Source organism: Podarcis raffonei, chromosome 17 (genome assembly GCF_027172205.1).
Source record: "Podarcis raffonei isolate rPodRaf1 chromosome 17, rPodRaf1.pri, whole genome shotgun sequence".
Lineage (NCBI taxonomy): Eukaryota > Metazoa > Chordata > Lepidosauria > Squamata > Lacertidae > Podarcis > Podarcis raffonei.
The window spans coordinates 13,465,718-13,609,896 of record NC_070618.1 but is presented as its reverse complement, the minus strand read 5'-3'; positions in this window follow the sequence as shown (position 1 = coordinate 13,609,896).

Below are 144,179 nucleotides of genomic sequence, written 5' to 3'. Positions count from 1 at the left end.
GGCCAGCATGACAGGGTGGGTCTTAGAAGGGCTTTAAAACATTCTTCTATGTATGCAATAGTGAATGGTTGGCTGTAAATACACTGGTACCTCTGGTTACAAACTTAATTCATTCTGGAAGTCTGTTCTTAATCTGAAACCATTCTTAACCTGAGGTACCACTTTAGCTAATGGGGCCTCCTGCTGCTGCTGCACGATTTCTGTTCTCATCCTGAGATAAAGTTCTTAACCTGAGGTACTACCTCCGGGTAAGCGGAGTCTGTAACCCGAAGTATTTGTAACCTGAGGTGTTTGTAACCCGAGGTACCACTGTAATAATAAAACTAAGATCTTGGTTTTCTCTAGTTGCAGATCTGTTGGGAACCTTTTGGTACTTGGGGATTCTTTTTTACTCATCAGTAGTATGGAAATCCACAGAAACAGGGTATGGCCATGGTATCTCATATATCCCAGGCTGTGATTTGGCAGTGGAGGGATGGGTTATGCTGAAGGTGTAGAGCTTTTTCCAGATGGATCTATAGAGCCAAGATTGTAGTCCACCTGTTGTTCAGAGTTGCTATTTGTGTGTGAAGGACACAGGGCATGAAAAGTACTCTAGGGAAGGTATAAAGGGATTTCCTGAGATGAATGTTTGGAACCACTAAATGTGTAGGGAGGGCCGTTCTGAATATTGGGGCAGGTTTGACCTTCCTCCAAGCACTTGTGTGGGGCATAGTTCTCAGTCGTTGGCTTCATATCCTTTTTAGAAAATCTGCACTGTTGGTTGACTCAGTATTTACAGATTCTTTCATGAGCTGCTGGGGAAGGGGGAATTCTTCGTGAAATACCTTTAGGATTTTCTGTGGATATTCTCACTGCTTTTCATTATGAAAAGGCTAACAAAGGTTTCAAGCAAAGTATTAAGGATATGGGTTTTCAAAAGTTCAAACCTTTTTTTTTTGTCAGAACTGGTCCCCCATAATATTTGTGCTTGGATGACTGGAAATGTTTTCAGATGAAGAAGCATTTGCATTTCTTGATCTTCTTAAATTTTGAGGTTGCTGGTGCACCGTAAGTCTCTGCCAGGTGCATGAATGGAGAGTTGTTTTAACAAGGCTCCACTGGAAGAAAGATCTTGACCCTGTGATCAGGGCTGCCAGGAATCTCTTTATACCAATCCTTTCTCTAACCCCCTTCCCTTCCCTGTATTAAGCTTTAGGGTTAGGTTGTTCCAATGTCCATTGTACCTTACCATAGGGAGTATTGGTGGGGGGAGGGCTTTTGCTTTCCTAATCGATACAGGGTTTTAGGCAACTTCCCCATTCTTAATGGGACTTTGCCCTTCTCTCCTCACATGCCCCTTAAATATGTTCTAAGGGTTCCCCCAACGTCCAGAGCAGATGACTAAATATGGAGATGGGAGAGGAGGGAATCCTTGTGCTAGCTCTTGCTGGTTAAATATTTTCCATGGCCTCTTCTCTCTGGGAGTGAAAGAACTCTCTGTTGACTGATATAGGGAAGGGTGAAAATATGATAAATCAGTGATACAATGGAAATGTCTCCATTTCTTTTGAATGGGGAAGGCATAGATCCACGTAAAAAAAACAAAACGGGTTGTTGTTGTTGTTGTTTTAAAAAACTCCCTCAAATCACTGGGATTGCAGTGCCCTGGGAAAATATAGAGCAATGCTCTTCAACCTTAGGTCCATAGACATTGTGGGACTACAACTCCCATCATCCTCAGGCAGTTTAATCAAAGGTTACAAAGGGACCCAAGATTGAGGAACACTGATACAGAGGACTAAGAATTACAGTTCACTTCTCAGTCTGTACTTATTCCAGAATCTGGATTTGTTTACTAGCCGGAAAGCTTCAGTGACTGCTCTGTAATTTTGTGCTGAGGACACAAGTTCAGATCCTGAGAGAGAGAGAGAGAGAGAGAGAGAGAGACTCTTTGGTAATGCCAATCCTTTCTTTGCGCCAATGTTTTAACAATCTCACACAAACAAGTTCTCATGGCAGCTAATTGTCTTCAGTTTTAAGGACAGAGTCAACTATTTACTAAAAGGTGCGTGACACATCACAGGTTTTTCTAAGATGTCAGTCATGGAAGATCATCTTGATGTCACAGGAACGGTTTCTTTCACTAAAAGGGTTTAAGCAAGAGTTGTCTGGAGCCAGGCTCATTGTTTGAAGTTGCCTGAATGGCACCTTAATGATTTGTATTTGAAAGCTTTTGATGTACTTTCAGGGGCTCGGTGCCAGTGCAGAGAATAAATAAAAGATCTTCACCTGTTTGGTTGCCTAGCAGTTGAGCACAGCTACAATGTCTCCTTGCCTAAGGAAGAGGCCATTTTAAATATGTATATCTGAGGATGCAGTTGTATCCAGAATAAAGTCTGCCAGCCAATCAAAATGAGTTACTTAACATGCCTTTTAACTGATTAATCTAAATGTACATACACTTGCATATTACCTAGTATTGGTGCCTTTTTGAAATAACTTACAGTTTAGATAAAGACAGACTGTAGACCCTCCTGCCAGTAAAAACATTGTTCTCTCTTGTCATTTCAGGTGCACCAGTGAATTCGCTTTTTGTTTTGGGTATTTTTAATCTGCTCTGTTGTTTTAATTCCTTTATAAGATATTTTAATGGGTGCATGTTTTTGTAACAGTTGCTTATTCTATGATACCACCCTGGGATCCCTACAATTTACAAATCTAGGTAATAACTAAACGCTGCGACTAGAGAAGCTGCTGTGGATTTATTGTTGGCATTCATCTGTCTCGGGAGACAATGGAGGAGTACACCTATGGGGTGAAGTCAAGCTGCTGGAAGGTTGCAGTGACTATTGTGGCTGTAGAGACCAATGCGGGAGAGACATGTTTTGTTGCAGCTGGGCAGAAGAAGGCGCCCAGAAAAAGCTAACCCCATGCTAAGAATCATTAGGAAAGGAATTGAAAATGCAACTGCCAATAACATAATGGTGTCATCTATGTTTTTCTACCTTTTGCATAATATTGGAACTCACGAGTGTTAAGAGTCCAGGTTCCCGGCTTGATAACACAGTAAGTGTACATAATTAAAAGGAAGATTTATTGCAAAAAACCAAGCAATTATCTCCAGACAGCTCTAGCAAGCCTCCGGCCCCCATCACTCAGTTGACCCTTCTGAGGAGTTCTTCCTGTGTCGACAGAAGAGATTGAACCTTCAACCTTTAAATTTCTTATTTTGCATCCTGTCTAGCAGCCTTCCTATATGCCTACCCCTCAGACTTATTTGGTCAGCTGCAGCCCCTTCCTGTTCTGAAAAGCTGTCTCTGTGGCTTTCTATGCCTGTTTGGGCTTCCAGGGAGCTTTGGCTATGTTCCAGCCTGCTCTCCGTTCCTCCCTTATCAGCCGGCAGTCCAAGGTCAACGAAAGTCAACGCTGGCAGCTTCAGGTTCTCCTGCGCCGACGTGAAAGCCCCGCCTCCCTGTTCCTGACTGCATTCAGCAGCTGATTGCAAGATTGCACTTGGAGCTGGTGTGTTCCTGACAAAGGGTATCTAGTGAAGATGAATGTTGGAAGATTCAGAAAGCACTTCTTCATATAGCAAATAGTAAACCTATGAAATTGTCAGGGACTGGTCTGAAGAGGAGGGCTGGGAATTGCCCCCTCCTTCTCCTCTGCTTCTTTCGGAGGAGGAGGGGGAAGAATCCCTCCCCCATTCTCCAGCAGCTGCAAGAGGAGATACAGACAGGGTTGAATTACAACAAGACACAGAGCTGCCAAGTTATGAGGTATTGGGGGAAGGAGGGGGAGTTGGAGAACAGATAGCAGACACATCCTTGGAGAGCCTGGGGACTCCCCCCCTCCAAGGATGTGCCAGTCACTTAGAATTAATGAACAAAGAGTCCAATGACATTTGACTCCTGAGACTTCCCATAGGACACAGGGTGATATTGGGGAAGAAAAAGGAGGAGCTCAGAGTGAGCAACTCCATGATGGTGTCCAGAACTAGATTCCTTGTCTTGCTCCACGATTGCTGAATAAAACCATAAATACGAACTTTCGTGTTTCTTCTTTGATCCTGGAGGCTGTCGGTGGAGGAGAGAATCCTTCCAGCCCGACAGGAATTTGCCACCAGAAGAGGTAGTGATGACCACCAACTTGGATGGTTTTTATCAAATCATAAAATTGTTGAGTTAGAAGGGACCCTGAGGATCAACTACTCCAACCCCCTGCAATGCAGGAATATGCAGCTGTCCGATACGGGGATTGAACTTGCAAATTTAAAAGGGGATTAGAGAAATTCATGGAGCATAAGGCTATCAATGGCTACTAGCCACAATGGTTATGTTCTGTCTCTAGCACAGGGCCGGATTTAGGTTTGATGAGGCCCTAAGCTACTGAAGGTAATGAAGAAGAGGAGGAGTTTGGACTTGATATCCCACCTTTCACTCCCCTTAAGGAGTCTGAAAGCGGCTAACATTCTCCTTTCCCTTCTTCCCCCCACAACAGAAATTCTGTGAGGTGAGTGGGGCTGAGGGACTTCAGAGAAATGTGACTAGCCCAAGGTCACCCAGCAGCTGCATGTGGAGGAGCTGGGAAGCGAACCTGGTTCACCAGATTACGACTCTTAACTACTACACCATGCTGGCTCCCAATTTAATGGGGCCCTTTATATAGCAGGTGGGGCCCATTACTTACATCATAGGAGCCTACACAGCACAAAACACTGTTGCGGTATGTAGGTTTTATTTTATTGTTTTTTATCTTATATTTTGGAAATGTACATGCAGGTTTTTTTCCTTTAATTTTTTTTGGGCCCCCAAGAGAGTGGGGCCCTAAGCTATAGCTTGTTTAGCTTGTACATAAATCCAGCACTGCTCTAGTGCCAGAAGCTTCTGAATACCAGTTGCTGGCCATCACAAGAAAGGGGAGAGTCTGTTGTGCTCTGCCCCTTTCTGCTGGCTTCCCATGGACACCTGGTTGGCCACTGTAAGAAGAAGAAGAGTTTGGATTTGATATCCCGCTTTATCACTACCCTAAGGAGTCTCAAAGCGGCTAACAATCTCCTTTCCCAAAACCATGATCCAGAAGGAATTTTCTTAACAAAAGTGGGGGTTGTGCCCAGGGCACAATGTAATTTTCTTTGTAAGTATGGTCAATTCATATTCATATATTCATTCGGATACCTGGTAGTGAGTCAGGAATAAGCTACAGCCAATCCGTTCCGGCTCCAGTTTACAGCAGTAATATATTTCACTGACTTCAAAGTTCGTATTCCCTTTTCACGCTGGAGGTGGGGTTGGAGGGGGCAGGTGAGGAGTTGCAGCTGAATGTTTAACCGCCAGATTCAGCTGGGTAAGGAGCCTCAGCACCATGCATGACTAAAACAGATTCATCTCAGCAACTGAGGGAGCAGAAACAAGTTCTAAGTTAAGCCAAGTAGAGCAGTGGGAGACAGAGATGGGGAACAGAAAGGTGTTGTGAACACAATAGAGGAGCCTTGGCTTCCGTTCCAAAGGTCTACGTTCCAAATGAGCTTAGTGTAAACTGGTCCTTTTGACGAGCGGAAAGAGAAGCAAAGCAGGGGAGGGAGAGTTTTAAATATACACATGACACGTATATTGATGCACCAATAAAAGCTTCAAGATGCAACTGGATATTTCAAGTGTGGGAAATAGTAGCATACGGAGAAATGTGCGACACAATAAGAGCATGCATGTACTATGTATGCTTTATCTTTCGGTGCAAATTTTCGTACAGATGAACGTGAGAAAAGGGACACAATAGGCTTACGGATAAGGAGAAGCTGCTTTGGATTGGAGATAGTCTGATCTGCACTCCCTGGGAATGTGAATTGATAAATGGTAGGTTAGAAAGACAGCATCTTAAAAAGTAGAGACATCACCTTGCCAACAAAGGTCCATATAGTAAAAGCTATGGTTTTCCCAGTAGTGATGTATGGAAGTGAAAGCTGGACCATAAAGAAGGCTGATCGCCGAAGAATTGATGCTTTTGAATTATGGTGCTGGAGGAGACAGAGTCCCATGGACTGTAAGAAGATCAAACCTATCCATTCTTAAGGAAATCAGCCCTGGGTGCTCACTGGAAGGACAGATCCTGAAGCTGAGGCTCCAATATTTTGGCCACCTCATGAGAAGAAAAGACTCCCTGGAAAAGACCCTGATGCTGGGAAAGATGGAGGGCACAAGGAGAAGGGGCCGACAGAGGACGAGATGGTTGGACAGTGTTCTCGAAGCTACCAGCATGAGTGTGACCAAATTGCGGGAGGCAGTGGAAGACAGAAGTGCCTGGCGTGCTCTGGTCCATGGGGTCACGAAGTGTCGGACACAACTAAACAACAAGGTTAGAAACAGATACAATCAAACCTCGGTTCTCAAATGCCTCCGTTATCGTAGAAACCCAGAAGTAACTGCTCAGGTTTTCAAACAATTTTCAGAACAGCTTCCAGGAAGTTTTTTTTTCTTTTTTTCTCCATTGACTTTGCCGATCACCCTTTGATCCTCTGTTGTTTAATGTTTCGGAAGTCGAATGGTCTTCCAGAACAGATTACGTTCAACAACTGAGGTTTGACTGTATAATTAATAAATAAATAAATAAATAAATAAATAAAACATTATCCCTCCTGAGACAGTGTAGCAAATTGTCATCCCCCCGCCAGCAAAGCACACAGTTCACAAGGCTGGTTGGGTTATTCTGACACCAGAAGCAGAAATAAAAATAAACAATCATCAAAGGGCCTCTTCCCTCTTTGGCAGTAAAAATGCAGAATGAATGAATGAATATTTGTCGTCCCTTAATGACACTCAAAATCGACTGCTATAGGCAGTTACCTGGCGTCACCTAATAGTAGGGCCAAAGCAACAGTGTGATATCTATTCCTGGGAAAATGTCAGTATTTTAAGGCCTTAAGAAAGTCTTGCCTCCACAGTTGAACTTCAAAAGAAGGATGCTTCATGTGATATCTTGCCAAGATGCCACATCATATGAGCCTACAGCAAGGAGCCAGTTATTTTTACAGTTGAGAAGAACTGGAACCTAAATCGAGCTCCTTCCAAGCTGTTGCATGGGGAATCATTCTTAATTATTTGCTATATTATCCCCTTTAGGAAACCTGGACAGTTGGTTGACATTCTATTTACATATTCTTTCATGAGGTTCTGGAAGCAAAATTACTCCGTGTAAAAGACAACTTTTGGGATTTTCTGTGAACATTCTCACTACTTTTTGTTACGAGAAAGAAAGCTAAAGAATGCATCACTCCAGAAATGAAGGTGGTTGATTTTTCAAGAGTCGAAACTTGTTCCTCAAAATATTTGGTTTTAGAGAGTTGAAAACGTTACCAGAGGAATAAGTATTTAAATTTTCTTACTTTTCCTAAACTTCAAAGATCTGTTATGCTGGCAAGTTGAAATTCTCTGCCAGGAGCAGCAATGATTTCTTTACATCCCATCTTTCCTGCAGGGAATTCAAGGTGGGGTGCATGGTCTTTTCTGCTCCCCATTTCATCCTTAAAACAACCCTGCAGTGTGGGTTAGGCTAAGATACAGTGACTGGTCCAAAGTCACCCAGTGAGCATTGTGGCTGAGTGAGCATTTGAAACCTGATCTCCCAAGGTCCTAACCAAACTCCACTGCTGGAAAGTTTGCCCTTTTGAGGGGGGCTTTTAGGAATCATGTTTTAATGAAAATATGAGAAACAAGACAGGAAGGATTTGATCGTTGACCAATACGTGTTTTGTTAGAATTCTGCATAAAATGAGAGCGTGGACATTTTCCATTTCCTAATCAATATAAGACCCTAGATGGCTTCAGCTTGGGTTTTAGAAGGATGTAAAAGTTTGTATGTTTTGTTTCTACATGCTATATGCAACATTCCATGTAATTCGGGGTCTGTTATTCCAGCTGTGTTTTACCATGGCACTTTGTCCATATAAATAAATCTGATCTGTGAGGTGTGTGTGTGTGTGTGTTTTTACAAGGGTTTCCAAAATGGGTTGGGCCAATGGTAACCACACCATGAAACTATTCCTCTTTACATTAGTAATAATAATAATAATAATAATAATAATAATAATAATAATAATAACAACAACAACAATAACATTTATCATCATCATCATCACAATTTATATACTACACTTTATCAGAAGATCCCAGGGCAGTGTACAACATGAAAACACATTACAGAACATTCAGTGATTCTTTTTTTTTTAAAAAAAAAAAGGTTCAGGTAATCATCATGAAGTTGTTACAGTAAGCACCACACTTTTAACCTTTTTTGGGGGGGAGCTGAGAACCCTTGAGTACCCCCGGAAAAAAACACACCGAGAACATCAGTTATAAAAAAAAACATACTGACAGGTAGCTTAATAATAAAATAGTTACCTGGGAGCTCTTGGGTGGAATCCTTTAGTCTATCTTCCCTAAATGGGGTGGGTGGGGCATGAGGTGGTGAACCAGGCCCCCCCCCTGCAGTGACGATCCCAGGGTTCCCCGTTAAAGGGGTTGTGTTGAGGGGAGTCCCTGGCCATACGCTGAAAGGTTGTCAGTGCACTCCCCTGTGTTGGGGTGAAATGGGGGTCAGGCTTTCTGCTTAAACATACATCTTCCAGAGCCAGCCCAAACCCCACACAGATTGCATAACCCTGATGTGCCCCAGATCCCCGGCCATGGACTGGGAGGGATAAACGCCCAATGCCTAAGCCAAGGTCTTCCTACATCTGAAAGTTTAATAAAGTTGTGGCCCATTTTAATCCCATAACACGCTGTCACGAGTCATTATTCCACCCGGGTGTCGTCTGGGGTCAGGGGGTCTCTGCCTGCGCATGCAGTAACAGCCTACTCCCTCATACTTTCATTGCCCATGGATTATTTAACAGTCATAGGCCTGGGTAAAGAGGAATGTTTTTGCAGAAAGATGTGTAATGAACCTTTATGGGGAGAGCATTCCACAATCGAGGAGCCACCACATAAAAGGTCCGTTTTCTTGTTGCTACCCTCTGAACCTCTCTGAGATGGGGGATATAGAGAAGGGCCTCAGACAAGTGCAGGGTCTGGGTCATTTCATATGTGGAGAGGTGATCCTTAAAGTATTGTTGTCTTGAGCTGTGTAAGGCTTTAAAGGTCAATGCCAGCAATTTGAATTGGGCCTGGTTTGACACTGATTCTTCATAGAATACCCTCAGAAAAGTACCTCTAGAAAAAACATGCTACACTCAGGGGAGGAAATGGTGTCTCCCTGTTGTTGATTGACATGTGGAACTTCTCCACTGCCTGTGGTGGCATTCGTTTTTAAGAAAAAAAGTAAAATACAGCATCATTACTGCCACCCACCATTAACCGTAAGCTGTCCCACTATTCTTTCAGAGAATATTGGGAGGAAGAATATAAGCAGGAAGTTCCTCCTTGAGAACCTTTGGCTTGGCAATCATCTGAACACCACTATCATGAGTCACATGCCTATGTAACCTCAAAGTCTATGTAAGAAGAACAAACTAGCATCTAATTTAAAGTGCTAATAGGGGAGAAGGATTAAAAGGCAAACATTGTTTTTTAAAGTAATAGCATCAAACTCCATCTCTGGTCTGACTCATCTTCCAGTACATGTGTCTACAGATCTGGTTTCACAAGCAAGTACAGGGTGATCTGACCAGTAAGAATCTGGCACAAGTAATCCTCTGCCAGCTTGTATCTCAAGAATCCCAATTAATCCTTCTTGTAACCAACATAAATTCCATGTGAGCATTTGAATGCAAAATCGCACAGGCGACGCGGCTCAGCCCCAGCTCTTGTATCTAGTCCAAAAACCACAACCATTAAAGCTGCAGCACATAATATAGAATATATGTGTTCTGGATCCACTCCCAAGGCATTGTGCTGCCCCTGCATTTCATTATCTTTGGGTTAGCATCTAGATTTCATAAATAAAAATGTGAGATAAAAGATACCAGTCGTAAAAACCTAAAGGTTACATTAAAAAAAAAGCACATTCAACTCTTTTCCTGCCTCTGCTTCAGAAGCCAACTTTTCACAAGTCTATGCCTACCCTGCAGGCCTGTAGACAGTCTTTCTTCTTAGGTAGGGCAGCCAAAGTTCTAGGTGGCCTGTATGGGAGGCAGGACAGAGATAGCATCATCCAATCCTGCCCCCGCTAGTGCAGATCATGCGAGGGCCAGGCCAGGAGAAGGGAAAGACATTGACCTTCCCTCTCACTCCTCTATGAAGTGTGTGCACACCCTCCAACATTTCTCCAATGAAAATAGGGACGTTCTATTCAGTAGTAGCAGTAGTAGGGACGCGGGTGGCACTGTAGTCTAAACCACTAAGCCTCTTGGGCTTGCCCATCAGAAGGTTGGTGGTTCAAATCCACACAATGGGGAGAGCTCCCGTTGCTCTGTCCCAGCTCCTGCCAACCTAGCAGTTCAAACGCACGCCAGTGCCAGTAGATAAATAGGCCCAGCTGTGGTGGGAAGGTAAACAGTGTTTCCATGTGGTCTGGTTTCCATCACGGTGTTCCATTGCACCAGAAACAGTTTAGTCCTGCTGGCCACATGACCCGGAAAGCTGAATGTGGTCAAACGCCGGCTCCCTCAGCCTGAAAGTGAGATGAGCGCCACAACCCCATAGTCGCCTTTGACTGGACTTAACCATCCAGGGGTCCTTTAGCTTTTTACCTTTTACCTTTAGTAGTACAGTGGTACCTTGGGTTACAGGATACTTCAGGTTACAGACTCTTCAGGTTAAGAACTTTGCTTCAGGATGAGAACAGAAATCACATGGCGCGGGCGTGGCGGTAGCAGGAGGCCCCATTAGCTAAAGTGGTACCTCAGGTTAAGAACAGTTTCAGGTTAAGAACGGACTTCCAGAACAAATTAAGTTCTTAACCTGAGGTACCACTGTAGTAATAGTAGTAATAGTAGTAATAGTAATATTTTTTTACTATTTATACCCCACCCATCTGACCGGGTTGTCCCAGCCACACTGGGCAGTTTCCAACATATATAAAAATAATAATAAAACAAGAAACATTTTTAAAACTTCCCTATACAGGGCTGCCTCGGATGGCTTGGGGGTTGCATAATTCCATACCTTCCAACATTCCTCATGTGAAAGGAAAAGCAGGACATTCCAGGATCAAATCAGAAACTGGGGCGGCTTCTGTAAATCCGGGTCTGTCCCTGGAAAATAGGGACACTTGGAGGGTCTGAGTGTGTGCTAATTTTCATAATGTGCAAGTTCCCATGAAGCATCACAAAGACATTCAACACATGAAGAATAACGTTATCCTTGGTAATGAGGTTAAACCAAGAGTCATTAGGTAGATAAGAGGTTAACTTTCTACAAATGTTCAAACTGGTTTATCAGCTATCTCCCGGCCAAGTGCTATCTTGCCTGCAAAGAAGCAGAGAACAGTGCTGTCTATAGATTCTTCAGTTTCCATTTTTGTAACACCGAGGCTTCTGGGAGAGAAGCATTCTGGACTCTCCGTAAACTGAAAATGCCAAGCAGATATAAGCCAGCTTGCAGAAAATTCACAAAAAGCATTTGCAAAAGCTAGGGATGGGGTTAAGCAGCTTTGTAGAGCTTGATCAGATGAGTGCCATTATTCCACATCACCCTATCCCTAAAGCTCAGATCTTCCTTTTTTCTTCTTCCAGAGTTACCTGGTATTAGCTCAGTTGTCTGAACTGCACAATAGACTTAAAATGAACGCAAATGATGTACAGGTGTAAAATCTTATTTTGCATTTGGAACTGTAGAATAACTTCTGACTACTACTTCTGCTGCATGTGACTGAGCATTATGGGCTAGGCAAATTCATATTCTTACTCAGGGAATTAATTTTTTTTATCAACACCAGTATGTACACCATGGAAAAAAAGGCACGGATTGCTTATCCTTGAAGGTGGTTCTTTCTTTAATAGCAGTATGGCATTATACAGCTGGAGAAATGTAGTCTGCCCTCCTTCCAAGGATTTTGCAGGGGGTTATTCCTGCATTAAGGGATGTGGGTGGTGCTGTGGGTTAAACCACAGAGCCTAGGATTTGCTGATCAGAAGGTCGGTGGTTCGAATCTCCATGACGGGGTGAGCTCCCGTTGCTCGGTCCCTGCTCCTTCCAACCTAGCAGTTTGAAAGCACGTCAAAGTGCAAGTAGATAAATAGGTACCACTCCAGCGGGAAGGTAAACGGCATTTCCGTCTGCTGCTCTGGTTCACCAGAAGCGGCTTAGTCATGCTGGCCACATGACCAGGAAGCTATACGCCGGCTCACTCGGCCAATAAATAATAATAATAATAATAATAATAATAATAATAATAATAATAATAAATTCATTTATATCCCACCCTCCCCAGCTGAAGCCAGGCTCAGAGATGAGCGCCACAACCCCAGAGGCGGCCATGACTGGACCTAATGGTCAGGGGTCCCTTTACCTTATTCCTGCGTTGCAGGGGTTGGACTAGATGGCCCTTGGGGTCCCTTCCAACTCTACAATTTTATGATTTAGCTTGGTTCAGAGGACACAGTAGATGGTAAGAAGCCCTTGGACAGAATAGGGTAAAAGAAAGCATGGCTTGCTAAAACCCTTCCTGGGCCCCTTCCAACACCACAACCCTTTGAATTTATGAATGCAATTATGGAACCAGATGATAGTAATAACCGAGGATTAAATAATACAACATACAAGGATAAATAAAATTAAATAACCATCAGTATGGAAGTGACATTTCTATAAAAAGTCGAAATCGTTTTGTTTGCTTTACTTGACCTCAACATTTTAAGCTCTCTGCGGGATCTTCCTAAAAGGAAGGCACTGGTATTACGCCAGGCTCACCCTGGTTTGGTTCCAGAAAAGATATATTAATGTATTCATGTTTGAATAATTTGTCTCAAGTATTGGCATGCATAATAGCATACCTAATAATCAAGACTCTTTTTTTGTTTTGCTTTTTAAAGAGTTGCTGGATGCAGAGAGCCCTAATTGATTTTCCACTGAAATCTTCACCAAGATTAGAATGCATTTAAGTTAACTGGGATATAGCCACGGCCAATTCCTCTGTGCATGTTGGCATTGTATCAAAAGTATTTTAAGAGATTCTCCCCTTAGGCATACAGAATACTACAAGTACAGTTCTTTCTGTTCTTTATTGTTCTATTTATCTGTGCCAGCAGTGCCGTTACTGAACCCTCTAGTGCTGCCAACTCAGAGGATTGAATCAAGTAGACAGCCTGGTTCACACGCTCATTTTTGGATATTTGCCTCCATGCAGGCTATGAATGCATATGCACAGTCTCAAGGAGGAGGTACCAAGTGAACCAGACATGCCTGGATACACTTTGCAGCAATTTCAGTCATTGAGGTGGTACCAGAAATACTGCAGCGATCATGGAAATCGCTTCAGAATGTACCTACGTAGCAGTCATTCACAAATTACTCCTTCTACACAGTCATAAGCACACTTGTGCCAGAGTGTAATCATCATGAGAACGTTCTGTGGCCAAAAATAAAAAAATGAAATAAAATACTGCGTGTACCGGTCTAAGAAACAATGAAGGTGAGACCAAGGAAAGGGGTTTTCTTTAGTTTTTTTTAGGATAATCTTTATTGGTTTTTCAGTTACATACTCCACATACACATATTGTATTGCATTTTACATTTATACTTGCTCCTGGGAGCTGACTTCCCTCCTTCCTTCTTCTGGCTTTTTTATATCTCCTCTAAATTTTTCACATTGTCTTTATCCATTTTGTATATTGTTCTTCTTCCACATTTGTCCATAAAATGTCTATAAACAAATAAATCCTTCTATATATACAGTTCTTGTTGTCTGTTTATATTCATTTACAACTGCTATCAGTTACATTGGTCACATTGTACATTCTACTTCTTATTGTTTTTATTATCCAATAAATTTCTTTGTATTTCACATTATGAAGTTTGTTTCAGTTCTACTGGTTTCACTATTTCACCTTATCTTTCCTATGTAGGACATAAATTTTTCCCATTCTTTTTGAAATGTTTCATTGCCCTGTTGTCGAATTTCCCCCGTTAATTTAGCTATTTCTGCATATACTGTTGCTATTCTTCTACTGTTGGCAATTGCTGCTGTTTCCAAACCTGGGCTAACAATAGCCTTGCAGCTGTTGTTGCATATAAGAACAATTTCTGATCATTCTTAGCAATGTCCTCTCCTACCACTCCGAAGAAGAATGGCTCTGGCTTTTTCAAAAACGTATATCTAAAGATCTTCTTTAGTTCATTGTATATGTTTTCCCAGTAAGTTTCCACCTTATCACATAGCCACCACATGTGTGGGGAAAGTAAGAGAGATCTACTTTCCTCCATAACATCTTATGAAAGAGGGGAGCAGGAGTTTGTCTCTTGCTCATTCTTACATTAAATAATTAAGAGACACCCAAGTGATGTATATATTCGCATGTAAAAACTTTGCAACTTCACACCGGCCCTTCCTTTCCAGAGCTCCTACAGGCTTCCAATGAGATTGTCTGAAATGTTGCCTATGGAGTTCTAGTGTGTGTTTGTTTTGTTTGTCTGTTGTTGTTGTTTTAAAAAAAGCAATAAGCATTGTAGGGTTTTAAAAACAACTTACTGTTTTAAAAATATGACTTAAAAAATGAAGGGGAACTCAATTGACTCTAAGCTTTTGCTAGTTGCCATCAGTGCTTTTTTCTGGTTAAAAACATGGTGCTGGTATGTATAAATTGATAAAGGTGCTATGGGTGGCAGCAGAAAACATGGACAGCAAAAAAAGAGGCACTGGTACTCTGTACTGGTGGCTACTATCACAAAAAAGCCCTGGTTTTCAGCATAAAATCCAAATGGACAGAAGAACCATTAACCCAAATTTACAGTAAAGTACTCACATGGAAGCCCAGGAATTCTAGACAATATGTAGTTTGAAGAGCAAGTTACTGTCCCAAATAATATTGGTCTAGAGATGCTCTTATCATCTCAGGTTCAGCATGGAAACAAAATTATGAGGATAGATGTTACACTTTAAAAAAGCAAATTGTTGCAATTTCCTGCTAGTCCAAACTTGAAATGGTGTGACAAGAGGAATGGTGTGAGCGAAAAAATAACTGGAGAAATGACCTGCTATTCTTATACAAGCCAGTCTGTGTCTGTCTTCTCTTCTAAACAGATAAAATTAGGAAGAGAAAAAGGCAAGTGAAACATTGCTAAAAAGGGGGCGATTTTTCTGGCAGTTTGATGACAGTTTCAAATAAGAAATTTCAGTTCAAGAAAGATCCAATATGACCTAAGATTTTGATGCCAAGAAAAGTGTTAAGCATGGTTCAGTCTCAGAACATTATAGACAGAATAGCAGATTAAGATATCTACAATGAATTTTGCGAATAAAGTAAAAATAACCAAAGATGATCACAGATGTGTTTTCAAAAGCAGGTTTCGTAAGTAGAAGCACAAAATGTTCAAGGTGTGTACATGTTCGCCAACAGCTTTGTATTTATGTTTAACAAAGACTAAACAGATGTTTTTGAACTTCCAGGGAGGAAAAGATTAAAGAGCCTACCCTAATTATGAATATGTTTTACTTTAACACACGGTTGGTTTTATTACACAGATAGATACTTAACACGCAAAGCTCCCTCCTGTTTTGCGGGATGGGGGATTTTCCTGATATATCGCATATTTCAATTAAGAGCTGGTTGCCAGATAAACCATTATGCCAAGTAAATTAGAGAACAGAACCCCCATCACATATAGATCCTTGATGCAGAATAATTTTGCTGTGGGCCAATGCAGAATCTGAAGAATTATAGTGTTTGTTTTTTAAAAGGAAAAGCCTCAAGGTTAGGGGTAGAAAAAGTTTGAAAATATGTGAGTAGTGGCTATGATCCAACAATCCTCATGTACACATGAAAGGGATTCCAAATTTTCTTCTATGAACTGAGGAATGTTCCACGTTTGCAGAGGGGAAGCTCAGTACACTGAGGAACCCATGATGAAACTCAGGGCCATGCTATTTGTGAGGTAAATGGTTTGTTTTATTAAATATTAATCTCATCATTGATTAATCATATTTCATCCAGCCCTTCCTCCAGATGGTGTATAAGGTAAGGCAAAAGGTAAAGGACCCCTGGAAGGTTATGTCCAGTCAAAGGTGACTATGGGGTTGTGGTGCTCATCTCGCTTCCAGGCTGAGGGAGCTGGTGTTTGTCCACAGGCAGCTTTCGAGGTCATGTGGCCAGCATGACTAAACCGCTTCTAGCACAACAGGACACCGTGACGGAAGCCAGAGCTCACGGAAGTGCCATTTACCTTCCTGCCACAGTGGTACCCTTTTATCTACTTGCACTTGCGTGCTTTCAAACTGCTAGGTTGGCAGGAGCTGGTACAGAGTAATAGGAGCTCACTCTGCTGTGGGGATTCAAACCGCTGACCTTCTGATTGGCAAGCCCAAAAGGCTCAGTGGTTTAGACCACATCGCCACACGTGTCCAGATGGTGGATGTATGGTTGTTCCTCGTATGCCTCTATTTTATCCTCAGAACAGCTCAACTGAAGCTGTGAGAAATGGCTGCCCAACGTCAGTCACAGAGCAGAAGTCACGACATAATGCGGATTGCAACCTGGGACTCTCCAGGCCTAGCCTGACTCTCTAACCAGATTTCAATAGCCACTTGCTACTAGGAAGCCATGCTAAGGGTTGCACAAACCAGCTTACTCATCCACTTTCCGCACTTGTGGGTGTTTAGTTAAGAACCCATCTCCCTTGCTTGGATATTGTCTTTCCACACACTGATACTTCATGATCCAAAGAATCTTATGGTACTATAAATATCTTAGCTTTTTGAAATGCAAAAGGATTGTTTCAGATTGTCCACATTTTTGCATTATTTACCTGTTAGTCCACCCCCCTCATTCAAATCAGACTGGATTAGACCTTCATATATTTGAATTTGTACAACTTTGGTCTTTTCCATTCATTTCAGTAGGCATTCCCATCTGTCTTAGCTCCTGCCTTCTAATTTGTTCATTCTTTTATGCCAATTAAGTACTGACAGGTCAAGCACGCAGGTCCACCTGGTTTGGTTTGGTTTTAAAGGCCACCCAAGAAGTGTGCAAAAGCACAGAGACAGGCAATTGTAAATTTGCTTGTGCAGCTTTCTGGTTTTGTGCAAATCTGATGGATCAAAAGGGTTGTGTGTGTTTCTGCATCTGCATCAAACCAAAGCTTACTAGCAGACTGGAAGAGAAATGATAGTAATTGTAAATTTTCAGCGTGCACTTTTCAGTTTGCTGCCCAATATATCTGGTGTAGAATTTTTTAGTGTGGCATCCTTGTGCAGTTTTCTGGTTTTGTGCAAATCTGAGGGATCAAAAGAAAGAAAGAAAATTACACATCCATTCAGGAGAGCACTGGAAATATTTATGGGAACAGCCAGAAAAGAAATACAAGATTGAGGAAGGAGGGGTCATGAAAAGGGCAGTAGCAGAAAGTGATTCACCGGCCACAGAACACTGCAATCCTGTATCGAGCCCAATTTCCCCAAATCTGCAGTACTGGATTTTCCCCATAATGGGAAAACATGAATTTAGAGGAGGAAAGCATCAAGACTGGTGATGTTTGAGGGGGACATCAATGTGGACTACACAAATAAAAAAATTGGAATCACAGAGGGAACTCTGAGGTGGACAGGCTCTGTGTCACTTTGAAGCATAAGAACCAATTCAGGATAGATTACAAGGATTTTGCAAGGAATTAATAGCCTTTGAAATAGCATCTGTATCTTTATAAACGTTTACAATTTCCCTTAAGACACTAGTACATCTTCCACAGACTTAAATCATGCTGTCTTGCATCACTAGATGTCACTGTTTCCAGTTTACAGAGAAAACACACTGCCCAGTATTCAGGGAAAACATGCTACAATGGTATACATCGCTGCATTGCAGTACCTAGTTTATGTCAGAGAGAATAAAAAGCATCTGAAGTTTCTCTGCAAGCAGAAGAATGTGAAAGCTTTGCCCATCCCAATGTATCTCTTTCCAAGTTTTCGATCCCCTGTCCAATTTGATTGCAATGTCAAAGCACGAGCTGTCACATAAGCCAATATATCAACGTTCAAAAGCATTTGGAATTTGTACTAAAAAAAATTTTGGCTAATCAGGAGGGAAACAGGCATTAATGGAAGCATTGCGGGAACAGGACAAAATATAGCACCCCAATTAGAGCTTTGCCTCAGGAAAGTCTAAGGCCTGATTCACAGGTTGGCAGAACACAATGTGCATGGCTCACTTGCATGCTGCTCCAGTGTAAAACATCCCCCCCCCCAGCAGACAGTGGCACTTTCACAAGAAGCAGCCACATTATTAGGCGAGCCCTTGTGGTTCCTTTCTTCAGAAGTTAAAATAGGGAGACATGGGCCTAACCTAATGAAGAAGCTCTTACACAGGTATCCCCAACCTGCGGCCTTCCAGATGCTTTGGCCTACAACTCCCATGAACCCTACTTAACAGGACCAGTGCTCAGGGATTATGGGAATTGTAGTCCAAAACATTTGGAGGGCTGAAGGTTGGGGATGCCTGCTCTTACGCTGCTCTGAAAATATGCAGGCTGTGCTTTGTGTTCGACACTTTAATAACTAGATTTCATATATTATAAAAATGGATGGGACCTGCAGATATAGGGCAGTATACAAATTCAATAACTTAATAATTATAATATATTATCAGGTATAAATGTACATCTGACACAACTTGCTGTTATATCTGAATGGCAATTCTAAAGCTCTTTCTGTAGTTAAAAGAAAAAGTTGAGACCTGCAGGTTGTTGGGGTTTGGTTCTGTGTTTTGTGTGTTTTTTTTAACACACAGCAGATCTTTGCAGTTTCTGAATTATGTATGGTGCTTTGATTCCCATGCCTCGTGATTCTGATTTATGGAATTGCTTTTCCCCTTTGAGATTATGCATGCATACGTAAGTATTTCTCTCCTCTGCCAGACCGCAACAAGTTTGCCTGCTGTCCTACTTCGCTCTGTTTTACTTCTCTTAATTAAGCTCTCTGGTAACGCTCTCTTAACTCTGGCTGTGGAAAAGTGTGAACTAAACCAAGCTACTGCTTACAACTTTATCCCACTCCTTCAATAAACTTAGATCGGGTCACTGCTTGCAGCAAAGGGGTGCTTCCAGACAAGGCATAATGCTGAAAACGGGCCACTCAGATATTGCAGATATTTCATTGCAACAGGTTTTCTAAAAAGTAACAAATGAATAAAATCAGATTTTTTATGGAAAGAGTGCTGGAAGAGACTTTTGAGAGTCCCATGGACTGCAAGAAGATCAAACGTATCCATTCTTAAGGAAATCAGCCCTGAGTGCTCACTGGAAGGACAGATCGTGAAGCTGAGGCTCCAATACTTTGGCCACCTCATGAGAAGAGAAGAGTCCCTGGAAAAGACCCTGATGTTGGGAAAGATGGAGGGCACAAGGAGAAGGGGACAACAGAGGATGATATGGTTGGATAGTGTTCTCGAAGCTACCAGCATGAGTGGAAGACAGGAGTGCCTGGCGTGCTCTGGTCCATGGGGTCACGAAGAGTCGGACACGACTAAACGACTAAACAACAACAAATCTATCTTACATACAAAGGTAGACTTCCCATGGAGAAATTTAACAATATTTTAATTTCATTTTTTATAATCATTGTATTAGATTAAGTTTAGGTTAACTACAATAACACTCATGTAATTTTTATAAGGTTTTTTGTTGTTTTTTACACGGGTGTTAAGTTATTTTCCCCACACAAATCTTATTTTACCTTGTACACTTTTAATTTTTACTTAGTTCTCAGTAACAAATATATGTTTTTAAAAATGGGGGCAGGGGTACTAGGACCTGACATTTTGACACTGTCCCCATTGTGGGTATACTCTAAGGAAAATCCTGCATGCCTAAGTATCACTCATCTCACAATCAACACGCATCTGGAAATATACCTAAAATGCAATGCTAAATAGTTTGCCTAGTGCATTAACACTCAATTGGCATCCTGCTTGCATTCATGAAAGTAAGTCAGTCAATACTATCTAATTATTAGGTACTCATCTCTCTAATGGGAATGATAATTACCGTTAAAGTTTTTGGAGTTATAATGATTTCCACTGCCAAAACAAGCCTCTGGGAGCCTTCTGAACACCTTGTGATTACCCAAAACAAGAAGAGCAGCTTTCCTGCCAGCAAAAAGACGAGGAGGTCAAAATGACCCACTAAATCACTCTAATATAGACAAGAGGCTAGGTGACTCAGTGTTTGGTAGTTCAGTTTTATTGCCTGATGTTCACAGAGATATGTGCAACCAAATTAAAACTGGATTAATATCAACATAGAAACCATATTATCCCTTAAGGGGGAAAAGAGAAATGTGTTATACTGGAAGGAAAAAGCAAGAGAAGCCAGAAGGCCAGCTCGGAATGTTATGTCACTGAACACACTCAGGCTGCATAGAAAGTAACCTGTTCGTAGAACAAAAATGCCATATTTCTCAGTCTGGAATCTTTCGATTCTAGATACTGCAGTCTGCTGGGGTGGGTGTGATTGCTTGATACATGTTTGACCCTTTTGAGTTATTGAAGTTCTTTCCTTAATGCTCATGGCCCAGGTGAATGAAGAAGCGGCGGCTGCAATCTTGGTGCAGGTATTTTGGAGGCAGGTGTGAATCAACCCCCATTGCCAGGGCCACCAACATCTGTTTTCATCTGTAGGACAATGCAGAATCAATCTGCACTAAGCTTTAATTTTTGGAATGAAGCCAGTTTCTCAAGGGGCTTTTCAGGGGCAAAAAAATAAGCAACAGGTCTAGATGGTGCAGTACTTGGTCTCCATTGATTCCTGAATGAAATGTGTGTAGGCAGCCTGAGTTAGCAGCTTTGGGCACAGTCCAATGCATGTTTACCTGGGAGTAAGTACTATGGAGCAAATGAGATTTCCCTAGGTTTGCCATGTATGGAGCATCCCAGACCCTGAGATTTCAGTGCCCAAACATGAGACCTAGAGGTGGCTTCTGTCAATGTCACGGGGGGCTGACCCCAGTGATGTCTTTAAGCATGACACAATAAGCATTAACTGCAGTCACTGACTGCATGTCATTCAGATGCAAATGAGCAAGCATGCCACTGGTTGGAAATGAAGATAGAAACTTCAGCTAAAGCAGATGTTCCTGTGCTTGTTGTGAACTGCTCTTGTGAACAGCCAGCATGAATGATGCAATTGCCAGTCAGTACTGAATGCATTTAATTTCCTACTGAGATAGCTATCTCCCACCTCCTCACCAATGCTTATGCCAGTATACAATTTAAGGATATGTGAAGGTAGTCCTGTATCTGGAAGTTTTTGATGTTTTATTATGTTTTATATGTGTTGGAAGCCACCCAGAGAGGCCAGGGCAATCCAGCCAAATGGGTGGGGTAGAAATAATAAATAGATGGTGTTGATGCTAAAACCTATCTGCTTTTGTTAAATGAATTCCATCACCACCTTCATATATATGTTTAAACTAATTTTGTTGTGTGTGGATCATTTTATTGCAGGCATGTCCAAAGTACTGCCGATTGGTTTAATCTGGCCGTTGTGGCAGTTTATTTCCTGGGATAAAAAGGTTAACAACTTTGGCTGGCCCTTCGGTCAGCCCTCATGGCCCTTCACTTCATCAGATCTGGCCCTCTTTGAAAAAAGTTTCGACACCACTGTTTTATTGTAAGCCACCTGTTATCAGGCAGAAAGGCAGGATGTAAGTATTTCAAACGAAATAATAGTGGGCATCATAGCAGCTTTGAACCCAAAGACATAGTACCCTGACCCTCACAGACCATATATTTAGACCATTCATACAGTGGCTCAGGATTTCAGTGTTTGATCTAGGGAAGGGTTTGTACCAACACCTGACCAATGAGGAATTTGTCAGCAAATGGCAGAAAACCTTGGCTAAAAAAGCCACCTCTATTGGTCTGTCACCCCCCCAACTGCATTACCTGGGTTATTAAGGCGCCCAAAAGATGTTAAAGCAAAGATTATGGGATAATGCACACAGTGACTTGCGATCTCGATCACACGCAGTCTGTAGTCCGCTGGCAGTAGGAGTACAATATGGGCACATCTTTAAGTTAACATCTTACATTAAAAACCTGACAGTACCAAACTATCGAAGGCTTTTCACCAAAGCCAGACTAAACATTTTTCCTTCTGCAGTGTTGGATGGCAGGTTGAGAGGAGTTCCCTACCAGGATAGACTTTGCTTGTGTGCTCAAGACATCGATTCCATAAAACATATTTTGTTGCACTGTGGAAAATATGAGCAAGCCAGGGCTGAACTGATACTACCCTTGCTGGTACCTTTCCCGGGAAAATCAGAGGCTCACTATGTCAGGTTCCTATTGGAAGACCGGGCAAATGCTAGAACATTAGCAGTGCAAAGTTTTTATCGGTGGTTGTAAGAACCAATGATCCCTATATTCTGAACAAAATGCTTGTTTAACCTGGAGGTAGGCTGTATGAATTGTGTATTGCTTTGTAATGATTTGTCGGGTCTCTGAACCGTAATAAAGATTGATGATGATGATATTTAGACCACATATACTTTCAAGTGCACAAGGAAGGGAAGCAAACCCCAGAAAGCCAAACCCAACCCTCTCACCTTCGCTAGCCCGTTAGCTCTCATCATGAGACTGAAGGCTTCCCATCCAGCTGACGGAAATAAAGGATGAAGAATATAAAACCCACCACTAAAGGCAACTCACTGTCTTAGTCTGAATGCTGCTTCAGTTTGGGGGACGGCTACTGGCTGCCATGGCTGTGTTGTAGCGCCACTGCCAGAGGATTATGCCTCTGAATTTCAGTGGCTGAGAATTGCAATTGAGGACAGTGCTGGTGCACTCAGGTCCTTCTTGAATGCTTCTCAGTGGTTGGCCACTGGGAGAACAGGGTGCTGGACTAGATAAGCCATCCACCTGATCCTTCAGGCTCTTTTTATGTTCTTTTAAAGAGATGAACCTCTCCCTCATCCATGCCACCATAGGTATGTCCACCTGTCACCCATGATGGGCTAAAGTTAAATAGCTTTTCCTTGGGAAATGCCAAGTTCGAGCAGGAGGCTTTATACATGGCTGATGGATTTAGTGACTCCCCAGCAGCTTCTGTTAGAGGCCTTATAGGGTCCATGCAGAACAAAATTCCTCCTTCAGATATTCCCACACCTCTGACTGCTACTGCTGCATGGATTCAGCAATAGTGGGCTTAGGTCAGGCATCCCCAACCTTCGGCCCTCCAGATGTTTTGGACTACAATTCCCATCATCCCTGACCACTGGTCCTGTTAGCTAGGGATCATGGGAGTTGTAGGCCAAAACATCTGGAGGGCTGCAGGTTGGGAATGCCTGGCTTAGGTGAAATATTCAGTATCCAAAATATGTTGTCTATATTGAAGCATTTCCTACTTAACTGCTTGACCTCATGGCCTCTCAGAAAGCTCCCTTTATTGCCAAGCTAACTTCCCCAAGTGATGGGACTCTGATGACAACCCTGTCCACAGGTCTTAGTTGATTGGGTGAATTTCTGTTATTGTTTCAAGGGATTGTGTCTAGTCCATCACCTCCTAATATGTGCATCACTATTTCCTCAGGCCTAATCACATCCAATTTAAGCATTATATAATATGATTATTTCAGGAGTGAACTAATTAAGGAGATGTCTAAAACTCCCACATGAGTGACAGACCTTTAGTATTGTATTTAGTCATATATATCTTACTTTTCAATCCTCAAGTGAGAGGTCCCCAAGACAAAGTTAACTACAATGAACTGCTAAAACAAACAGGAACAAGCATCCGATGGAAATAATGCAATCTAGAGTCCCAAAGTCTCATGAAATAAAATAGTTTTTACTATCCCTTAAAATGGTCATTTCATAGGTATACATTATAGAGACTGCAATGCAATTTTGTATTCAGCCAGCTCCCCTCTCTCTTGATTAATTAAGAGGGAAATATAGTTGTTATGGAACAGGGGTCAGCAAACTTTTTCAGCAGGGGGCTGGTCCACTGTCCCTCAGACTTTGTGGGGGGCCAGAGAATATTTTTTTTTGGGGGGGATGAACGAATTCCTATGCCCCACAAATAACCTAGAGATACATTTTAAATAAAAGCACACATTCTACTCATGTAAAAACATGCTGATTCACGGACCATTCGTGGGCCAGATTTAGAAGGCGATTGGGCAGGATCTGGCCCCCGGGCCTTAGTTTGCCTACCCATAGTACGGATTATAAATCTGTCAATTTCAGTTTCCCATTCCCCCCAATCTTAAATTTGTTTCTCCAAATTTCTGCATCAGTTTGCAATTATTATTATTATTATTATTATTATTATTATTATTATTATTATTATTATTTTTAAAAGGTGTCATGAAAATTCATCAGTATTTTGGCATGCATTTCTCATTATATCCATATTTTTATATGCAGTTTTAGCTAACACATATATTTTTTCACAAGAAATGTAATGCGTTTTATGTTATTTTCACTAATCTCTACACTTCATCCACCTCTTCCTCTAATACAGCCATTTTTGAATGATTGCAGAACTGCATCACAAAATTTGGAGGAGTGAAGGTTTTGAACAATAGCTGTGCTTTGGTTCAAACAACTAATGAAAATTTAAAAGGTTTGCATTGAAATATGAACCAAATCAACCATATCCCACATCCCTAACAGTTGGGCTAATTGGCTAAAAGAACTTTCATATGCAATTCATGTGTTGCAGGTAACTATGAAATTTGGAGATAAACACAGTGCTTTTTTTCTGGAGGGAGGCAGGGGTACGAATACCCCTAATCATTTTGTGAATCTTTGTACTTCTGTCCATTTACTGTATTTATTTTCCCCGATTTGAACTATAAAATGGTGATTTTCTTAAGTCAAATGAGAGTACCCCTAAACTTTTTTTTAGGGGGGGAAAGCACTGGATAAACATATAAGAATGATCATTTGTTAAGTGATTTGAGGGTTATAATCAATGTAGTTTAGAGTGTGTACTTATATTGATATGTATATAAAATGTAAAAGGTAAAGGACCCCTGGATGGTTAAGCCCAGTCGAAGGCAGCTATGGGGTGGGGTGCTCATCTAGCTTTCAGGCTAAGGGAGCCGGTGTTTGTCCGCAGACAGCTTTCAGGGTCATGTGGCCAGCATGGCTAAACCACTCCTGGTGCAATGGAACACTGTGATGGAAACGAGACTGCATGGAAATACCGTTTACCTTCCCACCACAGCGGTACCTATTTATCTACTTGCACTGGCATGCTTTCAAACTGCTAGGTTGGCAGGAGCTGAGACAGAGCAATGGGAGCTCACCCCATCAAGCGGATTTGAACCGCTGACCTTTCAATCGGCAAGCCCAAAAGGCTTAGTCGCTTAGACCACAGTGCCACCCACGTCCCTTTTGATATGTATATATTGACTGATGATGGTAAGTTTATGGTTGTTATTGTACATACTGATACAGGTATGTGCATTTATTATGACAAAATGTACTATAGAAATATTAATGTGTGCATTTTTATAGATATTGTATATATAAAAGCTTGGTATGATGCTCAGTAGATGTACATATTAATGACTTTTTAAAAGCATCAGTAAGCACTTTATTCACTGTTTGCATTTTAAGCATCTATTTAGCTTTGCAATTTAATAGCATCTTTTAATAAAACTGTACAAATAATAGCTAGCCAGGAGAAATATTATAAATCATGTTCCTTTGCCAGTTTCTCCTCCATATTACCTTTATCCTGCCCCCCGTTACCCTATTTAACATGTGCCAGCTTAAGAAGAAGTTTATAATAGTTTATCTTTTATCTAGGAAAAAGAAGACACCCTTCAAACATTTATTATTGCCCATGGCGATTGTCAACAAGAGCACAGCACAAAGAATAATTTTCCAGTAACCACAACAATTTCAAGATCTAAAAGGAAAATGATAAATCCACATCCCTATTAAACTTTGAAGTATCTGGATTAATTACAGTTGCCATTTCTATTTGTCTTTAATTTAGACACCAGCAGCTCCGAAACAAAATATTTGCCTGTTCTGCAGCTTTCAAGTGAGCTTTCATCTCACTATGTCTTCAAAACGGTGCATTGATTCATCCTGCGCATACACACATACATGTGAAGGCTTAATGAAAGGGTTAGATGCAGGAAACGTATCAGAGTAGTGTACCCTAGAGCACAACCCAAACCTCCAGCCCAGGATGCAATGGGGCAGACAGACGCTTCAAAGAGAAAAGCTTCACCTTAAGGGTTAGGGTAAAATTGAAGTTGGGTGGACCTCAAAGGAATTTCCCATCTTCCAAATACTGCTTGTGTTTGGAATTGAATTTGGCTCTCATGATAGGTATTTGTGCCACATGCTATGAAGGGAAGCACCCTTCATATTTATACCACAAGGGAAGCACATAGAACGGGGGAAAGGGACCAAAGTGAGCTGAAATGCATGCAATTGGCTAGGAAGAAGACGAAGAGTTTGGATTTGATATCCTGCATTACCCTTAAAGAGTCTCAAAGCGGCTAACAATCTCCTTTTCCCTTCCTCCCCCACAACAAACACTCTGTGAGGTGAGTGAGGCTGAGAGACTTCAGAGAAGTGTGACTAGCACAAGGTCACCCAGCAGCTGCATGTGGAGGAGTGGGGAAGCGAACCTGGTTCACCAGATTACGAGTCCACCTCTCTTAACCACTACACCACACTGTGGTGCTGATAATGTCAACGTTGCAGGTTTGATTCCTGTATAGGACAGGCGCACATTCCTGCATTGCAGGACTAGATGATCCTCAGGATCCCTTCCAACTCTGATTCTATGATCTATAAAGTGTATACATGGATGTGATCAGAGTGTCATTTCCCATTTATTCATTTTGAGCTTTTCTCTCTTTCTGAGGCAGTATTCACCATCTTCTCCATCTTCTGCTTTTCTCCGCCTTCCTATTTGGTGATGAAATCTAATTCTCATATGAGCACATAACATCTCAGGGATGCCAGCTGGCAGCAGCCAAGTTTCCTGCAGCAAAACAGAGGCATGGCTGCATTTTTTTTAAAAAAAGTTATCATGAAAGTTATGTGGAAAACAGGTGTGCTAATTATAAGGTGTGCTCCTTAGTCTCAGGAAACCAGGCTTAGCTTTCCTTTGTGGTCTTCACCAAACAAATTAAATTTCTCACTATGATGTCTGCAAGATAACATCTGGGTCTGCATTTTTTAATTGGTAGATTAATCAACTCAAGGCTGGTCTGTATGTCACCCTCACTATGGGAGCTGACATCCGTTCCTTATTCTCCAGGGCAACTCACCATTAAAGTAGGGGACACTATATTTAAATATCCCTGGCAGTATTTGATGATGCTTAATACAAATTTTATACCACCCTTCATCCAAGGATCACAGGGTGGTTTACAATATAATAACACAAAAATACATACCATAGTCTTCTTATGATGCTTCTTCTTCTTTGGCAATCACTCATAGCCGAGTAAGATTCCCTTCCATAAAGACAGTTTTAACAGTGAGTCCGTAAGTGACTGTGGAGGCCAGTTCTGGATCCACAAGTCCTTCCACAGTGGGGACATAGGTTTCCAGGTGGGAGTTGATCATGGTGAGGGTTTGCCAAGCATGCCTTCTTCTTAGCACATTTCTCCCTTTCGTCCTGAGTTCGAGCATCTTCAAAGCCCATGACACCTTTGGTAAAGGCTGTTCTCCAATTGGAGCGCTCGCAGGCCAGTGTTTTCCAGTTGTCAGTGTTCATACTACATTTTTAAAGATTTGCCTTGAGAGTCTTTCAACTTCTTTTGTTGACCACCAGCATTACGCTTTCCATTTTAAAGTTCGGAATAGAGTAGTCGCTTTGGAAGACTATAATCAAGCATCCGCACATGACCAGTCCAACAAAGTTGATGTTGAAGACCATAGTAACAAGCAATAACACAGAGACATAGTTTTAAAGGCCATAGATTGTTTAATTAGCCAAAGGCCTGGGACAAGAGGGGTTTTTTTACCTGGTGCCTGAAATATGTAAGCGCCAGGTGAGCCCCCCTGGGAAGAGCATTCCAGAATCAAGGAGCCACCACAGGTAATGGGATTTGCCGCAGATAATGGCATTTGACAGAAGATATGAGGAAACATAATGTGGTGGCCCAAAAGAGGGAGTTGTACTAAGTGATGCGGCCAGAGGGTTGAAAACTTATCATGAGACAAGTGTAACATCTAGACCAGCATCTTTCAATTCAATTGCCCCATAACTTGAAATGTCTTCCCACTTGCCCCATTTGGGTAAAGACTAATCTGCATGACATTTATGCTAGCAAGTATGAACCTTATGAAGATTCTATAGCATAAGAAAGAGGGGCTGAATTTGCCTTCCTTATGTTGGATTCTCCATGAATACAACAGCAGGGGGACTGAGAGAGAGCGCTTGAGAAATGAGACCATCATGTTCTGCAAAACATATTGCTAGACAAACGGCAAACCCAACCCATGTTTTATGGAATCAACAAGTTGGAATCCAGGGGTATTGTCAAAGACAAGGAGGCACTGGGCTGGGAGAATGTGTTTAACAGCTAGATGTTCACCTAGATCTCAGAGGAAGAAGCTAATTCCAAAGCCCAGAACGCCTGATAATGTCATCCGTCAAAAATGTAGGCATATTCCATACTGCCTCAACTGTGAGGAGGTCATATACAGATGTACTAGGATCACCTGCATTCAGAGTTCATTTTTATACTAGAAGATTCTCTTATATGCTAACTGGGTTCATTAGAAACTTTCCACTAAGGCAGAATTATTTCCCTTAAAGTAAAGGTTTAGGAAAATTAAAGAGATCCCCAGTGCTAGCTAAGCATGATCCAATGCAGGCACAATTTCAAATGGGATTAAAAGTAATGCATGTTAAGGCGCCATTCCTCAAACATGGCATGTGCTGAGGCTGGCAGTGACTTGCTACCTTTCAATTAAAACAGGCTCCAGTTTTAAAACTCTGCATAAACACAAGGAATGAGTTTGCTCATCATAAGCTCCATGAATAGAAGTAGGGATAAGCTTCATGAATGGAAAGCAAGGCTGATCCAAAGCAGCCAGTTCTGATTCATAATAATTCAAAAATTAACATGAAAGATAAATTAATTAAGCCGTAAGAGCAACCTCACACATCCACCCATTTGCATACACACCATCATCCATTCATTCTCTTATCCACCCAGTCTTCAATTTATTCCATGTGCAGTATACATAAATAGACTCATACAATCTCTATCCATTCACATAACTCCCCTTCCAGCCTTATAGGTTTCCCAGATGCATCTGGTTGACAACCGTGAAAACAGGATGCACCAACTTGCCCCCCACATTGAGGGGGTATGGCCATGTGATGCATCATGTGATGCTGCCAGTCGTGTGCCGGGTGGGGATGGGATGTATGGAGGGTGATCTTTGTGCTTGCTCGACCCAGACTGGGCAAAAGCTGGGATGAGCAAAGGAGAAGATTGCCCTCCCTCTTCCCAGCCCCTACCCGGCTCCTGGGCTCCCAGGGGCCGCCTGGCAGCGGTGGGGGATGACAGCCCCCTCAATATTGGAGGGCACAGCCCTCTCAATATTGGAGGGCACAGCCCCCTGCCCCCAAATATTGAGGGAGCTAGAGCCCCTTGCACCCCATATACCCGGTGCCCCTGCTGGACAAGATGCATCATTGACTGATCCACCAGGCTCTTCTGTCTCATTCAAAAAATGTTGTGAACAGTTCAAAGAACTCTAGAGGAAGGGGGATACAAATGTACTATATGATGTCCACCTGATACAGTTGTTTTGCCTTAGCATTCCTCCTTGCAACCTATTATTATTATTATTATTATTATTATTATTATTATTATTATTAGCTCCAGCAGCTATTCGCCAGCAGGTCCCAGGGTGGGTTACAAAATTTAAAATTCAGAATTCAAAACACAATACAATTCCAATTTACGGTGCAATCCTACACATGTTTACCCAGCAGTAAATGAATAAGAAATGTCTTTGTTTCAGTCTTACGGTGGCAGTAAAGAAACATAACAACAGGCAGATTCTGCAAGAATGTTAAATGTATTTTCCATGAGGATACACCCAGTCTGATGAAGTATTCTGTCTGTGTAGCCCAAAAGCTCACACACTACATTATAATGGATTTTTGTTTATCTTCAGCAGAAGAAATCATCACAGTCATCCAGCTTCTACTATTTGCCAGCAATATGATTCCTTGATTACATTTTATGCCAGTGTAAGTGACAAAAGATCTATTTAAATAACCCTTTGAATTTTTCTTCTAACTACAAATTTAAAGAAAAAGGCACACGTTGAAACCATTTGGCTTCCCCCCACCTTCTATAAGAAAGCCAAGGTTTAGAAAACAAAATCCAGCAGAATTTTAACCACAGCCTTTTTATCAATCGTTGTGACGGTAGAATTTGATTTATATGCTGAGTTAAAAGAACAGGTCAGGCCTTGGATATATGTTTTCATAGCCGTAGTTCATGTATCACAATCAAGAATATTTGACATTCAAATATGAATTTGTACACTTCCACAGCTCAGGTTCTAGTTTCCGGTACATGAAGTAACATAAGGAATATTAGAACAACCCTAATACACCTTAGCAGCTAATAATTCGTGTCTTCTGTCGCTTCTGATACTGAACTTCTGCCTGCTCCAGGGAACCATGAGATCTGCAGAAGGATATTTCTTTTTTTTTTTCTTTTTAATAATATTTTTATTAAGGAATTTTTTATAACCACAAAAACATAACATAACAATACAATAAACACAACAAATACATAAACAAACAAAAACATAAACAAAAAAACAAGTACAATTTCATATCTTAATTTCTTTTACCTTACTTCCCCGACTTCCTCATGCCTCCCTTTTCTGTATTCCAGATTCTAATCAATTAATCAGCAAATCTTCCCTTATTTTATTTTAATTTAATCCTCCTTATTCTCCTTGTCTTAACCGTTACTAATAGTAACCGTTTACTTTCTAATCCAACATCATTCTAACTTTCATTGATATTGTAATATTTCTTTAAATAGTCCTTAAATTTTTTCCATTCTTCTTCCGCTGCTTCTCTTCCCTGGTTTCGGATTCTGCTCGTCATCTCTGCCAGGCCCATGTAGTCAATCACCTTCATCTGCCATTCTTCCAGAGTGGGTAGATCTTGTGTCTTCCAGTACTTTGCAATGAGTATTCTTGCTGCTGTTGTAGCATACATAAAAAAGGTTATATCCTTCTTTAACACCCCTTGGCCGACAATACCCAAGAGAAAGGCCTCTGGTTTCTTAGGGAAGGTATATTTAAATACCTTTTTCAGTTCATTATAGATCATTTCCCAGAATGCCTTAATCTTCGGGCACGTCCACCAGAGGTGAAAGAATGAACCTTCCTTTTCCTTACATTTCCAACATTTATTATCAGGCAAATGGTAAATCTTTGCAAGCTTGACTGGGGTTATGTACCACCTATAGATCATTTTCATAATGTTTTCTCTTAAGGCATTACATGCCGTAAATTTCATCCCGGTGGTCCACAACTTTTCCCAATCAGCAAACAAAATGTTATGACCAATGTCCTGAGCCCATTTAATCATACTTGATTTAACCGTTTCATCTTGTGTATTCCATTTCAGCAGCAAGTTATACATTTTTGACAAATTTCTAGTGCTGGCTTCTAACAGTTCAGTCTCCAATTTTGATTTTTCCACCTGGAAGCCAATTTTACTGTCCATTTTGAACACTTCATTTATTTGATGATAGTGCAACCAATCCCTCACCTTCCCTTTTAATTTCTCAAAACTCTGCAGTCTCAGTCTGTCCCCTTCCTTTTCCAAAATTTCTGCAGAAGGATATTTCATACCTTTTAGGAAAAAATCAGGGACCAACCAGAAAAGAAAAACACCAAACTGTGCATATGTGCTCTTATGTGGAGAACAGGATAGGGCAGATGAAGAACTGCAGGAAAAGCTCTTAGTCTGATGCCCAAGAGCCTTGGCATGTAGGCAGATGTTCCTTTCTGAGAGCAAGTCCTCTTCCACCACTCCCAGTCTTGCAAGCAAGACTTAGAGCTTGAAGGAGGAGGAGGCAAAAATGTTGTTGCTTAAATTTCTTATGGGAATGGATAGTCTGACTCCAGGCTGAAAGCAGGATATTTTTTTTCAGCCAGAACTCTCCAAAACTCAGTTCTGGCACCTCTCGGGGGGTGCCACTGCAATTCAAGAGAATGAGGGAGGTGTTTGTGGTGAGTTCCGAAACTCCTTTTTCTAGAAAAATAGCACTAACTGAAAGCATAGATCAATCCGCAGAAACTGATGAAGTTAAAATGCCTTCTCAAAGTCCAAGATGCAAATGTAGAGCGCCGTGTGGGAGACAAAGCTTTTCTTCAGGTCCAACTTGGTTCTATTGGAGAAGAGTTGAGATTTGCTCTCAAAGCCACATACACACCATACATTTAAAACACACCCATCCAAGGACTCCTAGGAACTGTAGTCCACAGAGCTACAATTCCCAGCCACCTTTAAGAAACTACAGCTCCTAGTATTCTGTGGGGAAAGTCATGTGCTTTAAACATTTGCTGTGTACACAGCCTCAGATTCTTCCTTCAGCATTCATACTTGTTAGGGACACAGGCCTGCCAACTTGGAACACCTCTCTGTGACTCATGAGAAGGGTATCTAACTCCTTCTCATACTTGCATTTATCAAATAGAAAGTGACTTGCAGAAACACCTGTATGATTATGGTCTCTTTTCTGCCAGTCCTTTTCTCCGGAATCCTCACCCTTTTATGGAGATTTCAGATGACAATCATGATAATAGTAATAATGGCAGTTATAAGTCAGTTTTAAAACAAATAAAAGCAGTAAATGTAAATCAGATCACAAACCAGATCAGCGATGTTGAAAAAATGCATAACGAATAAATCAACCAAATACCTGGGTAAATAAGAAAAAAAAAATCTTCAAAGGAGGCAAATTAAAAAAAAACAATGCAGGAAATGATTCCACTTGATGAAAGCAATCGTCTTTCTGATTCATATTTTAAAGCTTCATCTTTGTTTGTTTAGTTTAGGGGCAATGGATGTTGGGTGGGGTTTGTTTGTTTGTAGCATTATCCACCTTTCTTGGATTCTGTGGACTCTGTCTCTCTCTGTGTGTGTGATCACACTTCATGCAGGAAAATGTCTTGGGCCAAATGCCCTATTGGCTTTCACCCATGGCCTCTTCTTCTGCAGCCTTCCTGAGTCTTGGGCCCTAGATGCTGTTGGACTATGACTCCCACATTTCCTGACCACTAGCCATGCGTGGAGAAGGTGGGCTTAGGACAATCAACCCTACTTGGAGATACCCATGGTTGCATGGGAGTCTTCATGAGCTTTTATTTCACTCTCTAACTACTGCTTCCTTGTCCTTTAAGTTCTTACACAGGCTGCTCAAGGCACTTCTAAATTCCTGTTCTTCAGCTCTTCTACCTGGAAAGCCAAGAATGCCCATGTATGGTAAGACAGCAGGGTAATCCCTCCTGTTGGCTTCATCCTTTCTGCCCTGGCTTGGGCCTTCAGCTGCTGCTGCTGCTGCTGCTGCTGCTGCTGCTGCCTTCCTCGTGGCTGCATGAGTCACACATAACTACACTGGCATGATTCAGAAATTTTGTTCGTGCATTCTTATTTGCTTAGGAATAACAATAAGGCACAACTCAGAATTTCATTTCCCTCCAGAAGAGAGCTAGGATGAGTCACACCATCACAATATCTCTGTGTGTATAATGAGAAACCTGCACAAGAAATGCTGACAAATACACAAAGATACTGAAGAATGCGAGTTTTGTATTTTGTTTCTTAAATTGCAAACTGATGCAGAAATGTGGTGAGAAACAAATCTGAAATTGACAAATTTGTCCATCTTTACAGATCATAATAAACTTCTACAGGAGATTCAAATATCACATAATTTCCTGCACTATCACCTGTTGAGAGCCAAGGTCTTCCTAACATCACTTCTGGTTCCCCTGCACACACGAAGTATTTGGAAAATGGCCCCCTGGTCTAAACCACTGAGCCTCTTGGGGTTGCCGATCAGAAGGTCTGCGGTTCAAATCCCCGCAATAGGGTGAGTTCCCGTTGCTCTGTCCCAGCTCCTGTCAACCTAGCACTTTAAAAGCACACCAGTGCAAGTAGATAAATAGGTACCGCAGTGGCAGGAAGGTATATGGTGTTTCTGTGCGCTCTGGTTTCCATCATGATGTTCCATTGCGCCAGAAGCAGATTAGTCATGCTGGCCACATGACCCAGAAAGCTGTCTGTGGACAAGCACTGGTTCCCTTGGTCTGAAATCGAGATGAGCATCGCAACCCCATAGTCACCTTTGACTGGACTTAACTGACCAGGGGTCCTTTACCTTTTTTTACCTAGTATCTGTGTTTCAAAAGCTTACTTCCCCTTCCTCTTCAGATGGTAATGTTTATTACTTCACTTCAAAATGTGGCAAATCAGCCCTGGTGCATTTGAAGATATACCGGTACCTACTCACTCTCATGAATGAAGCATTGGATCTTTGTCCCAACATCCGTTTCCGCTAGCACTAGTAATTTTAATTAATAATTCCTATATGAACCTAAAGATATGTTTAATTTACACAAATACATTAAAAATAGTCATGTTAGTTTATCTTTCTTACTCACCTTATCAAAAAGACTCAAAGGAGAGTGGTGACTGCTTTTATCCTCACAGCAACCTTGTACTTACAACATCCATTTTGCTCACAGTTTAGCTATTTATTCAGATTTTTTTTTAATAAAATGAAATTCAGACATTTAAAATGACTTCATTTACAAAAACGGGGCTACTTTGCCACAGTCATTATTCTTTCCCAGGGCTAAAGCTGCCCATACTCCTTATAAACCACCCTGGAAGTTCTGTAGGTGGGCAATGTGGAAATCTTTTAATCAAACAAATACTATTAAATCAAATAAATAAATAAAAATACTACTAAACAAACCTGTCAGGAAGGTTATGCTTTCTCTGACATGGTAGGTTGTTTTGTGCATATAGTATTTGAGAGAGACAGGAGAGAGAGAGAGAGAGAGAGAGAGAGAGAGAGAGAGAGAGAGATGGGAGCAGGAACAGCCCATCCTGTTTTGCCACCTGAGGCAAAACAGGAATGTGACACCTCCTCACCACCACTTCCCATCCCATCACTTCCACCACCACAGGAACGTGCCCCCTGTCGCCAAACATGGGGAGCGTTCCACAAGGCCTTGCAGCTCATCTTCTCTGCCCCAAAGACAAAGCAAGGGGTGTGTGTTCTGGAAGTGGCAGAAGCAGTGGGGCTGGTGAGGCATCACCTCTCACATTTATACTATCTAAGACAGCTGCTTCACCCCGCTTAATGTGCTCTGGATCGGAGTGTTCAAAGTTTAAACCACCCACTTGTGGTCCAAAGTAGAATAAATAACAACAACAACAACAACAACAACAACAATAATAATAATAATAATTTATACCACACCCATCTGGCTAGATTGCCCCAGCCACTCTGGGTGGCTCCCAACAGACTATTAAAAATACGATAAAACCTCAAACATTATAAACTTCCCTATGCAGGGCTGCCTTCAGGTGTCTTCTAAAAGTCAGAAAGTTGTTTATTTCCTTAACAACTGACGGGAGGGCGTTCCACAGGGTGGGCGTGACTACTGAGAAGGAAGGCCCTCTGCCTGGTTCCCTGTAACTTCACTTCTCACAGTGAGGGGACTGCCAAAAGGCCCTCGGAGCTGGACCTCAGTGTCCGGGCTGAATGATGGAGGTGGAGACAGTCCAGCAACAGATATTTCACACAAGGCTGCTGAATGTTTCATCAGTTCCCACTTCTCCAAGCTTGAACCAAGCTTGAACCTTCTGTCAGTTTAGCGTATGAGGGAGAACGCTTGCCAAACCCAATAATTAACACTTGCTTTTGTCCCGGGAAGCAAGCCTGCCTTTGGTACTGAAGTATATTTTTAGACACCTTGAACAAGCAAAAAGAAAACAGTCCGTGATCATCTTCGAGAGATACCAAACCAAGGCCATATGGTGCTGTGTGGCAGAGCTCTGAACGTCTTCAGCAAAACCACAGAATGTGTTAGCTTTAAACCACACTTGGCAGTCTTGGAAACGGCAGGGGCTTCGCTGTCTGCAGTTCTCTCTGAAAACCAATTTGAAACATAACTATAGAGGCTTTTTAGGAAAGAAAAATGAACTTCCCGTCTACACAAAAGACACCAAAGTAACCACAGTTTACATGTGTTTGTTGTAGATCTCAACAGACCGGTTTTGCTGGCTCAAAATTTGAAAGCTTCCAGCAGGACAGTAATTTATGAGCTACATGGGTTAAACAAGGCCATAGCTTTATTATAAAACCCTTGAAATGGTCAAGGAGCTAGAGAAAGAAATCAAGGGATTAATGTACTGAGAGCTCGCAGGCTACTCTGAATCTGCAGGTGGAAGCCAATGCTGAACTGATACAGTAGCTTGTCTTGATTCTCTGCCTTGATTTTTCACTCTGCTGCAAGCAACATTAACCCTGGCTATGCTGGCTTTGGTTACGTTACTAGCATGTGTTGAATACATGCACACAGACACACAAGGGTCAAACAGTGAATCGGGGAATATGTGGATGCCATTTGCTGATGCAATTATGACAGTGAAATCACATAATTTGTACAGGTTGTCAAACTAACAAATGAAAAATGTCAAGGGGGTGGGGCTCATCATATTAAAAAGTACACACACCAAAAAAAGGCATGGTTTCCACAAAAGACAAAAGTACGCTCTGTTTCCTACAGTTGCACCCTCCCCCCCCCAAATCACAGAAATAGAGACACAACACATAGGCTAATAACTGTTAAAGGTAAAGGGACCCCTGACCATTAGGTGCAGTCATGACTGACTCTGGGGTTGCAGTGCTCATCTCGCTTTATTGGCCGAGGGAGCCAGCGTACAGCTTCCGGGTCATGTGGCCAGCATGACTAAGCCGCTTCTGGAGAAACCAGAGCAGCGCACGGAAACGCCGTTTACCTTCCCGCCAGAGCAGTACCTATTTATCTACTTGCCAGCTATGAGAGCCAGTGTGGTGTAGTGGTTAAGAGCGGTAGTCACCTAATCTGGGGAACCGGGTTCGCGTCTCCGCTCCTCCACATGCAGCTGCTGGGTGACCTTGGGCCAGTCATACTTCTTTGAAGTCTCTCAGCCCCACTTACCTCACAGAGTGTTTGTTGTGGGGGAGGAAGGGAAAGGAGATTGTTAGCCGCTTTGAGACTCCTGAAGGGGAGTGAAAGGCGGGATATCAAATCCAAACTCTTCTTCTTCTTCTTGCACTTTGACGGGCTTTCGAACTGCTAGATTGGCAGGAGCTGGGACTGAACAACGGGAGCTCACCCATCACAGGAATTCGAACCACCGACCTTCTGATTGGCAAGCCCTAGGCTCTGTGGTTTAACCCACAGCACCACCCGCGTTGTTAGAGCGTATATAACAGAATAATGGTATCATTCAAAAAGTAGAAATAAATCTATTAGAGTTCATATATACAATGTAACAGACTAGTGGCGCAGAATGTCAAGCCATGTGTTCAAGATAGGTGTGTCTATATTTCTGTGATTGGTTCTCATTGCAACACAGGGGTTTGTTTTTGGCACCCCCAAAAAATGGCATGGGGTGAAGGAGGCTTTGTGCTGTGGAGGGGAAGGACTGGAGGTGCCACCAACTTTATACTGTACCTAGAGAAATGATTGGGATATCTGGCAAGGGTGACATCTGTCATAGTCTCAGTGGAGTGGAAGACCTACCAACCAGAAGGTGCACCTACCTAGAGGCAGAGTTAATGTCCAATGTCAGGTCCATTCCTAGGCTTGGGCAAATGGCAATCCGTGTGGTCAGTTGGTCCAGGGGTCAGGGAACCCAATGATCAAGTGCCAAGATGAGCAGGAAGCAGCAAGGTAGGACCAGAATCCACAAACATTGTTCCCAGCATCTGAATGCTGATGGAAGCTCTGCTTAAGAAGTCAGAAGCCAGCTGGTTCTCATCATCTCCTTCCCCTCTATGTCCTTGAACGCGGATCAGCTGCAGGTGGAGTCACTCTGCTTTCTCCCCCTTCAGACTGATGCTCAGCAGGTGAAGCTGATTTCTGGCCTATGACAATAGCTCAGTGGTAGAGCACCTGCTTGGCATGCAGAAGGCACCATGTTCAATAAGGCAGCTTCCTGTGTTTAAATAAAGTGGTCATATTCATTAGGTCAGGTCAGGGTGGAAAAGAAAAGTAGCAGAAAGTCTCTATGGAGGTGTTTTAATGGTAACAAGAGATTCCCTACCACAGACTCCTTATAGTTGTGAGGCCCTTGGAGTGGGCCTTTGAAGCTTGACCAGATTGTGTAAGTAAAGGTGCTTTACTCATGTAGGCAGGTAAGATACCCAGGACAAGGTACTCCTGTAGGTTAGACATCGAAGAGGAAGATTGTAGTCCCTCCAAGTGTCCCTAATTTCCAGAGATAATCCCAGATCCCAGAATGTCCTGCTTTTCCTTAGGACATCCCTATTTTCATTGGAGAAATGTTGGAAGGTATGAGTCAGATGACTCATCTCAGCAGCTCCATTACAACCAGTTGCCACAGATCTCTTTTGTGTGTTAAAGTTGTTCAGTTCTCTGCATCTTCCCTCCTTCTTCCTGGTATGGATGAAAACAGGTGAGATATTTGGGTTCCCTGTTATTCAGAATGTGCTACTTCACACACATCAAGTGGTTTTGTATTCACAGCCCCTAGGAACATTTTCAGTGCTTCCATGGAGAATTTTGATTGAACAAAGACCTGAGCAAAGAGACTTTCTTCACACACAGATCCTGAACATTTCAATGTTAAATATTTTAAGAAAGAAAAAGCTTCCTCTCCCCTGCCATTTACCATGCCAACATAAAAAGCTCCTGGAAGCAAGCTGACTAGCTCTGATGGTGTAATAATTAGGAATTGTCTTGTCAGCTTGGTACAAGCCTGTGCATTTGTTAGTCGGTTTGAGATCTTTTTAACCCATTCTTAAAACTGCTATGCCAGCTTACAAAGGATCAAAATACAATAAAACTATTAAAACATTCCAGCCACAAACTAACAGCATCAAGATATAAAAGAGCAGCATAAAAATCAGCAGCAGTTATAGAACAGATTAAATTGGACAATTTTAGTCCAGGAGAACCAAAATGGTATTTTACCTGGTGCCAAAATAACATCACTGTTAGGCACCAGGTGGGTCTTCCTGAGAAACACAGTCCATAAATGAGGTGCTACCTTTGAGAAGTCACCAAGCAGTGTGCCTCAGGTTGTGTGGACACCAAGAAAAAAGCCTCGTTTGAAGACTAGGAATGTATCACAGTACCAAAACCTCCTTCTCAGCATGACCATTTGGTTGTGTGAACTGTCCCTCATTTTATTTAGATCAACTAATCTCTCTCTCTTACTAGAAGTGAGTTAAATGAGACTTCCAAATGCCCTAACTTTCAAAACCTGAGTCATAAGTTATGATAATGTTACAGTTTCTTAGTCCTCATCTGCCATATTACAAAAACATTTCACTGAGCTCTTAATGCCGCCACAAAGTTTGCATTCCAAAGGCCATCTACAAGCAGGGATTTTAATCATTTGTGCAAGCAGTGGCGAGATACACACACACACACACACACACACACACACACACACACACTATTCTCAGTTTGTATTCTATCAAAAATCCCATCAAAATATGCCTCTCCTATCATGCACTGACATAAAAATACACTCTGAGTCATGTCTTATAATGATCCTCACTGCAGAAGAGAAGGAAGGGACTCAGCAAAGCTTATTCTGTTTGTTTATTATAACTTACATTTGAGTTAGCTTTTGTTCCCTGGCAACTGGAATAATGCTTGGATTAGCTGTACCACAGCTATTTTTTGCATGGTTCCAGGCTTCTCACATGGGAAGCAGAAGCAGGGCTATGGTTCCCACACAGTGGGAGTGCCCATGCCATATCTAAGATCTCTACACTTCATGTGTGATCTTCATCATCACAACGAGGTGGAGAAATGTAAAGCCCATAGCCTTTTTCACAATTTGGCAAGAGTGTACACAACACTGAGAAACGTGGACAAGTGGTGTATGGCAGCTTCCTATGTTCCATACCCTCACATGCAAATCACAGGGGGAAATGAAGGCCTTTCCCTCTGTGCATGAGAAGATTTCAAAGCTAAATACACTGGACTTTCTGCTTGGAGAGGAGAGCAATGCTGACCCAAATGCATTTTAGGGAGAGGATAAACATATAGCTATGGCCTGAGAGGTGGTCATAAGAAGGCATAATATGTGGTTTTCCCGGGAAAATCAGAAATCAGGAGGATTAAAACTTCAACAAGGTATGGGACAAATTTAGATTGTGTTTGAAAGAGCACTGTAAACACCTGAACTCTTTGGCGGGCTTTAAATAACTCTTGCAATGATACAGAGATTTTGGACATAATGGAGGATGGCAAATTAGATGCATTTACAATATGCAGTTTTGTTTTGTTTTTTTTAAAAAAAGTTATTTAAAGAACCCACAGAGGGGAGGAGGGAAGTCTTGGGATTCAGAAGAATATTATACAAATCTTAATATTTGTAATAATATTATTAGGAGACTCTTGAGAGTCCCATGGACTGCAAGAAGATCAAACCTCTCCATTCTTAAGGAAATCAGCCCTGAGTGCTCACTGGAAGGACAGATCCTGAAGCTGAGGCTCCAATACTTTGGCCACCTCATGAGAAGAGAAGACTCCCTGGAAAAGACCCTGGTGTTGGGAAAGATTGAGGGCACAAGGTGAAGGGGATGACAGAGGACAAGATGGTTGGATAGTGTTCTCGAAGCTACCAGCATGAGTTTGACCAAACTGCGGGAGGCAGTGGAAGACAGGAGTGCCTGGCGTGCTCTGGTCCATGGGGTCACGAAGAGTCAGACACGACTAAACGACTAAACAACAAACATCATTTTGATGAATTTGTTGTTGTTTGCTTCATTTATATGTCATTGTGTTTGATAATAAAATAATAATAATAAAGTTTTATTTATATCCTGCCCTCCCCAGCTGAAGCCAGGCTCAGAGCGGCTAACAACAATAAAAGTAACACAGCATTCTAAAATCAATTCAAATCAAATTAATGGCAACCATTAATAGTACAGAGATTGTAATGTTGGTTGTTTTTAAATGCTTCTGCGATTATCGTGAGTCGTTTTGAACTCAACATTTGTTGTTGGAAAAGCAGAATAGAAAAATTAAATCGAGCAAAAATCAAATGCCCTTTATCCACTTCTGCTCATTGCCTGACTCAGGAATGAGCCAGAAGATGGAGCCAATATTGTTGGCTCTTTGGCCATTGCTCAGTTCAAAATGCATGCACAGCCCCTGTGAACAACAACTGCCAGCTAAGACATCAGGGAGTAGCAATTTAATCTGCGTGCCTCTTAAGGTACTCTCGAAAACAAAACATCCCCCTTTCTACAATGTTGCATTGCCTTCTGCAGAGTGGAAATGGTCTCTGTCCAGTCTGTTTTAAGATTTAAAAGTTCCATGCAATGAATAAATAAAAAGAATGGGGTAGCATGTTTCTATTGTAAGGTGTGTTTCCCCTTTTACAGGAATAGAACATTGTTGGCATCAGTCTATTGTTCTTAACATAATAATAGGCAAGTCAATATGAGAATTGGGGATTTATGCCAATTCATGTCTTTACAATTGCATTTTCGTATGGAATCATTTTCTTCCCTTTTACATTATTCATACATTACCTCCAAAGGCATGGTATATTCTCTTGCCAAGGCTCTGGCTACAAGCAATTTAACTTAAGACTTATGGCTTCGCTTTAGGTTGAAAAGCAAAGCATCCCAAGATCTTCTTGGGGGCGTCACTTGGCATGTTTTCATCAGCTGAGGTGCTTTTGCTGGCAGGTGTATTGTAGCTGAACAGATCATTTATTCTCTCTCTCCCTCCCCCTCTCTAACTATGATATGCCAACATAATTTTTTTGATTTACAAGAATAAAGCAGTGTCTCCTATTCCAGCATGGAAGAAAGGTGTTATAGATTTGGGGGGACCCCCCTAAAACCTAGAAAATAATAAATTAATAAACCCTATAAAATAATAAATGGTAGGGTTTTGATTATTTGGGATGTAAAGGGAGAAATAGAAGCTGCAGAGGAATTCCTGAGCTAGCCTATGCAAAATGACCTGGCCAAGCTAGCTATTAAGAAACTATACTGGGCCCTTGAGGGCAATGCAAGAGAACTGTCCTCCTGACTTGCCGTGAGGTGTGAACAGACTGGAATTTGGTAGGTCGCCATGGTAACTGGGTGTGAGGTGAGAGGAAAAGAGAGTTTTTAGCAAGAGTTGCTTTGAGGAAGGAGGAAAAAGGATGGGGGATCCATCTTGGGCAGGCTGGCTGAAGGCTGGCTGCACTGCTGTGGGAGACAAATCCCTCTTGACCATGCTGTAAGATCTGGACTCCCTCCATGCAGACTGAATGTGTAAATAGGTGAATAAACCATATTTCTTAACACTACAACAGTCTCTACTTTGTCTCAATTCTCCAAAGGACCATGGACCCTGGGTAAATGCCTGGAACCCCATGGGCTTTTGCCACTACTCGGCAGAGAGTGGGGGTGGAACACAACTTTTGTAGCATTTTCTAATAAAAATGAGGCTAGATAAAAATCTTTTGTTATTTATATTGCCTGAATTGTATTTTAACATATTCTTGTGGAGGGGTTGTGGATATTTTTTTTTTTAAAATGAAGTTTATTTTAATGTTGTATTTTTATGCTTTTATTTTGTTTGCCACCATATATGGGCTGGATCCAGAAAGGCATCTTATCAATATTAACATCCTACATTTTCCCTTTCTCCTTCACATACGACTGATGGTGGTGGCTGTGGAAATGCAAAACATTATAGGACAGGTGGCAGACAGCAAATGGCAGCAGCCACACATTGCTATACTTCTTTTTAGTGTGTGCATACAAAAGATACAGCTTTGGGACTGCCTCAGATTCCAGCATGGTGAGTTCCTGTCCACTAATTATTTCAGGTAATACAACACTCCAAAAATTAAGGGAAAGCATGGCAGGGAAGGATGTTGAACACCTTCCTATCAGGTTCACAGGCTGGGTGTACCCCTAAACTGCAGCTATGCTCTTAGATTTCCAGATGGCAACTGTGACCAAGGAACCCCAGGGTGTCCCAGGGGTAGACAATGAAAACCTCCTAAACCTGCCACACAAGAGAGTTTTGCTGAACCCAGGTGAAACTAGCAACCTTTATCTTGCATTTCTGGCATGACTTGCTGACTTTGCCAGGAACCCTGAGTTACTGTAAACTGAAAAGCACACCAAGGCATTGGCACGAGCCATGTAAAAAGCAATGTGAATGCCTCTAAGGTACAGCAGTCTTCAGTCATACGACTCTCTTAGCTGAACTGAGAAAATGCAGCATTGTAAACCCGAGCTGACAGCTAAAAGAAAGATTAACCTTAATTACACATACTAACAACATGCAATTTTAAGAATGTATTAAATAATTTTCTCTTGGGAGTTTGTAATAGCTGCAGATCTTTTCACAGGGAGAACTGCCTGCACCACCAATTTAATCCTCCCTTGGCTTTCTGAAGGTAGCCAAAGCAAATAATTGGCATGGTTGCTTGCATTTGCCGTTCTCATGCAACAGGTTGACACAATCCTTCAACAAAATGTGCATTCCCTCTAATGCAGTGTTTCTCAAACCGGTGGCCAACTGGGGACCACCAGTGTGCCTCAATCCACATTCAGGTTGACTTCTGCGCCTCTTGAGTTGCCACCCTGCCCAGGCCATAGGAGTTTGGCTGGACCAATGCCAGCACCATCCAGGAACTGAACAGCAACATTTTATGCTTAGTTCTAAATCCTGGACTATACATCATAGATGAAAATATTATCTAGGAAAGTGTTTCTAGGGCAGAAAAGGTAATTGCATTCATTTAGATGCCATGCACAAGGCTTTTAAACTTTGAAAATGCAATATTGGCTGTGGAGGCATTTCTGGAACTTCAAGAACAAATTATTTCTGTTTTCTGACCATTTCTTCTCTTCTGTCACATACCGTCTGGGTGACATGAGTGTGATTTGCAGTAAGAGAACATGAGCCAATGAGTCATCGCAAGTTCCAGGACAACATAATGTAAGGGATTTCCCCCCTTTTCTGTTTGTGATGAGTTGCGCAAAAGTTTTTGTGTGGTTAAGGACACAACCACATGATTATCCTGGTAATGAGAGCCACACGCTGAGGATGATATTAGTAAGAGGACAAACATATATCCATCCTATGAAGCTTCCCAATAAAAATTCAGACACCACAGAGCTCCTTTAAGTTCTGCATAGAACTTTAAAAAAATCACATGTTGATGGAAGGCAGAGAATGACTCTGTTTACATTTCTGTGACAAGGCTGGCCAGTGATTTTCATCTCCTATCTGAGAGGAGAAATAAAGTCCCAAAAATTGAAGCATGAAAAGTGTCAGGGTCTATTATTATTATTATTATTATTATTATTATTATTATTATTAGTTTGTTTCATATACAAAATGTGCAAGCTGCATTTTCCAACTTTGTTTTTCAAAGACTTCTCAAAGTGACTTATGATTAAAACAAATCAAAACTGATTTGCAAAGAGGCAACATTATCAGACTGTTGATCAGTCCGTGAAAATTAGCATGAGCCAGAGAATGCCATGGAACGTTTCGGCTAGCAATGGCATCCATTCCAGGAGGGCGCTGACTCATCTCTGAGCTCCCACAGTTCTTATCGTGGTGAAAGGAAAAAAATACAAAATGAAGCTTTATCTGTTGATCTCAAGGAATGAGAGGCACATATGGGAGAAGGAGCTCTTTAAAGGTACTATAATTAAAGGGCCTTTAATTATAAATTTAAGAGAATGATTAATTAAGGTGCTTAAATTGTAGTGAATGTTGGGGATTCTTGCCATACAGGGCATTTTCAGCTCTTAGCTGATGCCGCCTCCAGATATTTGAGATTCAGTTATGTATTTATTGAACCATGTTGCTGTATTATTATTCTTTGTATTAATGAAAACCTTTCCGGGTGTTCAGAGTGTTCCATGTAAATTATCTGCCCTACAAACATTATCTCAGTTCAGCATTGTCTCCATCTCCCAAGGCAGAGAGAGAGAGAAAGCAGCTTGCTTAGCAAGATCATGGTAAAGGTTAGTTTTGAACATGTCCTGGTTCATAGTTAGTGAATTGCACTAGTTCTTTCTCCCTTGCTTTATATTATTTCATCTGTTAACCCAGAAATTGGCAAACTACCTGAGTAGTTGATATAGGGATGGGCAACCTTTGGTCCTACAGGTGTTGCTGGACTTCAGTGACAATCAGTCCTAGCTTGCATGACTAATGATGTGATGATGGAAGCTGGACTCCAACAACCAGGGGTGTCAACTTGAATAAAATATTGAGGAGGCCCAGAAAAGCCCCAATCGGCATAATCGACCACAAGACATGGCACATGAACACCATGTGAATGGCAATGCCTGTCGACTTTGTGGAGGTGGCCCCCTCAAATATTTTAGGGAGGGCAAAGGGACCTCAGCCCCTACGTGTTGGCTCCTAGGCCAACAACATCTGGAGGGCTACAGGTTGCCCATCCCTGCATTGACCTGTAGTTTATTTGGAAAGACAGCATTTCATAAACATTATTCATACTTATGCAAAAAGTTTGGGTTCACCCAAGTCTGCTGACACCATAAAATGTTGCTGAACCATAAGGATTCACATATGGTAAAGCTATCTATCTGTCTCTATCTATGTTGTTGTTGTTTAGTCGTTTAGTCGTGTCCGACTCTTCGTGACCCCGTGGACCAGAGAATGCCAGGCACTCCTGTCTTCCACTGCCTCCCGCAGTTTGGTCAAACTCATGCTGGTGGCTTCAAGAACACTATCCAACCATCTTGTCCTCTGTTGTCCCCTTCTCCTTGTGCCCTCCATCTTTCCCAACATCAGGGTCTTTTCCAGGGAGTCTTCTCTTCTCATGAGGTGGCCAAAGTATTGAAGCCTCAGCTTCACGATCTGTCCTTCCAGTGAGCACTCAGGGCTGATTTCCTTCAGAATGGAGAGGTTTGATCTTCTTGCAGTCCATGGGACTCTCAAGAGTCTCCTCCAGCACCATAATTCAAAAGCATCAATTCTTCAGGGATCAGCCTTCTTTATGGTCCAGCTTTCACTTCCATACATCACTACTGGGAAAACCATAGCTTTTACTATACGGACCTTTGTTGGCAAGGTGATGTCTCTACTTTTTAAGATGCTGTCTAGGTTTGTCATTGCTTTTCTCCCAAGAAGCAGGCGTCTTTTAATTTCGTGGCTGCTGTCACCATCTGCTGTGATCATCAGTGGCGTAGCGTGGGGGGTGCAGGGGGGGCCAGCCGCACCGGGCGCAACATCTGGGGGTTAGGGCAAATCCACGGGTTAGGGGGCGCAAATCCACGGGTTAGGGGGCACAAATTACTTGCCTTGCCCCGGGTGTTGACAACCCACGCTACGCCACTGGTGATCATGGAGCCCAAGAAAGTAAAATCTCTCACTGCCTCCATTTCTTCCCCTTCTATTTGCCAGGAGGTGATGTTACTTTTAAATTTATTACTGCCCTTCACCAGCAGCTTCCAGGGATGGTTACAACAATTTAAAAGTCAGAATGAAGAACAGTTAAATCATATTCACAAGAATGTATGATGTATCCAAAACCTGAACCTTTACAGTAATAACCTAGCAGTGAGAAAAGGCAGACAAAGCTCTTCACATCAAGACAATGGGTTTCCCCTCCCCGCCCCCAAAGTTCCTGCGACAATTTGTGGAAAGACATGATCTATCATGAACTAAGTGAGGAAATTTCCAAATTCCACTTTACTTATATTTTTACTAGAAAGAAGTCAGGCTTATGTCACTTGCAAAGGCTGCCCAAAGGCGCATTTCATCTGGCACATTGGGAAACATGTCATGACAAGAGAAATAAAAACTATTGTCAAATGTTATTACTGTAGGAACATCACCCTTAAATTGGTTTCTTTGAATACTACCTCATTCTGCTTTGAGCTTTGGTTTATTAGGTGCTAACGAACAGCAAAAACACTCTCTGCTTCTCTTTGTCGCATATACACAAGCACACGCATTGCAGAACGTAAGTTGTGTTTTGGCATGCAAAAGGCTGTGGTTTTGAATTCAAAGCGAAAATTGCATAACCACAGTTGCACACAAGTGTCCTGAACAAAAACAGTTTTTATAAATGGCTATCACAGATCTGAAGAGAGTGGGAGGAAGAGAATGTATGGGTTTCTTGTGCAAGATATTGTGGAAAGTTAAGCCAAATGCACCCAAAACATGGGAAAGATGAGTAACATAATCCAATCTTTTAGACAACGCTAGCCCTGCATTGACTGCCAGTCCTGGCATCTTGCTCTGAGGATGCTGTATAAGAGCATAACTTTATGTTGTGAAGACTGGGGACTCAGCTACACAGCTGCAAATGAAACATTTGAAATGTGTTGTAAAGTGCAATATACAAACATAACGCAACAGCGAGCTATGCAAAATTCAATGTATTTTTCCTAGCTTTTCAGAGTTGGCAGCATCATACAACTATGCCTCAGCTGAGTCCCACTTGCATTTACCTATGCATTCATGAAAAACAGTGGCAGGAACACTGAAATATGACCCTTTTAACATCCTGGACTTCCAGTACTGACTCACATTCAGGTTTCAAATCTTACCAGTCATCACTAATTCATTTTAAAGGGATATAAATATTGTGAAATCCTGGAACATTGACTCTACGAGTGTTTGTTTATAGAATGCCACCACTGTGATTTATTCACCATCAAATTATAATTAGTAGCAACAGGCTGTAAATTGCCATTCAGCCTACCTGGTAATTATCTCCTGGGTTTCGTTAGGTGAGGCCTCCTAGCTTAAACTGAAATGGGGTGGTTCACACAAGGTTCCTCTTTCATGTTAATCTTCTTTTGTTCTGCAAGTCATTAATAAATGTCTGCATAGATAAGGAGAAATCAGCATTTCTCTCCAGCAGTAGTTGTTGAAGCCTCAACAATGAAGGCTGTGAAGTCGAAAGTTAAGGGAAATAACCGAGCATCATTTCTTGAGCCCTTAAACAGGAATGGCTAACCTGTGTCTGTTCCGACACCAACTTCCATCAGTCCCAGTCCGGATGACCAATGATCAGGGATGATGAAATGTAGTATCCACCAACACACGGGACAAAGGTTGCCCATCCCTGATGATATATTTTATGCCACACAGTGACACAGTAGGGTTGGTTCTCCTCTGATTAGTGCTGAGCAGCCATTTCAATTTCCCGAATTGCCTCCAATGTACGGTGCAATGCAGTAAATTAAAAATGGCAGCCTCCCTACTGGAATATTTACTTATATAGTGGAACCTTGGTTCTCAAACGCCTTGGTACTCGAACATTTTGGCTCCTGAATGCCGAAAACCTGGAAGTAAGTGTTCTGGTTTTTGAACGCCTACTGTATTTTTCGCTCTATAAGACGCACCAGACCACAAGACGCACCTAGTTTTTGGAGGAGGAAAACAAGAAAAAAAATATTCTGAATCTCAGAAGCCAGAACAGCAAGAGGGATCGCTGCACAGTGAAAGCAGCAATCCCTCTTGCTGTTCTGGCTTCTGGGTTAGCTGCGCAGCCTGCATTCGCTCCATAAGACGCACACACATTTCCCCTTACTTTTTAGGAGGGAAAAAGTGAGTCTTATAGAGCAAAAAATATGGTAGGTTTTTTGGAACCTGAACATCCGATGCGGTTGTTGGCTATTGTTTTCGGGGTGCCAGCACCAATCGGAAGTCATGCCTTGGTTTTCGAATGTTTCAGAAGTCGAACGGACTTCCGGAGCAGATTACGTTTGAGAACCAAGGTACCACTGTATATTGCTCAGCCTTTGAAATTACAGACTAGTGTACGTAAAATTCGTGGTAAAAAGCTGTTCCATGCGGATTTGAACTGTTAGCATTTAGAGTAATATTATAAGAAACATACTTCATGAGTCAGCGCTGTAAACTCATGAAACTCAGAGCATTCCCACTGGGAGGAAATAGTTGATTAATCACATCAGTTGTAATCACTTAATTAATCAATTAACTCTGCATACATGTGCATGCAAATTAAAACAATATTTCTGAAGAAAAACTGTCCTGTGCATCTGCCTATCACAGCAGGTGCTATCTAAGAAGAGGCATTTCTTCCTTTGGATGTCCTCCAACTTCGATTTGATGCGGATACTGGATGAAAAGCCGCAGTTCCACAGGTATAAACAAGCAGCATTTACAATGAGAAGCAAGCAGTGAACCCTTTGAGGATTTGTTATTGGGATCAGGCGTACTTGAAGATTTGGGTTTGCCAATGAATTTTTGTACACTGCCATTTTACTCTTCCAGTCATGTATTTGCCAAAACAGCAGCAGCAGCAGCAACAGCAACAACCTATAAATAAGATCACATGGGAAATCTCCTCACCAGTTTTCTCCCCAACCAAACTTGGTTCACCAAATAGATTGCTTCCTCTTCCCATTATTTTCACGTATGATACGAGTAGTATAAGGTGCACCATTTTCACCATTCAAATTAATGTACATATCGGTTATGTTCAAGGGCTGGAAATGTTGTAGTACAGAACAGATTTAGCAGCCTTATTCAGTCTAAGGTTGAGTACACACCATGCATTTAAAGCACACAAAATCCCAGACAGAAAAATAATCCCGGGAACTGTTTACCCTCAACAAAGCTACAATTCCCAGCAGCCTTAACAAACCAGTTTCCAGGATTATTATTTTTTGGGGGGGGGGTTAAGTCATGTGCTTTAAGTGGTGTGTATAAAGCCTAAGTTTGGTGGAAGAGGCCCCGACTTTCAAATATAAATAGAATACTTTAGATATCATTGTCAATAGCTGGGATTGCAAATGCAGGTAACATTGGTACTGACTCAGTGGTTATATATAGCCCCAAACATTCATAGATTACTTTTGAATCAATAGACATATGCCAGGACTAAAGTAAATATATATAGGAGAGGACTGTTTATATGCAAATTACTTTACAGACTGTCAAATTACTTTTTTACAACACATCCTGTGCTATTTTGACATTAGAACCAAGGTAAAATTAAACCAATTTTACATGTAGCTGTAGAATCTAATCTCAGTGCAACTAAATGACTTCCTAGGCTCCATGTGAACTCAGCTAAACTCCAATTGAAATGCAATCTGATGCACATCAGTAGTTCATGGAGCTCTCTATCACCAGATCCTCATCCTTGTCTCTCTAGATACTCAGGGCAATAAATTGAAACTGAAACTAAGAATTTCCTATAAAGCAAGGACATCTGCAAATGGAGAGAGAGAGAGAGAGAGAGAGAGAGAGAGAGAGTCACAATATGCTTCAAAGGTTTTAAATTACATATTTTGGTTGCCTGGCAACTGGTCACAAAAGTTTCCTTTCATGTTTTATTTCCCTGTGTTTCCCATGTTTATAGTATAATTATTGCTGTGACATCATAATCCCACCATTCAGCAGCTGTCAGGGCCCCCCGATGCAGAATAAACACTCTTTTACAGTCTTTACTACCACAGGTTAGTTTACTAAATAGATCAATATTTGGCTTGTATAGTCAGAAGGATTAGGAGATGGAAGTGACTTTTGAAAAGCTTCCTTATCATGCCAGGGTCTAGGAGCACCTGAGAATGTTGTAAAGAAAAGCCGTTTCAGAAATAATAAAAGGCACACATAAAAGCTGCTCAAGGCTCTTGCAAACAGGTTTACAAGGAAAAGCCTGCTTTAAAAGGCAGACATTTTATTCTGGAATCAGTAACATATTTAAACATTTATGGTTTTCACAAAAGCCGCCTTTTGTTTGACTAGTATTCACCAAGGGCATCCCTCTTCCCCCTTTTATTTAATCTGGACAAAATGGATTTTTGCCTGCAGGGGGAGCTGAATTACTTGATCCCTGGCAATAAATTGACTCCTCCTCTAATTAGAGGAGATGTTTTGCCTATCCGCATCTTGTCTCTCCTAATAAACCCATTCCAGTCCTTTCAAATGAAAATCAGCGCAGCTGCTAATGCCGTCAATGAAACTGGAGTTTTGCCTTCCTGTGGAAATGGTTCAGCCCATAATTGGGTTTTATTACTAAGCCTTTTACAAACATTAGGTCTGTTCTCTCCTAGGCACATGTTGCTTTATGCATCTATATCCCTTAATTCCAAAAGGGTAGCCGTAGCACATGCCCTTTAATGCATCTGGTGTGACGTAGTTGCCACCTGCTCCATGGCTGATTCCATATTGCTCATGGGAAAATATAAAAACTTCTGCCCACATAATTGGCTCATCTTGCATGTGTACAGAAAACGCAAGTGATGTCTATCCCTTCTGTGTTAACATGTAAGGAAGCCTAAACCAGGCACACAAAAGGCTTTTATCTCTTTCTAAGAATGATGTGCAAGCAATGCTTTCTTAAGTCCATAGACGTGGCCACCAATCAAACAATGTGCCAAGGAAACATCCTTCTAAAAAGGTATGCTATATTAGATAATCTAAGTCAGCCTTCCATCAGCTGATTCCCTCCGGGTTCAACAAAACCACTTCTGCCCTGCAGAGGAGGTGGGATTGCAAGCGTCACGGCCCCACCACACGTGCCCAGCCCCTGCGTGATTGAGGGAATCCCCGGCCTTGTCACCCCCTGGCCAGCCAATCGGCTGGCTTTGGAGGTGTGGCCCGCCCAATTTAAACGCAGGCATGGCCGGGGATCTCCCTCTTTTCCCGCATTGGTATTGGTATTGTTTTGTAGATGGAAGAGGAGAGGAAGTGCCATCACCTGCCCCGCATATTGAAGGGTAGTCTAATAAAGGATTCCGGGGGGCGTGGCCCTGTCCAAAGCCTATGGAGGTGAGGGCCTAAGGCACGCCCCCAAGCGGTGACCCCGGGGGAGTTCCTAGTTGATGTGCATCAGCAGGACTCCCCCTACTGGTGGTTAACCCTTCCCGGACTTCAAGTGGATGGGCTGAAGACGGATAGTCTGTTAGGACCAATGCCTAAGCCAATACCGCTCATCACCTGTAACCAATAAAGTTGTGGCTATATTTAGCCCATTAACCTTAAATAATTGTGTCATGTGTCTTTATTTCCACTGGGGGGGACAGGAACTCGCCACACAACAGCTCCCATCTACACTGACCATTGGCTATGCTATCTGGCGCTGATGGGAATTGTAGTCCAAAACATTGACGTCACCAGGTTGGAAAAACTTGATCTAGGACACAATGCTAATTATGGGAGAGACAGAATCATGGAATTGTAGAGTTAGAAGGGACCCTGAGGATCAACTAAGTCCAACCCCTTTGCTATGGAGGAATTTGCAGCTGTCCCATACAGGGAACAAACCTTCAACCTTTGCATTATCAGCACCATGTTCTAACCAACCAAGCTATCCTGGCTATCCTGGCTATGTAAGCTAATATAAGACATTCTATTCCAAAGGTGACTGGGCTACGCACTTTGAAAGTGAGGATTTATATATGGCTTCTAAACTTTTATCAGCCTTAGATCGGCTTTAATAGCAGCAATGTTATATATAAGTTCTAGAATATCAACAAACATAAAAGTGAAAATGTGCTTGGTTTCCTTATTAATAGAGTACTGCTTCAAGCTGAACCGTCTGCTTTGTTGGTGCGCAGAAGCAATTCAAAGAAGAATGGTGAAGGAGGCATTTTGCACATAAGCCACAATAAAATATCAGTTGCACCATGTTTTAATAGTTCAAGCAATAGGTAAAATATGTAAGTCACTATTCTATAGTGGGGTGAGGGAGAAGCTGGAAAGAGAAGAAAGGACAAATGCTTTTGTTAGCCAGCCAGAAATATTGTACACCAGTAAAATGCCCGTCATTATGATGAGCTGTGAGGAGGTGTGTGTGTTTTGTGTGTATATATTTCAGACTTCCTTGGGGGAATATAATGTATATCTGTGATGATGTCACTGAAACTCATATTTACCTGGCTCAGAATACAGATTCGGCTATGAATACAGATTCATAATGCCTGAATGCAATACAGATCTAATCTGATTCCCTCAAAATTCTTCCACAGCTTGGAATAGAACAGTTTGACGAACAATGCAAGGTGGAAAATTGCATATCTCTTTACAGCCATCTTTATTTTTATAGTAGCCTGGTTAATACAGCATAGCATGAGATTTACCCACAACTGAGACAGAGCTTAAACAAAAACCAAAATAATATATCTATTATAGGGATGTTGACTTATGAATAAATTATTTTCTCTCTATATATATTATTGATGCAAGCTAAAAGGTTAAAGCTTCAGATGCTCTACTCTATTTATATGTAGAATAGTCAACTAAGGAATACAGGAGTCAAATTTGGTTAGTTAAACCAGGGTTTCCCAAACCTGGGTCACCAGCTGTTTTTGGACTACATTTCCCATCATCCACAGCCAGCAGGACCAGTAGTCAGGGATAATGGGAACTAAGGAAAAATGGGACGTTTCAGGATCAAATCTGCAAATCCAGAACTGTCCCTGGAAAATAGGGACACTTGAAGGGTCTGGAACTGGATCTTGTATGCAGGCAAGCATATAATAATCAGCATGCACTACTTTTGAGTAAGACAATCAAGAAATATGTGAATAAATAAATGCAACCGAAACTGATCAGCATTTCAGATGGAAATGGGAAATAAGGTTCTGAGCTGTAAATACTATTTAAAAACAAAAAAGCATTTATTTTTTTAAAAAACCCACTAGGCTTTGAGAAAATATATGAGGGCATGCTTAGTTTCTGCATTCTGTCCTTTCTCCTTTAGCTAATTTTCATTACATGTTTGAACAGCAGTCCCTCTCTGTGCCTTATGCTCAGCCACTTAGCTACTCAGGTTAGCTTTCTACTACAGAACTAATCCAGTTTTCATCATACCCTATACTGTAGCAACATACATTGTTCACAGTTTTAATCCCATTACGCATAAAAGCAGTGCTGTAATTGCAGTTATAAATAGAGTGTCATTACAGTATTTTAATAAAACGAGCTTGAGATTCCTCACTCCACTAAAAGAGTTTAAGTGTAGCAAGAATCGTTGAAAGCATTGCATTTTTCCAGGAAAAACAAAATCTGTTCGCTCTAATTGAGCTACTTTCTGACAGCTCTGCCTTCTTGCAGGATTATGTTCACATAGAACCAAACATAAGAGCTAGGCTCCTTTCATTAGTCTTAAAACATACAGCCTAATGACGCCTGGAAATATAATGCCCTTGTTGAACGGACATTTGCATTCTTTGGATATAGTTTTGCAGCCATCTTTCAAAGTGTGCGCTTCTCCAAATTTTTCAGTGCAGTTCTCCAATTAAATGCAAAAATAATAATAATCATATACTAGGATAAAGTGTGCATAAGGGTGCATTTTAGTGTGAAAGTAAAATGCAAAAAAGCATTATCTTGTGGGAAATTTCCAGGATAGATTTACACTAAAACACTTATAAATTTTCATGAAGGCTTATATTGGTATTCTGGATATTTTATTTATTTAACAGCATTTGTATAGTCTCTGCATGACAATGTAAAATAGTAAAAACCAAAATAAATTAATTTAAAAACAAAACAAGAAACCCTTCGCATAGGGCTGCCATATGTCTGGATTTCCCCAGTCATTAGCAGGATTTCTTTGTCCATGGAGTTTTCTTGGCAGGGATACTGGAGTGGCTTGCCGGTTCCTGCTCCAGGTACAGAGACATCACCTTGCCAACAAAGCAGAGGCATCACCTTGCCAATAAAGGTCCGTATAGTTAAAGCTATGGTTTTCCCAGTAGTGATGTATGGAAGTGAGAGCTGGACCATAAAGAAGGCTGATCGCCGAAGAATTGATGCTTTTGAATTATGGTGCTGGAGAGTCCCATGGACTGCAAGAAGATCAAACCTATCCATTCTGAAGGAAATCAGCCCTGAGTGCTCACTGGAAGGACAGATCCTGAAGCTGAGTCTCCAATACTGTGGTCACATCATGGGAAGAGAAGACTCTGATGTTGGGAAAGATTGGGGGCACAAGGAGAAGGGGACAACAGAGGACGAGATTGTTGGATAGTGTTGTTGAAGCTACCAGCATGAGTTTGACCAAACTGTGGGAGGCAGTGGAAGACAGGAGTGCCTGGCGTGCTCTGGTCCATGGGGTCACGAAGAGTCGGACACGACTAAATGACTAAACAACAACACCAGGATTTCAAAGGCAGAATTGACATCCAGGGAGAATTTCTGAAAGGCGGCACTTTGTCCTGGATCTTAGGCAAGTCAGTTGAAAAACTGTGGTCATTGCAAAATTTAGGAACCTGGACTGTGAAACATGTTGTTGAAGAGACCTGGGTGCTAACTAGTTGCAAGATGCTATTGCTGATCATCACATCCAGTTCAAACACTTGAATGCCTTGTTTTGCTTATGTTGGAAGCTATTGTTTATCTTTCCCAATTCTTTGCAGATGGGTTACCTACACAAATCTGTGCTCCCTTCTTATTTTATGATAAACGTTTAGAAGCCTGTTACTATATTCATGACATTTATTTGCCTAGCAACTGAGAATTTTCTATTTTTGCTACTGATAAATAAAGATTGCAGATATGTAGTGCTAGCATACTTACACACCTGCCCCGCCTCCCACAATTAGTAGAAGTCCAAATTTCTCTGGCCCCCAATTTCATCGTTACAAGAGGTGCCCCCCTCCCAAATTTGAGGACTGAACTTGATTAAAGCAGCCCCAGAGTTCACCCTGACTTTTATATCATGATTAAGCTCTGAAGATTCACAAATGCAAAAGTCATAGAATAGAGATGTGTCAGCAACTAGCAAATTCAGCCACAGATCCCAGAAGACCAAGGAAGGAATGTGCTTGGATAAAACTGACACATTTTGCAGCTGAGGACTCCTTTCCAGTAGAGAAACCCCTTCTCTGTCCTCCTTTAGTAGCACAACAATGGGTCCCTTTGGGTTTCTGCAGTTCAGTTTGAAGTATTACTCAGCCTCTCAAAAGTTGCCAAGGTTCATATTTTACATTACTGTAAATACCTAATATTTCAAAGCTGCCAAGATCCACCCAATCTCATTCTGAAACCTCAGATTCCGCACGTTTTTCATGCAAACTTATTAATCAGCGCAGGTGTGTTTGGAAAGTTCATGAACTCCTTTGCATGGCAGATCTGCGCTTCACATCTGCAGCAGCCAGCTCCTGAGACAGGTGACATTCAGGGCCATTTTGCATTTCCGTCATGGCCAGTTCACACAGCTGTAATTCACAAAGGAGCTGGAAGGTTTTCTTTAAAAAGGAAGAAGTCTTCACATTTGATGCAGCAAGACACTGCATGATAGTTCAAGGGGGAAGATTCACATATGGCTCCTTCAAGCACATCAATTCAGGGCCAAACTAGATGTTGTTAATCTTTACATGGCTGGTTTTATTCATGTTTTTAATCCTTACATAGCTGGTATAATTTCTTTAAATACAAAGCAGGAGTGGTGGGGGCAAGCTGTATTGGGACTATAGCATGGGAGGATAAGGAAAGGGCTTTAATTCTTCTGTGCTCATCTTTGTCCAAATCCAATCCATTATTCCCACAATGCCTCACTTTGCAGTTTTGTATTCTGAGCCTTAGATTAATGCATCAGGCCTCCCATACAGCTATCAGAGAACACAAGAAAGGGGGACATTGGTATATTGGTTTATCCTATGGTATATCCTTCAGTCCTAGTGTTTTCAAACAAGAAACACACAAACAAAGGTACAGGCTTAGATCTTAAGATGAGTTAACTTTAAGGAAGTTCATGGTAAAAAAAATTCTCTTCCCACTATGCAGCCTCTCCATGTCCCCTGGAAATCCATTCTAGATGGTGAGATGGTATTGCACACCCTCCAACATTTCTCCAATGAAAATAGAAATGTCCTATTCTATTATTATTATACCCTACCCATCTGACTTGGTTTTCCAAGCCACTCTCAGAGGCTTGCAATATATATAAAAATATAATTAAACATTAAACAACCCCCCTATACAGGGCTGCCTTCAGATGTCTTCTAAAGGTTGTACCTATCTCCTTGGCTCTGGGGTCACATAATTTCATACCCTCCAACGTTTCTCCGATGAAAAGAGGGACAGAAAAGCAGGACATCCCAGGATCAAATCAGAAACCAGGATGGCTTCTGTAAATCCAGGACTATCCCTGGAAAATAGGGACACTTGGAGGGTCTGGTATTCCTGGAGAAGGTGAATCACCCAAAATTGGACTTACACCCTAAGGTGAGTTAACTGAAGGGAATTCAAAGAAGGATTACACCTCCATCAGCTATCCTGGCTGGGGGTTAATGGGAGTTGTAGTCCGTAACATCTGGAGGATACCAGGTGGAGGAAGGAAACAAAACAATCTAGTTCAATGAACTTCACTAACTCATTTTATGATCCGGGCCATTGTATTGTTCTCCAGAAACCCTACTCTGCAAGATCATTGATATAAAGCATATTCATTACTGGCCACACCAAAGCAATAGCAGGACAACATGGAGAACATTGTCAGGTGTGTGTGCAGGAGCCAGGCCCTGTGACCAATAGGACTCTGTAGGACTAGGGCCTTCCTAAGTTTGTTCTGAAGAGGCAAGGCGTGGCCACACAGGTGAGGCCACTCACAGCACCTGGTGGCAAGAGCCAGGAAGGGATATAAGGTCAGCATTTTGCCTTCGGCTCTTTGCCGCAGCAATACGTTTCCAGCCTTGCTGCGTTTGACTTCATGACTCCTTGCTTCTTGATCCTCGGACCCCTGACTTCATGACTCCTTCCTTCTTGATCCTCAGACCCCTGACTTCATGACTCCTTACTTCTTGACCCTCAGACCCTTGACTTTGTGACTCCTTGCTTTCTGACCCTCGGACCCTTGGCTTCTTGACTCCTGGCTTCTGGACTCCCGTTCCTGCTCCCACCCTGCCATCTTGCCCCTGGCCCCGACGTCCCCAGCCGGGACTTTGACAAACATGAAGTGAGAGGATATCCAATGCCTTCCATTTTCATCCAGCTTGTGCTGGGCTCAGACTAAAAACTGGGCTAGCATCAACAAAGTATTCTGGTCGCAGGAGAAAAGGGCAGTTTTATGTAGTGCTGCTGTATAGACTGGGACTTCAAGCCTGTTTTGGGCAAAACATGAATTCCATTGTTGAACTATGTTACCTCCTCAGAGTGTTATGGGATAGCCAGCGTAGAAGTTGATTTAAGCTCTGTATTATCAGCCCTTTGAGCTAGATGAGGACTCTAATTCACTGCTACCACTGCCAGTATAATCATACCATTAGTCAGCAGATTAGTCAAGAAATTTTAACAAGTCAAAATCCAGAGACAACTATTTTGTCTCTCATCAACATGGGGGTAAAAAAAGAGAATATATGCAGCCAGTAGAAAGCAACTGGTTTCCACAACCGAGCAGCAGTTACAGCTCTAATAATGAGTATGCAGATGTTTTCCATGAACCCTGACTGCCTGCCAAAGTCTTGCAGTGCTCAAAGTTGTCAGATATTTTGCACATTGCCATTACTTGATCTGTGGTGGTGGTGTTTTTAAGGCATTTATTTTACAATGTCTCTCTAGAGCTGCACCCTCCCTTGTAAATATAAGTTCCTCAACCCCTTACTTCTTATGAAGCAAGCACCTAAAAACAGTTGTTTGTAGGGTGGTTTCAGTCAATACTTATTGATTTTGTGGCACTTTCAAGTATGATCAGTCCAGCAGGAAACTAAGGTTAAAAGTACTTTATGCAGCAAAGGGGCCTTTCTGCCTCTTCCTGAAAACTCATCTGTGAACCAACCCTAATGAGACCCTCCAGAAGCATTTCATGTATCTTTACACAAGCTGGTCTCTGACCTTAATAATAAATTGCAGGGGTGACAACTTGAATAAAATACTGGGGGAGCTCAGGTAAGCCCTGCCCTGCATAATTGATCACATGACGCAGTGCACACACGCCATTTAAGTGGCAATGCCCATCAACTTTGATGAGGCGGACCCATCAAATATTTTACTGGCAAAGCCCCCTTAGCCACTAGGAGTTGGCTCCTATGTTTATCAGCATCCCTTCAGCTTCTTTCAAAATTCCTACATATATTTTGTCAGAGCAGGGACTTTTAGAATATTGATGTAGGCAAAATCTATTTCCCATTGTGAAACCTGATGATCCCTTAAAAATGATTCCTCAGTTCAGCTTCATACATTCTGAGGACTGTTGACAAGCCCTTTCCCTTTGCCCTTTGCTATTTTGCTGGAATTTCCAAAGATGAACTACTGGAATTTCCAAAGATGAACTAACACAGAGATGGGCAGGCTTCAGGCAGAGCTGGCCCTACCATTCAGAAGAGTGAGGAAATCACCTCAGGTGGTAGGTAAAGTAAAGGTAAAGGGACCCCTGACCATTAGGTCCAGTCGTGACCAACTCTGGGGTTGCGGCCCTCATCTCGCTTTATTGGCTGAGGGAGCCGGCATACAGCTTCCAGGTCATGTGGCCAGCATGACTAAGCCGCTTCTGGCGAACCAGAGCAGTGCACGGAAACGCCGTTTACCTTCCCGCTGGAGCGGTACCTATTAATCTACTTGCACTTTGACATGCTTTCAAACTGCTAGGTTGGCAGGAGCAGGGACCGAGCAACAGGAGCTCACCCCATCGCAGGGATTCGAACCACCAACCTTCTGGTTGGCAAGTCCTAGGCTCTGTGGTTTAACCCACAGTGCCACCCGCGTCCCTCTCAGGTGGCAGGTAGCAGCCCCCAATCATTCCTGCTGAGCTATCCAGCCATTCCCTTCCGCTGGTGATCAGAGCTACGTGTGCTTGTCATGCAACCCCTCAAGTAGGTTGGTGCCGCAGGTGTCCTGATGGATGGTATTCCATTGCCACTATGGAAATAAGATTTCACTGCCAGTCCATCTGGCTTCTGTACATAGAATGGAAGAGCTGCCATTTTGTCCTTTGCCTTGGGCTGACTGTGGTTACAGGTGCATGTCAAAGTTCTATTTTGCACATCTGCTTGCTCAAGGCTCTCAAAATGTTCAGCAACCAGTCTACGTGGCGGTATTGTTCAGATCTCAGCTAATTTTCACATCACAATATTTCATTTTTCAGAGTTTATATTCGTCTGGTACAAAGTGATTCCTTTCTAATTTGAGTGTTTTCAACACATTATTAAGCCCCATTACTGACGCTTTTTAGTGAACGTCATGACTTCATCCACTCAGTATTTCTCCCCATGGCAACAGGACTTGTGACAATACCGTGAAAATGCTGTGTACTTGTTTCCTTTGCAACAGAAAGACTTTTACAAGGCATATTATGCTGGACCGGAGACCATATTGTAAATCATTTCACAATTGTTGCCTTTGACTCTCTGTACCAGGTCTGCTTTTAATAAACCGAGAACATAGCATTGAAAGTGCAACAATTAAGCACATTCTATATGCATGAATCATAACGAAAAAGGGATTTTGATAATGTGAAATGCTTACATAAGTGTACTTCTTGTTTTATAGTGCAGGATATTTGTTTTTGAGAATGAAAATTATACTGTGTGTATCTTTAGTGACCAATGATGTCATACAGAATTCACCTGACCACATTCTTATGCTGTTTAAAAGCATGCAGCTCTGTTGATATCAGCAAAAACTTTTTTTGCTTTGCCATCAAAGTCATTTTTGTGTTATAGGAAGCAGCTCCAGCAGTTACCAAGCCCTCCAGTCTTGCATTACTAGCATTCTGGGACTCCCAATGAAACCGAATGTTGGAATAATTGGGACAGTTAAAAGATAGTACTTCTTTACTCAGCTACTACTCGACTTCTGTATTTCTAAAATACAGTATGGAAACACTCTCTCTCTCTCTCTCTCTCTCTATATATATATATATATATATATATTTCAGGGTGGGGGAACCCGACCCCCAAACAGCTATCTCTGTCTCCAGGTAGAGAGCCACAGCCAGTCCATGTGGATAATACTGAGTTAAGTGTGCCATTGGTCCAATTCAGTATAAGGCAGCTTCCTCTGTTCCTGCACTATCTCCATTCTGGCAGTGACCAATAACTAACTGACTTCCTCCATATAGAATACGTGACCCTGCCTATTATCTTGAATAGACAGCGGAGCTAAGACTGTAGCAAGAGTAGAAGAGATTGTGACTGACATTGCCCCAGATGCATCTTACCAAAAGACTTGGACCCAAAGACACTCCCACCATAAATGGAACAACAGCTCTTCAACCACAGCACGCTGTCTTCAATGCAAGGGAGAGAAAGAATGAATTATCCTGTGTAATGTGAAGACTTACAGATGTGTAGTGCCACCTGTGAGCCAACTTCATTGTAGTTTTCCTCTATGGTTTCCTTCAACATAATACAGTGGTACCTCAGGTTAAGAACTTAATTCGTTCTGGAGGTCCTTTCTTAACCTGAAACTGTTCTTACCCTGAGGTACCACTTTAGCTAATGGGGCCTCCCACTGCTGTCGCACCGCCACCACACAATTTCTGTTCTCATCCTGAAGCAAAGTTCTTAACCCGAGGTACTATTTCTGGGTTAGTGGAGTCTGTAACCTGAAGCGTCTGTAACATGGAGTGTCTGTAACCCGAGGTACCACTGTAAAGGTGATCTCCATCCCCTGCTTTGCCAACGTGGCATCCTATTTACATCATTGACAAATCATCCCAATCTTATCTACAAATACCATTGTTTTTAGATCCACAGGTCTTATCAAGAAAATTCTCCTTCCCCAGGCCTTAGCAAGAAATGCATCTTTTCTCAGTCTCTCCTTCTCAAATTGGCATTGCACACATTCTTTATAGGCTGTTAATGAATTGGCAAAAGGCTACAAACAGAAGAAAAGGAGGGGGGAGCTAGCTAGGAAGGTGGAGCCAACTAAGAAACACAGTTCTATCAGCATTCAAAATCTGAGAAAGCGAACATAAAAATGTAATCTCTCATAAATGAAAGGATTTTTTTCTAAAAAAAAAAATGTTTGTAAGCTTTGCCAGTTGAAGAAACCAGACGCACACGACACAACATGTGTTTCTGCACTCAGTAATTCCACTTCCCGTCTGCACTTACACTCTTGGTTGGTGAAGATATTAGATGAATTCTGGGTGCAGCACTCAGGAAAAGGAAGTATCTCTCTAGCCTGTACAGTGGTATTTCACAATTGCTAGAGTTTACAGGCGGAGGATAAAACAAAATGGTCCCAATAAAGTGTTGTAAAAGGCTCTAAAATCTTTTATGAAATCATATTATGGCACCATATCAAGTATATCTTACATATGCTTGGTGGCGTAGTTCTCTGTAAAGTGTTTAATGGCATCGGATTAAGATGCCTGCATCATGTAGTCATCTCAAGTTAAGGCGAGGCCACTATCCCCCTCTTGTACTCCAAAGCCACAAACACTGTTGATCTGCAAGGGTAGGAAAAGTGTGTGTTGGGTGGAGAGAGTGGAAACAGTCCTCGCAGGCACCTCTTCCCCACTCTTCCTGTGTGTCAAATTATGTATTATTATAATGCAGAAGGCACCTGGATCTCAAGTCAACAAACTTTGGCTCTACAAAACGAGAGCAGCTATACACATCAAACAGTAGAAGAACACAATTGTGGCTTCTTGCTGACTTTAGAGTTGCTCCCATGGTGGACTGGTTAGGTACAAAACTTCTCTTCAACATCCTGACATTATAATAAAGCATGAAAGCAACATGCAGCCTATTTAAAGCTCCGTCATTTGAATGGAGGCATCAATAAATGGAACCACATAGGTGGAAGCAAGGCCAGGTTTGAGGTGGTCCTGGGGCCAAAGCCCTTTGGTGGGGCCCCTCTAACACTGATAGTCCCATCACTGACTGTAGCAGGACTCTAATGGTGGCTGGGAGTGGCCATTTTAATTTCCTACAGTGCCCCAGGGCTTTTTAGTTTAGCAAAAAGGTTAGTAAGGGTAGACATGATAGAGGTATACAAAACTATGCATGGAACTCGGGGATATCTAAAAAAGCTGAATGTCACAAGGTTCAGGGTAAAGAAAAGAAGACAGTTGTTCGCACAGCACATAGCTAAAGTATGGAATTTGCAGTCACAAGAAGTAACGATGGCTACCACCCTGGATGATTTAAAAAGAGGATTAGACAAATTCATGGAAGCTAATGCTATTAATGGCTACAAATCACTAGGGATGGGTGAATGTGTCAATTTTACATCATTCTATCATTATTCATTATTAAATTTATTAGTCACCTTTTTGCCACTGTAACTCAAAGGGACTTACAATATTTTAATCATACATACATATATATATATATATATATATATATATATATATATATATATAAATACACATTAAAACCAACATAAAATATATATTTGACAATTCTGTTTTTGTATTTTTAAAAAGCTAGATAAAAACATCTCCTCCCCCCCATTTTACCTCATACGATGCATTTTGTATATTATTTTCACTAATATATTCATTCATATGCACACTTTATCTTAGTGTTTATGTATTTGTACACATTCCTTGGCTGGAGAACCGACTGCAAAATTCAGAGAAGTGTGAATTTCAAAGGATTCCTGTGTTTCGCTTCTTGTATTGTTTTAGAAAGATCAAACACTGTGGGAAGCATAAAGTGTGTCACGGGCTGTGTAGCTGAGTATTGCCCTCTCCCCTTATACACAGAGAATTTTAAAGGATTGGTGTAGTTACTGCTCCTTTGTGCCTATAGAACTCAAATAATGTTACGGTGTGAAAAAATTCCCCTCGGTGGATGACTTAACTTGGGAAGTGGACAGGATAGGTGTATACAAGTGAGTTCTCCTGCCCCTTTCAGTGGCATTCATATAACTGCCAAGGCTATCCTTCTGGGCTGAGAGACTCCTACTCTATCCAATTACTTTTGGGGGACATCGCAAGAGAACAGCTTGTTTCCCATGCTGTTTCAAAGCCCAATGAAACCACCAGAATCATAGAATCATAGACTGGCAGGGTTGGAAGTGACTGTGAGGGTCATCTAGTCCAACCACCTACGATGCAGAGATGGTCTGGAGAGTTGTGATGCTACCGTGTCATCTCAAGTGTGGAATCCACACATTTGCCGAATTCTACTTTTAACTATGGATCGCTATGATGACTCTCCTTTTATATACCCATGAAAAAGAGGACGTGTCCTGGAAAAAGAAGACATATGGCAACCCTAAAACGGATGCCCTGAAACAGTGCCGTTCCTGAAATCAGTGGTGGACATGATGTGTACAGACAAATTTTTAAAAAAGGACAGAGCATTTAAAATGAAATTAAATGAAATGAAACAAAGCTGTGAAGAGTTGTTTTGTCTTCTCCCAAGCCTTTAAACCTCTGCCTCTTTGTTGCTTATATGTATTATATAAGCAGATTGTGGTTGGGAGCATTTACATACGGAATAGCTTAAAGTTGTGATCCACGACACAACTGAGGTGAAATACTTGGATTTAGTCCTTCTCAGTCCCATTGATCACAACAAATAAACTGTTGCCGTTTTAGTGCACGGAGTTTTCATTATGCTGGCAGGGCATCATTTGTAAACATTCCCTGGAGTGAAAATGTCAGCCAAAACGTGGAGCTGAAAAACATACTATTCAGCAAAAGTTCCACCATCTTTAATTTCCATTTGTGCCAGCTCAGGCCAAGTAATGTCTAGCTTGCAATATTTTCCACTTCCTAGACTGGTTTTCCAGGTTACTTGCTGAAACAACACACTTTTAAAGAACAGTTTTAATATCCATGCCATCAGCCCCAATTGTCTGAAAGGGAGCTTTGATATTATGCAGCACATTAGAATGGAATACCAAGAGGAGAGCTGGAAAATATCTGGTGTTATTTGTAAACGTGTGTTCTCTGTATCCACACTTTTCCTCCTTATGCCAGTGACTGGTCTCCTTTGAAAAGTTAGAGAGAGAGAGAGAGTGGGGGGGGGGAGAGAGAGAGAGAGAGAGAGAGAGAGAGAGAGAGAGAGAGAGAGAATGGTTACTTCAACAAGCAATGCTCCAATAGATATATTAGGCCACAGTTGTGCACACAAACTTACCTGGGAATAAGCCCTATTGAATTCAATGGAGCTTACTTTTCTGAGTAGACATGCATAAGATTACACTGTTAAACTCCTTGCAGTCAACACAATATAAAGGATCTGGTGCACCCAGTAACGTCTGATATTTCAGTCTTAAAAGCAATTAGGCTGCAACTTTTCTAAGAAGTTGCATTAATTTTGCTAGGTAATGCCAGAGTAAAAAGTTGTTGGATAACTTGCTTTAAAACTTATTGCACAGAATGTCTAAGCAGTGAAAACAAGCGGCACTTTTCTTCTGCTGCCTACAATTCTGAAACACTGGCTTGAATCCACAAATGTAAAAAAATATGGATGGAGTTAATTCATGTGTTCATAAAATGAATATAGTTATCCAACTGGGAAATGTGAAACTTGCTATCCATTTTGAGCTAGATTTATTGTATGTGATGGCACGACTGACTGTTTATTTATAAGATTTCTTACCTCCTCTTCACTATAAGGTCCTAGGGCAGGTTACAACAATAGAATATCCAATTATAAAAGCAAGTAAAACCATTCCAGTCAGAACAAAACAGTACAGCGGTACCTTTGGTTGCGAACGGGATCCGTTCCGGAGGCCCGTTCGCAACATGAAAATAGTGCAACCTGGAATGCCATATCTGCACAGGTGTGCGGCACAATTTGGTGCTTGTGTGCATGCACAAAGTGCGATTTAGCACTTCTGTGCATGCACAAGTGGCAAAACCCTGAAGCAACCCTTTCCAGTACTTCTGGGTCGCTGCCGGACGTAACCTGAAAGAACATAACATGAAGGAAACGTAACATGAGGTATCACTGTACAGAATAACGAGACAGCATGCCTGGGTTCCTTTTTGTCCAGTTTCAGGATTCCCCACCCCCACCCCAAATGAGGCAGCCATTACATACAGAAGTGGAGATGGTTTGACTAAATCAGAGGTACAGGCTTAGATTGCCATGAAACGGGGTGGGGGGTAGTTTTATAAAGGGTACCCATGGCATATTTCCTCGCCCCTCCCTTCCCCCTTCCACATTTTGAAACAAGTTGAAGCAGTCAGAATAAGAGCTGTAGCTGCCATCATGTTTCACTATTCCCAGCATGCCTCTGGAACTATTCTGGCACAGCAATGCATGATGGCTACAGCTGTTCTGGCCACTAGTGCTTCAAATCTAAACATGGGAGAGATGGGGCAAGGAAAAGGGATGACCCCAGCAGCACTGAAAAGTTAAAGGAAGGAGGTGAAAGATGCTAGCAAGCCATACTGTTACTATGGTACCTTGAGCACACAGCCCACCCTCTCGCCAAAATCAGCTGATGCCCTAATTTCTCAACAACAACAACAAAAAGCCATCCAGACTCACCAACTGTGAAATGGATAGCTAATTTGGTTGAGGACGTTTTGCCACAAACCAAAGCACATCATGTTCACATAACAGAATTGCTGTGAATTCAAAACTTGGCTCTGGAGGAGGTAGTCACCCTCCCCCATAGACAAAATCACCACTTCTATGGCCGGAACAAAGCAGAGTCTGGTACCAGTCCCACTACCCGCTATTTGAGTTTCCTTTTACCAGCCAAAAACAATCCATTCTTAGACGTTGCTTCTCTTCCCATTCTTTGCAGTGGATCTGAGTTTCTAGTCCACCAATCTTTGCCTCAGTTTCATGTCCCCTGCCCCTTGCCATTAAATCAACTCATAATCACTCTTGCATTGTATTGAATTCTGATGCTTAGCAGAACTTCAAATAAAACCCTTTGTTTGTGATACAGGTTGGGTTAAACTCCCCAAAGCTGCATTAGGCAAGCACCAAGTTGTACAGTGCCTGCCTGCCAGTGCCCTAAAACCTTTAAAAAAAATAAAAAACACCTTTCAGAGATATTTGCTTAGCTCTGTGGAAGCAGCACTTTGTGACAAAAAAGGGGACTAAAAACAGTTTTCAGATAAAACCCATAATCTTCTCATTTGCAGAACTCTGTTTTCCAGTAGAACAACATGGGGAAATTTTTTTGGGGGGGGGGTTGTGGGAAGCATTATGAGCTAGGCAAAATCATATTCCAAATGAGGCCATTGTGAGTCTTGATAACACCACTGCTTCCGAGACCTTGTCCCAGTGTGGTGTAGTAGTTAAGAGGAGTAGTCTCGTAATCTGGTGAACCGGGTTCGCGTCTCCTCTCCTCCACATGCAGCTGCTGGGTGACCTTGGGCCAGTCACACTTCTTTGAAGTCTCTCAGCCCCACTCACCTCACAGAGTGTTTGTTGTGGAGAAGGAAGGGAAAGGAGAATGTTAGCCGCTTTGAGACTCCTTCAGGTAGTGATAAAGCGGGATATCAAATCCAAACTACTACTACTACTACTACTACTACTCTTCTTCTTCTTCCTCTTCTTCTTCTTCTTCTTCTTCTTCTTCTTCTTCTTCTTCTTCTTCTTCTAAGATTTCCAGTATCCAGCACAACAGTCTTTCCCTCCCAGCTCCTCCTGACTCGATGCTTGCGCAATTTTCTCCCCCCTGAGAAAACAAACTAGTCGTTTCAGCAAAATGCTGTAATGTCAAGAACATCCATTCCCCCAGCAGATTCAGTTCTGCAATGTTTCATCAATTAATCAAATTGACCACAAATTCTGCCAGACAATTTGGTCTCTCTCGTTGGTATTTCAACCATTCCTCTCCCTTCTCAACTGATTTCTGCCATTTCGCTTCCCGCACACCCACTTGGGGAACAGGACAGAGAGAAAGATGCAGCTGCAATCAGGAGCTTAGGAAGGGGGGCGGTGGGAGCAGTCTGCCCCGGGTGCCCTCACTGAGGGGGGTGACATTCGGTGCGCCGCCTGCCCGCAACTCCCTGAGCCGTTGGGGTAAGGGAGGAGCTGTGCCACTTTGCCGGCGGCATTACCCCTTTCCCCCTTCATTTTGACAATTTGGGGGAGGCTTGGAAGCCACGGGCTGGTGGCGTACCGAATGTCCGCCATGGGCGGCTCCCTCCGCCCCTGGCTGCAGGGTGTGCACGCCGCTCCAGACACCTAAGAGGCTATTCCGCGCCTGGGAGGGCACCCTCTGTGCCATGTGTCCCTCGGGAGTGCACCACATCCCCCTTGGGAACGTGCCCACCCTGGTCAGAACCGGCATATGCTCCACCGCTGGCTGCAATGCCTTGGAATTCTCTCCTGTGCTGAAATCATTGCTGGTCCTTGTCTTGCTTCTTGGAGAGCAGTTGGTTCAGCAAGAGTGGATATGACCTTCAGCCTGTCTGAGCCTCCATACAAACGAGCTGTAATGGCTACTTCTCCGGCCGTATCTTTGGAACTCCATCCAGGCTCTCCTCCGATGGTTATTAACGTCCTAAGCCTTTGAATGAGACTTCAGGCACGCTCTTCATTGCACAGAATACTCAGACAGCAGCAAAGGAGCCAGAAATATGTGCTACATTGCTACTTTATTTCTAACTACACAAGACAGAAAAGAATATGTGTCTGCTCTCTGTGAGAGACAGAAAACAACAGGACACAGAAACAGGAAACCAGTAACTTCAACATCTGTCTCCCATGAGACTTCCAACATTCTGGAATGTCAACAGAGTCTTGTAACTCCAAGAACTGCACAGAGGCATAACAGAAACTTAACACAGCCACTGTACCACGTAGGCAAGACATCAAACCAAGTGCATCTGAGCAGGCTGTAAAGGCTGCAGTTGTGCAGATTTGGGAGAAATCTCATGGGAGTCAGTGGAGCGTACTTCATTGAAGCCAGTGAAATCTGAAGCCAGTCCAACTGGGAAAATTTCTTTCTTCAGAGCAATTAACTTTATGTATATGCAGATTTAATCAACTAAAACCCATACAGTTCAAGCAGCTAAACATCTTATCAGGTGACACACACCCCCATCTCATCAACATTATACAGAATTGCAACTCAGCCAAGGGATAACAGGGACTTCCTCCACCACCCGCATCCTCTTGATCTCCAATATGTTTACGTGACCGATGCCAAAGAACATCCAGTGAAGAAAGACTAAATGAAAAAATTAACGGCTTGAGCCCCACCCTGTTGGACTCCTATTGCAATTTTGCAAAGTGGGGTTGTGTTATTCCTGCTTTGGCTGAAGTAGCCTCAACAAAAATGGCATATATGGCTGGTCTTGAATTGCACATTCTCAAATATCCCCAGCCCGATAATGAATCTGGGAGTCTCTCTGTAGACTAATGGGGTTTTAGAATAAGAGTGTAGCTGTTTCAGTGGGAAATGGTTCATGAATTGCAAATCAATTAGAGGAAGTAGCAACGCAGCTCTTCTGCCTCTTAGCCTATGGCTGTGTATGTTATTATTTCAGTGATGCGGTGAGGAAATCAGAGTTACAATGCCCAGTAGTCAACTCCTCCACAAGCCAAACCTGCATCCCATTACAGGCCATGAACAGGATTTGCAAACCCTTTCCTCATGATGCTAATAAAAACCAGGCTCCCGATTTCAATCTATTGCTTTTGAGATCAAATTGTCTCCCTGAGACATTTCCAGTTTGGGGTTTTGACTGCAAGGGTGTCCAAAGATATATCAGCAGATGCATGTTATGGTTGACTCTCGCTGCGGTTCGAGAAACCCCTCTTGTGGAAATCTTTTAAGCTTCAGAAGTTTTCATCTCCACCCTATCATATTCGCTTATTAACAGGGCCCCAGTTCATCACCTCCACAAATTCTGATAGCTGAGGAGGCAAACTTGTTTTCTGAATTAAAAGTAAAGGTACACTTCACTCATACACTCCAGAAAGGTTGTTTTGTTTTGTTTTGTTTTGTTTTAACTTTAAAAAGTTATAGTGGTCAGTTTCAGCAACGTCTCAACTGGATTAATACCAACCAGAGGACTCTACTGTGTTGTTCTTTTCTGTTAATAAAGAGCTAATTGCATTCCATGCCTCCCGTGTTTGTGTGTGTGTCTGCCCTGTGGTTTACCTGGCTCCTTGACAACTCCTTGACAAGTCACCAGCATCTCTAGATTGGGATAGGAAACACCTCCTTCTGAAACCATGAAGAATGGCTGCCAGTCAATACTGAGCTAGATGCAACAATTGTCTGACAGCTTCCTGTGTTCCTACGTAGTCAAGGACCACAGTGTCACTCAGCCATATTCTGAATACTAAACAAAAGCCATGCTGTTGTTTCTGTTGTGGAACATCCATCCAAAAAGATCACATACACAGCTATCCTCCTTCACGGTTCACTACCCACTTAGTCTTCCTTGGCCTTGAAGCCTTTTATAAAGTCTGTTACACTGAAGGAATCTAGGGCCGCCTGCAATCCTAACCTCACATACTTGGAACGAAATCCCACTGAATTCAATAGGGATTACTTCTGAGTAGATACACTTACGATTGCAGGCTAAAGCTGCAATCCTATGCACACTGTCCCAGGAGTAAACACCACACAGTGAGGCTTAGTTCTGAATAAACACCAGATTGTGCTATAATGAATTGATATGATGTTCAATATACAGTGGGCTTTCTGAGGAGAAATGAAACTTCCATTGAATATTGGCCCCTATTTTCAAAGTCCCAAACTGACTTGGCATAATTTCCAGTACTTTTGTGCTTACATATGCCAGCAACACAAATTACTATTGTGATGGATATAATTCATCTAATGGATATCCTCCTCATCCTACATTTCAGTCAAGAGCTCACTTTTGTATTTTAGGTACACTTGATTTGCCTCACCACAAAAACCACAATTTCCATTTCATTTTGCATAACACTTCACCTTAAATTATATAACAAAACATACCTCAATTTATTCCCCTTTGGCCATCGTTAGTTTATAAATTGTGACCACCGAGGCCCATGCTAAATTTGCTTAAGTCAGACAAATGTATTTTAAAGTCCTTCCACATAGATTTGGTGTTATGTTTGAGTTATATTTACCATATAACTTGGTTTGTGAAGTCAATTACTTTCAAGGAAGAATGCTAACTTTGTTTTAAATGGATGTAACTTTGGAATTCAAATGAGAGATGTCTGTCAAAATAATGCATAGTCATAAAGTCTCACTGGATTTTGGTTGCGGTCATGTAATCAAACATCTAATTTTCAAGGAACGTTATCCAAATGTTACCTTTGCTTAAACTGCTGTTAAAGTATGACGTTCTAAATCCCACTTCTTTATGCAATAAAGATTGCAACATTCAACATCTTTGAGGTCAGAGTTAACCTTTCAACCATTTCTCCGAAGCATCATAGTGATGATAAGACTGGTCCTCAGCTGCATTAATAAATCATTTCCTCCTTTCTTATCTGGTTTCCAAAATGTAAAACCAGTGAGATTCAGCTTCTTATGGCGCACATATATCATTTCTCTTCCATTGTAGACATATTTGTAGCTCTGTTCACCAACAAGTCCTGGTTCCCTATGGGACTTGTAAGCCAGCCAAGTGTGAATACATGATGAATCACTTGACCCACATACACACAAGCACAGCTGCTGCTTTTCAATATTTTTCTGAACATGTGAATCACAACAGCCACAGCTCCATGCATAACATGGAAGAACTGGCTTCACATAATCTAATCCATGGTGCTGTGGGTAACAGACGTTTCTTATCCCAAGATTTTAGATCAGGCATAGGCAAACTCGGCCCTCCAGATGTTTTGGGACCACAACTCCCATCAGCCCTGACCACTGGTCCTGTTAGCTAGGGATCATGGGAGTTGTAGTCCCAAAACATCTGGAAGGCCAAGTTTGCCTATGCCTGTTTTAGATCCTTGCATTGTTCTTTAATTAAATCCCTACAATCTGTGGCTTGCGACAGAGAGCAAGCACACCCAAGTATTTGAGTGCCATTTTACAAAGAGAAAATCCACCGGTAGACAAAAGTCTGTTCTTTATGTGTTTAGGAGCTAGAATCATAGAGTTGGGAGGGACCGTGATACCGTGAGAGTCATCTTAGTCCAACCCTCTGCAATGCAGGAATCTTTTGCCCAACATGGGGCTCGAACCCATGACTAAGAGTCTCATGTGCTACCAACTGAACTGTCCCAGCTGTAGGCAGGGCTGTAGCTTAGTGCTGAAGCATTTGATTTGCATGGAGAAGATTCCATGTTCAAGACCCAGAATCTACAGGTAGTGTGGGAGACAATTCTCTCTGAAGTCCTAGAGAGCCACTGCAACTCAGTGTAGGCAATGGTGAGCTAGACTGACCAATGGTCTGACTTCCTGTGTCACTAGAAGTCTTCTCTCTCTCCATGATGCAGTTGGAGAACCAAGAAGACACACAGCAACATCAAATTCTAAAATTATACCTAGAATGGCATTTTGCCCAGAATTGCATTGTCCATATTCAGGGAACACACCTGTTACTGAAAGTTCAAGGCAATTCAAATGTTTCCTTCCTAAACTAGCATTTTGGTCATATAGTTCTTGTAGATTTGCCATATACATCAGTGTAATATTTCAGATGCCAAACCTCCTCATATACATTGGCTTCTCTTTTAAATTCCTAGCGCTCACAGAGGATGCTGTGTATTCTGTATGCTCCTACAATGACCTCTATGTACATCATTTAAAAGATTCTGTTTTATTTGGACGACGGTTATTGCCTAAGCATGTAACATTATTTTTCTTGAATTTGAGAAAAATTCATCTTGCTGAGATTGAAATAAACCAGTCTCTCCTGGGTTCATCCAAGCAACTCATTAGCATCTTCGCATTTACACTTTACTTGGTCTCATGCCTTATACTGTACTTCTGCATTCTTATAGCATGTTTTCCAGACATATATGGTGATTTAAATCTTCCTATATACATAAAAATGTAAGGTTGTCCTCTTTCAGGCCCCATTGCACGATTTATAGTGCCACATCACAATCCCAGAGTACAGTGAGAACTCTTCAGGTTACAGACTCCGCTAACCCAGAAATAGTACCTCAGGTTAAGAACTTTGCTTCAGGATGAGAACAGAAATTGTGCTCCGGTGGTGTGGCAGCAGCGGCAGGCCCCATTAGCTAAAGTAGTGCTTCAGGTTAAGAAAGAGTTTCAGGTTAAGAATGGACCTCTGGAATGAATTATGTACTTAACCCGAGGTACCACTGTACTGTTTATGAGATCAGGTACCATTCAGAATGACTGCTCTCCAGGTTCCAACCATGGAGTAAGGGCACTAGTTAAACCAGTTGAAGCTTGTAGTATAGAAATACCCTCCCTCTAAACACAACCTACCTCAGCATGTTGTTGCAAAGATAATGGATTATAGTATGTTTTGTACATTTAGATGCAACAAAGAATTGATAGAAACACAATGCTGATCTAGCCGGGGGAGGGAGGAATCCCACTTTGTAATTGCCTTAACATTCACCTTACATTCGGCAGTATTTCAAGAAAGATCCTCATCTTTGCTAATGTTTCAATATCTCAGCCAAAAGCAATATATTTTGCTACGGATAAAACTTTCTCTCTTTGTGTTGATTGGATTCAGCTCTCTCCTAATGTATCTTACCTGAAACCCTCCAGGACATAATTAGATATATATCTCAAGAGTTTAATGTTCTTTAATAAATTATTCTAAATTTAAAAAGTGATTTGTACCGCTTTGTAAGATTGTTGGACCAATATTTGTTCATTAGTCAAGAAACAAATCTCCGGGCTAATTTAAGCCAATTGGCTCTTCTCAGTAGAAATCTACATCAAACAAGTGCAGATAATAAAAGCAATCACATTGGACTAGGCAAATTGTCACACTATCTTGTTACATGAAAAAAGAAAAACAAGTTTCATATATATTAGAAAAAGGCCATTATAATCTCTACAACAAAGAGATTTTTTTTAAAAATAAAACAGCTTGTTGAACACGTGTGCTTTCTGCAATACCCCAAAGCAGATAGCTATGACAGATGTTCAGGACAATCTATAGAATGTTTACTGAGAAGTTCGAGCTGAGTTCAATGGGATGTGCTCATAAGAAACTGTTTCTAAGATTACATACTTATTATTATTTGCAAAGCAGCTAGATTCACTACTAGCTGCTGTAGAATAATTAAATATATGGCCCTGCCATACAATCTAAGAATTGACGAGACACATTAGGAGAAAACGAAGGCGAATCAATCAGAAAAAGCCAAAAAGTCAAGAGGAAGCTCTACTGATGTGCAGTTGTGCAAGCGAGAAGTTAATCCTGTTTAATTAAAGGATTTATTGCCTGCTTTTTGGGAGCTACACATCACAAAGTGGCTCGCAGCACACGCACACATACATATATATAAACTGCTAAATCATAAAAATATATCAAAGCGGTTTACAACATTAAAAGACAAAAACCAAACAGTATAAGTGTAGTAAGTTAAACACAATTTAAAATCAAAGACGTTAAAAACAAGCATCAATAAACCACTCTGGAACTCTTAATTGCCTGCATAGGCCCAGTGGAACAGACAAGTTTTCATCAGGTGTTTAACGTCAGACACCATTCAATTCAAAATACAATAAAATTTAAAAAAAATTAAAAATATTTGAACCCTGGTCTCCCAGGTCCTAGTCTGACACCCTTAACAACCACACAAGCAGCAGTCCTTGCACAGGGTTTCCACTGATGGGGCTCGTTACGTAAATCCCACCCACAGGGTTGCATTCAACGAAGTTTTAATCAGAGTACTCCCACCAAAATTAAATTTACACTGAATAAAACCCATACGAAACAACTGTCTCCAATTACAGCTGCAGGAATCTTTGACAACATGCTAGCAGCAGAAACACCATCATCCTTGCCCATCAAAAGCCGGGGAATTTTTGTTGTTGTTGTTTTCTATCTAGCACTGAAAAGAGGTCATCCAAGGTGCCTACTGGGTAGAGCATTCCACAGGCAGGACCACAACAGGAAGTAATACTTCTTATTGCCTAAGAAATACAAGTGGTGTTTCTGCTCTGTGCAATAGAAACACCTGATTCATGTGTAGGTTGTCACCTGCTATGACTGGGGTGGGGAATCTTGGGCCTGGAGGCTGAACGCAGCCTTTGGGATTTTAAATAGGCAATGCCCCCTTGCCAGCCTTGACCTCTGTGAGTGCTTTTACCTGTCAGGCATAATAATAATAATAATAATAATAATAATTAATAATAATAATAATAATAATAATAATAATAATAATAATAATAATAATAATAATAAAAAATTATTTATACCCCGCCCATCTGGCTGGGCTTCCCCAGCCACTCTGGGTGGCTTCCAAAAGAATATTAAAATACTGTGATACATCAAACATTAAAAGCTTCCCTAAACAGGGCTGCCTTCAGATGTCTTCTAAAAGTCTGGTAGTTGTTGTTCTCTTTGACATCTGGTGGGAGGGCATTCCACAGGTAATCCGATCCCTCCCACGATGGGCAACCAAGAATTAGATAAATAAGAAGAGTTTCATGCTTCATATATCTTGTTTATCTCCTTTTAGTCTAAGTGATTTTATAAAAAAAATTACGTAAATGAATTCTAATACAGTGGTACCTCGGGTTACATACGCTTCAGGTTACATACGCTTCAGGTTACACACTCCACTAACCCAGAAATAGTGCTTCAGGTTAAGAACTTTGCTTCAGGATAAGAACAGAAATCGTGCTCCGGCGGTGCGGCAGCAGCAGGAGGCCCCATTAGCTAAAGTGGTGCTTCAGGTTAAGAACAGTTTCTCCCTCCTCTGCCCAGTCCCAGACATTACCCTAACTAGCATGTGGTTTTGAAATGTGATAATCCCTCTTGCCAGGCTATAGGAGATAAGGATGAGCGGGTGCAGAAATATCTGAATTCTGCATAGATAAAATATAGTCTACCACACAAAGGTAAGAGCCACATCCATTGATCCACCCATCTTGACCTCTGGCCCCAATAACCACCAGCATGCGACCCCTGCAAGTCTGACCATGAGGATTTAAAAAGAGGGTTCACTTTTTATCTGAAGAAGTGTGCATGCACACAAAAGCTCGTACCAATAACAAACTTAGTTGGTCTCTAGGGTGCTACTGGAAGGATTTTTTAATTTTATTTTGGTTCTCACACCTGTTTTTCTCATACCTTTCACAGCAGCCTTTGCCCAAGATGCTAGTCTTAATTTCATGTTGATATGTTTTGTTTTCCTTCTGTGACTATTTTAAAAAATTATATATATATATATATATATATATATATATATATATATATATATATATATATATATTAAAATATATTTGCCTTTGTGATTATGACCAGCTTTAAGGATGTGAATTACAAAAATAAATCTATTTCAGTCGCCAACATCCATCTGTCATGCTGTTTCAAGGTGTACGTGACAGTCCAGAGGATCATCACAGGACGTCCACGTCTAAGAGAGGAGCAATTATAACAACTATAATTACCATTTTCCTGGTATTATCATTATTATAACAAAACTGGGAGGTGTAACTGACAAGCTGCCAAAATAAGATGTACAATTAGACGTGAAATATCTATGGAACCTGCAGCAAGTTGCCACATCACAGAGGGTAATGTAAGGACAATGCTGATTGAGACAAGCTCATATTTGAGGTTACTTTGATCAGCGATCGCCAAATAAATGACTTGAGGAAAACTAATGAAAACGCAAAAATAAGTAGGGCTGTCAAACAATTAAAGAATTATTAAATCACTTGCCTTTTAACCAGATCAATTTATTTTATATAAATAATTTTGCATATTATCTTTGCAGTGACTTTGAGATACTGAAGACAGAAGGAAATAATGCATCACTTGAAGTCACCATTCGCACAATTAGAAGAAAAGTCTATGCGCCCCCCCCCATTTCCTATTAAAGTAATGAGGCTTAAGAAGGGGGAAAAAACATGCTCCCTTAACACACAGCCTCCCTGATTAAAATTGGCTCCCATTTATAAATTAGCTGAAGCTTGCACCAATTAAGCTACCGATTTCTCACAGGAGAGTTCTGGTCAGTGATCACACAGTTAAAATATGGAGTTAGCTCTTTATTACCAAAAACATGACCACCACAGACTTGGTTGAGTGTCATGCCTAATGAGCAGAGCAGCTCATTCCCAGTGGTCTTCTTCCATGAAAATCAGTTGACAAGACTGAAAGTTCTCGCCTCTGCATCAGGGCTTTCCCCTGGCAATTGGAGACTGTGCCTGCATGCCACCAACCTCTTCTCTGCCTGTGTCTTTTCACTAGCCTGACTCATCTCTGCCTCTTGGCCTCTCTCTTCTCCTGCTTCAGCTTCTGCCTCTGATTCTGGACTGCTCTCTGACACAGACTCTCCCTGCTCACTAAGCCCTGTTACCCCTTCAGCTTCCAACACCTCCTTTCCCCAGTCTTCTCCCTCTTCTCCTTCTGCCCAATCATCATCGTCCCACCACCCCTCCCCGGGCCCTGAGCCTTCTTCCCTTGGGGTTTCCCCAGCTGGTTCTTCCCATCATTCCTCTGCATCCAACCAGTCCATGACAAATTAAACCCTTTAAAATCTGAAGCCTTACAACATAGTATTGTCAGATGGAGCATGTGGAAGAGATGACAGCTATTTCGGTAATTTTCAAATGTTACTTAAATATACAATATATGGAATCAAATACTAATGATGGACAAGATCAACTCCATTGCATTCTAAACAAAAAGAAGGGGGAATGTGTTTTCCAGTTGTAAACATCTGTGCCTATTCCAGATATCCCATTTTTTTAAAAAAAATTGCTTTATTGAACTTAGAAAAAAAACATAACACAAAATCAAAATTATCCATATCCCATGTGATCGTAGATGGGTTAGGATGGGCATATAATTAAGCCAAGTGACCACATTTTGATACTGTTTGTTTGGATACTGGCTACTGAAGTAAAGTAAAGCTACCCAATTCTCACTTCTTAAACCAATACATGAAGCCAAACACAGCTGCCTTTGACATTTGCATTTTTCTGAATTTTGCGGTGCAGTTCTCAAAACAGACCATGTGTAGGAAAATGCACATTTTAGGGGAAAGTGTGCATAAAAATGCATGCATTTAGTAAAAATAACATACCAAAATGCTTTGTATTAGAGGAAATCAATTGCAAAATGTTCATGCAAGTCAAAGCTGCATTCAAAAATATGTATATTAGGAAAAATTTGCACAAAAATGCTGACTCATTGTTTCTGGTTTCCCTGGGTATTTTTTAGTTTGTGGAACAAATTGCAAGAGACTTGTATTTATTTTGCTGTTATAGTTGCTGTTTAGATTGTACAAAATTCAAGAATATACATTTTTTTTTAAATGCCGAATGTTGAAGAACCATGGAGAAGTGAATTTAAGATTGGAAAATATGAGAAACTGAAATCGGGAAGTTTGTATTCCCCTAACTATGGAGTTCTAACAACATAAGACATATATTGCCTGCGGGGATCATGTATAGAAAGAAAACAAAGCAATTCATAATAGAAATATTTTGGCAACAAAATCACTATAGAACAAGAATTCAGATCAGTAAAACATGTAGCAAGCTATGTCTCTGAAAGTGCAGACATATTTCTTTTAGGGACCCTGTAAGTGGTATATAGTTGATGGATTACTGGTCAACATGTCTGTCTCAAGGAATCTTCACCAGAAGCCAAATTCCACACAAAACCTCAGCAACCAACATCAAAAGCCAAATGTCATATAATGCATCAAAGATACATACATATTAAATTTCATGTGCTGATATGTATCAGCACCCGCTCTGCAGTGTCCTGACACAATTTATTGGCGAGTAACCAAACAACATCTCTGTGATTTCATTCTTTATGTAAACCTTTTTTTTAAAAAAAGCACTGTTTGAGAGCCCCAAGAGCATAGCTTCTTCAAGGAACGACAACAAAAAAAAAGGCAGCTAGCATCCAAAGCCAATAGCCACAATCCCTGCTCCATCCCTCTCCATAAAGCAAGTTTTAGGGGTGGAGCAGGAATGCCGACTTGACAGTGTTTCTGGCAAGCTCTCGGCATTTTAGCACTTTTGCAAAGGCATCTGGTAAACAAACAATAAGCCGTCAACGGCTGTGAGATGTAAAGCGCTGGGAGTGCAAAGGAGGCAGAATCCCACTTGAGTGATGCCTCCGAAGATTGTCCAAATATAACTCTCCGCAGTTGAAGTCTAATGTAAGCAAGAGCATTAGAGAAAATTTGCTTTTGTAGTTGGGGGACCCACTTTTGGAGTCATCGTAGTGTTATCACTCAGCTGTTTTGGATTACAATAAAATGGAGCAGTACCCGGTGCCAGGCCCAGCTAACAGGTGGGGCATATTTATTATTCCTTCCTTAAAAGAGAAATCCTGTTTGGAATGGGAATGCAAACTTCGCTCAAGCCTTTCACCCACAGTGACTTAAATAGTTTGATTTGGAAATGAGCCCCTCTCAAGTGTTTATAAAGATCTACATGGAAAAAGAACAGCTCTGTCATGGGGAATTATCAGTTTAGGCAGGTCTACAACGTTAAGCTGATGAATCAGGCAAGTTTCGTGGTTTCAAAAGCTAGTGCTGTGTTAAAAAAAATTGGCGTGCATTTCCCCAAAACCATTCACTACCAATTAACGAGAGGCAAAACTGCATTTCAGAATCATCAAAGTGTGGTTTTGGCATGCTTAACTTATCTTTTTGAGGTGGTTGAGGTGTGTTTGTGAGTGTCCTTCCCTTCATTCTACAAATGATCTCACCGATGGTTAAGGATTCCCCCCCCCCATGACACAAATTAAATAGGGTGATCCCCCCAGGTTGCCATTTTAGGGTGTTCTATGACCCATTAAGGGATGCGGGTGGCGTTGTGGGTTAAACCACAGAGCCTAGGACTTGCCGATCAGAAGGTCGGTGGTTCAAATCCCCGCAACGGGGTGAGCTCCCGTTGCTCGGTCCCTGCTCCTGCCAACCTAGCAGTTCGAAAGCACATCAAAGTGCAAGTAGATAAATACCTTCCAGCGGGAAGGTAAACAGTGTTTCCGTGTGCTGCTCTGGTTCGCCAGAAGCAGCTTAGTCATTCTGGCCACATGACCCGGAAGCTGTACGCCAGCTCCCTCAGCCAATAAAGCGAGATGAGCGCCACAACCCCAGAGTCGGTCACGACTGGACCTAATGGTCAGGGGTCCCTTTACCTTTTATGACCCATTATTTCCTGTCTGGGCTTTTGGACATATCCCTACTCCTGGACTCATTTATCGAGTTACTCTGAATTTGATCCCACCCACCCCTAGCTTAAACTAAGGATCCAACCCAATGCCCTTTTCCCACCCAAATTTGGGACAATTGCTATGAGGAAGGACAAAAACGCCCGGCAGGCCAAATTCACCTGCTGGCAAATTCCTCCCTGGCTCTATATATGGCACCTAATTAATTCCACAGCTATACAAATGCACTGTCTGCTTAGCTTCAGTCAGGGCCAACAACATAAAGGGTGAGAAGGTCCAATTTCCGTCGTGCCACATGCCTGCAGTGCAGGAAACTTTTATGCTGTGGCAGCAGGCCTGATGGAAGACTGGCTGCAACAGGTCCGCTGCCAGAACACTTCTCCCCCCACAAAGGCCATGATTGCCCTGCTTGAATTTTACAATTTTGGTGGGCAATCCCACCATCCCCTGTGACCAGCTGAGGCCGACAGTGATGTCAACTGGACATGTGGGCAAGACTTTCTCCACACAGACCCGGTTCCCCCACATTTTTGCCGGGCCACAATTGCAGCCTGCAAATGAGAAACAGTCTTTAGCAGTTCTGGCAGAATGTTATTAGATCTCATAAGGCCTGATTTACATAGTCAGAAAAGTACAAAGCACCGCCTTCCTATAAGTGCACCTGAGGAACACAGACAATAAAGTGCCAAATATTGATTACAGTCAACTATCAAACATTGATAAAATGCATAGTTATAGCTGATTGTATGGAGATAGATATTGTATCTGCAATGAAGAATTTGCAGAGGGTTTAGGGAGGCAACTCTGTTTCGGTTCTCCCCTGAAACAGCACAATTTGATCCAAGAATCTAATCTTTCTCCAGCTTCATTGTGATTCAATACTTGGCACAAAATAAGAAAAATAGAGCCAAACCAGTTTGGGGTCTTTGCAATTTCGGGAGGGAAATGATTATTTATTCAGATGAAAAGTTCTTTTCTCCAAAAACTCTATGATTTGATAAAAAGAATAACTATACCTAGTAATAATTCAGGACTGCTCTAATTCAGCCTCAATAACCTAAACCTGTCAGTCTTTAGCATTTGGTACTTGGATCTCCATTCTTCCAACAATAATGTCATTAAGAATTACGCTAGGAATGTGATTAGGTACATTGCTATCCTCCTTTGAGGAACAACTTGACCTTTTTACTTAAGTAATAGGTCTTCAAATCAGAACAACATGCTCAAAGTTTAAACAAAAGCTGGATTTCATCCAGGGTTATCTTCCAGTTGTCTCAGCATTGCATCTTTTTCTTGGAAACCTAATTCTGTGAAGAATATAATGAATACTTTCACACCATGAAAGATGGGATTGGGAATGGCATGGAACAGAGGCTCCCAAGGCTGATTTCTTACTGCTAATTCTATTAACATGGGGCATGATAGCTGAGTAGCAGATGGACAACAAAATAGGGGGACCTGTGTGCCTCCAGATGACCACAACTCTCATCATTCCCAACCATTGGCCATGCTTCTCTGGGGCTGATTGGAATTGAAGTTCAACAACAGCTAGAAGGTCATAAGTTTTTCACTAGGTAAAGGGACCCCTGACCATTAGGTCCAGTCGTGACCGACTCTGGGGTTGCGGCACTCATCTCACTTTATTGGCTGAGGGAGCCAGCGTACAGCTTCTGGGTCATGTGGCCAGCATGACTAAGCCACTTCTGGCGAACCAGAGCAGCGCATGGAAACGCCATTTACCTTCTCACCAGAGCAGTACCTATTTCTCTACTTGCACGTTGATGTGCTTTCGAACTGCTAGGTTGGCAGGAGCAGGGACCGAGCAACAGGAGCTCACCCCGTTGCGGGGATTCGAACCACCGACCTTCTGATCAGCAAGTCCTAGGCTCTGTGGTTTAACCCACAGCGCCACCCGTGTCCCAAGTTTTTCACTACAGTTATGTAAATAAGTCCAGATTCCCTTCTTACTTCAACTTTCCATAGAATAATAGAATTGAAGAGTTGGAAAGAACCCCGAGAATAATCTAGTCCAACCCCCTGCAACGCAGGAATCTTTTGCCCAACATGGGGCTTGAACCCAAGGCCCTGAGATCAAGTCTTATGCTCTACTGACTGAGCTATCCCAAAAATCCCCTTACCAACTCAGGTACTTTCTGATATTAGCACAAATTTGCCTGAGACAGCAAAAGCACAGGGGTTGTCAAATGCAAGCCTGTGTTTGGTCAGGTCACGGATTGTGTAGACTTGCTTTAGCATTTTCAGTGTCCAGGCTTGAAAGGGAGAGTGGAAGAAGGGCAGTAATTTGAGTCCGCTCTATATTCTGTTTGTAAAATGAATCAGGCTTTCCTATACCATTTCTCTGAAGATAGGGCACTGCAACCACATTTTACGTGAGAACAAGGATTCAAAACTTGCGTAGAAAGTTCTTTGATTCATGACTATTTGTGTTTCCTAAAAGTAAATAAGTGTTGCCCCTTCCCCATCTCAGCTCACGAAAAGTACAAGGTGGTAATTTGTATTACTGGCTTATGGGGGGAGGGCCTTGAATGTATGCCAATAGCAAGGAGCCAATATTCATCTGCCATATTTCTTTACAAGTTTACAGCTGAGTTTAGCAGTTAGCAGAGTGCAGATAAAAGGGGAAAGATGAGTGATGGGGACCACATGGCCTTTAAAGACTGGAATATATGGTTCTTGGCTCTACACAACATGGCATTTACACAGACTCTTCACATGGGTTTTGATTCAGAGACAATTCAACAAGTTGGTTTTCTCAGTACAGGTCAGGTTGGCAAGGAAGAATCCAATGTATAATTTATACACACCCATTAAAATGTGGCAGCTTGTGAGGAGCAAAACATGATTTTACCACCTAATTTATGGGGGTACCATAAGAACCTTCTTTCACTAATGAGTTACTAATGAATTGTTTTTGATTTGTATGGTTTTTTATGTTTTAAGCCGTATTGTGTGTCACCTAGTGCCTCATTACATGATTACATATAACAAACACAACTCTTTTTCTTCACTTGGTTTACTATACAGTGGTACCTCGGGTTAAGAACTTAATTTGTTCCGGAGGTCCGTTCTTAACCTGAAACTGTTCTTAACCTGAGGTACCACTTTAGCTAATGGGGCCTCCTGCTGCTGCCGCACCACTGCCGTGTGATTTCTGTTCTCATCCTGAAGCAAAGATCTTAACCCGAGGTACTATTTCTGGGTTAGCAGAGTCTGTAACCTGAAGAGTCTGTAACCTGAAGCGTCTGTAACCCGAGGTACTGCTGTATGTCCCTTTGCTCTACACAGCCCACCCTGAACTGCCTGCCTCCAAGAAGCTCAGACCATCTCTCATATGATTTCAAGCAGTTTCCCACCCATGGAACCTAGGGAGCTAGGCCTGCCTGATCAGCCGCAGCTGCATCAAACTACAGTGGGACCTGCGGTGTACGGTGCTCCCACCAGCCCATCATATCCTTTTCCAGGATATTCCATTCCATTCCACCTTAGTGGCGTAGCATGGGCAGGGGTGGGCACAGGGGTGGTTGCCCTGGACACCAAATTGTTAGAGGCACAAAAGTTCAACACTTGGTGCTGCCTCAGTACAGCTGTTCACTTCCTTTGCTGGACTCTGTTGAAAACAGCTTCTCCATGCGAACCAGGAAGTGGCCTCTCCAGACAACTGAACAACTCTTCTTTTCTTATCTCTGAGGCTGTGATTGACCATCTCTCTACTCCCTTCCTCTGAGATGAATGTGTGTCAACCTTCCAAGTTGGAGGGATGGATATCTCCTTCAGACCACAGAAGAGAGACATCCATTATCAGGAGATGACCACTTATTCATTGATGGAACATCACATTGATCAACCAGAAGAACTAACTGATTAACATCTGCATGATAAAGGAATGATTGTCCAGCAGCCATGATAATATCTAAAATTATCATTTATTTAATCGTTTTATGTTATTATTTTTTTGCTTCAGACGTCTTTTTGGAATTCATCTCTTCAGCAGTATGGTGACAGGAGATCATACCCTTTAAAAAACACACAGTGACAGAAATTTCTCTCCAACCATGTTGTTCCAGGTATGGGAAACCTGTGGCCCTCAGATGCTATTAAATTCCAAGTCCCATGAGCCCCAGAGAACTTGGCCAATGGGTCAGGGATGATGGTAGCTGCAGCATCTGGAGAGCTACAGGTTCCCCATCCCTGCTGTATTCTGAGATCAGTTGATCACACACTTGAATGGGCATTACATCTGCCATGACTTCATCTGTTTGGCCAGTCACTGCCCATTCCTTAGTTTACAATATTCCTTAAATAATAATAATAATAATAAATACCCAACCCTCTTAAGGAACACCAAAACGCTTGGATAATACAGTAGAGAGCTTTGTGAGTGCTTCATACACCATCAAATTCAAATCTTATTGCCTTCCTTTGTTTGTTTTTATAGTATTCTACTATTTCAGAAATACTCATAAATTGTCCTATGTTATTGTGCCAGGAATGAGCCATCCCCCCCCTTTTTTTAAAAAAGCCCTGTGGCTTCTTCCAACCACAAAACAGAAAAAGACACTTCCCAAAACATACAAACAAGATATAGGATTTTCTTTTTAGGAACACTTCTGATTTTTATGAGATTAGAGGGTAGCACAGAATGGTTTGGAGGGGAACAAGAGGCCATTTATCATAGGAAAGTGGACTGAAAATATGGGGGGGGGATTCATAATGGTGATGCCACAGGTCCTTCCTGATTTATCACTAACATAATATGCTGCTTTTACTTTTGAATTTAAGATTTAAAGATCTTAAACACAGGCTAGCCTAGCTTGCTCTGAATGCACGCTGATCAATGAGACTTACTCCTAAGACTGCAACTCCATGCAGATTTAATTTTGAGTCTTCTTCTTTGGCAATCACTCGTAGCCGAGTAAGATTATCTTCCATAAGCACGGTTTTAACAATGAGTCCATAAGCGACTGTGGAGGCCAATTCTGGATCCACATGTCCTTCCACAGTGGGGACATTGATTTCTGGGTGGGAGTTGATCATGGTGTGGATTTGCCAAGTGTGCCTTCCTCTTAGCACATTTCTCCCTTGTGTCCTGAGTTCAAGTGTTTTCAAAGCTCATGACACCTTTGGTAAAGGCTGTTCTCCAATTCGAGCACTCGCAGGCAAGTGTTTCCTAATTGTTGGTGTTTATACTACTTTTTTTTTTTAGATTTGCCTTGAGACAGTCTTTAAACCTCTTTTGTTGACCACCAGCATTACACTTTCCATTTTTAAGTTTGGAATAGAGTAGTTGCATTGGAAGACGATAATCAGGCATCCACACAACATAACCAATCCAACAAAGTTGATGTTGAAGAATCATTGCTTCAACACTGGTGATCTTTGCTTCTTCCAGTACACTGATATTAGTTCGCCTCTCTTCCCAAGTGATATGTAAATTTTTTCAGAGTTACCGTTGATGGAATCTTTCAAGGAGTTGGAGATGGTGTTTATAAGTGGTTCATGTTTCACAAGCGTACAGTAAGGTGAGTAAGCCCCAGTCAAAGCTGTGAGACCTACAGCTAACTCATATGGCTTGGTGCAGAAGCAAATCCCAGTTGAGTTCAGTTATGCTTACTTCCAAGTAAGCATGCTGGCTGGGGCTGATTAGAGTTACGGTTGAAAACACATGGAGAGCACTGGGTTGTGGAAGGCTGATCTAAGTAGTAGTAGCATCAAGAACAGCTTTACATCTCTGTTTCAAAAGTACTTTTGAAATTCGTGTTATCTGGAGGGCCGGTTCAGGCATGAACATTCATCACTTGATGGCTGCTTCATCATCAAGTGATGACTTGCCTATGGCGAACAACAAACTTTTATATCAACCACTGCCATCTTAAGCCCTTTGTTTCCAACAGAGTTTATCTTTAATAGAGTTAATTCAGTTCAGTTTATGAAATGTATAGTAATCAAGGGCAGAGCAGTCAGGCACATTCATAATACGGACAGTCCTGAGGAGAAGGAGACAAAGACAAAATGAACAAACAAACATGGGAGATCAACAGCTTTGGGGTTCATATATAAAATTCCATTTAAATGAGGTTCTGTTTAAATGAGAGTTCAGAAATTAGAATGTTTTGGCCTTTGAATGCCTCGGCAGTGCTCATCAAGCCTCTTCTGAATGCTCAGTTTGTTTGCCTCCTGTTGACCTCAGTTATTTAAATCATCTCTGTGTGTCTAAAATTATAAAACATGATCGCCGTGACATACGGTTCAGTGGGAGCCACATGTCTGCAGTTCAAGGCCTCTTTGTTGTTAAAACTTTCAGCACATGCATTTTCTGAATCAGAGAGAGCAAAAAAGCAGTATAAAACCGCAGAACCTACACAAACCTATTCTGAGTTTCCACAAGGACCTTTAATTCAATATTACATATAAAGAAATGGCTAGGCTCATACAGTCTCAGAACTGCAGAACAAAAACCCTGCTAAATTTCCCCACTTTCTCATCAAACCATAAAGCAGCTTAGTGAAAATAAGCGTTTCCATAAGACTGGTTGTCAATATACACACACATACATATATAATATACATCTACATGGAGTCTTGTAGCGAATGTGCTGCCCTTTGGCGCAGAATCAAAATAAACTTTGCAGCAGTTTTGCCTGCTGTGCTTGATTTTCTCCAGTGCTGAAAATACTGTACTTGTATTCTTTTTCACTCAGTTGTGGTCTGAGCTTCCTTTGCCCAATTAAATCAAACATTCAGCAATTCAAGCATTCTAGAACACATTGAAGCCTGACTTGTGGTGGCTTAGATTACACCGTTTTAATTATCCACATTGGTTCTTCTAGCATGGAAAACAACAGTATTGGAGAAGAACAATCAAATGTGAAACCCAAGGTAGAATTGAAACCCAAGAGGTGAGAGGGGGTTGTACAGCCCTAAATTGGCAAAAGAAGAAGTTGTGTGTGCAATCTGTTTATGAAAAATATGGGCATAAGGGTTTTATTTCATTTGTCAAAGGAGGTTTCATTACCCAAAGGAGCGCTTCTCCTCTTTCTTCTTTGACTAAGGCTGTGTGCACACTAAAATACACGCTATGTAATTTTTCTCAGTCTGGAAACATTTATGCTTGTCCTCAACATGCTGCTTTCAATCTAGATTGATTCTAGAACCTTCTGTCCACAAGAGAGGGGTTGGGTAATTAAGTGGGTTAGCCATATCTCTTCCTCCCTGCAAACGCTCCAGGTGAATGAAGAAGTAAGTTGCGATTGCCATATTGATGTACGCCCATGCACAACATCTCTGAACAAGAGTGGATACCCATTCCCTGGGCTGTGTACATCTGTCTAGAAAAGGAGACCCTGCAAGGTAATGCAAAACCAATCGGGAATGAGCTTATATTTTCAGAATGAAAACACTTAATCCATATAATTGATGGTGTGGAGAGCTGCTAGAGGGTCTGGATCCCCTTGCTACTCATCTGAGGAGACCTCAGGTTTGTGATCTGGGAAGAGTTGAACTCTGATACAGGCACAATCTGCTGGCTCACTGAAGTAATTAACGTAACTATTAATAATGATTTCCAAACATTCCATTTGCAGCCCTGAACACAAGGCGAGTTACATCTTACGCTTTTCTATCCATCAAATTCCCTTTGTTGCATTGTCCATCCTGCATGGTATTTACGTTTTTTCACCCTGGGGTTCGGAGTTATAGCTTGGTGTTTGCAACTGTTAGGCTGTAAGGATATTGATTTCTTTAAAATAAGCGATAAGGTGCTTTCAAACTGCCATGGCGAAGCACTTTCTCCTTAGGGTCAAATCCCTATGGCCACTTACAGAGCTCTAAAAGCTTTTAGACGGCTGAGAAATTGGCAGCTTTTTCCATGGACTTTTCCACCATTTTCAGCTAATGGAATACAAGGTTTTGGATTCCTCTCTCCTCTCAGTACTCACATAATGGCGCTTTTCTTTACCTCACCAGACCTTCTCTTTCTCAGCCTTCTATTAAAAAACGAACAAATTTATAATTTTCATTTAGATATATCCCATAAATTAGACTTTAAAAGGTGGTGCAAAACAGATCTAAAAATGCTGGTCCAATGCATTAGGGGTGGGGATGGGGATATGTTGATTGCAATTCCAAATTTACTTACCTGGAAGAAGACCTCATTGGACACAGTCAGACCTACTTCAGAGTAAACATGCACAGGATTCTCTGCTAGCATTCAACTTTAACACACCCTCAAAGTGTCCCTATATATATATATATATATATATATATATATATATATATATATATATATCATTTTTAAAAAATATAATGAATTTATATTAAATTCAGAAATTTTAAGAAAGCAACTTTAATGCATATTTCCCTTTACAGTTGGACTCCCTACCTTTATGATGTTTTTATTCCCACCTTTTTTCTGCTGCATTATGTAGCATATTTATATCTCGTATTCATTTCCTCTATTACAATTGCTGTCATTTCACTTCTGCTTAAATTTTGATGCACATTCCTTTTTCATCTCTTCATTGTATAAACAAAACCCATTCAAAAGAAGAGAGGATAAATTTACCTGAAATTTTCAAGGAGGGCACACTATTTACTTTATGAATAAACGTTGTGGCTGAGGGTTCACTATGTTTCGCTCACTTTTATAGAAAATGTCCCATGCCAGTAGCTATGGTACACAGCTCTCTCCACAGTTTCCTACTGGATGCATTTCCTGGAATGCCTTTGGCATGATGCCACATCACATCAGATCACTCCCAAGGCATTCTAGGAAGTATAGTCATGTGGGAAGTGGCACAAGACTCTCACCACAGTTTCCCACTAGTTGCAATTCTCAAAAGGCCTTCAGAATGACATATCCCATCTAAGGTGCTCCAGGAAGCACAGCCAGTGGGAAGCTGGGGAGAGAGCTTTATAGCAAGTTAAGTACCATATTTTTCCGTGTATAAGATGAGGAATTTATTTGTTGTTGTTTAGCGTTTAGTCATGTCCGACTCTTCATGACCCTATGGACCAGAGCATGCCAGGCACTCCTGTCTTCCACTGCCTCCCACAGTTTGGTCAAATTCATGTTAGTAGCTTCGAGAACACTATCCAACCATCTCGTCCTCTGTCGTCCGCTTCTCCTTGTGCCCTCCATCTTTCCCAACATCAGGGTCTTTTCCAGGGAGTCTTCTCTTCTCATGAGGTGGCCAAAGTACTGGAGCCTCAGCTTCACGATCTGTCCTTCCAGTGAGCACTCAGGGCTGATTTCCTTCAGAATGGAGAGGTTTGATCTTCTTGCAGTCCATGGGACTCCCAAGAGTCTCCTCCAGCACCATAATTCAAAAGCATCAATTCTTTGGTGATCAGCCTTCTTTATGGTCCAGCTCTCACTTCCATACATCACTACTGGAAAAATTTATACTGAGGAATTTATACTATAGAAAAATGATAAAAATTGCGGGTCTTCTTATACACAGATAGTGCAGAGGGGGGAGGGCAATTGGTGTCAGCAGGAGATTGTCAGCAGTGATTGGGCTGGTGATTGGTGTCTGAGGCAAGGACTGTCGTGGATTGGCTACTGCTGAGGCTATTGGGTGGGCAAATGGTGGCTGCTGGTGGTGAGAAGGCAGACGACTGGTGTCATCGGCGAGGCATGCAATTGTCGACAATCCCCCCCCCAAAGAAGCTTTAGAACTCTGGGCAATCCCCCCCAAAGCTGAACAACTCGGGGCAATTCCCCCCCCCATTTCCTTAATTTCGAGTCCCCCAAAATGGGGTTGTCTTATACATGGGGGCATGTTATACACGGAAAACTGGTAAGTGGCAATGCCTTGCTCAAAAAAGCCAGAGAAATGTATTCCTCCTTTTAGGAAAGCAACATAAACTTGCCTCCCCTCTCCATTTTCACAGAAGTTGTTTCTTTTTTTCTCCTGAAATCTGGGAGGGGTGAATTTCTGGCCCAGCTTCAGTAATTTCTACAGTCACTGTGGATAATTGTCTCTCAAGCAGCGCTGCTGCTCAGTGCCATCTTCTCCTCACCAGCTCAGAGACCCGAATGCACCTTCTGTATACAGTGATACCTTGGTTCCTGAATGGCTTAGTTGCTGAACAAATCGGCTCTTGAATGCCGCAAGCCTGGAAGTATGTGTTCCACTTTGCGAATGTTTTTTAGAAGCCGAACGTCCAACGTGGTTTCCACTTGAGTGCAGGAAGCTCCTGCAGCCAATCAGAAGCCGCGCCTTGGTTTCCAAACGGTTTTGGGAGTCGAACGGACTAAGAACGGATTAAGTCCGAGAACCAAGGTACCGCTGTATCTCTCTCCATATTGTGTCACTGTAGAGATATCATGGTCACAACCACACTACACATTCAAAGCAAATTTAAAGTACATAGCTTCCCCTAAAGAATACTGGGAACTGTAGTTCGTTAAGGATGCTGTAAATCAGACCTCTGTGAGAGGAAAACTGTAGTTCTCAGGATTCTTTGTGAGGAAGCCATGTTTTCAATGTCTTTTAAATACCTGATGTGGCTGTGACTCATAAGGACATACAGAAGAATCCTACAGTTTTGTTATATCCTTTTAAACTGGCATTCTGTATAGCTTTCGAAACGTTTAAATTCTGTTTCCTTCATCTCCCCTAGAAGTCATGAGCAAAATGTGTCTATTGCCTTGTTTTGTACATATCTTCTGAACTAGAAAGGAGATGCTTGGCATTGTGCAACTTTCTCTAACACTGGAGTACTCTTATGATACAAACATCCCATGCTGAAATCTCTCACCGTGTACCCAGGAAACATTTTGGTCCAGGAGATGCCAGGACTATTAGTTAGCTTGTTTGTCCTAGAAGACAAGCAGCCACAGAGTAAGTTTGTCCACTGTGACCACAGGTTCAGTTCAGATTTTTACTTGTTAGTAACTCAGCCATGTGTCATATCCTTCTGTTTAATTTGAAACATAAGAATATGAACCAGCCACAGTTAAGCATTTTATGGACCATTTTACAGCATGGATAGCTTCAACTCTCCTATTTCTGGAGTTTACAGGGGACCTGTAAACATAGCTGGACCAACGAGGGAGCAAGTACTGAGGCATTGGAAACCAAGCTGGGAACAGTATATGAAAAGTGGGCATAGATGAGGGTTGTTGGAAAATTCAGGTGAAAAAGGAACTGGAAGCAGAACTGATATTCACATATTCATTCCATGTCTGGAAGGGAAATCAATCCAATGAGTGCCATCAGTATTTTAGCCCACAAACAGTATGTAATTGGTAACATTCCCCTCCCTCATTCGCACTGAAATGAATGCAATGGAATGACATGATGACATTTATATGATTTACACCAGTGCTTTTTTCCCCCTTAAAAAATGTTTAGGGGTACTCTCATTTTGACTCAAGAAAATCACTATTTTATTGTTCAAATCGGGAAAAATAAATACAGTAAATGGACAAAAGTACAAAGATTCACAAAATGTTTAGAGATATGCGTACCCCTGCATACCCCCAGGGGAAAAAAGCACTGATTTACACAGTTAATGAGATAAATTATGTAAGTTACATAATTTCACCACAGCAGAACTAATAACATAGTTTTGGGTGGAAGATGAACTGCAGTGGAACAGAAACCACGCTGCTTGCAGCAAATGCAAGACAGAATAGAAAGTGATGCCTTCTTACATCTTTAGTCTACATCCCATTATCTTCCGTGGTAGAGTTTTAAGCAAATAAGTCACTTATCTCCTGAAAAGCAACTGTTCTTAACTTTATTTTATTTTAACAATTTGTATACCACTCAATCATAGTGTCTCTAAGCAGGGTGCAGGAGACTAAATACAAGAAGGCTAAAAATTATACATTTTAGCTGGACTGTGCTGAGTGAATCTGGAAAACAAGCCTTTCAACTCACAGTGTACCGCCAATCGTTCAAAGGATATATTGAGCACAAAAGGCATTGGACACTGTAGACATTACTTGCCACATTAATCTGTCTTTATGGATCAAATGCTACAGCTATGAGGAGCAAGGCATACAAGAAGGGGAAATGTAACACAGAGATATGGTTCACTGCCTTGTTTTATAAGCACAAGTTGGTAGAGGTTGGCGGGGAGCAGAGAAGGGAAGAGGAAGAACAAAAGGCAAATATGTACAGTACCGTATCTACACACACAAAAAAATCATCCAGCGGGATATAAAATTCCTCCATGGTATGTGACTAGGGTGAGGCCAGAATCAATATTGACATTAAAAAGGAACTGAATTAGCAGTCCACAGGAATGTATTTTAATCAGTTTTGGTACTGACAAATGGCACAGAGAGTCTATGAAACACGCTGTTGGTACTATGTAAGTTCCCTCCTTCCTGCCTTAAAATTACAGCCCCTTTCCTAGAAGATTATACATGGCACACACAGAAAGGTTAGACGATTTGCCCTTCTCAGTCCTCCTCCTGCCCACAATGAGTGAAGGGCTGTATACAAATAAGAATAATAAGCAAGCACAATTTGTGATTTGTGCTTGCACAACACAATTACTGACCACAGAGCATGTATGTTAAAGCTGAGGAGATTTCACCCCTCCCATATCCAAGAATCTCCTGATGATCTCTGCTGATTCTCCAGAGAGGAGGAGGCGTGTTCTGCTCTCTACTTATTCTGCTCCAGCACCACATCAAAGAGTCAGTCAGTCAGTGTGTCGGAGAGAGAGAGACTGAGTGTTAGAGATCGTGTGTATAGATAAGGTTGCTGCTAAGAGCAGCTGCAGACACTCAGTGCAGTTTAGCATTCATTTATGCTTAGACCTCATTTAGCTCTGTATATAGTTGTATAATAGTTGTAGATAGAATAAAGAAGTTATTCTACAGAGCTGCTCTCCAAGTCGTTTATACTCTGCTATACTCTGCTATACTCTGCTGTGTGACGACTGTCTACTTGTGGAAGTGAATCCGGTGCTCACAACTCTAAGCTGTGAGTCCACAGCACTTTGACCTGTTCCTGTGCAGAAGGTGGTCTCTGGAAGTGCTACCCAGCTCGCCTAGCCCAGTCGGGGCTGAAGTGTATGAGTCCAGTTGGTGGCACTGGCTCAAGGGCGATGCTGACAAAAGCATCAGCCTTGGGTTCCATTGTCCCGGCTTTGTGGAGGCTGAGCCAACACGAGCCTTAACTCTGGTCTTAAACCAGCAGAGTTCTTAAATCATTAAATACACCTATACATTCACTCCAGCAATAATTACCAGGTGGAGTTTATCCTACTGTATTTACCTGATACTGTAAACACTATCCTGTCACTGCACTGCACGATGTTGTCTACTTGGAAATTCAAAGCAGACCTTCCCCATTGTGGCAGCTTATGACAGAGTCTGCTCTTCTCTGTGTCGGTACTACAGGTTATCCAAGTGAAGTAAACGGAACATAAGTGGCACGTAAGGAAGAGTGGGGAACTTTTGGCCCTCCAGAAGTTGCTGAACTAAAACTCCCATCAGTCCTAGCAAGTATGGCCATTGGCTGGTTGGAGTTCACCAACATCTGGAGAAACCAAGGTTCCCCACACCTGATGTAGAAGAAGAAGAGAAGAAGAGTTTAGATTTGATATCCCGCTTTATCACTACTTGAAGGAGTCTCAAAGCGGCTGACATTCTCCTTTCCCTTCCTCCCTCACAACAAACACTCTGTGAGGTGAGTGGGGCTGAGAGACTTCAAAGAAATGTGACTAGCCCAAGGTCACCCAGCAGCTGCATGTGGAGAAGCGGAGACGCGAACCCGGTTCACCAGATTACGAGTCTACCGCTCTTTACCACTACACCACACTGTAGGGCATAAGTTTTTACTATAATACAGCCTTTGCCATCCTGGTGTCAAACTTCATTTGTTTTGGACTGCAACTCCCATCAGCCTGAGTTTGCATGGTTGTGCTGACATGGTCAAAGGGAATTTTCATCCAAAACCTCTAAAGGACACCAGGTTGGTGAAGATGGCTCTAATACAACCAGGAGGATATGTGAGAAAACTTTGTTTGTGGAACACCTTTGCAGAAGCATTATGCCAGATTCCACTATGTCAAAAATGTAGTGCCTATTTTTATTTTTACAGTTCCAAAGGGAGAGTTAAGTGGCACTGCAAAGCTGAAAGCCAATATTTTTTCCCAATTAAAAATTATTATGCATACATACATACATACATACATACATACATACATTTGTATACTGCCTATCCATAGTTAAAGGGACGCAGGTGGCGCTGTGGGTTAAACCACAGAGCCTAGGACTTGCCAATCAGAAGGTCGGCAGTTCGAATCCCCGCAACGGGATGAGCTCCCGTTGCTCAGTCCCTGCTCCTGCCAACCTAGCAGTTCGAAAGCACATCAAAGTGCAAGTACATAAATAGGTACCGCTCCGGCGGGAAGGTAAACGGCGTTTCCGTGCGCTGCTCTGGTTCGCCAGAAACAGCTTAGTCATGCTGGCCACATGACCCGGAAGTTGTACGCCAGCTCCCTCAGCTAATAAAGCGAGATGAGCACTGTAACCCCAGAGTCAGCCATGACTGGACCTAATGGTCAGGGGTCCCTTTACCTTACATCCATAGTTGAAACCATGCTCAAGGCAGCTTACAACATTAAAAAAATAACTACAAACAAAGCAAAAATAGTCATTTACAATAAATAAAACATCAAAATGTACACAACCAAATTAAGCCATTTCCACATAAATAATAAGATCTAAAATAAAGATACAAAAAATTATCAAAAACAGCAACAATTCCCCCCTCAACAAAAACCCCTAAACAATGTCCCAACTGAAGAGTCTGTTCAGCAGCCTCATGCAGCATTTTGTAGCTGGAGTCAGTCCGAGCCCTGCCTTTCCAGGCCAGGTGGGAAAAGACCTGCAAGTCAGGAAGCAGGTCTTTCAGGACTCACAACCAAAATGACAAAAGTTCTTTTCTCTGTTTTCATAAATTTCCCCAAGAGAATGTGCATTGCCATTTAATCAAAACAGCTGAATGAAACAGGCGCAGTAAACTGTGTAACTGAAGTGGGGAGGCCAGGCATAAAATATACAATCTGTAATTGGTTGATCTTATCACATGTCCAGGTCGCTTTCCAAATTCTCACGATCAAAGTAGGGAAGCAAAGTAAGACGGCTGACTTGAGCTCCTTGACTAAATAGAAAGAAACAACATATACTCCTCAAAGCAATCCTACGCTCACTGAGCTCAACTTACTTAGGAGCTGTGCGTAAGATTGCACTGTCAATTTCAGCAATTTCACACAATTAAAATTACAGCACTGTAAGCATGTGAAAAAGAAAACAATAAGCAAGAGGTTATCAGTCAGTGTTACTAAAATGTTACTTCCCTCAAGGCTTTGAACACCTTTCTTGATGCTTTGATATTTTTTCTCTTCCATTGCTGCCTCTAAGCTCCCGTTAACATTGATTCATTCGCATGAATATTTCATAAGAAGCAATAAAGCTTTTCCAAGCCTCACCAGAAATGGATATTTGCTTTTTTTTATTTCTTAAAGAACATCCATTATTTCTGAACTTGGGTGATCTATTGAACAGCTTTTAAATTACATCTCTCACTCTCTCACTTCATGTTTGTTCGATCTCCCGCGCCCTTCGTTCTTTGGGAAAGTTTAGAAGCCTTTAGTAACGGTTCGAGCAGAACAGGTTTGCTCACAAAACTGAATTCTATTCCTGTTTAAACTCTGAGTAACTCCTATGATATAGGTGGTGATAATCTGTCTAACTCTATTGTTTTGCTCATTGCCCGAGTTAAAAATGCCCCAGATGTTCAAACAAATATACATGCCAAGCTTCATAGCTCTGGGGGGGGGGGGGGAGAGATCTTATCACATATGCCACAAATGTTTAAGTAGTAAGTCAACATAAATACATTCCTTGTTTTCTCAAACTTGCTTTTCACAGCTTCTGGCCCCTTCTGTAGCAGAGTGCAAACAGAAAGCCTATTTGCTTGCTGTAGCTTATCATAATATACTCATTCATGGGAGAAACCATTTATAACAACTGTTGAAAGTACATGAAATAGCCTTTTATTATTGAATGCATCCATGGGGATACATACCTCTCGCTACCAAAAATATCCGTTGGGCAGAGCTATGTGTTGATGACAGCGGTATAGGTGCCTTCAACTTACCAATGAACTCTTGGTGAGGAATCTTCTATCAATTTGAAGGAGGGAGGGGAGTAACCAAGGAAGGCAACCACAATTTCCTGCTCCTGCTTTTTGGGTAGGATGAAGGGGGGGGGGGAATGGCAAAAAATGGAAATGTGCATGTCTCAAGGATCAGAGAAAGAGGAAAATTAACTGCTTCATATATGGCAGTTAACCTTTATCGCACCTTTTTAGCCACGCTAACATGATAGTTAAAAACATGGCATTCACTTTATACAGAAATCCTATCATTGCCCCTATATTTGAGATAGCATTTATATGTAAACATTGTGAATTATCTCAAGTTTATGACAGGCAGGGAAATTATCTTGTAGAATTATGTAACAATTCCCCAGCCTGTCACCTCCATGTAATTAAGCAGCCTGTGGCCATGCCCCTCCGGCACCAGATTGGTTGGGGATGTCCCCAGCACTGATGATGCAGCCGGCAGTGACGCAAGAAGGAAGGCAAGTGCCTTGCTTTACACTGGAAGGCTGTTGAGGCTCAGCTGATTGGCTGCAACTCTGTACACCAGGTAAAAGGTGAATGGTCTTATTTCAATGGCAAACTCAGGCACTGAGTGCTGAGGGAATAGCCCCAATCAAGCCAATAGAAATCAAGAGGGATATATTCTCATGACCAGTAAATTTGAAGTTTGCAGAAGTGCCAAACAAATCTTAAACAGAAAAAAAAAATTGAAGGCGGCAAGTCTCCCAGAAAACGAGAAAGAAAACACAGATCAATGAGAGGTGTAGCCACCGAATGTAGAGTGACAGCTGAAAAAGAAAAGCATAACTTGGATATGACAGGGAAGATGATCCTCTCTGGAGTGAACAGTTTGATGGAATCCTGCAAAACAGCACTCCTTTTAGGAAGAAGGATACACTGCAATATTTTGGTCCAGGTTCCACTGTTACCATAAGGCCCATTTGTTTGTAGCTATCTTGCTTTTAAGCAGCTGCTTATAATATTAGAAACCCCTTTACCATTAATGCTTCAGCACTCTTTTCAAGCAAATAGCTGGGTGCAGCTTCCATCAGTAATTGTTCTTTCCACTGTGCACTCTCTCTCTCTCTCTCTCTCTCTCTCTCACACACACACACACACACACAGTTACTTTCTGCAGCGACCTTAGATTTATCCACAACCATGGTAAAAACCCATCCACTTTGCATCCTAACTTCTTATTTGACCATCCAAGTATGGGGTGGGGGCTAAAAATAAGACAATGGCAGCACCACAGCTGTAACATGCATGCTATATCAGGTCATAAGCCATTGTTTGAAGAAGACCAATGGTAAATAAAGAGATTCCGTAGATCACAGTGTTGGGTCACTGTTAAACATTGAACTGTTTCCTGGGTAGCTTTAAGCAGGTTCTGGACAGTGTCAAGAGGCCCTGTTTATTTTTTAAAACATTTGTTTTTGTGAACGTATGAAAAAGGTGAAGATGTTAGCGTTTCTCCCTTTTCATCCAAAATGGAAATGTATAGTACTTAGGGCCTTGAGTCAGTGTTGCTGATTTATACCAGGTATCTTTAAGACCAAAGGATGACTGAGGTTGGTGTAGTTAAGGCCCACCGATTATCTAACTGGGGATTTGGCTCAATAAAACACATTGCACTCAGTCTTTTCCTGTCCAAGTGTGATTAAGGAATGAGTCAACCATGCCAGGATTTGGATTGTGGTTCTATGGAATCTCAGTATTTTGACTGTGATGGGAGACCACTAAGCTGGTCTTTCTTCCTAATGGCTTCTTAAATTTCATTTTATTAAAAATGTGGCTTATGCACTCTAGTAAACAATTCTGTGCTAGAAGGAAGAATTCTAGCACAGCCCATGTTGCTGTAGTTATCACTGATGACACTTTATAGCGAGTAGAGAGGGCAAGACTGCGGTACAAACTGTAGCTCTTAAGCCCCAGAGAAAACACATAATCAGTAAATGTTCCCCTTCAAGCAACTTTATACTAGCATATAAGTCTCCAAAAATAGGGAGATGTATAAGACAGATGTTGATAGTAGGCTTCTGGGACCAACAATTCTGAACATAGGCTTCATTTTGCTAACATGTCAGCTTCGTTAAGAAGAGGGGAAATACTGATGCAATTTATATAGGGATAATAACTAGGATAGATGGGTACTGGGAATGAAGATTGGGAAATATTGCACAATGCAAATTCTTGTTATTGAAAACAGTGTTTCATTTGCAGCCTAATAATTTGCGACACATAATAGGTACATGGTCTTACGCCTTCTGAGATATCGTTCTATTATTGTCAACTGTATTAATCGCAAGTGCTATGTTTTAATATTTAGGGCAGATGCAACAGTTCATAGAATCATCAAATTGTAGAGATGGAAGGGACCCCAAGGGTCATCGAGTCCAACCCCTTGCAATGCAGGAAACTCAGCTGAAGCATCCATGAGAGATAGCCACCCAACCTCCAAGAAGTAATAAATAATAAATAAATTTTTATTTATACCCTGCCCTTCCCAGTTCAGAAAACCGAGCTCAGGGTGGCTAACAACAAATTTAAAACACTTAATTGATGCAACAAAAAACAGCATAAAATACAGTATAAAACGTGAATAACAATAAATTCAGAATTCAAAAATCAATTTAGGGGGGAAATCCATCCAATAAACATTAGATGATCACCAGGGCTAGCTGGCTAAATTAGTCTTATTTGGGCCAGCGAGGAGACCAGGGGGAGAATTAGCTGTGGGATCCCAGAGCAGGTAATCTTCATAAAAAGGGGAGGGGAGGGGAAGGAAGGGGAATAAAAGATCAGTTCAAATTGAAAGCCAGGCGGAAGAGCTGTGTCTTACAGGCCCTGTGGAAGGAAGTTAGATCCTGGAAGGAGAGTCCACAACCACCTGAGGGAGACCATTCCACTGTCAAATTGCTCTTACTGTCAGAAAGTTTTTCCTGATGTTTAGTCGGAATCTCCTATCTTGTAACTTTTGTGAAGTACAAAATATGAAGAAGTACAAAATAACAGCCTCAGTAGAACCAATTTTTTGTTAATGGTGACAGGCTAGGAATTAACAATAACAGTAAGTCTAGAGATGCTACAACGTTCAGATATATTGCTGCCTTTACTAGACCCCCCAAAGGAAGACATTCAAAAGGGTATCTTGACCAAGAAACAGCCTCATAAGGAGATAAATTATCCATCCTCCAACCATTTGATAGACTGTACAGTAGAAAAACACATGAAATGCTGCTTTCAGCTCTAATTGGGATCATCTTAATAGATGGTCCTGGTTGCGGGCAGGCTCTCAACCTGGTTCCCCCACCCTGGCGTGGGTGGAGCTATCGCCCTCACACCGGGGTGGCACCACAATCACCCAGGGCTATTGCCCAATCATGTCAAAGGGTGATAGTGGAAAAAAGTATAAAAGCAGCAGCGCAATGTGTGCCTGGCTCCTGCTTCGCGCTGCCGAACACCCACCCACCCTCCCTTTAATTTAGATCGTTTGGCTTTGCTGTGGACCTTGGTTGGTTGCCCAGCTTGAGTCTGGGGCTGGGTAGGATTTTTTTCCATTTGGCAAATTGGCACGGGCCACTTGGTTTTTGCCTACCGCTTAGTAATCGTCACAACTTTGTATGGTTAGGCAGTTAGGTATTGGCTTATGGTGAATGGGGGAGAGGAGGTCGGCCATCGTCTACCCTTCCAGTTTCCAGTTTTGCCTTTTGGAGCACCTCCTTTCGAATGCCTACAACAATCTTATTTCTAAGAGTAGCCAGCCATATGTATCTAGGAAGCCCACAGTGAGGCATTAGACATTTATTTCCTTCAGAACAGTAGCTGCAGGCACTTCATGTCTCGTCGAGCGGCTTTCAAAATGCGCATGATTCTCTTGATGCTTTGCACAAATTTGCTTGAAATGTGCACAAAGCCACACACCCCTTTGGGGCCAGGTAGGAACTGGACACTTGACTAGATGTGGGTCCTGGATCTGACCCAGCAGGGCTCATCTTCTGCTTTCATTCCAGACTAAAATGCCCAGTGTAAAACTTCCCCTAAAAAAACAAAAAAACAAGAAGCATATGGTAGCTTTTTAACATAGCCAGAGACGGTCTTTGCTGTCATCACATCAATCTTTTCCATCATCGGTAAACACCAAGTCCCCCCCAAACACACATAAAATTCATCTCATATTGCAGATAGGCTTCCTGTGCACATATCCTTTTCCAAACCAAACATGCAATTATGGTTGCAGAACTTTAAATATTGCTGCTTTCATCTCCTCGCGCAAGCGATTGAGGGAGAGTGTTCTGACAGAAGCATGCAAGGGCTGGATGCTATTCAAAGAGGCCCTCTTATTGATTTTATCTCATCCCCATTAAGATAGAATAAGGGGGAGCAGGGAAACCTGAGGTAACCACTGGATTTTTTAGCAGCTCCCTTGCTTAGCCTCACGTCCAACAAGCAGCTGTGGCAAAGCAACCTTCCGTTAACAAGTTATGGCTTAAAATTGACATACGTTCAGGCAATTTCTTGAGACTCCAGATGAAGGAGCTCTGAAAACCATCATAAGAAACTGATTGAGCCCTTGTGCTAAAGCAGGGTTGGAGAACCACTTGCCTTCTAGATCAGGGTTTCCCTAGCTGTTTTTGGACTGCAACTCCCATTATCCCTAGCTAGCAGGACCAGTGATCAGGGATAATGGGAACTGTAGTCCAAAAAGAGCTTGAGACCCAAGTTTGGGAAACCCTGCTCTAGATGGTGCTGAACTACAACTTCCATTATTTCCAGCAAGTATGGCCAATACTCACCATGAAGTTGTTACAGCAGACATAGGCAAACTTGGCCCTCCAGATGTTTTTGAGACTACAATTCCCATCACCCCTGACCACTGGTCCTGCTAGCTAGGGATGATGGGAGTTGTAGTCCCAAAACATCAGGAGGGCCGAGTTTGCCTATGCCAGTGTTACAGTAAGTGTCGCACTCTGTATCAACAAAAAAGAGTTGCCAGTACTGCGTACTCTTGAGTAGCCCCTGAAAAAGAAAAGGTTGTAGTTCAGCAAAATCTGGAGAGCCAAAAATTCCTCCCACCAGCCATAAAGGAAAGCTTTATTTAGGGTCCCCTGCAGCATCTCTATTCAACAACTTTCTTAGGACCACAATACCTCAAGGACCGCCTCTTTCCATATCAACCTCCCCAGAATTTGAGATCATCTTCTGAGGCCCTTCCTCCTGTGCCTCCTCCTTGGGAGGTCTGGAGGGTGGCAACACGAGAACGGGGTCTTCTCTGCAGTGGCTCCCCGTCTGTGGAATGCTCTCCCCACGGACGTTCACCTGGTGCCTTCATTATACCACCTCCATCGTTCTGCCCAGACACTGAGGTCCAGCACCGAGGGCCTTCTGGTGGTTCCCTCACTGTGAGAAGCAAAGCTACAGGGAACCAGGCAGAGGGCCTTCTCGGTAGTGGTGCCCGCCCTGTGGAACGCCCTCCCATCAGATGTCAAAGAGATAAACAACTACCTGACATTTAGAAGACACCTGAAGGCAGTCCTGTTCAGGGAAGTTTTTAATGTGTAACATTTTAATGTATTTTTAGTCTTCGTTGGAGGCTGCCTAGAGTGGCTGGAGAGGCCCGGCCAGATGGGCGGGGTACAAATGGTAGATGATGATGATGATTATTATTATTCACCTTTAGGCACCAAGCAAAAATGTTCCTTTTTAACTAGGACTTTGGTTTATTTGATTGACCTCCTATGCCCTTTTAAAATGTGGGGTTTTGAGGGGGTGGGGGTGATTGAGTTGTATTTATGATGAGTATGTATTTTGTGGTTTTGTGTTTTGATTTTGTTCTGTGAGCTGCCCTGAGACCTCTGGGTATAGGGCGGTATATCAATTTAATAAATAAATAAATACTATGGTATTAAAATATTCCAGAAGAAAGATCAACATCAGAAATGGGCAGATCAGCTTCTCTCCAGTCCCTGTAAGTTTCATGTATGCATTCATAAGTCCGTTCCACCCACTTTTGACATTAATTACATTGCACAATTAAGCCTGTAAATGTCTATAGCCTCCTCTCAAGGACACTGCCCACCCCTGCTCCCTGTGACCTTTTCCCTTCTCCAAAAACATACCTCGCAAGGGGTAAAGAGTAAGAAAGCCTGTTCAGGGGTGTTGAGATTGAGACAGCTTCCAATAGGTGCTAGAATGCTGAAGCTATATAATCTCTAACCTGGAACATCTGAGCTAATAACTGCAGAGATTTGTACTTTGAATTCCCCAGTCCCAAAATTCAACAGCGTCTCTTAGATACTAAGAGCTGAAATGTTGGGAAGAGGTCAAGCATCCAATTTCACCCCATTCCCCCTGCCTTACAGGTATGGAACATGCATTTCTGTTAGGAACAGTTTATTCTGCCTGTTTGTGAGTCACCAGAGAGAGGCAAAGAAAATATGTGTAGAGTCATCGTTACTCTTAGTTCTTAGCATCAGATCTGTCATCAGTCAATCAGCCCCTCAACATTTTTTCAAAAAAATAAGTTTTGCTTAGTCATGGATGAGGCTCAAAATGTTCAGTGATTCATTCTGAACAATTATCCCAAAGATCAAATGCATAAGATGGCCTAAAAACCACAGTCTTCCCTGGCACATTTCAGAGCGTGTGGCATTAAGGAGCCATGCATAAAGTGTGTCGCACTTTAAGGTTTTTTTCTTTTTTAAAAAGTTGTGTCAACTTTAACCTTTCTAAACAATACAAAATCTGTTCTTTCTCATAACTTTGCTCTCTTGGTGAATCAGGGATGCTTCTATGGTGTGAGTACGACCTTTGTTAGTGGTTCTTAAAAAGCCCAAATGTGTGGCTCTTACCCAATGCTTTTTTGGGGGGGGTACTTGAGGATATGCAGTCCCAGAACTATTTTTTCTAGAAGAAAAGCATTGCTCCTACCCACCAGAGGCCATGCATTCAATATTGTGGGCCTGACTTTGTGGAACTCCTTCCCGGCTGAGATTCACGCCCCACTGACTGAACTTCAAGCAGCTGACACAGACTGCAAGCATTTTAAGCAAGCTGCGCTATGCCTATTTATTGAGCTCAATTTTTTTTTTAACCTATGTTTTTAGCTTGTTTGAAACACCATTTTTTAATTGATTGTTTTACTGATAGTTGTGTAACCCACTTTGTGATACTCTACAGTGAACATCAGTCTATAAAAATTGGCAATAAATATATACCATATTGGCCCAAATATTGACTTTTGTATAATATCGCTGCTGAAACAGGCATACAGTAAAACGGAACAGGTGTGAGTGCCTGTGGAATTTTAAGGGAGCATCTCATTTTCGGGTATTGTCTCCCCCCTCCCATAAATTTTAAAGGTGCGGCTTATATTTGAGCCAATACGGTACTTTAAAAAAGGGGGGGTTGGCCCTCCATTGAGCTTTTTTCTTAAAACAAACAAACAAACCTAAAATGAAAGTTAACGCAAGTTTGGAGGGAAAAACAGATAAAAGGACTTAGAGGGAGACTGTAATGCTGTACACTTTCTGGCCAGACTGAGTACTGTTTCTTTCCAGACAACAGCTAGAGATCAAGGCTTGCGCTCCTGGTTTTCAGCAGAACTGAGGGGTTTGTGCTTCTGCCATTCTGCTACTGATCTTACAGAAGTGTTGCAAAATTGCAGCAGTCAGATATCTGGCACAAAGACAGACCAACATCCTTTGATCGAATACTTTTCAGAAAGAGTGAATTATATTTCTGCTCTATGCTGGGGTGATGCAGCAGCAGCAACAAAAATAAAATAAATGGGAGGGGGTTGGGGGGAACCCATTGTTTTGGGGATTTCATTCCCCAAAATGAAAGAAAACGATTGTCCCCTGCTACGTCATATGCTCTTCTTTTCAGCACACAACACCAAGCCTTTCCCCTTTTCCATTTAACTTTGAGAGAGGAAACATCTTGGCAGAATATGTTCATACTGGATGCTGCAAGACATTCTTTATCATTTCTATGAAAAATGCTTCTCCATGGCAGCCACAGATTGTTTGATTTGGCCGTCGACTTTACCCACATAAACCAGCCCACAGGGGAATTTCAACATGCGTGCAACACTGCTCACAGTGAATATAATAAAAATCTGCAGCACAGAAGACTTTGCCAGATAGAGGATGATAAAGGAACATCTGTTTTGTTAGATGTTGCTGCATGGAGCACCTTGAAAGTGGAGTTTCAAATATACTCCAGCATTGATGAATGAGACAAAGAGGAAATGCTTTGCGATGAAGATACGGGGAGAAATGCTAGGGACTTGGGTGGCTAAGAGGAATGGCACCATGCAGCATTCATGTATGTACAGTTGAAATGTGAGCTAACATTTGTACATGTTCATGTGGGATGGGTGGGAGGGGAAGGGGAAGGGGAAGACACATCCGCCCCTTGATAAATCATGTGATGATGCACCCAAGATGTTGGTTGTTTACTCTCAGTGGTTGAACAGACATTCTTTTAATCTTCTGATAATGAGATGGTGGTTTGCCACCAAGGCTGTTTCCAACCACAGAAGTGTTCCTGGAGGGTATTTGAGAACTCAATTGGGCAGTCGCCCAAGGATACCCATGTGTTTTGGCAGGTCTCGCCATTTCTCCATGATGACTTGGGAGGACGAGACATTAGAAGTGTGGCCAAAAAACAAGCACACAGAGACATATGCTAGTGTTCACCATGTAGCTGCAAAGTGAGATGCGTGCTGCTTTCAAATATTGATTTGTCAACCCATCTGCAAAGAAATTCCCCTGGTCTTACCAAAGCTTTCTTCTCCTCCTCTTTCTTCTCTCAGTTACATTGCATATTTTCCCAAAGTGTGACAGTGAATGCTATATTAGGTTCAATATTAAAGATACACAAGTGGATCTCCCTGATATCTTTTACTGGGAAACAGTTGGGGGGTGGGGGCTTTGAACTGGGACTGTGGCAGAGGGATCTATCTGTGTTCTCCATCCTCCGTGCTAATTCCCTGACCCAGTCCAATCCTGGCCTCTTTTAGCATGCAAAAATGTGGCCTGGAGATCAAATCTCCTGACCTTCTGTATCTCATAGTCCTGCCTTGAATTCCATGTTGTATGAATAACTCCTTAATTTTGCCCTGAATTTACTGTTTCAGGGTGACCCTGAATTCCATGCAAGAAGGGGGACGACGACGACCTTCTCACCATTAATAACATTATAGCTTTCATCAGACCCCAGCTGTCTTTTTGTTATAACTTGTTCAGTTCCATATGCCCCAAGTCTTTTATTTCAGAACAGCTTTTCTTCATCTCAGTATCTCTTATTTTAATTTTTGAAACTCTATTGCCATTGTTCCAAACATTCCAGAGTGGACAGGTGAAATCAGGGCTCCTGTAGCTTTAATGCTGTGGAGCAGCCTCTGAAAATCCATATTCTACCCAGATGTTAAAGATGCAGGAAGCCTGTCCTGTTTTTCACCCAACTACCCTACTTATACGATATTGGGCTTGCTATGGTAGCAGCAGCAAGGAATTCTGCATTCCAGTTGCAAGAGCATGAATAATATCATGTTGAAGAGTCAAAAACTACCTGATACCGGAGCCACAGGTCGGGCTGTTACACTAAACTATTTCGAACAGATTGGCTTACTTGTTTTTAATGCTAATTAATTTATAGTTTAAGATTTTCAAGACTGGAGTACAATAATTGACAGCTCAAAAAACAACAACAACAACACACAACCAAATGTTTTTGGCAGAAAACGAACTTGAAACCAAGAAATTGTGCAGACTGTTTACAACCATGTCATGAAGACTTAACATTGGCACAAGGAGCAGTTTTAATTAAAATTTACTTACTAATTAGTGGCTTTGAGAAACAGCAGCTTGGAGCCAGAGGTTTGCTTCTGTATGCTAGAAGTGTCTTCTGCTTACGGAAAGAGGTTTTTTTTAAAAAAAAAATTGCACTACAAGAAAAGTGAAACTAAGTCCAGGGGTGTGCTTTTACTTGAACAAGAATTTATCTTGCCTCTGACTGAAGCATGAGAACTAACTTATTATAGCACTCCACAAGTCCTGCTGTTGTCTCATCAACAAAGCAGCACCTTCTGTTTCCTGTACTTTAAGCTCTAGTTTATCCAACTCCCAATTAAGCCACTTAGTTCTGTAATCTTGAACTGGAGACACACATGAACCAACCTAGATTAGGGTCCATCCATCTAGAGGCCCAGCTTGGCTCTGAGCAGTGAAAGGTTTTACGGTTTCCACATGCTGCAGATGACTAGACTTTTGACCTCTCCCCAGTATGGCTGTAGGAAATGCAGTGCATCCAAAACCCAGAGCAAATATTTTGATGAATGTGCTTATTCAGTGCTTCCAATGCTATATTTTCAGGAACTATCAGCTGGTACCCAATGTACATTAATCAGTAGGCCAGATTGTCACTGGAAGCTGGAATGCAATAAAAAATAATCACTGTACTGTAGCCATTCTCTGTTGACAATTTGTAGTCTTACTTCTACCTGACAAATCAGAGGTAGATTTTCTCTTGGCGGTCATAGTTGTTCAGTTGTTATATTAATACAGCAGGCACTCACGTGTAACAAAACATTTGCAGACAGATCGTATACATACAGTAATGGGAAAATCCATGAATCTTGGTACCTTACTTGCTTCACTGTTGAGGTCTCAGCAATATCAGATCTCTTAATATCATATTCCAGTGTTAATACAGTGGTACCTCAGTTTTCGAACGTCTTGGAAGTCGAACGTTTTGGTTTCGGAATGCCGAAAACCTGAAAGTAACTGTTTTGGTTTTTGAATGGTTTTTGGAAGTGGAACGTGCCACGCGGCTTCCATTTTGAGTTTTCGATAAGTAAATGCTTCCAGAAATGCATGCTTCAGTTTTGAACATTTCAGATATTGAACAGTCTTCCGGAATGGATTACGTTCGAAAACCAAGGTACCACTGTACCTAACTGAACACGCCACAAATTGAGCCATGGCTCTGCCTCATCACTAGTCCAGTGTAAAGATGGGGTGCAGAGTTCACTAGAAGTTATTTACTTATGTAGCAATGGGGGCAGAAGAAAAACAAATCAAATGTTATCCAACAAAACAGTTACAGAAGGTGAACATTGCACAAATTGTGAACATTGCATTAATTGCAGATCACCAAGACCTCAAAACACTTTATGTATGTCACTGTGTGTGCATGAATAACTGAAGTATGTACTTCATTTGTCATAGGTTGTGGCAACACAACATCAAATGGCTTTAGGAGTTCATAGCCTAAACAGAGGGCTTCTCAGCACCTTCATGGTCCTTGCTCTGTAATGCAAAAAAGAAATAAAAAGAAATTTAAAAATGCAGGTCATTTGTGGGACACTGCAGTGAAAGGAAAGTTTAGCACTCATACTAAACTCAATTCCTAAGTGCGGCCAAAGTTCTGCAGCTATGCTGAATATTTGTCCTGAGATCATCATTATAGTAAACAGAGTGTAAAAGCTGAACAGCCAAAGGGCATCATTCCTTTCCTATTCAATAGGCAATTAATCCTTGCCAGTGAATGTGTTCTATCTCTCATAACCATCACTGTTCACTACCCTGGAAATTTTATGTTTACTTCTTCTTTTTTAAGCATGACAATTATAAATCAGCTACTTCCAAGAGCTGGGGCAAATTAGAGGGAATTCACAGCTCCATGGCTGAATGCAAAAAGGTCTTTGCGGCGTCACCTTCTGAATCATTATTTCAGAGCTGGACTATGCAGACAGCAGGTCATGTGGCACCACTGTTTCTGTATTATACATCAGACAGTAGGGGGAGTCATGTATTCAAAGCCCATCTCCCCCTGCTCAATCCTTGCAAAGGGTAAATTAGGTAGGTTGTTTAGATATGCACAGGGAAATGGTTTGGAGTCTGAAATGACACAGTTCACAGACCAGTTTTTACCGTGTGCAAACTGCAGTCATATGACCTGCTGTGTATATAGACTAGCTCCGAGAATTTCGAACCAGTGAGAATATTATGGGAATGCATTAGCTGGCACATGTTATATCCCTCCCACAGCATAAGCCTTTTGCACAAATGAGATCAGATGCAATTATCAACACAACAGCGCTGAGCGTTCAGTATTTCTCAGGTGAAAACAAGGTAATTTGTACTTGTTTATCTAAAAGCTGCTCCTCGTGATAGGGAAAGATTTGGTAATGACAAGATGCTTGACAGCTGAAGTGCCCTGCTAAAAGATTTGAATCGTTTGGTTGCATCTAACACTGTTCCTACTCTGAATACTTCCACTGACATTAATAGACGTGAATAACTTAGGCCCATTAATTTCAGGGGTCTGCACTGAATAAAACTTAGGTAAAGGTAAAGGGACCCCTGACCATTAAGTCCAGTCGCAGACGACTCTGGGGTTGCGGTGCTCATCTCACTTTACTGCCAAGGGTGCTGGCGTACAGCTTCCGGGTCATGTGGCCAGCACAACTAAGCCGCTTCTGGCAAACCAGAGCAGGGCACGGAAACGCCATTTACCTTCCCGCCTATTTATCTACTTGCACTTTGACGTGCTTTCGAACTGCTAGGTTGGCAGGAGCAGGGACCGAGCAATGGGAGCTCACCACGTCGCGGAGATTCAAACTGCCAAGCTTCTGATCGGCAAGTCCTAGGCTCTGTGGTTTAACCCACAGCGCCACCCACGCCCCTAAAACTTAGTTAGCTATAACTTATTATCTTCAAAACATGCACCTGCTGCCTCCTAGAAAGCTTTATGTTTAGCATCATAAAGATGTACCGATAGATGTTTGCTTTTATCACACTCAGTTATGGCTGTGGTCCAAAGGCCTACCAGAGATAGTGAAAAATAGCAGGGCTTCTGATGCACCATTTCAACAGCAGCCAAGGAAGGTCATTGTGTCATTTGGACCTCTGATGGGCTTGGCTGCTAACTGCCCTTAATCCTCTAGACTGGACTTGTAAGCTTCCAGATCAATTTGTCTTGGACGTCTCATCCTGGCATTCACCAGTGATGGCCAAACTTGGACCTTCAGCTGTTTTGGGACTACAATTCCCATCATCCTTGACCACTGGTCCTGTTAGCTAGGGATGATGGGAACTATAGTCCAAAAACAGCTGGAGGGCCAAGTCTGGCCATCACTGATTGGTCCTTTGGTCTTCACAGATACATTGACCCCTCTCCCTGTAGGCAGTTCTTGCAGCTAGCTTCCACCTTTGTGGTCTCTTGCCTAAGCTGAAAGCTAAGCAACCCCTGTTACTATTTAATCAAGCTTCTTATTTGATTGAAATAAAAAGTATACTTGTGATAAGAGATGAGAGAGAAATGTGATTCAGTTTGAAATAAAGGTGAACCTACCTAATCCAAGCTTTCTGAAATATTAGCAATTCGAATCAGTGATCCTTCGAAATTCACGCTCCTCTGAATTTTCTTCCAAAGCAGTGTCAGGGAGGAAGAAAAGACACACAGATAACTAGATGCAAAGCATAAGAAATCGTTCCCGCGGCAATGCAAAGGTTAGGCCACACACCACTTCCTTCTCTTTTGAAAGTACAATTAGAGAAATAAATTAAGAATACAGCAACCCACATCTGACTACAATTTGACTCACAAATTATTACCTTTGCTGACTTGTCATTATACTTGGACAAATGTCAGGTGAAGAGGCCAAATGGGCCCAATGCTGTTTCAGTTCAGGGTTTAAAAGCAACATAAAATGTCAAAGTATGATGGGGAAATCCTGGGCTTTTTGCTACAAGTCCCTTGGTTTGAGGCTTAGTAGTATCAAGAGACGCCAAGCACAATCAGGCCTTCACATATATAGACAGTGCTCCATCCACTGGAACTTGTGGTTACATAAATAACTTTTCCTATTATGCTTCTGTTTATCCCCCATTTCTCTAATTTTCTCCAGAAACTTCAGTCCCTCTTCTTTCTCCTCCTCTATTTCAATGTGAATTGTAATCTTCTTGGGGCAGCGAATTCTCCTTTTTTGGCTTAAGGCATTGCGTAAAATGCCATGTAAGAAAAAGAAAATGACAAAAAAAATTAATAATATTTCACCCTAAGGAGAACTAACTTGTGTTTGCATTTACACCAATAAATGTCCAGCCATCACTCATACAGGTGCATGAATAAGAATAAATACATAAATAACCATGGATGTCTATCTAGTGGGCAAAGAAGTGCCTGTACAATATATTTATATTACAATTTGTCACATGCTTCAGCACAACAATTAGGGAGGGTGTACCTTGGATTACAGATGCTTCAGGTTACAGACGTTTCAGGTTACAGATTCCGCTAACCCAGAAATAGCACCTCTGGTTAAGAACTTTGCTTTAGGGTGAGAACAGAAATCGTGCTCCGGTGGCGCAGCAGCAGCGGGAGGCCCCATTAGCTAAAGTGGTGCTTCAGGTTAAGAACAGTTTCAGGTTAAGAATGGACCTCCAGAATGAATTAAGTTCTTAACCTGAGGTACCACTGTAATATATTTATTTTTGAGTCACATCACATATCACATTTGTAGGTGTATACCCAAGCTGTTTTATAAGGTACATCTTAAAAAAAGTGTGAGTGTCACACACAAACTTGCAATCACAGACCCTCCAAGTGCCCCTATTTCCCAGGGACACCCCTGATTTAGAGAAGACATCCTGGTTTCTGATTTGATCCTTAAATGTCCCACTTTTCCTTAGGATGTCTCTATTTTCATTGGAGAGATGTTGGAGGGTATGGAGTTATCCGATCCCCCAAGCCATCTGAAGGTAATCCTGTATAGAGGAGTTGTTTAATGTTTAATGTTGGAAGCTGCCCAGAGTGGCTGGGGCAACCCAGTAAGATGATAAATAGTAAAATTATCATTATGGAATGGGACGTCCCTATTTTCACTGGAGAAATGTTAGAGGGTATGCAATCACTTTGATTGAACAAGTAATTATTTGCGATTGACTGCAGTTTCCTGTTGTCAGTGCACTCGTTTGGCAGACCTGGGCTTCTGTTTAATGTGTGAAATTGTGCTTCGACTGGGTGCTGCATTGCTTCAACACGGAGAGAAGGAACACACAAAGAGAAAACCTTTGCAAAGCCCTCCCTCTCACTCACTCAATTCCCAATGGTCAGTGGCGTAGAGATTTTCCACTGTCCGACCTTGTCTAAGTCCCAATCTCTTTATTTATTTTGCATTCATCACAGCAGACAAGTCTTGGAAAGCTCTTATGATATGATCATTTTTCATTGTTTGCAGTAATAAACGGCAAAATATTAATCTGGTCATAAGATAAATATTTTTGAAGGGTCTCAGCTGAGCTGCTAAAAGGACCTCCACGTGTAATGAAAATGTTCTTGAACAGCGTCATGTGTTTGGTTTTAACTGCCTTGTCTGCTCGACCCGAAACCTGGGACATTTTGTGTAAGAGGCCCCCTCCCCGTTTTTCCTGTTGACAATCATCAGATGCAACCAAGGCCGCTAGGGAGGGACATGTGCTAACCTTCTCTAAACACAGGGAGTTTGATTCCATATTACATTTGTTTAACCTCTGGCATTCAATGACACGCTCGTTTGGCTGAGCAAAGCATGGAATCTTCAAAGATAGCTTTATGACCTGGATCTTCTGCTCACGTGAATTGGCCCTTCTTTGGGCTAACAGTGACCTCCATGTGGCATGTCTGTATGTAGTAGTGGATGATTTTTGCAAATTTTCCCAGCTGTGCTGCATTTGATATTGTCGGCACAGTGGGAGGGTACAAGCAATCCTACTTCTTCACCACCACAGGCATAGAGGAGCAGATTTTATGAAACATATAATCCAAGTCACTGCCCAATTCCATTGTCAAATTGGGACAATGATCAGTATCTTCCCAACATTTATTAAGGATTTTGCCACACCAGAGCAAAATGTGGATTTGCACTGGCCTCCCTCCTCATTAGTGCTGAGGAATCCACATGACTTCCTCCCCATCCCAGTGTTGTCCAGGGCCATCCTGGGATGGTGTCTACTTTTTGCTCCAATGAAGACAGGTCTAAAGGCACCTGAAACTAGTGTTGTGCACAAACGGCCTCTCAAAATTTTCCTCTTTTATTTTTTGGGCAGAGAAACTGAGGGTGGGGAGAAGGAACCATTTCATCCAACTTTTCCAGGGAGGTGATAAATTGTCCGGCAGTTTCTCAGGGGTGGGGTTTACCATTAGCAGTGGCAGTAGAACAGCTTCTTTCTTTTCCACAAAGGTCCCATCTGTGCTTGTAGCCTGGCCGCCATTTTGCAACTTCCACAATGCCTCTGACCTAGAGTCATTCCAGGTCATTCAGGTGTAGTGTGGGGAGAGGAATGACCTGTAAAAATGGATTAGGGATATTTGGAGATACATCTGCGAAGTTGTCATCTTTTTGATGGAGGCTTGGGAAGGAGAAAGCAGGCCTGGTGCTTCTTCCCCAAAGCCTGGGAAGCTTCTGCCCAGTTTAGGCAATGGAGAAGAAAGCAATAGGAAGGTAAAGGGAAATGATTGATGTGCATCACTGAAAACTCTTGCAATGAAAAAAGCAACTCAGACTGCAAAACAATTGAGCAACAGAAAATATGAAATGCTGGGATAATACAAATTATTATCAAACAGCTCCTTCCAGAATTTATATGAAACACAGATGCATTCAGCATTTCCTCTGGGTATTTCCACTCCCGTGTTAAGCACTGGGCTTAATCCAACCTGCCTCCCCTTTGTACCTGTTGCAATCAAACCACAAAGTAGCAGGAAAAGCCTATTAGGCAGCTTCAAACAGCAGTCAGGGAGGACTTATCAGCTTCTGTGTAATGATAGTCTGGCAGTATCGTATTCCAAACTTCTCAATGAACCATGACACCAAAACATAAACAAGGTCGAACAATTGGTTTAAGCTCTTTGTGCAGTCATGCAGCAATGCATCCTTGCCTGAAATGGCTGGTATCCATATTCTAGCTTAGGGATTGCCAACACGGTGCTCATGGGCTCCAGGTTGGTGGCTCCTGCAAATTTTGTGGAGAGGTGAAAGAATATGATTTTGTTAAAAAACACCACAGCAACTGCGCAAACTTCCTTCACCTAGAAGTTGCCCAGAGTGACTAGGGAAACCCAGCCAGATGAGAGGCGTATAAATTGTTGTTGTTGTTGTTGAATAGGATGTCCCTATTTTCATTGGAGAAATGTTGGAGGGTGTGCCATCTTGATTTGAATCAAGTGTGCAGGAGCTTTCCCCAATTCTCCAATTAACATGCATTGGCAATGGTTACATATAACCCCAAGCCGGAGGTTCCCTTGTTGTTTCAAACACAAGGTAACAGGGGGCAGTAGACAGGCATATGCTACCCTGCAGCCTGATTCTTAATATGCAGTTAACTTTACATCTGCACAGGCCACAATCTCCCTGGAAGCAATGTAGGAAGTTTCTTCTTCCCTCGAGGCAGAACATTCTGCTAAGAGGAACCACCGAGTTAAAGCTATGGCTGTCAGGAGGCATGGCCACAATATTTTCCATCTGCCTCATCTGTAAGCAACTGTCCTTAAAACAAAAAAGGAAACAAACAGATTTATAGAGGACTAATAAAAACGATTGCATTATGCATTCTCTCACTCCATCTTGAATCAGCAGTTCCAGAAGGTCCTCTGGGAGGAGAGTAAATAACAGCATACTCACAATGTTCCTTTTTCTCTCTCCCTGAGCTTGGCAAAACTAATGCATATAAACACAAATTAGAAGGGAAATAGAAAACAAATCTAATGCATGGTAGCCAGGCAAACTCTGGTGTGGAATGATAGCCTGAAGTGTGACAGCAACAGATGCACATTTAGACATCTGTGGTGAGGATCATCTGCATACTTATCACCCTGTTACGTGCTTGTGCAAATGTACAAATGCAGAGAACATGATACAAACTCCACTAAACACATCTACTTGAAATGCATTTTTCTGTTTGTTTTTGGTGCAGTGTGTGCTTTTGCTGATGAGACTGAATTAAGTATCTCATGATTCATGGTGCCTGTGAACACAGAAGAAAAATGCACCCACTTTAAGCCTGTGAATCAATGTGAAGAGGCTGAATAATCTGCTTCGACAACAATTAGACTTGGAATCAACAGGTACCTCTCAGCAATATGTTGTTCAGTGTCTCCCAAGATATTATAATTCAGACCTGCACACCTTGTGGCATACCAAACTGACCAAACAGGTTCCTAGAGTCCTCCCGCCTCCTTCCCAAAACCTAATTAGTGCTTTCCCAGCTTTGGAAAGGAAATGGGATATAGACCCTGTCAGCAGGTAATCTATTGAGAACTACCTGGACAAGAGCTTTCCCCACAGTACTCAGAAGGGAAATTCCATGGTAGTTGTTACAATCAGATCTTTAGATATCTAAAGAGCATTATCACTCCCCACACTTCCTTCCCTTTTGCAGACCAAATATGCTCAATACTTTAAACTGTCCCTGATTGCAGACGGGTGAATCTGTCAGTTCTGCTTTCCCCCAGTTTCTTATTTTTCCGAACTTAAGTTCAGTCTTACACATGAATTTGAGATTTCCTTTTTTAAAGCCCTCGTTAAAAACCACCAGCATCTTAATGCAAATTTCTCCTGATATACACATTTGTATGCCATTTTGTATAATACAGGCTTTCCCCCCCAAAGCTGTTTTATTGAAAATAATGCACCTTGTATGTTATTTTCACTAGTATTGACATTTTTAATTGATATTTTACTCCAGAATATGCATTTTTGTACACATCACTTGACTTTAGAACTCTACTGCAAAATTCAGAAAAGTGTGAATTTCAATGGATGGCTGTGTTTCAGTTCTTGCGCTGTTTTAAAAATTTTGAGCTAGTTCAGTTCACCTTTAGATGTGAACTGAATTCAATTTCTCCTCTCTCCATATTCCTTATCAACGTAAATCATAACTGACAGTGTGCTGCCTTTGGATTCTCTGAAAATCTAAGACATAGACATCTTAAGATACCACAATTATGATCCTGGAAAACACCTACATAACTGTGACCTCAACAAACAACAACTACTTATTTATAATCCAAGACACAACAAGCCTGCAGTTAAATACCATCCTTCTCATTGTTAAGATGCTCAGAGCACTATTAAATTGAGATGCTAGCTAGAGGCCTGCATTAGTGTTTAGATTAGAAGGGGGGAATAATAAGCGTCAGGATAATTACTGCCTATAATAATAGAAGTGGAACCTGAATCTTAATCGCTATGGCATGACTTCACTGACAAAGCATCCACACAAGCCCACAATCAGCAAAATAAAGACATTAATTAGTTATTGGCCCACTACAGTTAATCTTGTGGTTCTTTTGAAAAATGATTGGATTTTAAAATTCCAGGAGTGTCTTGGCTGATGCAAGTCAGCAATGCTTCAGTGAGAGCCTTTTGTTTTATATTTACCAAAGATCTTGGCTCTGTTTAATTAAGAAGAACAAAGAAGTGAGAAAGGAATCATACTCGGATTCAAGATGCCATCTGTTTGTAAAATAGCTGAGAGTAGAGTTGTTTTCCCGGTTTAGAGCTGCATTTGTGAACTGGCAAATATATATATAGAGAGAGAGAGTTCTACTCATTCAACGCATTCTGTTTAAAGCTGGTTTATGCACACTGTTAATTAATTCATGTGCTTTTAAACTGATCAGAAGGATGGCATCCACTGTTAACCACTATTACAGAGTCTACAGTAAAGTGAAACAAAAATTATTGTGGTGGCGAAGTTTTACAACTGGGATATTTGTCAATGGAAGGAAATGCTAAAAAATGAAAATCTGATAGATTTTAGCATCGACCCTATCTGCCTGCGGACTGTCTCGCCAGAGTGGTGCATGCTCTGGTTACCTCCCACTTGGACTACTGCAATGTGCTCTATGTGGGGCTACCTTTGAAGGTGACCCGGAAACTACAACTAAACCAGAATGCGGCAGCTAGACTGCTGACTGGGAGCAGCCGCTGAGACCACATAACACCGGTCTTGAAAGACCTACACTGGCTCCCAGTATGTTTCTGAGCACAATTCAAAGTGTTGGTGCTGACCTTTAAAGCCCCAATGGCCTCAAAGGCCCGTAGACCTGAAGGAGCATCTCTACCCCCATCGTTCTGCCCGGACACTGAGGTCCAGCGCCAAGGGCCTTCTGGTGGTTCCCTCAATGCGAGAAGCCAAGTTACAGGGAACCAGGCAGAGGGCCTTCACGGTAGTGGCACCCGCCCTGTGGAATGCCCTCCCACCAGATGTCAAAGAGAAAAACAACTACCAGACTTTTAAAAGACATCTGAAGGCAGCCCTGTTTAGGGAAGCTTTCAATGTTTAACAGACTATTTTATTTTAATATTCTGTTGGAAGCCGCCCAAAGTGGCTGGGGAAACCCAGTCAGATGGGCGGGGTATAAATTATTATTATTATTATTATTATTATTATTATTATTATTATTACTTGGAGGTTTGCCAATCAGACTAGGAAGCGAATAAGCAGTCAAAAGGGTGAGTGGGAATAGACTGTCAGAAGGCCAAAAATACCTGTTATATCAGATGATCTGAATTATTATTATTATTAATCAATCACCTTCTACACAATCATCTCAAAGCAATGTATAATAAAATATGATAAATGTTAGATATGTTTACAACCAAATTAATACAAATACATAATAAATATTCACGGAAATACAAAATAAGCACCTATTTGTCCTGCTGGGAAAGCCTATCAGAACAAAACTGTCTTCAGTTGTTTTTGGAAACTGCAGCTAATGAGTGCCTGTTGTGTATTGGCAGGAATGCTGTTCCACAGAACAGGGGCAACCACATGAAAAGCCCTGCTCCAAGTGACTGCAGAGTGGGTTTCTCAGATCAGCTGTGACCATAAATCCCTCATTGTGCATCAGCACCAAACTAAACTGGATAGCTGAGGTTTGTGTGGTCTTAGGCCTAAGCAATGCATTCACTGCACAATCAGAAACTTTATTGGACTAAGGGAGCAATCCTAAGCCAGCATAATTTTCCCCAGTTTAAGTTAAGGAACCATAAGGTATGTCAGATCCAAATTCTGTTCAAGAGCAGAGCTAAAGCAGACTGAGATACCCTAAGCCAGCAGAGAGAAAACAATAGAGTTTGACACCACCCTAAGTTCCACAAGACGCGGGTGGTGCTGTGGGTTAAACCACAGAACCTAGGGCTTGCCAATCAGAAGGTCGGCGGTTCGAATCCCCAAGATGGGGTGAGTGCCCGTTGCTCGGTCCCTGCTCCTGCCAACCCAGCAGTTCGAAAGCACGTCAAAGTGCAAGTAGATAAATAGGTACCGCTCCGGTGGGAAGGTAAATGGCATTTCTGTACGCTGCTCTGGTTCGTCAGAAGCAGCTTAGTCATGCTGGCCACATGACCCGGAAGCTGTACGCCGGCTCCCTTGGCCAATAAAGCAAGATGAGCGCCGCAACCCCAAAGTCGGTCACGACTGGACCTAATGGTCAGGGGTCCCTTTACCTTTACCTTAAGTTCCACAAGGCTGCCAGGTCAATGTAATCAAGCTGAACCGAGTTAGGATCCAGCATAAGCCCCCCCCCACACACACACACCAGTCCTGCCCCCACAACATATTGAGCAACATTCATATTGAGCAACTCCGACAAGCTCTGTACTATCACACAAGTGGATGATAACAAAAGCAGCAGAGCGATCAGGTGTTTCAGCCCAATTTACAGCATCTCAGAATGTGACTGGAAGTATTTAAAGAGGCACATTAAAGTGTTGGTACAGACACAGAAGTATCATTAAAATTTCTCAAATGCCACAGGATCAAAGGCCTTGTGGATGACTGCAAGTGATTTATTAGGCAGCAGAGGTATTTTAATCAATGTACTCCATTGGGAAGCTAGAGAAACCGCAATCCTATCATGGGAGGAGAGAAGAGTTTCCTAACTTATCTGCAAACTTTGCTGGGGGCCTATCAGTGTCAAACTCTCTACCTCTCTTCTTCTGCTCTGTTTGCAGCTCCTTCTGGTCTGGAGAAAGAAGCCACAACCACCCACCTATATTTAACAGATACTGTAGTCGTCCAAAGTCCACAGAACTGAGGCAATGGAAACTTCCCCATTGCAATGGCACTGGGTTGCATCTGGCTGGTCATTCAGCCATGGCAGTTCCATTCCCAATTGCAGTCGGATGGATCAGCACTTCAGCTTAATGTAGCCATTTAGGTAATGATGAGTGCAGGAGGAAAATAAGGTCTCCATGTAGTTTGTTCCATAGAAAGGTGGCAGACATACTCTTGCCATTCAAAGTGCTGCTTTGAAATAGGGACTAGAAATGAGCCATTTGCCTTTTATCTCTTTTCCTCTGTCTTTAAGTACTCAAAGGTCCCTTTCTGGTAAGTAGTTAGGGTGCCCCACCCCCACACAAAAAGAGAGGAAAGACACCATCAAAGCAGAGACCAAAAGTGGACACTGATCCACATAAAATGTATAGCTGCAAATTTAGAAAGAATGACTCTAATTGAAATAGGAATGCTCTACATATCATCACAGTGGGGAGGACTGCTGCGGTGGCTGCACTTACCTGTTCACTACTGGGAACAGGTGTGCAGCCAATGCACTCTACCCTCCCACTCATCAGCTGTCATCATGAGTGATATGAGTTGATGGACAGGTGGGTGTAGTTTAAGGAAAATTACCTGGCGAGCCAAATTGTACCCCCTGGCATGCCAAGACTGGCCCACCAGCCAGAAGTTTCCTGCTAAGTTATGCTTAGGGTAGACATGCTGAAATTAAAGGTTCTAAGTTAGTTATATCCATTGATTTCAATAGGTCAGTGTTGAGTAGAGCCAACAATGGATACAACCCTGTTGTTGTTTCCGTCTGTTTCAAGAGACAATGGAGTGCACCTCTGGGGTGAAGTCTAACTGCTGCATTAGCAGAACTAAAGTGGCTTCTCCAGGGTACAAGCCTGGGAAGCATGTATGGAGGTCCTAGGATCACCAGGTGACAAGGCCCCTCTCTTGGCCTTGCTGATGTGGTCCAAAAGAAAGCAGAGCAATAAGTTTGGCACCAGCTTGACTCCACTCTGGATTTGTTTAGGGTTTACTCCTTAGCCCTTTCTTCACCCAAAGATATGTTGCAAGGCAGCAGAGGTTCAGGTCAGAGCTTTCCTTCTAGATGGCCTTCCTTCCCAGGTAGACAAACCCATCTGCCCCGCACTTGCCTTTATAGCATGTGCAGAAACCACCTTCTTGACCATTGGACCCACTATTGATCTCGTCTACTCAATCTACCTTCACATGCAAGGGGAAGTTCCTAACTCACCAGGGGTTTGAGACCCATCAGCTACTTTCACCTGGTTTTGCCAACAAGTCAAAGCTGTTCCTGGGGTGTGGCCTCTGTCACATGCTGACAGCTTCCAGGAACCACAGGTGAGAGCTGAGTGCAGGGTGGGGACCAAAGGTGGACAAACATGTCCCCCACCAGAGGTACTACCCCTCCCCTAACACCCCATGCAACCATAAGCTTATTGTTATCACAATAGCTGTGCAAAACATTTCTAGGATACAATTTCCCAGTGAGATTTGTGCAAGCAATTTGCCAGGCATGTGTAGGCACAGTCAAAATCACCTGAGATGGCATGCTATAGCTTGTAAAATGGAGTATTAGGTAGACCTCAGATTTAATCAGTGCCTACACCACTACCAGCTTCAAACATCAGAAGAAACACAGCAAACCGAGAGGCTCACAAGCCCACAGGAGGCCAGCCTGTGCCACTGGAAGCACAGGCAATGGTAGTTTGTGGCATAGAAAAACAGGTGCGAAAGAGCCTTAAAGCTGGTTTTAACAATGAGCCAGACCTACACTCCTGCCAGCCTGGTATTGCTCCTACTCACTGGTTCAGTAAACTAGAAGAAAGCCACACTAGAAATGCATAGGAGTGGCAGCCCCTCACACGTTCAGCTTGAATGGTGGAACATTGGGCAAAAGGATTGGCCACCATTCAAACAACTCATTACATAGCCCAACAGCCATTGGCCTGAACATGCTCAGTCTTGTCTGATCTCAGAAGCTAAGCAAGGTTGGGCATGGTTGGTCTATGGTCAAACTGTTCCCATGCTGCAGGGATGAAGAACCTTTTTTGGCTTGAGGACCACACTCCCTTCTGAGTGGCCAACATGCCAGTGGCGGATGGGGCCAGAGTCAAAAGTGAGCAGAACAACAGGTGTATATTTTAGGCTAGTTTCTTCACACACATCACTGTCCATCCTCCATCCAGAGAAACAGGAGTTTAAAGGCACATTCCAGCAAGGCAAAAACATTCAAGGAAGGTGAGAAACAAGATTGGTGAGGGGTAAGCTTTGGGGAGAGGGGCCATACTGTTGAATATAAGGATAGCAAAAACACAGCTAAGAAGCTCAAATCATATATATGACTGAAACCCTTCTTTGGAAATTAAACCCACGTCCAGACCTTAAAAAACTTTACTTGCAGAAACTTATAGTTATAGATGAATTAAAATATGATATTTACAGTCACATGCTTCTCCAAGCATGGGCCTAAAGTCTCTTATTCTAACTTCCAAACAACTGTATTTTCCTTTCTTTCCAGAGCTCAGCACTTTCAGTCTTCTGTATCTCAGTTAGGCCATGCCTTGCAGCTCCTTTGAGGGATTTCCACTTTAACCTTCTCCTGAAGCTTTGTTCTTTCTTTCTTTCAAGCAGAGAAGCACTCCAAACACTCTATTTAACTTAGCAGTGTTCACAGTGGATTCAAACACACAGTCATCTTGCTTCATATAAAATGAAGCCTATCCAACCAATCAAATTTCAACACATAGGAATGCATGCCAGCATTTACAATTTCAGTGAATTAAATTACTACACTTAACAGTAGCTGGGTATGAGCCTGAGCTGTATCTCAAGGGACAAGCAGAGCGCTCTGGAGAGATGTACTTGGCCCCCAAGTCTGAGGTCTGTCCATCCCCACCATATTGTATCAGTTCCGAAAGGTGTGAGACTGTATGCTTCAAAACACAAACATACACACATCAAACGAGTCCATGAGGAGAAGGCATGGTGGCATCTAGTTCTCCATAATCAGGGTGATGATTGAATGTTCCACCCCACACACAGACCTTGAAGATTCTCCCACTCACGGTCTGGCACAACACCTTCTAGAAACAGCCTGAGCAAATGATGAAACTATCTATCACTCCCGAAAAGCTCTTAGTGGAGGACTAATACCGAATAGAAGTTTTTTGAGTGCAGAAAAAGAATGAAAATATATCACTGCTTAACCAGTAAAATGTGTTCTGCAGAACACTCAGTTGCAATCCAATACCAATGGGACTGTAAATGCTTTGCCTTGAAGTGAAGCACTCTGGCATGAAATAAAGTTGCTATTATGGAAGAGTTATTTCATTGCATGACAATTGAAACGCATGTTGTGGAAGCATTTACATATGTTCTTTTGGATGCTACAATTCGCTTCACTTTGATAGAACACAGATAACATTTTTTGCAATCAAAATATTGCTTTTCACTTATTTTTTAATACTCCCCAAGAAAATTGAAAGTACACTCTCCACCCGAGAACATTTTTCCTACCAATATGTTCCCCTCCAGAGACAGAGTGTCGCCATTTGAGAATCACGCATCGTCCTAGTTCTCCCAAACAGGGGATGAAGTAGTAAATCTGCTTCTGTCTGGATTCCTAAGAGTCAGTGTTTCTGCCTCACAACTATATACCCTGAACAGAGGAATTAGCATGTCGGGGAGACAGCAAAGTTAGACATGGTGGTAACTACTGACTTCAATGGTTTTAAAGGAGGATTAAACTAATTCATGGTCAGTCAATAGGGGACAGGACAGGAAGTTCTGTTGTGACAGGGACACTAGAGCTTTGGATCTAGCCCATTACTTTTTATAAGTGTTAAAGGTACAGTATGAAAAGAAGAAGAAGAAGAAGCAGAAGCAGAAGCAGAAGCAGAAGAAGAAGAAGAAGAAGAAGAAGAAGAAGAAGAAGAAGAAGAAGAAATGGATATATCCATTCTGCTATTCACACTTTACTTCAGGTGGTCAGAGAAGAATACTCAACTCCTTCAGTCATGTCATTCACACACACACACACACACACACACACACACAAAACACCATTTTGGGCTAGTGCCATCATAACTTGTTAACATTTGTATCATGCTCTTTTTACATTGAACTGGTGCTCAGTGATCACTGATCCCCAGTGAGCTTATCAATCTAGCAAGACTAGGAACCTACAATTCTCAAGCTAAATACTCTAGCCAAAGCACTCCATTTCCAATCCTGGTACAGTACCATTGCACAAACATTCAGAGTTGCCTCCGCCTAGCTTCCAATTATGGTAATATATTTCAAAACTGAAACAGTCGTCTTCTCTAATTATTCATCTGGCCAGAATAAATTGTTCACAATAATGTTTGTGGAAAAACAGAAAAGGTCAGGATATCTTAAAAATCAAATCCCTGTCATTAAACAACTGTGCGCACATTGTTTTGCCGAGTAGCTGTTCTGTTCTGTTTACCTCGATCTGGGCGTAAGTTCTGGCCAATCCAAAGCACACGGGCCAATTTAAATCAATGGGGAGACCTCCATTGACTTCACTTGAATATTGAACCAGAGCCTTAGGCATCTGGAGCTGGAAGAAGCCATCCGTCTTGCTTGCCAGTTCTGACAAAATCCATTTGAGTAAAGCACTTTTCATCCAAATGGATAGCACATATCTGATAGAGAGGGGCGGGGAAGTGGGTGGGGGGACTGTGTGTTTCCATTTAAACTGTATTGCTTAGGTCGTCTCTCTTGATTTACGTCGCAGAGCAGGATGCCAAGTTGGCATTCACATTATTGGAATGGAGAAAGCATTCAGTTGCAAGTTCCGAAAGAATTAGAAACAGACTGCTCTTGAAAAAAATATTTGGGAATTTGAAAAACCCAAAGACGTCACTGACCGAACATTTGATCTCCTTTTCTCTTACTTATTTAACAACAGTTTTAACATTTTGTTTGATGACAATAACTCTGGCATTATTATTTTTTGTCCTGCAGTGGCATGTGGGAACTTGAGACTGGCTCACAAGAAGAAACGGGTGGAATATTAAAATACATGTTCCAGGAGATCAATGCCATTTATTTTTATTTGCTGAGGGCCTTTAACGGAGAAATTCATCGTCCAGGGTTGGGACCTAGCTTAGTAAGCTGCTGAGGACTGTGTGTGCAGTCAGGCCTCAGAGACCTTTTCAGTGTGCAGAAAGAAATAGATGTGTTCAACAACAGTGCACCATATTGGCCATGCCTAATATGAATACCCGGAGTCCTGACTGGCTATACCGAAGAAGAATGCTAAGAGACTGACCTTGTTTTATCAACTTCAGGTTTCAGTGACTGCCCTTGTGGATTCCAAGCTAACCACAGCTTCCAAGACCAAATTGGGGTATGGCCATCCCCCACTCCAACAAGGCCTGGGCTTAGTTTTCCTGTAACAACAAATTATAATACTCACAAAAGAAAGGAATTGTGGTGCTATTTTGCTTTCAAGATTAAAGTAGGTGAGGAAAGTAGGTTTCATACAGTGCTGAGCTTAGTTTTAAGCAGAAAACAAACAACAAAAATGGCATACTAATCCCAACCTATATTTGCTGCTTGGATTTCAAATGTAAAAACTGGAAAGAATGAACATGGAAAAATTTGCTCTCACGAGGATGCAAAAACTTCCTGCTTTAGCTCGAGCCAGAAATAGTCTGAGGACAGAGTCACTCACAACAACTTTTGCGTCTTCTGAGCAAAATTCACTGAAAATATCTGGTTCATGTTCTGGGCACCAATTCAGAGAGAAAGAAGAAAGTTATGGGCTTGTTTGGTTTTTTTTTAAAAAAAAGGATCCAAACTGAATTCTTCACACACACCCTCCCAAAAAAAATTCTACTGGAATGTATGCTATTTAGGATTGTTAGTTCAAATTTAAACCTCAAAACTATATTAAAAAAACTCATGGGTTGCCAGTCTTGAAGAACTATAAAAATCTCATGAATTGCCAGCCTTGAAATTTTCAGGACACAAAGCAGTATACCGCACTCTTGAAACATTCTGGCAACACAGCAATCCAACTTGGACACCTTTTCCTTTTCCAACATGTGACTGTAAATCAAACACAGTTCTTTTCAAACACTGAAACTGATCTTCCAATAAAACATGTAGTCAAATCTATCCTGGAGGTATTGAAAAGATCTAGGGCACACTGACACCTCTTGCCATTGCTGACCAACCAAGTCAAAGGCAGTCTACCAACCTTATATGGCAGCCCAAAGGAGACTAAACAGCCCTCTTCTTTTTTTGCTGGTGCATGAGATTTCTGAGGACTGCACTGGATAATATTGCAAAAGTTCTATCTGTGCTGGTAGACGTGTGGTGCTGGAACTTCCCCTAGTGGGAGCCATTGCTTGATGTTGCAGTCATCACGTAATGAACCAGCCCACTTTCTGGAATTACATTTTCCTGTCTAAAACAGTTTCAGTCCTCTGATCTGAGAGGAAAGAGGCAGATTTAACTTTGGGCAGAGAGAAAAGTTGGGCAAATACTTTTGAGTATTAGAACCGTCTGGCAAGCAGCAGCCTTCTGGGCCTTCAGACATGACCTGTGGCTTTGGGAAGGTTTCTTCCTACTTTGGGAGTTAAGTTGTTCCTGCACTGGGTTTTCCACCTGCTCTAACAGTATATTAGTGGACAAATACCAGAAGTCTTCGGCAATCTTTCTGCACAACAAAATGATCTTGAAAATTCATCCGGAGACTTCTAAATAGGGCTGAGTGAAAATGGCCTCCAATGCTATTTGCGCATAGCAAAATTGGGGAGGGGTTTCATGGGGGAGGGGCATAAGAAGGAATTTCTCCAGCAGATTTCCTCAATAATTATCTTTGGAGGAATTTCAGCTCAGTGTTGAGTGGAACTCTGTTGTTGATATTGGTAGATGGAGGAAGTGTTGGGGCTAAAAGAGATGGGCTGGAAGGCACAGTAGCCAAGCCCATTTCTACTTCAATCATATTAAAATAATATTAAATGATATCACAACTAGATATCATTTAACTTCTGCCCAACGTTCAGGATTGCTGACATTGGGAAGGCAATTCCACTGAACATGTACTCCAGGGAACAAAAGAAGTTCTCCAACACTTCAAGGGCAGCATGAAAGGCCATAAAATTACTTTTAGAAATTTCAGCACATATCTACTACCTACTTTGGGGTGAAGTGTGCAAATCAAATCTAATTTCTATAGGTAAGTGAAGGAGAAGAAAAATTGCAGTTCAGAAAAGCTTTCCTTATGCCACTATCCTAGATGAGGGGTAGAGAACCTGTGGCCCTACAGATGTGTCTGGAATCAGAACTCAAATCATTGGCCACAACCATTGGTCATGCTGGCTGGGGCCAATGGGAGTTGGGGTCCAGGAATATCTGGAGACCCCCAGGTTCTCCACCCCAGTCCAAAGCAGATATGGGCTTGCAGGAGCTAAATCTGAACTCTCAAAATGCTGGAGGAACGGATACAGGTCCAAATGTTGTACTGTGTTAACCATCTGTGTGGAACTTTGCATTTGTGAAGTCCCAGCAGATGAACTGCCACTGACATAGGAATGATATCATAAAAACTCCTTTGCTAAGTGTGATTCAAATTCTAGATCACATTGGACAGCTGAACTTTGGCATCTGAGTGACAGCTGGCATGAGGTCTCAGCATAAATAGGGGTGGCTAATTCTAACCATAAACACATGCAGGCTGCATTGCATGAATGAACAAGCGTTAAACAAGAATTTTTCTTTTCCATCACAGAAGCCAAAGCTAGCTCCACCTTCTTACCAAAGAGGGGAGTTTATGTTTCCTTGGCTAAGATGCATTTGTGTGGTAGTAAAAAGACTACCATCGTCAGAAGGATGGTTGGCAGCTTTTCTCTCTAGTTTGTACTCCGTTCAGCTATGTCTACTGCTAGGGAGAGTCTGATGGCTGAGAGTAACCCGTGCTGGAAACGTATTCAGCAAATAGCAGGAATCTAATGAGCGTGATGGCATTAGCTGCTGTGAAACAGTGCGAGACAGCACGTTTCCTTCCATAGCATCAGCAGGAGAACTGCAAAATCTCCAAGGGTGAGCAGCAGCACAATTGATCTATCACGTCCCCATATTTTGAGCTTCTGCAGCCAATGAGATTAAGTATTACCCAGCTTGATTACTATAATGTGCTAAGTATGGAGCAATCCTTGGATACAGGTTGAAGAATGCAGTGGGCCGGGGATGCAAATGTCTAGCTATTGGCTAGGATTAATTGCAGAGAGCACATTATCGCTGTATCAAAGGTGCTCATCCAACAAGGTTCCTGCCAAACTGCATTGGCCTTTAGAACTCTGAAAGATCCAAGGAGCTCAGAGAATGCTCTCTTCCACGTGAACATTCACTTGTGCTGCCATCATCCAAGATGACATGAGATAACCCTTTAATATCCCACATGGAGAAAAGTCAATTGAGATATTCCAGGTCCTCTATGGAACCTGTTGCCCTGACTCTCTGAAAAGAACACAGGAGTGATAAATTCATACCTTTGGTGGTGAAAAAGAAATTGAGACTAAATTCAATTTGTACTAAATTGTGTTGTTGGATGGATGTGTTCTGCGTCTTATTTATATGCTATCATGCTTTGGATACAATTATACTGATTGTTGGATAATTTTTAAAATTGTTATTATTGTGAGATGCTTTGTCAAAGGAAGAATGGATAGAAAAACTTATGGAATACGCAGAAATGGCGAAACTTACTGGAAGAATAAGAAATCAAGATAACAAACTTTTAATAAAAGAATGGAAATGGTTTATTGAATATTTACAGATAAATTGCAAACAGATAAAAACATTGGGAGGATTATTGTAATAACTTGCAGTTTCATAAGAGTATGTATTTAAAGTAGATAATTAAATGAGCAAATTTAATGAATTTGGATATACAGAAGATATTAAAAAATAAATTTAAGGGACCACAGAAAGAGGGGGAAGGAAGTCAAGTTTGAAATGTTAAAATGATTGTAAAATTAATGAAAAGTATAAATAAAAACTTTGCTTTGAGCTCAACAACAACAACAACCTAGAACCCCGACTGTGTTCTAGGACATCCCATAGCTGTTGAATGAGACTTTACTCTCTGTGATAGTAGCAATATGTTACTGTTGGACTACAACTCCCATCATCATTAGCTAGCAGGATCAGTGGCCAGGGATGATGGGAACTGTAGTCTAAAAACAGCTGGAGACCCAAGTTTGGGAAATCCTGGTATACACTGACTGAAAGCGGTTCCTCGGGGTTTCAGGTTGGAGTCTCTCCCAGCTGTACCTGGAAATACTGGGGACTGAACCTGGAACATCTTACATGCAAAGCAGATCCTTTACCACTGATCTATGACCCTGTCCCCTATTTTTTAAGCGAGAAATGCACACATGGAGGCTATAATAATAATAATAATAATAATAATAATAATAATAATAATAATAATTTATATCCCCCCTCCCTGGCCAGAGCCAGGCTCAGGGCAGCTAACACCAGTAAAATTACAATAAAAACATAATGGGGGGGGGGGAACCAATTTAAAATACAGGTTGAAAATACAATTTAAAATGCAGCCTCATTTTAATAGTAGCCCATAGATCAAAACCATAAGGGGAGGGAAACATAAGGGTCAGACTGAGTCCAAACCAAAGGCCAGGTGGAACAAGTCTGTCTTGCAGGCCCTGCAGAAAGATGTCAAGTCCCACAGGGCCCTAGTCTCTTGTGACAGAGCGTTCCACCAAGTTGGGGCCAGTACTGAAAAGGCCCTGGCCCTAACTGAGACCAATCTAACCACCTTGCTACTTGGGACTTCCAAAGTGTTGTCATTTGTGGACTTTAAGGTCCTCCGCGGGGCCTGCCAGGAGAGGTAGTCCCATAGGTGCGTGGGTCCTAGGCCACATTTAAAGGATGCGCCTCTAGGCCTGAGATCCAGTGAAAGTAGCCTTCAGACCCAATATCTTCTGGGGGTCCACTGAGAGCTCTGAATTATTTGGAGATGGGTCCTGAAGATCTTATGGGAGTTCCATGGAATCGAAAGGGCTCAGTATGTGCTGGGCAGTTAGTGGCGGTGGCAGGCGATCAAATACCATCCATGCTTTCCATTGGCCCGCCCTGCTGTCCCAAGTGCAATCGCACGGAAACAAAAAATGTGCACTGAACATCAAATAACAAGAATGTTGTAAAGCATCTGAGCCAAAACTGCACTAGATATTATCAGGAAACAGTCCCAGCTCCCATTTGGGTTGAATGTCACACACATCATTGCTTCTTTTCATGCCCCCATTCTCTCACATGTTCTCTCTCACATACACATCGGCTCTCTATGGCAAGTGTGCCACAGGACAGCAACACAACTAAGGCTTAGGTTGGCCATGTAAAAATGCAATTCATAGAGAAAGCAGAGGGCTGGTGGGGGGGGGCGGGTGGTGGACAAGAAAGCCCAACATTTCTTGGCAAGTCCTGCCTTGGGTTGCCTAGAAACCTGCTTTGAAAACAAACACTATATTTGTTTCTTTTTAAGCCGACAATGTAAAGTGAACCATACAGAAATGGCTATGAGACACGTCCCTTGGCCACTCACCAGGGTGAAATATTCCTTCTTGTGAAGCTGGAAATATTAATGCCAGGTGTTCCAAGTGCTGAAATATGAGAAAGTTAGCCAAGCATTGCACTTTTCTGCAGAGACGATAAAGGATAGTTCCCCATATTTCCTTGAGGCACCTTGAAGCTCCTCTTTCACACTATACACATCCACACTATATATTTAAAGCACTATTATACCACCGTAACAGTCATGGCTTCCCTCAAAGAATGCTGGGATCTGTAGTTTGTTAATAATTTTTAGCTGTTTGGTTTGCTGAGAGTTCTGGGAACCTCCTTTTCCACTCCTAGTGATACAGTGGTGCCTCGCAAGACGAATACCTCGCAAGACGAAAAACGCGCAAGACGAAAGGGTTTTTCGGTTTTTGCGTTGCTTCGCAAGACGATTTTCCCTATGGGCTTGCTTCACAAGACGAAAACGTCTTGCGAGTTTGTTCGCTTTTTTCTTAAAGCCGCTTGAAGAGGCGCAGTTGCGACGGACCGTGCTTCGCAAGACCAAAAACATCGCAAGACGAAAAGACTCGCGGAACGAATTAATTTCGTCTTGCGAGGCACCACTGTACAATTCTCAGAGGTGTTTAAATGTCAGTCCCTTTTCCCAGGGAACTCTGGGAATTGTAGCTCCGTGAGGTCAATGGGGGTCTCCTAAGAACCCTCAGCAAACCAAATATCATGTTATGTCAGGCTCCAATTTGGAAATACAAAAAAGCCACAGCTAAAAGGTTATAGAGCGATACAGTTTACTAATACCAAATACTGCAGTATCATAGTTAGCAATCACCCACAAGGATTCATGATCAAAATTTCTACACATCCAAACATGGAAGGTTATTTATTTATTTATTTTGCAAAACTTTCAGGCTAATTCCCCCCCAGTGTTTAACAACAAATAAAAATGAGTCAAGTCACTTAAGATAAAGAATAGAAGGTATTCCCAATGAGACAAACTTTGACTGGTTGCAGACATAGGATCCTCGCTGGTAACTTTTACTCAATTGTTATTTTTGTTATTTTATTTCTTACCCTGTGTTTAAAATTTTATATTTGTATGCTTTTATCATTGCAAGTTGCTTTGAGACATTCAACAGGTGGAATGAACAATAAGTGTGAGCCAGTCATTTCAATAACCATTTTAAATAACCATGTTTGCCATTATACACAATGCATCTTGGCAATGATACTATAGAGCTGGAAAATATATCCAAAAAGAGGCAACTAAAATGACTAGGAGAAAGGTGAATATTTTTTGCATAATGACGTGTGTGTGTGTGTGTGTGTGTTATGGCTTATCCAGATTATTTGGCAAAATATGTCACAAAAGGTTACGGTGCTCTGCCTGTTCTGGTTGAAGGTATTCTACTTAGTTTTCCATTGATGCAAAATAAACACATAAAAATTAAACTCTCGGTTATAGAACCATAGAATTGTTGAGTTGGAAGGAACCCTGACTTCATCTAGTCCAACCCTCTGCACTGCAGGAATCAAGCCTAAATTGAGATTTATGACCTAACCCATGCGTGCACATAGAAATTACCCCAAAGATTTCGAGTTGCCATATTTTGAAGAGTAAAAAAGAGGGCACATTTGCCGGCATCTGCCTTTAACTATGCATCACTGTGACAACGCTACCCATGAAAAGGAGGACATGTCCTGGAAAAAGAGGACACATGGCAACCCATTCCTCCATTGCAAATATCTGACCCCTGTACAGACACATAAGTGCAGAGAGAATGTATTTGGAGGAGAGGGAAAGGGCTTTGCAGTGGTTGTCTCTATTGCAGAAGTGAGGAAACTGACATTCTTTTGTGGGGAAGAAGAGTTTGGATTTGATATCCCGCCTTTCATTCCCCTTCAGGAGTCTCAAAGCATCTAACATTCTCCTTTCCCTTCCTCCCCCACAACAAACACTCTGTGAGGTGAGTGGGGCTGAGAGACTTCAAAGAAGTGTGACTGGCCCAAGGCAGCTGCATGTGGAGGAGCGGAGACGCGAACCCGGTTCACCAGATTACGAGATTACTGCTCTTAACCACTACACCACACTGGCTCTTAACCTTCCGGGGGGGGGGGGCATTCAAATGGTAGGTGGAGTCAGAAGCAAGCATAGGTGCAGCAATAGATGTGGCTCTTCCTTTCTGCAGCAGGCAACTTTGAAGCCATGCAAAATCCCATGGTTTCTATGCAGACAGACATTTCTCTCTATCCAGGCAACCAGAAGGCATTGTCACAGTTCAAGGACCCATTCCAGCCAGGAAAAGGCACTTTGGGAAGACACAGATCAGGGCTGGTGACAGATGGTTGCTCTGGGACAGCCCAGCACTCCCCATCTCTGGTCTACTCTAATCTAAGTGCATTAATGTCAGTATCTGAAATGATGCTACATAAGTCAGGGGCAGAGCATGCCTTTGCAATGTTGCTCTACCACCTGATACTCACTTTCCAAACTAATACAATATTTCTACAGAGTTCTGACAGTGCAATCCTATACATGTCTACTCAAAAGTCCAGCTGAGTTACAAGTATGTATAGGATTGCAGCCTAAATTACTTAGGTGCTTTGGATACCAAGAGCTCATATAAAAGATGGTTTCCTAGGAAATAGCAGGCCCTGTAAACAGCAGACCAAATTTACTCAACGGAGCTGTTATCCATTTCTTTTAGGAAAAGTTGACCCTGTGTTGGACGGATACCAGAAATTGCATCCAGACTAATCAATAAACTCTAGCCTGTTGTTTGTTGCAACATCTTCCTTGGAAACTACTTGGCAAAATTAAGTCAGTATGTTCAATTAAAAAGGAAAAGAAGAAGCCAGCCAGTGCTGCCAATATCCTGGATATCAACCACTTGTAATTTACTACACTTAAAATCTTAAAAAACTAAAAAAAAACCCATAACTTTTAACTTAACTTGTGTTCCACAAAGGACAAGGCAGTTTTCAGATCCAATCTTGCAACAGTTCAGAGCAGTAAGTGGATAACTTCTTTAATTTGACAGTTTTAATCTGAGAACTGCTATCAGTGTTATAAAGCAATGATTTTTCTACAAAATGAAATGCTGTAATGAAGAAGTAATGGGATAGATGTAGCCAACTTTTTTAACAATTATGGCATGAGACAAGTTCAAAAACATGAAGAGCTATACTTCACTGGTGAAGGACAAGTTTTGCATGCCGAGGGACCCAGATTCAGTTACTGGCATCACTAAATCAGGGGCTGATTTATTTCAGAGTGTGAGCCTGCAGACTGGACCTGTTGGTTTGTTGTTGTTGTTTTTTTCTATTTAAAGCACAGTGTGTCTCTGTGTCTTTGTGATTTGAATAAACACTCGCAGCAAGTATTTCGCACCACTGTATTTCACACCATTATTTCCCGGACAACAGCTTATTTCTTGGGAATTCAGAAGGAAACCTCCAATTCTCTCTCCCCAACTCAGAAGTGATAGTGTCCAAATGTGGACAATTACAATTAAATTTGTCTCTCCATGAAACATGGGTTCCTTTAAAAAAAAATCCCAGAATGATAACTCCAATCCTTGATCCTCCATCACTGTCATGTTGGCTTGCCAAAAACCCTCAATCGACACCCAGCTACCAATTTGGTTCATTAGACATTTTCAATCACTATTCTAGTGTAACTCTTGATTTTGTGGGAAATGTATTGTTATGATTTGTTTTAATATTAAATAAATGTCTTTATTTTTTAAAAAATAATAATCATAGAAACATTTTTTGGTTCAGATTTAAACTGAATTTTAAAAAGAACTCAGTATTCTCAGATAAAGCCAATATAGTTGCAAAATCATTCAAATAGATCGTAGGAAAGGAAAAACAACAACACCACTATTACTAAATTCAAGGTTACAGACCCCCTGTTGGCTCTGGCCCCCTATGTGTGTTCCATCCCTTTAGTTGGCCCTCCTGATTGCCAGAAAAGCTGGTGGAAAATCTTTTTCATTGAATAAAAGCTTCCAGCGCTGCCCCTGGAACATCCAGCTCTGTGAGGGGTGCCCTAAGAACTCTCATCACCCTTAAGAAAACCTAATTCCCAGGATTCTTTGGGGCAAGTCATGATCATTAAAGGGGCATAAGAGTGTTTCTACATACAAGGTGTGGCCATGACTACAGTCTCTCTCTCTTTCACCAGCAGCTGAGCTAGCACTCTAAGAACACACACTGGAATTCCTAAAACAACAACAACAACTCCTGAGATTTAGACAGTTTGCAAAACAGAGTCAAAGCCATCAGCCGAAACCATCCCTCCTCTGCACTGACATATATTGTGAAACCTTGATCCTTGACTTAAGATACCAAAAAAGAATCAGATTAAATTCAATGAAACCTTAGTGAAGCAATAAGCATTCTTAGATAGTTTCTCAGCTACATTATTTATTCCACTTACCATGGACTGAACATGTTCAATGGGTACCGCTTCCGAGAAACTAATATGCTAAAGCTTCTTTTAGAAAACCACACAGTCATAAACAAATCAAAAAAAATGTAGGGCAAAAGACTCAGGTCTGAAGTGAAGCTATGCTGGGAAAAGAAAAAGAAGATAAAAACTTGCTGCGAGTGTTTATTCAAATCATTTTTTAAGCTGTTAGCATGGACGTGGGTTACTTCTGAGCACGACTAATTAAAGTGAGTTCCCTGATAAAACAAGAGCATAACCAGGGAGATAATGATGGCAGTTAAGAGTACGGACTGAGGGACACGGAGTGTCAGAAGGCATCCCCTAAAGAGAAATCTGGTTGGCAACTGTCACAACCTGAAGAGAAATCTGGTTGGCAACTGTCACAATCAAATTCTGGACTAGATGGTTTTTTGGCCTGAACCAAAAAGCTTTGCTCAGGTTCTTATACTCTGGCATCCTTAAAGCAGGGCTGAAGAACACATGGACCTCCAGATATTGCTCCCATAATCCATGGTCATTGGCCAAGCTGGCTGGAGCTGATGGGAGTTGGAGTCCCACAACATCAGTAGGGCCACAGGTTCCCCACCCCTGCCCTAAAGCAACATCAGGGAAAAACACTCTCCAAAGCACATGATGAGGAGCTTAGTCGCACTGCTCAAGTGAATGGAAAGAGTGGAAATAAGACATCCTATGTCACCAACCACTTACAATATTTTTTTTAAAAAATTGCTGGCCTGTTGAATAGGAAACCCTACATCTGTAAGGTTTCAACTCATCTTGCATGTCTTGTATCCAGTGGAGCAGCATATGGATACTAGAGCTGAAGTTTAAGGTTTATGGTCAGATGGAAACTCCAGTTAAAAGCGATTGGTTAGATGCTAATGGTTCCACTGACACATCTCCTAAAAAATGTAGGCGGGAGGAGGAAGGGAATGGATAGTCAAAACTAGATCAATGCCAGGCACACTTGGATGGCTATCTTCTGGAAACAATGAGAGCCCAATAAAAGCCAGCTGGACAGTTTATAAGGAATCCACAAATCCCCTAACAGGAATCGAGTTTAGCTTAAACAAGTATCAATTTCCAAGCAATAATTCTCCGATTAGATAAATACATGGAAAATAGGCCTATAAGCACCTAGTAGCCATAGTAGCCAAGTGAAACACCCCTGTGGTCAAGGCTATATGATATACCTCCAACTACAACACACCAGCGAGAGAAACTGCAAGGTGATTGTGTCATTTGCCCCACAAATGTTTTCCAGTACAATAATTTGAAAATTGATCAGTTTTGTCATCAATATTCTTCTTGCCCTGAGCTCTAGTAGTAACATTTGCAGACTTTGCAATAATATGTGCTAGCTTGTTCAGGAAGGAGAATGGATTAATACTCAGTCCTTAGATGAGCTCTTTGTTGTTTTCATTATAGGATTGTAGGCAGTGCTTTTTTTTCTAGAGGTACCAGAACTTAAAATGAGCGTCTCTCTTGTTCTCTTATAATGGCAATGGCACCCACCTGAGGTTCTGGAACTGAGTTCCGATGAGTTCCAACTGAAAAAAGCCCTGCATATATGTCATCTGAGGGATGGTCTCAACAGGAAAGGCTTGCCTTATCAGTTAAAAAAAAAAAAATCAGCTGTGGCCTTCGTGTCTTTAACTCTCTCTCTACCTCACTCCACAAAGTTTTTCTGCTGTCTGAAAAGATCCTAATTTCCTTTTGCTGACAGCAACCTTCCCCCAGTACCTGTGCGAATCTCCCAAATTTAAACCCTCTTCAAATTTCTCTTCTCAGCCTGTTGCTCCACAACCTTCTCCAGAAGGTTTCATATTTCAGATCCTCAGAGAGGCATTCCATTTATTTATTTCTTTTTTTAAAAAAAAACAACCTTTCACTCCGGGTTTCTTTTCATATAATTGATTTAAGAAGGAAGTGTCAGTTTCTAATTTGGGTAATTTGTAGGCTCATCAGCTTCCAGTCAGCTTGACTTCCACCCCCGCCCCACACTGCCCCAAAGTAACTCTAGTCATTAAATTTACGGAATAAATGGAGCTTGTCTGTGCAATTTGCAAACCCATTCCAGCCATGAAAGTTAGCCTCTGTACTGCCCCTCCTGCTTTGTTAGAATTCATTTTATATCTTTTCATTACCAGAGAGAAAAAGCTAGATTTACTGTGGCATCATGAAGAAAACTGACCCTGGTCTGACTTCAGTGTTTACTTGGAGGCCTGCCACCTGTGATTTGGGTGGTTATTCCAAATTAATATGTCAACATCAGCTGTCATCCTCTCTCCAAATTCTGGTTATGTTGTGTGCCTCTCCCTTCCCTGCCCATTCTTTTGCTCCCAGTTTCCCTTCCTTGGCTTCTTTTCTTCTCTGGATTCCTTCCTTCAGTTCCTTCTTCCCCCCTTCCAATCATCCTTTCCTACACCCCCGTGCTTCTCTTGTCCTGATGCTTCTTGAGGACCTTCCCTCCATCTTATTGCTCATCTGCCTGCTTAGCTCCTTTATGCAGGCAATGGCAACCGCGGCCACTGGCATGTTTCGGTCGTAGTCGGGAACCTGGGCATGGAAATCCTCTCCCAGGAGCTCCGCCATCACTGCAACAAAATCCTTTATGGACGATTGCCATGTAGGTTGTGAAAATATCTAAATGAGGTCTGGCACTTCTAGACGAAACGTGTGTGCAATCCTATCGTTGTCATGCAAATATTTGCATGCAATTAACCAGCCACTGCCTGGTCCTCCTCTTCCATTGATTTCAATGTGGTGCTTGTGCAGGGACTGCCTGCAAGACCCATTGTAAACAAACAGAGTTTGCCCTTCAGCTGCGCCTGGCAGATTATTCCAGTTGTTTCTCTCTTTCCTTCTCTCCCCCCCCCCTACTCCATTTGGTCATTTCAGCAGCAGCTGCAAACATTAGCTGAGGTCAACAGTTAAGTACAGCATGCAATATTTTACATGACTTGCTCTTATAAATAACTGAAGAATTCACTCCCTCTGTCTAATACTAAGTGGAGCAGGGACAAAGAGAGAAAATCCACGAAAGAAGCCATAACATGGTATAACAATGCTTTGAAAATCCATTTGGAGAGAGTTCTAGTGGACTTTCTCAAAAGCGTTGCTATCACTCAAGAGTATTGGGCAGCGGCCCAGAGATTACCAAAGAGACACCAGCTTGTTCCAATCAAAAACACACACAAGCGGCACAAAAGACAATCTCATACCTCTTGCACACTCTCGGGTTGGCTGGCGATCAAATGCTGTGATTAGGAGCTTTTTAGGTGCGAGGCTGTTGCCAACAGAGCGACACCCTCAACGCAAATGGCAATTCTGATGCTGTAGGTGCATGCGGCCCGAAGTATGTGTATTGTTGACTACTCCCACAAACGATACTCACAAGCCTGATAAAATTCAATCGCCTTGGCAAAAAGACAAAAAAAGGGGGGAGGGGGACACTTGGTCATGTGCCAAAGATAAACTGGCTCTCGTGTATTGAAATTATTCGGTTCACTGGGGGAGGGGGATGGAATCTAGGATACACACCCAAAATATATTTATCAGGGCCAAGCTGGATGTGTATCTCCGTCTCTTTAACTTTTTAGTGGCAGGCAGTAGAGGCTTTTTAGTGGCATCCCAGTAGTGATGTATGGAAGTGAGAGCTGGACCATAAAGAAGGCTGATCAATTCAAAAGAATTGATGCTTTTGAATTATGGTGCTGGAGGAGACTCTTGAGAGTCCCATGGACTGCAAGAAGATCAAACCTATCCATTCTTAAGGAAATCAGCCCTGAGTGCTCACTGGAAGGACAGATCGTGAAGCTGAGGCTCCAATACTTTGGCCACCTCATGAGAAGAGAAGACTCCCTGGAAAAGACCCTGATGTTGGGAAAGATGGAGGGCACAAGGAGAAGCGGACGACAGAGGAGGAGATGGTTGGACAGTGTTCTCGAAGCTACCAACATGAGTTTGACTAAATTGCAGGAGGCAGTGGAAGACAGAAGTGCCTGGCGTGCTCTAGTCCATGGGGTCACGAAGAGTCGGACACGACTAAATGACTAAACAGCAACAACAGTAGAGGCTGGTCCATTAGGGCATGTGGGATGCTGCCCCACCAGCAAAGGGCAGGGATGAGAGCCAGAAGCAGCCGGTGCCAAAGCCCAAAGAGGGTGGAGTTTGTGGCATTGCACAGCTCATTCATTCTCTCCTACCGTGTAGCAATTGTGTCTCATTTCTGCTGAGAAAGGTGGTTCAGAGACAGGGCCAGATTTAGGTTTGATGAGGCCCTTAGCTACTGAAGGTTATGGGGCCCTTTATATGTCCAGCTATCCTTTGTCAACAACAAATTGTCACTGTTTTTTGTGTTGGATATATGCTATATGGTAATTTATGGACCTAATAGGTATCTAAAGCCATTTGCACATGCAGAATATAGGCACCCTATATATAGAAATGAGCAAACCAGTGATATTTTAGGGAGGCTAGCAGGCGGGGCCCATTACTTACACCATAGGAGCCTACACAACACAAAACACTGTTGCTGTATGTAGGTTTTATTTTATTTGTTTTTATCTTATATTTTGGAAATGTACATCCAGATTTTTTTCCTTTAAATTTTTTGGAGCCCCCCCCAAGACAGTGGGACCCTAAGCTGTAGCTTGTTTAGCTTATACATAAATCCAGCACTGGCCCTAGGCCACAGCTTCTCCCTCCCCACTGCTGCAATGTGTTCTATAATGCTTCTTTTGAATACAGTTGCTTCTGAAACAGCACAGTGTGTAGGGGCATAGCTTTGGGAGGGCCAGGGGAGAAGTAGCCCCAGGCACATGATTTTGAGGAGATGCCAGGGATCCTCGCCCTGCCCGCCGCTGGGGGTCTCTGGGCCCTGGAGCCCAGCCCAGCCTTGCAACTGCGGCCCCAGCTCCCTCGTTGAATGGCCTCCTGGCCAGCATTGGGGGCAGATGCACCCACCAAGGGCTGTGTTGGCTGGCTGGACTCCTCCCTGCAAGGGCAGGCAGGCAGGCAGACAGACAGACAGCACAGCACAGTCCTGTGAATCCTCTATGCCCTGTGCCCAACTGGCAATGGTGAGATTTTGGCTGGCATGGCAGGTTTCGTTCACCCTCCGTGCCACATTTCCAGCATTATATCTTCATTATCAATCTGTATTAGACAGAGTCTTCCTGTAAAATAAGCATATACCCGAAATGTGTCACAATGTTCCGAGGCAAGTTCTACCACACCTCCAGAAAACACATGGGATTGTGGAAGTCTGTTGAAATATGCCTCATGGCATGGTTGGTCACCTGGGGCAACCAATTCTACGAATAACAATTCTATGCATATGCAGAGGGCAGGGCAACTTCCCGAACCCTCTGCATTCAATCTGATCTCTAGGTTTCGGAATTCCAAATTGTCTTGCTTCCAAGGTGGAAACTGACTCACTAAGAATTCTCTGTTGCTTTGTTTTATATTTCCTAGTTTTCTAGAGAGAGCTGTGCAGGTGCACTCAGGGCCGTCTTACCCACAGGCACTAGTGGTGCGGGGCACCTGGGCACCGGGCTCTCCGGGGTGCCAGGCTGAGAGTCCGGGGCCCAAGAGTTGGAGTCCGGGGAAGAGCCCACCCATCGGTCATAGCACCATGGTGGGCTCTTCTACTGTGGCGTGAGTTTGGGGGTGACCGAGCCAGCGAGACACTGAGGTGGCCGGCCAGCTCTGCCCTCCTGCATGCCTGGGACTGGGCAACCTGGGGGGGGGGGCACCAGACGAATCTTTGCACCTCGGCGCCACATATGCTTAGGACAGCCCTGGGTGCACTGTTTAGTTCATACATGCATTTTCCTCATAGCTTTACATGTGTGCACAGATAAAACAATGGGGACAATCTGAATGGGATTGTATGTGTGACTGCATCGACACATTCTTTTGTACACTGTTTTACCATTTTGAAGAAGTGCATGTGTGGATCAATGAAACGCTTGCACACAAAAAAGAATCTGGCTGCTATTCCACATTCAGAGGTTACGATGTTTTAACAGGTTACAAGACAGGGACATTGGTCACATAAATGGAAGCAGCAGGGAATGAAACAGAAGAGCCAATTCAGATGATTTCATGCTTCAATTCTGCAATTATTTGAGCAATTAATTTCCTTGTGAAAATGGGAATTTAGTAGGCAAGGAACATAGGACAGGCAAGAGGGAATACCAAACTTGTCATAGTGTAAACAGGCTTCCTATACAACGTAGACACACCATATGTGTAAGGTCTATGTGCTTTGTGCTCAATGCAGACCACCGAGGTACACAAAAAACGTAAATCCATCTAGGTTTGCATGAAGTCATTTGCCTGTAAACAAAGCAGCGTTAGAGGCATCAACACAGTTAACTTGTAACCTATATTGAAAGAAGAGAGGGATGTTTGAGTTATTATCATTTAAACCAGGGGTCACCAACCTTTTGGGACATGTGGGCATATTCGCAATCTGTAGAAACTGTTGTGGGCACCACACAAAAAAACACACAACCTTCCCCGCTGTATCCTCCCTGAAGCCCTCTCTCTCACATACATACATACACTGTAACGGACTTCAAATAAGCTGTCCATTTACTGTAGCAGAAGGCTTTCTTTCAAGCCTAATTTCAGCTCAGAGAGGAACAGGGAAAGAGGGTAGTTGCAGACACCAGGAATGGCCTTTGTATATGTGCCCACATATGGCAATGGATGGTTTAAGCATAGCAAGGGAATAGGCTGATATGTTAATAGTTTATTCTTTAAAGATCAAAACTTTTCTTTGAAAGTCAATGGCTTTGCCTTACAAATAGCAGCAAACAAAGGTATGAACAAGTAGGGAAGGGAAGAAATTTGATTCAGTTTGCATTTAAAGGCAAATCTACCCAACTCACACTTTCTAAAACGATACATAGACCGAAACAGTCATCATCCGAAATTCGCTCTTCTCTAAATTTCACAATGAAGTTCTTCAGCCAAGTAATATGCATATTCTCGGGCAAAGTGTGCATATTGTGCATATTCTAGGGCAAAGTGAAAATATTGTGGGGGGGGGAGAATGTGTTATATTTGGGGAAAGTGCTCGGCAAAACTGTATGCAAAAATGAGTATATGGGGAGAAATTTGCACTAAAACGCCAGTGAATTTTCATGATGCTCTTAAAAATAAATCACAAACTGTTGTGAAAATGTGGAGAACTTGAGATTGGAAAAATGAGAAACTGGAAGAAGATGAAACAAACATATTCCTTCCCTACCTGGTGGGACAAGTTTAATACTCTTTGGTTGCATTCATGTGTAGTGTTTTACAACATTCCACACAATCATAGGGCCAAGTCCCATGCCAACCAGTGTTAGCTCATTCATGCTGCTTTTTCCAACACCTGTTGAATTTCTCTACTCTGGCCTGTTGCTACAAGCATAAGAACAGGGCTGGGGAATAGGTGGCAACCTCATCTTCCATTAAGAAGAGTAATCCTTTATTATTTTTAGCAAGGCACCAATGTATGAGAAGTATGCCCAGATTCTTGGGAGTTCTTGGCAACTCTTAGCTATTGGGATGATGGATAAGTCTTAGATGCTGCAAGAGCCTTTTACTTACTCAACTGGTTCGCCCTGCTGGAAAACAATTTCTTCACTTTCTAGAAATAGCCAAAGCCTGCCCTTTTGTTGTGTAATAATAATTAACTAGTAAAATGGATCTGACTCATTCAACTAACTACACCGGAAGAACTCTCCCTCAAATGAAATGTGGCTTTGCACGCTTCGCCGAAAGACCCACTTTGTAAAAGGTGACTGATGGCAGATAGAGATGACAACAAACAAATGATGGGGTAGTCACTCTAAAATGTAACTTGCTAACCAGGTCTGGCTCCAGAGGGTGGCAAGGATTTGAATCTGCAACAACCCAAGGCCAGCAGAAGATTTGTTACCCCAACAATGCTGCTGTTCCCATGTTGCTGTAAATATTCAAGGAGATCAGATGCAGCCTCAGAAGAGTCTCAGTTTGCAGGTCCCATCTCTTCCAGTTTAGGAGATCCCACTGAGGCTACTGTGCCCGAAGGCTCCCCAAATCCTGCACTGTATCTAACAATGTGGAGAAGTGGTCATTAAAAAATAATAATCAAGCTACTGGCTAAGCTGAATTAACACCATACAGCTGTGTAAGCAAGGGCACCAACTTGCCCCTGCAATTGAGGGGGCCAAGGCTGCACGACATCAGCATGGAACATGTACATGGCATGGGGCATGCTCAAAGGGCGTCAGCACGCCCTGGGAGCATGCTTGTGCCATATGTACACACCACATGGTATGCTGACATTACATGTACATGCCCCACGGCTTGCACGCAGGACACAAACACGCCTTGTGGCATGTGTGCACAGCTGCCTGAGAATTTAGAGGGGGGCCGGAACCTTCCTTGATTTTTGGGGGGGGGACTGCCTCCCTGATGACGCATCTTGTGGAAGACTGATGAGGTCCCAAGTAAAACAAATTCTGGACAAAGCAGTGCATCTTGCAGTCGGTGCCAAATTTAAAGAGTGCCTAATGCAAGCTGCGCTTGCAAATGAAGGATCAGGGGCACACTCTAAGGCTCCTTTTTGTTCCTTTACAGATGGGGCTAAGCTGCAGTGTGCCCAACGTCACATGATGTCAAGTGAGAGACAAGCGGGCATGGCCTAGGCAAAATGGCCAAACCAGGCCATGGGCTGGAGGTAGCCATGCTTTGCAAAATGACTGAGCACCTCAGAAGATAACTTCTTTGAACCCTTTGAAGTAGCCCACAATGTGCTTTGAACATTTCCATGTGATCCAATGTGTATGTCCAAAGGCATGTTCAAATGTGACTCAGAGACTATATGGCTTAGAGAATATTAATTTGCTGCTGGGAGAAAATCTTGGTGTTTTGCCTAAAAGAAAGCTGAAGTGCATACAATTTCATCCCCACACGCCCAAGGTTAAGATTTTCCAGAACTCAGGTGAAAGCCAGAAGATTTTTTGCCAGATTGTCAGAAACATGCAGGTAATTAAATCGCCGGATTATTACATGGAAGGAGAAGAAGGAGAAATGTTGGATTGTAGCCTAATCATGAACCTAAGCAGGTTTACTCAGATGTTAAGTTCTAATATGCTCCGTGGGGGTTACTGCCACATCAAAACGCACAGGATTCCAGCCTCTGTTATAAGCCATGTGTTATGTACCATTGCAAAGTACTCCCTCGCAAGGATGCAGTGGGAAACCTCACAGCACTAAGGGTGTTTTCATTTAACATGAGAAGCTAAACCCTTTCACCATCCAAGATGAAAGTAAGTAGGTGGAAGATGCGAGTGAAAACAAAACAAAACGCAAGCCTTGCAGAAGTACGGAACATCTTGGAAAACAAAACTCAAAGGGGGTGGGGCACCCTGAAAGCAGCCCACTGAGGACTGAGCATGCTCTCAGTAGGCATGGAATGCTGGCCTGTCTGTTGGGAGGGGAAATGGAGTGTGATCTTAGAATCATAGAAGAGTTGGAAGGGACCCCAAATCTAGTCCAACCCCCAGTGATGCCACGCTGTTCCAAAATAACAGCACTTTACATTGAGACTATTTTCACGAAAGGCGGTTAAGAAATATTTTAAACAAATTCGTCCCTCTTTTTAAAAAATTGTGAAAATGTGATAAGTGGCAACTTTTCCCCTTCTTTGTTCCATCTGATTTCCTCAGTGACCACCCACCTTGCCTTAAAACTAGAGCATTGCAAGTCCCTGGGGAGGGATTCTCACAGCAGGTGCCACAGTTTCACTGTCACTGGTGTGAAGAGGTTTGTGGTGTCTACTTGGAAAAATGTGTGTGTTGAACACCCCAGAGAACCTGTTGCACGCAGCTGTGCGAGAAAGGTTGCCAAATGGCATTGCTACCTTTATCCACACAGGGAACAGCAAATATCCTCCTAAGGTAGTCTAAACGTGGCCTTTGTACTGCGTCTCAGAACACAAAGGTCACATGGGATTTACTTATTTCAATGATATGTCAAACTAATCTGGTTGACTGTAGCTAATGCTTTTTTTAATATTTAGTCAACCCTTGTTCTGTTTGAGCGTTGGCAAAAGGCAATTTCCCTGTGACAGAGGTGAGACCAAGAGGAGAGGGAAGGTGGATGTAACAACCAAAATGTTATAGGGAACTGGCCGCTCGCCAAAAATGTGTCAACTCTGCAAGCCTGAAGGGAAATTGCTTTCAGTTCTTGGCTGCCATGTTGCAGCCCACTGAACTTTTGCCGAGGTCTTACAGACAGGCATTCCTATGGAGCGGGAACTGGGGCATAATTCAGTCAGGGATGTGAAGCAGTGACAAGTATGGCCCAGGAAGCATTCTGGGAGCCAGATAAAAACCCCTGGAGGGCCAATTTTTCCTCCCGGGCCTAAGGTTCCCCACTCCTATTATAAAGCTCATTGGAGTCACGTATTATATAAGTTG